This window comes from Salvelinus namaycush, chromosome 6, assembly GCF_016432855.1.
Source record: "Salvelinus namaycush isolate Seneca chromosome 6, SaNama_1.0, whole genome shotgun sequence".
Lineage (NCBI taxonomy): Eukaryota > Metazoa > Chordata > Actinopteri > Salmoniformes > Salmonidae > Salvelinus > Salvelinus namaycush.
In genome coordinates this window covers 35,069,658-35,213,836 of record NC_052312.1, presented here as the reverse complement: position 1 = coordinate 35,213,836, position 144,179 = coordinate 35,069,658, and the positions used below count along the sequence as shown (strand labels likewise).

Sequence of the window (144,179 nt, the reverse complement as noted above, 5' to 3'; positions counted from 1 at the left end):
TGTGTGTGTGTGCGCGCGTGCCTCAGACACATTGGACTCACGCTGAGATTGAGAATAAACAAAACACTGACATAGTGTTCTGTAAACCTATTTGTACACAGATTGAGGCAGCTTGCCGACCAAGTTAATGTGAGAATAAATACATTGCTCCACACACAGCACAAAGAAAGAACACAATACTGTGTTCTTAGTGGGAGGCTATTGTAGATACACTGTGTGCTACTGTGTTTACTGAGCTGGTGTGAGACATGAAGTAATTCAGCAGGGGGACACTGTCTGGAAACAAATTTTAAAAAATTCCCCCCACTGAATTTTTCCATGGTTCAGTGGAATGGAATTCTGGGTAAATGGGATTGAGTCTTCCCATAGTAAAACCCAGTGTTGGCAGCAGTAACACACACTGAACCCCCCAGCGGCCATATTAGTATTCAACAGGGGCAGCGCTTAAGCTAAACACAATTAGACTCTTTCATGCTCGGGGAATGGCACAGGCATCCGTGACTCCGTGTTTGTAAGGGGTTGGAGGCTCGTTCAGAATGATTGTGTTTGTTGTGTTGCTTGGACTGCTGCGACTCCTTGTGCCTACAGAACACTCCTGGACAAGCCCCTTCCTTGAGGCTACAGGGCTGCTTGAGGAAAACCTACATCCCCTTCCAGCAAATCACCCCATCCTCCTCCCCCTGTCCACTCCTACTCCTCTTTTTCCTGGTTAGACCCCCTATCTCCCTGAACCTTCACCCCTCCCTCATCCTCTTCTGCCAGTCTCAACTGCTTCCTCTTCACATGGCAGTTCCCTGTGGCGACGGCTGCGTAGAACGGCAGGGCAGGTCATTTCTCTCTCCCGCTGCGATTAAAATGTCCCAGTCAGTCTAGCGCTTTGCCCTGAGTGGAAATTACCCGGTTCTCCACTTTCCCTTCACTCCTGCTCTCTACTACCCGTCAAACTGCTGTGTCCCTCTCTTTCTCTCCATCCATCCCTCACAGAGGTCATAACAGTGTCAGAATAGAAAGATGTTATTTTCCCTGCTGAAAACATATTAAATCACACAGTAGGCTTCTGAAAAACACTGGAAAATGCCACTGAAAGAACAACTGGTCTCGCTCACTCACAGATTAGGGACAACATGTTGTCAATCTGTATATAACCCATCTGTCCATGATGATTCAAGTGTTGATCAAGTCTATAAAAGAATGAACCAAGGATCATGCTTTCATCCAATCAGACTCGGAGCCTGTCTTCTGGACAACAGCATCATCAAAAACAACAGACTTTATGATCACATCCCTCTCTCTTAGTTTTTTAAAATTGGACCTTTATTTAACTAGGCAAGTCAGCTAAGAACAAATTCTTATTTACAAAGACGGCCTAGGAACTGCCTTGTTCAGGGGCAGAACGACACATTTTTACCTTGTCAGCTCGGGGATTCGATCTTGCAACCTTTCGGTTTCGATCTTGCAACCTTTCGCTCTAACCACGAGGCTACCTGCCGCCCCGGCAGTTAACATAATAACTCTGCGTCTTCCTGTGTCGTCTATCTGTAAAGTATCTGTCTGTATTCATCACAACTCCTGTCAAAGAATGAGTCTGGATGACTAAACAACCGCATGACAATAGACTTTATAAATACTATGATTCTCTCTTTTAGGGTCTAGTGGTTTCTAGTCCAAGACTTGTCTTTATTACAAGTAGTGTTATTTTGCTTGCGCTCTCTGCTCCTCTCTCCCTCCAAGTTAACATTCATTCCTGGTTCCTACAGTGGCTTGCGAAAGTTTTCACCCCCTTGGCATTTTTCCTATTTTGTTGCCTTACAAACTGGAATTAAAATAGATTTTTGGGGGGGGTTTGTATCATTTGATTTACACAACATGCCTACCACTTTGAAGATGCTAAATATTTTTTATTGTGAAACAAACAAGAAATTAGACAAAAAAACAGAAAACTTGAGCGTGCATAACTATTCACCCCCAAAGTCAATACTTTGTAGAGCCACCTTTTGCAGCAATTACAGCTGCAAGTCTCTTGGGGTATGTCTCTATAAGCTTGGCATATCTAGCCACTGGGATTTTTGCTCATTCTTCAAGGCAAAACTGCTCCAGCTCCTTCAAGTTGGATGGGTTCCGCTGGTGTACAGCAATCTTTAAGTCATACCACAGATTTTCAATTGGATTGAGGTCTGGGCTTTGACTAGGCCATTCCAAGACATTTAAATGTTTCTCCTTAAACCATTAGTGTGTTGCTTTAGCAGTATGCTTATGGTCATTGTCCTGCTGAAAAATATCCCCACAGCATGATGTTGTCCTCACCATGCTTCACTGTGGGGATGGTGTTCTCGGGGTGATGAGAGGTGTTGGGTTTGCGCAAAGACATAGTGTTTTCCTTGATGGCCAAAAAGTAGAGGTCGACCGATTATGATTTTTGGAGGACCAAAAAAATAATTACGATTATTGGAGGACCAAAAAAAAGCCGATACCGATTAAATCGGACAATTTTTATATATTTGAAATAATGACAATTACAACAATACTGAATGAACAATGAACACTTATTTTAACTTAATGTAATACATAAATAAAATCTATTTAGTCTCAAATAAATAATGAAACATGCTCAATTTGGTTTAAATAATGAAAAAACAGTGTTGGAGAAGTAAAAGTGCAATATGTGCCATGTAAAAAAGCTCATGTTTAAATTGCTTGCTCAGACAATATGAAATCTGGTGGTTCAATATTCCCAGTTCTTCAATGTTCCCAGAAAGGAAATACTAGGTTGCAGTTATTAAAGGAATTATGACGCGTCGACTATTTTTCTCTGTACCATTTGTATTTCATATACCTTTGACTATTGGACGTTCTTATAGGCACTTTAGTATTGCCAGCCTAATCTCGGGAGTTGATAGGCTTCAAGTCATAAACAGCGCTGTGATCAAGCATTGCTAAGAGCTGCTGGCAAACGCAGTAAAGCTTGAATGAATGCTTACGAGCCTGCTGCTGCCTACCACCGCTCAGTCAGACTGCTCTATCAAATATCAAATCATAGACTTAATTATAATAAACACAGAAATACGAGCCTTTGTTCATTAATATGGTCAAATCCGGAAACTATCATTTCGAAAACAAAACGTTTATTGTTTCAGTGAAATAAGGAACCGTTCCGTATTTTATGAAACAGGTGGCAACCCTACGTCTAAATATTGCTGTTACATTGCACAACCTTCAATGTTGTCATAATTATGTAAAATTCTGGCAAATTAGTTCGCAACGAGCCAGGTGGCCCAAACTGTTGCATATACACTTACTCTGCGTGCAATGAACGCAAGAGAAGTGACAATTTCCCTAGTTAATATTTCCTGCTAACATACATTTCTTAACTAAATATGCAGGTGTAAAAAATATATACTTGTGTATTGATTTTAAGAAAGGCAAAAGATGTTTACGGTTAGGTACATTCGTGCAACGACTGAGATCATGTGACAGATCATGTGACACTTAAAGTCCACCTGTGTGCAATTTAACTAATTATGTGACTTCTGAAGGTAATTGGTTGCACCAGATCGTATTTAGGGGCTTCATAGCAAAGGGGTTGAATACATATGCACGCACCACTTTTCATTTTTTTCCCCCAACAAATAATTTATTTAATTTCACTTCACCAATTTTGATTATTTTGTGCATGTCCATTACATGAAATCCATATAAAAATCAATTTAAATTACAGGTTTTAATGCAACACAATAGGAAAAAAGACAAGGAGGGCGAATACTTTTGCAAGGCACTGTATCTGCAAAGGGACTGAAGCTGCACGGTTCTAATGGAAAGCCTGGTTGGAGGAGAAGTCATTTCCTGTCCTTTGTTCTTGAACTCACAGAGCCTCACACTTCACTTTATTCATCCGCCTCTCAGCCTGCCTGTGTTCAGCCAATCAACACGTCCCAAGGCCAAACCTGGTGATGACCAGGCTGAGAGTGCGGCCTCTAGTCACCTTACTGCATTACATACATAGTTATGATTGGGAGGGAAAGGATTTAGAAGGCAATCGCAAAGTGCACCAAGGCCATGTCAATTCATGCCTTGAAATGAATAGAATGTAAAAAGTGAACAAAAATAAATACCTACTGAATAAAGGCAGAAAGTGAAATAAAACATTGCCAAGTTCTTATTGGAGCCTGTGTGTGTGCCGTCATAGACGCGCCATTTTGTGTCCAAATATACAAACACACTAGACTGATGTCACCCAATTGTCAGGGTAAAAACAAAAAAATGAAATACATTAAAACTGTAGGGTAACCACACGCGGCATAACACCGGGCATGCTATTAGCATTGCTTCAAAACTATACTCATCTCCACAAACTAGACGTAAAAACAAACATGCTTCTACCTATACCCAACCACATCACGCATAGTAGACCTCAGTCAAAATGACATCACTCAATACAATGAAGACATGTCTACCCACAGTAGTTTACCCTCACACTACACCCACTGACATGTTATAAATACCATGTCAACGTCCATGTCTCCAAGTAACTGAATCTCAATTGTAAACTGTGCAACACCTTTAAGTTACATTTTTCAACTAAGTTCAATCTGACAGAAGCAATAGATGTTCTTGAACACCAGCAGTTTGTCCTAGTAAGGTGGAAAAAACCAAACCAGTATTTTTTTGCCTGAAGTCAGTCGCCTCAGTGACATCATGTCTTACCTCTCTTCACGCTCTCGGTTGGATCCTCCAGTCTACGGAGAGATTTAGTCCGCATTAGTGACAGCCCAGGCTAGACAAACACTACTCCCAAAAAACCCTAACCCATCCCAGAACCACCACTCTGCCACGGCAACTACGTCGCACGACAACAGTCCACGTACCAATGAGAGGAACCAGAGAGAAAGACAAATGGCTTGTATTGATACACTCCTCTGAGCAGCAGAAGGGAGATCAGAGTGGTTGAGTTTGAGGGCTACTGTCACAATGCAGCGGTTTGTTTACTTTACAAAGAGATTAGAGAATGAGAGAGGGAACGAGAGAAAGAGAGAGAATAAGAAAGAGAATGAGAAAGCGAGCGAGAGAGAGAGAAAGAGGGACACTGACTTCAGCATCAAGTCACTGCTATCCCACTCACGACATTCCACACCCAAACACAAACACACAACAGCCCCTATTCAATACATCAGAGAAGAGAGGGAGGGAGAGAGAGAAGAAGCAAATAAGAGGGAGGGAGGGAAAGAGGGACAGGGAGAGAGAGATGAGGAAGACAGTGGGCGAGGCCCAGGGAGAGGGAGATCAGAAATCAAGGGAGAGCCAAGATAGGAGGCAGAGAAGCGTTTTGATAAAACAGCTTTCATTAAGGAGACTCATGTTCAACTCCTGTGGTGAGTCGTATACCCAGAACGATCATGTAGAGCAGGCATATCGCAGGACAGCCGGGAGAGAAGAGGAAGGGAGGGAGGGAGAAAAAGAGGGGAGGAAAGATAATGGTTTCTATCTCCCGCCATCGCCACAGTACATATCTACCCTGGCGCACACAAAACGACCTACGCCCAGGCCCAGTAAGGGAACGGCTGATGTGGCTGAAATGCCGTTATCACTGCTAAAGCGTCGAGGTCATCCTGCAGGGCAGGCAGGCATGGAGGGTTCTGGTGTCCTTTCTGGGAATGTTCTCACACACTGGATACTTTCTGAGAAGGGACACATACACTGCCACCACACTGTTAGTAACATGTCCTCGAGAGCTATTGAGCACATACCAGTGAATCCTCTTTAAAAAAATGGACATAGTAAATTCATTTGAAATGAATGTTATGAAATCTCTCTCTCTCTCTCTCTCTCAGAATTGTATATATAAAAAATAAATAATCTGCCAAGCACTTTGGCAACTGTGTGTGTGGGCGATCTCTGGCACCACATCTCTGATGAAAACAGAGAGGAGTGTCAAACTCCCCCGTACTGAACTTTAATGTGAATATAAAACAAGTGATTTAAATCTGTTCTGCACTCCAGTGACAAGGGGATCCGAGCTGTCTTTGTTCTGTTAGGTGTGCGTGGGTGTGTGTGTGTGTGTGTGTGTGTGTGTGTGTGTGTGTGTGTGTGTGTGTGTGTGTTGCGTACAGTGTGTGAGGTTCACAGTTGAAGGTGTCAAATAACAGAAGTGCCCATCTATGCACACCATACACATCTTCGCTGGAGTGTTTAATTAAAAATGTTTAGGAAAATAATCATACTTTCCCTGATCTACTGGTGCTTTCCGTATGCTACTGTAAAACGGTCGTCTAAGCTTTGCACGTGAAATCTGACACCAGGCATAGAGGGACTAAATCATCACTTCACAGCTAGGCTCACTGCTCCCTCCCCAAAGGACTGCTGATCAATCAATATTCAGGGTAGTGCATAATCACACTGTTCACCTAAATACATCCTCTCTAGGTTTCTTCCTAGGTTCTGTCCTTTCTAGGGAGTTTTTCCTAGCCACCGTGCTTCTACACCTGCATTGCTTGCTGTTTGGGGTTTTAGGCTGGGTTTCTGTACAGCACTTTGAGATAACAGCTGATCTAAGAAGGGCTTTATAAATACATTTGATTCAAGCAGAACAACTTTATGATCAATTAAAGAGCCCATACAGTCTTCATCCACCCACCTATTCTGATTATCACTTAGAGACACTCTGGATGAACGCTTGGTGTGGGTTGGCAGCAGTAAAGACGGGACACACACAGAGAGAGAGAGAGAGAGAGACAGACAGAGAGAGAGAGACAGAAACACACAATGAGTGACACGCACAGTCTCATTGTTCCCTTGGGCGGAGTCGGACACCATCTCTCGCTCTGTCCATCTCTGTCACACAAGCACACACACAAGCCACTTGTGTCCCCACACCACACTACGGACGATGAAATCATCTGCTATGAGTAATGACGGTTTGACACGTGCTGTGTGTGACTAGTACAGTGCACACACACACACACCTGTATGTTTGGGATCTATAGTGTTATCGTCAACGTATCAAACAATATTAGTACATTGAATGACACGATTGAGAGAATGTGCCTAGATTCAGCAGTAGTAAACAGACTGTGGCCCCACTACTGAGACACACAGCTCTGTGATTCTTACAACCCCACGGTCACCACGGTCACCAGCCAGGCAAAACAGGACAGGTGGGAGATGTCAAAAGAGTCAGACAGAGAACCAACAATAAAAGAACACATCTAGTCTAATAACAGGTATACACCAAAAAGAATATATAGGATAGGCCTGTCACAACACGTCTGTCGAGAGAGAGAGAGAGAGAGAGAAAAAGGAGAGAGGAGAGAAAGGAGAGATGAAAGAGGAGAGAGAGAGAGAGAGAGTGAGCGAGAGAGGAGAGCGAGAGGCAGAGAGAGAGAGGAGAGATGAGAGAGCGAGGAGAGAGAGAGAGCGAGAGAGGAGAGCGAGAGACAGAGAGAGAGGAGAGATGAGAGAGCGAGGAGAGAGAGAGAGCGAGAGAGGAGAGCGAGAGAGAGAGGAGAGATGAGAGAGAGAGGAGAGAGAGAGAGCGAGAGAGGAGAGCGAGAGGCAGAGAGAGCGAGAGAGCAAGAGGGAGAAGGGATAGACATCTAGTGAAAGACCTCTGCACTAACCTAAGGGCCTGTGTATAAGCATTCACAGTCCAGCCATTTCAAGGCGAAGACAGAACTACACTTCACTGTGAGAACGCATGTTTCACATTAAAACAGAAAGCAGGTTTTTTGGCGTGTGAAAAGTAACTGGACGGGATCTCTGTGCCGTTTTCATTTACCCCAGAAAATAATTGAATACTGGATCATATTTTTTTTTAAAGGAGCCCTGAGACAGAGAGAAACAGAAGCAGTGTTGAGTGCCATTTGCTATCTTATCTAATATGTTGCTCTTACAGATAGAGCTCCGTCCACCACATGCATAAATTCTCCTGTGAGGCCAAAATTACAGAACAATATGTAGCCTAGCTTTTCACCTCTAGGTGCTTATACGGCAAACAATTAGACTAGATGCTAAAATTGCTTTGATATCGGTGGGTAGATGCTAACCGGCTACCTGCGGTTTAACACGAGGGGGGTCTGAACTCTACCTCTATCCCTCTGACAACCCAGCATGCAATGTGTGAAGCCGCACTTACTCACACACACACACAGCGCCAATAGTTGACAACTTGATGTGTTCCACTACAGAAAAAACAAATCTCACTTTTTTTAAGCTGCTGGCACATAATTTGAATAATTGAGAGAGCCTCTCTCTTCTAGCAGTTAGAAATACGAGCGTTTTAAGATGGGAGGGAGAAAGAGAGATCGAGAGGGAGGAGAGTGAGGAGAGAAACGTCCTTCATGCAGAATTCATTACAAAGATAGTAAGATGCCAGCGCTGCTGACCAGAGCAGAGTGGCTGAGAGGGAAGAAGACTGCAGCTTGGCACTGGAGCAGCAGGCTGCAACAGACTCGTTATAAATCCCTATGGACCCATCTCAGTTCCAGCACAGTAGTATGGGAAAGGGGGGAACCTAGTCAGTTGTACAACTGAATGCATTCAAATGAAATGTGTCTTCTGCATTTAACCCAACCCCTCTGAATCAGAGAGGTGCGGGGGGCTGCCTTAATCGACATCCACGTCTTCGGTGCCCGGGGAACAGTGGGTTAACTGCCTTGCTCATGGGCAGAATGACAGATTTGTACCTTGTCAGCTCAGGGATTCGATCCAGCAACCTTTCGGTTACTGGCCCAATGCTACCTGCCAGGCTACCTGCCGAGGCAGGCTGGGTGGTGTTCGGTGGGACACAGTGTAGCAAAACGTTTTGCAACGGAAAACCAAATATCGGTGTTCTTATTGGACAAGTTCAGAACGTAACTTGCTCGCTACTGAACACGACCCTAGTGAGCATGGGCTGGCATGCTGGACTGTAGTACTGCCCCTAGCTGCTCCTGCCACCTGCCTGGCCAGCAGAATGCCAGACCCAACAAAAGGAGGGAGTTTAGTACTATCCCAAGATGTCCGTTCAAATATAAGGACATTTTCTTTCACAAACGCTCAGAAGTCCTTACTGGCTCTTCACATACATATACAGACATGTACATTCCACACCCAGAGGGACAAAGACCAGTGGTGGTACTCAAAAGTCATACTTGAGTAAAAGTAAAGATACATGAATAGAAAATGACTCAAGTAAAAGTCAACCAGTAAAATACTACTTGAGTAAAAGTCAAAGTATTTGGTTTTAAATATACTTCAGTATCAAAAGTAAAAGTATTAATCATTTCAAATTCCTTATATTATGCAAACCAGACAACACAACTAATTTACAGATAGCCAGGGGTACACTACAACTACTCTGATATTAATTTACAAACGAAGCACATGTTTAGTGAGTCCGCCAGATCAGAGGCAGTAGGGATGACCAGGGATGTTCTCTTGATAAGTGTGTGAATTGGACCATTTTCCTGTCAAAATGAAACGAGTACTTTTGGGTGTCAGGGAAAATTTATGGAGTAAAAAGTACATTATTTTCTTTAGGAATGTAGTGAAGTAAAAGTTATATAAATAGTAAAGATAACCTAATTAAGTGTACATCAAAGTATCTTTACACCACTGATTAAGACCCTGCTGATACGTCAAAGGGCACAGTGCATTACACATACTGTGATCAAGCAGTCTGAAGTGACAGACTGAAAATGTCATCTCACCACACCCCCTCGCTCTCCATCTCTCTCTCACCAACCCCACACCTCAGCAGATAACCCAGTGACAGACAGCACCTGTACCACAGAACACTACCTACAGTAGCAACCAAGGCTTCTGCTACAGTCTGGGGGAGGAGATAACCCACTGACAGACAGCACCTGACTGTCTCAGCAGCTCTGTGGTGTGTGCGTATGTGTGTGTGTGTGTGTGTGTGTGTGTGTGTGTGTGTGTGTGTGTGTGTGTGTGTGTGTGTGTGTGTGTCTAAAGCAAAGTGTGCACATATCAGTGTTTGTGTGCACCTGTGTATGTTTGTGTGTGTTGAGAATTTCTCCGCAGGGTCGATGGCCAGAGATTAAAATGGCAGTGAGATGGAAGGCGGAGGGCCCTAAACTCAATGTTCCCTTTGTAGTGGGTATCACAGATCGATGAGAAGCTCAACTCTCCACAACACCAGCTCTGTTCCCCTGCTCCTGCCTCCAGCACAGTGATTACATGCTGCTACACAGGGAATGGGACATTTTTTTGTGTTAATATCAGGCTCAATATGTTGAGAAACACACAAACCAGTTTCTTTCAGGATTCCGTGATCCTGGTCGCAATTTTTTTTAGCTATTTCCGCATAAAACAGTCAAATCATCGCAATATTAAATCGCATAACACTGACCCATCACCGCAGTACAAAAAGAGGGCTCACAATTTCAGCAAATCAGCGCACAAATATGGTTAAATCAAGCCACACTTCAACTTTATCGCGAGTCAGGGCAATTTCGTGACAAATTGGACAAAATCGTTGCCATCCTAAATGTCAGAATTGCCACAGCAAAATCAAGCATTTTTGCCTGCAAATATCACAAACAAATCCCTGTGAAATCCTGAGTGGCGCAGCAGTCTAAGGCACTGCATCTCAGTGCTAGAAGAGTCACTACAGACCCTGGTTCGATTCCAGGCTGTATCACAACCGGCCGTGATTGGGAGTCTCATAGGCCGGCGCAGCGTCGTCCCGGTGTGGCCGGGGTAGGCAGTCATTGTAAATAAGAATTTGTTCTTAACTGACTTGCCTAATCAAATAAAAGTTATAAATAACATTTTATTTATTTTTTCATACACGTCACAAAACGTACATGCATGTGCACGCACACACAGAATTCATCATTAACAAGCAGTGAGGTGAGAAGTGTGTAATCGGTGTTCATCCCCCTGGCATGTAAAAAAGCTTAGATACACAGGGCTAAGAGAATAGAGGCAGCCTTTGTTAAGGAGATGCTTGAGGCCTAGATGTCTTTAAATAGGCTGTTGATGTTTAAAAATAAACCACATCACAACCCATATAATCACTAGCCAGTAGCCTGAATGGGGATGCAGCGTTACGGCTCCACTCAGAGCCCAGGTGATTCTCCTCAGAGTGTAGAGCCTTTGGCAGTGAAAAGCTTTAGCCAATCATTAGTGCCCACAGCCCATCACTGACCCCTCAGAGCTGGTCCAATCAGCAGACAGGACTAGAGGTCGGGGTTCACCAAGTGTCCCATTACCCCAGGGCACCTTCCTTCATTCTTTAGCACTCACCGGACACACACACACACGTCCCATTGCAACAGAGCCATTACAGCAGTACCAAGGGAGTCTCTTTCTCTCTAGCCAACTCTCTCAAACACAGACACACAAGGGATCTGTAAGAAGTCAATGGCATTCATTTTCAGGGACACAGTAGAGCTAATGCACAGCACAGTGACAGACACACACACAGTGACACACACACACACACTCAAAAGAAAGGCATTTCACTGTACTTGTCCACGAGACAATAAAAGTTGAAAAACACACACCTCCGTATCTGGCGGCTGCTCTGCGTCGGGAAGGAGACACCAGCTCCCTGACCATATGAAGCACCTGCATGCTCATAGTGGGGAGGGGCCAACCGTGCACACTGGGCGTGGGGAGCCCGCTCTCGCCCTCGCACCCCCGACAACCTCATCCCTCACAGGGTCCTCTGAAATCATCCCAATGTCTTAAAAAGTCCAGATCTCAAATCTTGGATCCCATCTTATCCCCAGGCACCAGGTTTAGGGTCCACAGAGCACGGATCTTTCACCAGTCCTAGTTCCTCTTTTTGGGGTGGAGTAGTGGCGGTAGCCCCTTAAGGTTCCAGGATGATTCCAAGGTTAGCTATAGCCTCCAGTTCCACCCAGTCATTCCTAAGCCTTTTTTCTCTCTGCTCTGATCCAACCTCCCTCTCTCCTCAGTCGCTCTCAGCACCAGCTGCAAGCCCTCAACACTCTCTTACGCGATCACACATGCACGTCCCTAGCACTCACACACACTTTCTCTCCTACCCTGCTACATGTGAATATCTAAGGCAGTCACATTTAGGTCGACCTAGAGAGGCAGTCTGTTCTAAGACACTGAAGGCAGTCTGGAGAGAGAGGAGAGGAAGAGCAGTGATGCAGAGGTCAGCAGTTGTTCTGTCCAGGTAGATGATTGCCTCCCGTCTTCCTACGGCTCTCACAGGTCCAGCAATACCCAGACCACCGCTCTCACAGGTCCAGAAATACCCAGACCACCGCTCTCACAGGTCCAGAAATACCCAGACCACCGCTCTCACAGGTCCAGAAATACCCAGACCACCGCTCTCACAGGTCCAGAAATACCCAAACCACCGCTCTCACAGGTCCAATAATACCCAGACCACCGCTCTCACAGGTCCAATAATACCCAGACCACCGCTCTCACAGGTCCATTAATACCCAGACCACCGCTCTCACAGGACCATTAATACCCAGACCACCGCTCTCACATGTCCATTAATACCCAGACCACCGCTCTCACAGGTCCAGAAATACCAGACCACTGCTCTCACAGGTCCAGAAATACCAGACCACCGCTCTCACAGGTCCAGAAATACCAGACCACCACTCTCACAGGTCCATTAATACCCAGACCACCGCTCTCACAGGACCATTAATACCCAGACCGCCGCTCTCACAGGTCCATTAATACCCAGACCGCCGCTCTCACAGGTCCATTAATACCCAGACCGCCGCTCTCACATGTCCATTAATACCCAGACCGCCGCTCTCACATGTCCATTAATACCCAGACCGCCGCTCTCACATGTCCATTAATACCCAGACCGCCGCTCTCACAGGTCCATTAATACCAGACCTCCGCTCTCACAGGTCCAGGTAAAGCAGAACACGCTCAAGTGACGCTCAAATCACACACAATGTCATCTCAACCCGACGGCTGGGAGCTGGAGGTCGTTGGTTTGTTAGCTGCCGTTAGCTGCTCTTCTGAGACTCTCAGGCTCAACGGAGAGAGAGTGTTTGTGTTTTTTTTCCAGTCGGTGCTCTCTCACACACACACACACACTTATCTTGTTCGGCAGAGGCAGTAGAGGTGAATACACGCACCCAGCTCTGAGGAACACAGGGAGGAGACTGGTAGATCTCTCTCTGTTGCTCTCCCTCTCTGTTCAGAGAACTGTGCTGTAGCAGTACACCTGGCAGGCAGAACAGATGAAGGTGGTTTGGATCAATAGCAGCAGTATCCCTGCTCCAAAGACACGCAACTCTGCTCACATCCACAGCTAGCTAACTCACTGGGGTAAGGCAGTCAGTCCACCCAACTCATCCGTCTCTCGCCCCGTTTAATCCTCTCTCACTCTCTCCCGGTGCTCTGCTCCTCTCTCGTTCCCCCCTAGATCTCTACTTCCAAATTCACGTCCCTCCCGCTCTTTCAGTTTCTCTCCCCCTCTCTTTGTCGCCCCCGCTTAGTGACGACCCCCTGCTCCACCATCACTCTGAAGCCTGGTACATGAACAGAGCGGAGAAATATAGGGGAAGTAAAAAATAAATAATTGTCTATGTGTGTGTGTGTGTGTGTGTGTGTGTCAGTATATACAGTTGAAGTCGGAAGTTTACAGACACTTTAGCCAAATACATTTAAAACTCAGTTTTTCACAATTCCTGACATTTAAATCCTAGTAAAAATTCCCTGTCTTAGGTCAGTTAGGATCACTACTTTATTTTAAGAATGTGAAATGTCAGAATAATAGTAGAGAGAATGACTTATTTCAGCTTTTATTTCTTTCATCACATTCCCAGTGGGTCAGAAGTTTACACACACTCAATTAGTATTTGGTAGCATTGCCTTTAAATTGTTTAACTTGGGTCAAATGTTTCAGGTAGTCTTCCACAAGCTTCCTCCTGACAGAGTTGGTGGAACTGAGTCAGGTTTGTAGGCCTCCTTGCTCAAATTTTCTATAGGATTGAGGTCAGGGCTTTGTGATGGCCACTCCAATACCTTGACTTTGTAGTCCTTAAGCCATTTTGCCACAACTTTGGAAGTATGCTTGGGGTCATTGTCCATTTGGAAGACCCATTTGCGACCAAGCTTTATCTTCCTGACTGATGTCTTGAGATGTTGCTTCAATATATCCACATCATTTTCCTACCTCATGATGCCATCTATTTTGTGAAGTGCACCTGTCCCTCCTGCAGCAAAGCACCCCCACAACATGATGCTTCCACCCCCGTGCTTCACGGTTGGGATGGTGTTCTTCGGCTTGCAAGCGTCCCCCTTTTCCCTCCAAACATAACGATGGTCATTATGGCCAAACTGGTCTGATGAAACAAAAATAAAACTGAGGACAAAAAGTACGATCTTTGTCCCCATGTGCAGTTGCAAACCGTAGTCTGGCTTTTTTATGGTGGTTTTGGAGCAGTGGCTTCTTCCTTGCTGAGCGGCCTTTCAGGTTATGTCGATATAGGACTTGTTAAACTGTGGATATAGATACTTTTGTACCGGTTTCCTCCAGCATCTTCACAAGGTCCTTTGCTGTTGTTCTGGGATTGATTTGCACTTTTCGCACCAAAGTACGTTCATCTCTAGGAGACAGAACGCGTCTCCTTCCTGAGCGGTATGACGGCTGCGTGGTCCCATGGTGTTTATACTTGCGTACTATTGTTTGTACAGATGAACGTGGTACCTTCAGGTATTTGTAAATTGCTCCCAATGATGAACCAGACTTTTGAAGGTCCACAATATTTTTCTGAGGTCTTGGCTGATTTCTTTAGATTTTTCCATGATGTCAAGCAAAGAGGCACTGAGTTTGAAGGTAGGCCTTGAAATACATCCACAGGTACACCTCCAATTGACTCAAATGATGTCAATTAGCCTATCAGAAGCTTCTAAAGCCATGACATAATTTTCTGGAATTTTCCAAGCTGTTTAAAGGCACAGTCAACTTAGTGTATGTAAACTTCTGACCCACTGGAATTGTGATACAGTGAATTTTAAGTGAAATAATCTGTCTGTAAACAATTGTTGGAAACATTACTTGTGTCATGCACAAAGTAGACGTCCTAACCGACTTGCCAAAACTATAGTTTGTTAACAAGAAATTTGTGGAGTGGTTGAAAAACGAGCTTTAATGACTCCAACCTAAGTGTATGTAAACTTCTGACTTCAACTGTATGTTCGTGTCGTAGACAGTGATAATTTGTGCCCACTAGCATCTTATGCCCTTTTACATTTTCAAATCAGTCTCTCTCTCTCCCTCTGCCTTTCCTTTGGCTCCCTCTCTCCATATCTTTCCCTCCTTCTACCTCCACTAATTTCATCTGTTTATAATTGTTCATCAAAACAGAATCACGGTGCTCTCCCAGAAGCTTGGCTGGTGCGTAAAACCTGCCAATTCAAACAAAAATGTAATGATGTCGCATAAGGCTTACTTCATTAATCAATGTATTTAAATTATTTTCACTGCATCAGGGATAGCGAACTTTACCTCTTTCCTCCCTCTTTGACTTCCTGTTATGTATTGTCCATATGGTATTATCGGAAGTATGAATGCTTTTCACCCTCTGCATGAGAAAACCATGGCAATATATTGTGATGCCATTCAGTTTCAGAAGATCATACACTTTTTCATGTCATTGACCTTGCAAAGAGATGACTCATACATGCACAAAGGTGGGAACCTGCACGCAAACACACATGTACACAGACACACACACAGGGTGGAAGGCACGCAGGCACACACACCCTGCAGTCTCCCCCTGTGTTTCAACCCAAGGACAGGGTGCAGTCTGCATTGCAAGCTGTAATGGGGCAGCCACAGTTTCATTCTTTATCCTAATGACATTTCCCCAGAGAGGAAGAGACACACTTTGCAACTGCTCTGCGCGCACACACACACACGCACACACACACACGCTGTGCAAGAGTGTGTGTGTCTGCGCCGCTTGAGACAATGAAAGTGTGTGTGTGCAGCCCTCCTAAGGCATTGAGTTATAGGGCCCAATTACAGAATGCCATGATACACTGGCTACACTGTTGCCACGCCGCAACACAATGCTGCCCTGTTGCTACGCCGCAACACAATGCTGCCCTGTTGCTACCCCGCAACACAATGCTGCCCTGTTGCTACGCCGCAACACAATGCTGCCCTGTTGCTACGCCGCAACACAATGCTGCCCTGTTGCTGCGCCGCAACACAATGCTGCCCTGTTGCTGCGCCCCAACACTATGCTGCCCTGTTGCTGCGCCCCAACACTATGCTGCCCTGTTGCTACGCCCCAACACTATGCTGCTCTGTTGCTGCGCCCCAACACTATGCTGCCCTGTTGCTGCACCCCAACACTATTCTGCCCTGTTGCTGCACCCCAACACTATGCTGCCCTGTTGCTGCGCCCCAACACTATGCTGCCCTGTTGCTGCACCCCAACACTATGCTGCCCTGTTGCTACGCCCCAACACTATGCTGCCCTGTTGCTACGCCCCAACACTATTCTGCCCTGTTGCTGCACCCCAACACTATGCTGCCCTGTTGCTACGCCCCAACACTATTCTGCCCTGTTGCTGCGCCCCAACACTATGCTGCCCTGTTGCTACGCCCCAACACTATGCTGCCCTGTTGCTACGCCCCAACACTATTCTGCCCTGTTGCTGCACCCCAACACTATGCTGCCCTGTTGCTGCGCCCCAACACTATGCTGCCCTGTTGCTGCGCCCCAACACTATGCTGCCCTGTTGCTGCGCCCCAACACTATGCTGCCCTGTTGCTACGCCCCAACACTATGCTGCCCTGTTGCTACGCCCCAACACTATGCTGCCCTGTTGCTACGCCTCAACACTATGCTGCTGTTGCTAGCTGGCTATGATCCTGACATTCTAGGGGTATGGGGCCCATCATAGAGATAGTGCACCACCATAGTGCACCACCTCTTACTCTTAAGTCCCCTGGACAAATACACACACACACAGTGTAGTGGACTTCAGCGTTTATTATCTAGTCTTGCTGCTCTCCATCTTCTACAGTTCCTGTAGCTGAACCCTGATCTCTCTTTTGACGAACATATCAAGAATGTTTCAAGGACAGCTTTTTTCCATCTACGTAACATTGCAAAAAAAATCTGAAACTTTCTGTCCAAAAATGATGCAGAAAAATTAATCCATGCTTTTGTTACTTCTAGGTTAGACTACTGCAATGCTCTACTTTCCGGCTACCCGGATATAGCACTAAATAAACTTCAGTAGTGCTAAATACGGCTGCTATAATCCTGACTAGAACCAAAAAATTTGAACATATTACTCCAGTGCTAATCTCCCTACACTGGCTTCCTGTTAAGGCAAGGGCTGATTTCAAGGTTTTACTGCTAACCTACAAAGCATTACATGGGCTTGCTCCTACCCATCTTTCCGATTTGGTCCTGCCGTACATACCTACACGTACGCTACGGTCACAAGACGCAGGCCTACTAATTGTCCCTAGACTTTCTAAGCAAACAGCTGGAGGCAGGGCTTTCTCCTATAGAGCTCCATTTTTATGGAATGGTCTGCCTACCCATGTGAGAGACGCAGACTCGGTCTCAACTTTTAAGTCTTTACTGAAGACTCATCTCTTCAGTGGGTCATATGATTGAGTGTAGTCTGGCCCAGGGGTGTGAAGGTGAACGGAAAGGCTCTGGAGCAACGAACCGCCCTTGCAGTCTCTGCCTGGCCGGTTCCCCTCTCTCCACTGGGATTCTCCGCCTCTAACCCTATTACAGGGGCTGAGTCACTGGCTTACTGGTGCTCTTTCATGCCGTCCCTAGGAGGGGTGTGTCACTTGAGTGGGTTGAGTCACTGACGTGATCTTCCTGACTGGGTTGGCGCCCCTCTTTGTGGGCTATACTCGGCCTTGTCTCAGGATGGTAAGTTGGTGGGTGAAGATATCCCTCTAGTGGTGTGGGGGCTGTGCTTTGGCAAAGTGGGTGGGGTTATATCCTTCCTGTTTGGCCCTGTCCGGGGGTATCATCGGATGGGGCCACAGAGTCTCCTGACCCCTCCTGTCTCAGCCTCCAGTATTTATGCTGCAGTAGTTTATGTGTCGGGGGGCTGGGGTCAGTTTGTTTTATCTGGAGTACTTCTCCTGTCTTATCCGGTGTCCTGTGTGAATTTAAGTATGCTCTCTCTAATTCTCTCTTTCTCTCTTTCTTTCTCTCTCACGGAGGACCTGAGCCCTAGGACCATGCCTCAGGACTACCTGGCATGATGACTCCTTGCTGTCCCCAGTCCACCTGGCCGTGCTGCTGCTCCAGTTCCAACTGTTCTGCCTGCGGCTATGGAACCCTGACCTGTTCACCGGACGTGCTACATGTCCCAGACCTGCTGTTTTCAACTCTCTAGAGACCGCAGGAGCGGTAGAGATACTCTTAATGATCGGCTATGAAAAGCCAACTGACATTTACTCCTGAGGTGCTGACTTGCTGCACCCTCGACAACTACTGTGATTATTATTATTTGACCATGCTGGTCACTTATGAACATCTTGGCCATGTTCTGTTATAATCTCCACCCGGCACAGCCAGAAGAGGACTGGCCACCCCTCATAGCCTGGTTCCTCTCTAGGTTTCTTACTAGGTTTAGGCTTTTCTAGAGAGTTTTTCCTAGCCACCGTGCTTCTACACCTGCATTGCTTGCTGTTTGGGGTTTTAGGCTGGGTTTCTGTACAGCACTGAGATATCAGCTGATGTACGAAGGGCTATTTAAATACATTTGATATTGCTGTCGTAATATGATCAACATGAACCTTTCTGACATGAAGGACGAAAATCAAGGGAGATAAAGGTGTGTGTGTACACATCTGTACTGACCAAAGGCGTGCAAAGCAAGAGAGGTAAAGAGAAGAAGACCCGGCGGAGTATGGATTGATCTCCTGTCGATGTGGGAGACATACAAAGGCGTATATCGACAGTCTCCCCTCTCTCCGACAGCCCCTCAACCCTGGTCATAAGAGGGCCAGTCATTCACACATCAAATCAATGGCCCCTTCACGGTGCTCTAATAACGCCTGCCTGATTGGAAAATGACAGATAAGTCCTTCTTAGCTCAGGGAACATCACCTCTCCCATCTAAGCCTGTCAACAGTCTTCAATCTGTGAATCAGCAAAGGCTAGAAGGAACTGTCAATGTGGGTATTAGATTGAGGACCCTCGAGATGGAACACTCAAGAGGTCAAAATACCAGAAAGTGTCTCCAGAGACGAGGGAGAAAATTGAGGATGAGAAAATGGGGAGAAAGATCGAGCAAGATAGGAGAAAATGAGATAAGAAAATGGCAATAGACTGAGAAAGAGAGAAATATAGAGAGTAAAAGGTAGAGGTTTACAAAGCCTCATTTTCACTCACTGAAGTCAGTCAAGAGCAGTCTAATTTGACATGAATAGAGCACTTTGATTGCTGTCTATGCTGCTACAGCAGTAACTCCAATTTCCCCAAACACTCCCTCTCTGCCCATCGCTCTCTCTCCCTACATGCATCTCTCTCTCCAGCAGGTTCGCTCCAGGTCAAGCTAGCTGACAAATGGGCTAATGCACAAAACAATCACTGAAAACACCCACTTGCTGTTAGCTTGGACTGGTAGGAACACACTGTAGAAGGCCAATAAGAAGTACAGGAATTTTACACTAACAGTTTGTTGTATTCTGATCTGAACCAACTTCCATTACTCGTCTCCTTTCTTCTATGAACACTGATCTGGCAGGGTATGACAGGTCAAAGCAACATGATAAGTCCCCTGTCCCTTCCCCCCTCTCTCCCTTTCCTTCCTCTGTTCTGGCTCAGTGCCACAGGGAGCGAGGGAATGGAACACAGGGGGGGAACAGACTGGAAAAACATCACTGGGCTCCCTCACACTTCCTGTTTGCCCCGTGTCACTTCCTGCTCTCTGGGTTTAACTTTCCAACCAATCAAAAGACTGCTAGTACTGCACTGACTGTACTGTTCTTCTGCATGCCCACTTTACTTTGAGTCTCCAAACTCTACAATGACATCTGACCCTTCCTTATCTATGAACTCGGTTTAACACTTTCAGTCTCCGTCTTCACCCAAACCAGTTCTGGACACTTTGAATGTCTCACACCTCACTTTTACACTCTCAAAGGCCACTCCCACATCCAAGCCAGACCTCCCCTCACCCAAATCAGGCCTCTGCCTCACCAAAGTCTACTCATCATCCCAAACCTGGCCTCAACCCTCCTGCCTATATCTGTCCCTCCCCCATCCCCATACTTTCCCCTCCGGCCTCCTGCAAGCCCAGTCTGTCCTTCACCCTACCCACGGCATGCACAGATCTTCTGCTGTAGCCTTTTACAGGATGGTGAGAGATTCAGAGAGCCATAAAGGCTCTCTATGGGGAGAGCTGAACAAACAGATGTGAGTGTAGTGTGTGTGTGTTAGGAGGAGGGGTGGAGTTGTTTACAAGCCAACAGTAAAATCAGCAGCTGCTAAAATAGTGGAGCACTAGAGGTGGAGGTGACCATGATGTGTAGTTGTGCTGTAGGGGCAAGAAGATGAACGACAACCCCCCACGAGCGTGGGAGTTTATAAACGATACCCATGATACTCTGCTCAGGCACGCTCGCGGTCAGCCAGCCGGTCATGCGTCTTCAGGTCGACAGCGTGTATCCCTTTTGACATTGGTCAATACGATGCGTGTCGTTCGTCATTGGTTTGACGGGTTGCACGCCATTTGTCAGTTGTCAGAGGGTGTGTGCGGTTACTCAATGCTCAGTAGGGTGGGTGTGTCGTTTGTTATTGGTCATAGGGGTGAGGTCAGGTTGCTATTGGTCAGTGGCGGTGGTATTGCTCATTGGTCATAAGGTGTGAATGGTTTGGCCATTTGTCACAGAGTGTAGTAGGGTTTATATGGTTTGTCATTGGTTAAGGTGTGTCGTGTCCTCGCCACTAGAAACTTGAACGACTGTCTCAGCACCAGCTATTTTTGAGCACGCCTGCGTATTCTGCAGTGTAGGCAATGTCTGTGTCTCGTATGCATTCACCTCATCACAAATGTACACCACAAATGTGCGTGAGTGTGTGGCTGCATGTCCTGCAGTATAGATTTACGAGTCCTATTCATAAACAGCGGGTATATAGAAGCAATTCAATCAAGAAGATACCGCACCGCTTTCATTTAACAGCCATGTTGTTTATATGAGGCTTTCATAGCAAAACATAAAGCAAACACGAGGCAAGTAAACAGTCGGTTTGAACTAGATGTTTGAACACATGGAGTTCTGGTAAAAATATATGGTACCCTTTGGGACACATCCTGAGAGAGTGGAATAACGGAGTGAGTCAACATGATGTGAAATAAAGGCTCAGCCTGTCCCCAAAGACGAGCGCAGCTCCTTAAATCCTTAATCAGGGTTCTATACATAGTGCATGACCCAATCCGTCTGAACTCAACGCCACACATTAAGTATTGATAGGTTAAACTTTGTGAGGAGTAGCGGGGTGCCAGGGTAGTGCTGGGAGTAGAGATCACAATGGCAACGTGCAGACTAGACAGCCCATGACAGGCCAACAACAAGCCTTATGGCAGTAGAAAAGTCACCACAATTACTGTGTATGTATATATATATATATTTTTTTTTTTTGTGTGTATCAGTAAGTGAATGTGTGTGTGTGTGTGTAAACGTTTTACTATACTTGTGTGTACCAGAAGTTCTCACAAGAAACGTAAACCAATTAAAATTCAGAGAAGGACATTTTGCTGGTCCTCACTTGTAAAAAGGCTATTTTAGGCTTAGGGGTTAGGTTTAGGGAAAATAGGATTTTGATTGGGAATGAATTGTTGGTCCACAAAAAGTCCTCACACGTATAGCTGAGTGTATGCACGTGCAAGTACGTTAGCGTGAGAGATTGGGCTTCCGTGTGTCAGTCAGTAAGTGTGTACTGTATGCATGTGAATGAGTGAGGGTGTGTGTGTGTGTGTCTAGCCCAGTACGTTTCCCCTGTCCCTCCTCCACTGATGAGACGCCCCGAGGATAGCTCACTGGATCCATTTCCTCCTGCTGCTGTGTTTACTGCTAGATGTAATCATATTCCTGTGAGGCTTCCTTCCTGTTCCCCCAAACAACACACATCCCGACTAGGGTTGCACATTTTGGGGAATATTCAGAGGTGGAAACTTTCCTTGGCAATATATGGGAATTAACAGAAATATATGCAAACGAATATTAATATCATTTAAATGTAGATAGTTTTTGCATTGGATATATCACATGGAGACAGAAACAGAAACCGTTTAACTTATAAGTACACATAATTGCAAATTATTAAATCCTTCCAATAGAAATAAAAAACAACTTAGTTACGAATTGAACTTTAATTAAATGAGTTGACTCTTCACATGGGATTATTTCACTGAACAAGAAAAGGGAAAATTGAATGATCCCCAATGATCCATCGCATCTCCCAAAAACATTTTCAACATACATCTAAAGCTTTGGTTGTCTTCCTCTCAGGCTTCCATGTCTTCTCCCTGGACCTCCTCAATGTCCACCTCCTGAACATCAGACTCTGAGGCCTCATCTTCACTGTCACTTTCCAACCTTGCTGAGGATGGCTCGTTGTCAGGCTCAAAAAGCCGCAAATTTGCACGGATGGCCACCAAATGTTCAACCCTTGTATTGGTCAGCCTGTTGGTTGCTTTGGTGTGTGTTCCCAAACAAGGACCAGTTGTGCTCTGAGGCGGCTGATGTTGGTGGGATTTAGAGGATGATGGAGGCAACCGGGGAAAGAGCCTCAGATCCACAAAGTCCCTTCCACCAGGTGGCTGATGAGATATGTTGGCACAACTGCCATATTGCATCTCCATCACAAAGCCCTTGCTTAGAAGTGAACATTGCCAGACTGCCAAGGTGGCGAGACACAGTAGTGATGACACCATAGGCCTTGTTGATCTCTGCACCAGACAGGATGCTCTTGCCAGCATACTTGGGGTCCAACATGTACGCTGCAGCGTGTATGGACTTCAGGCAGAAGTCTTCACGCTTTTTGATATTTTCTTTTTTCCTCTGCTTGGAGCAACAGTGAAATGGGCAGGGCAGTACGGATTTCTTCTCTTACATCTCCAAGCAGAGTCTGAACATCAGACAGGATGGCATTGTCTCCCTCAATCCGTGCAATGGCTACTACTATAGGTTTCAGGCTGCTTACCACTCTCTCCCAAAACACATCATCCAGGAGACTTCTCTTGATTGGGCTGTCCATATTGGCAGACTGATACAGCCATTTCTAGGAGACTCCTTCCCCTCCAGGAGACTGTCAAACATGATGACATCACCATCCCAACGGGTGTTGCTGGGCAGCTTCAATGTGGTGCTCTTATTCTTCTCATTTTGCTTGGTGAGGTAGATTGCTGCTATAACTTGATGACTGCCTTCAAGCTCATCTGCAATGTAAAGACCGGTGTGTCTGTTGTCCCTTGTGTCTGTGCTCTTGTAGAATACTGGTTGAGGGGTGGAGAGGAAGTTTTAATTATTCCTTGCCCACGAACATTTGACCACTCATCAGAGTTGATTGCAATACAGTCTGCTTTCTCTATGATTTGCTTGACCTTCACTTGAACTCTGTTGAAACTCTGCATCCAGCAAATTAGTAGATAAAGCATGTCTAGTTGGAGGGGTGTATACTGGGTGAAGAACATTTAGAAATCTCTTCCAATACACATTGCCTGTGAGCATCAGAGGTGAACCAGTTGCATACACAGCTCGAACAAGATTTATCAGCATTTCTCTACTACGTTCCTCCATTGAGTCAAAAAAACATCTGATTCCAGGAGGACCATGAGCTGTTGCTATCGATAAGGTGTGTGATTCATCATTTTCACCTCGAATAGAAGTAGAGGGACTTTTGTCAGAGGTTGCTTGTTGTGAGCGCTGAGGGAACTTTATGCACTTAGCCAGATGATTCTGCGTCTTTGTTGCATTCTTCAAATATGATTTGGCACAGTATTTGCAAATGCACACAGCTTTTCCTTCTATATTAGCTGCAGTGAAATGTCCCCACACATCAGATTGTGGCCGAGGAATTTTCCTGTAAAAAAAATATGTAGAAAATAAAAATACAATTCCATGTAAAGATAAATAGTTAAGTAGTTAGATTAAACAACTCCTTTGTAAGATAAATGTTTTAAAATGAAACATGTATGGAAACAGGTGAATTAACACTCCTCAGTTAGCAGGCTCAATCAAGCTAAAACACACATGGTAGCAGAAACTAACTAGCAGAAATTGTTAACAAGTTAGAAATGATTTAAACACACTTTGCTGTAGGGTACTATTTACTAGTTAACAAAAAATCATGCATGTCATAAAATATATTCACCCCATCCAGTATGGGAATCAAAACCTACCAGAAAGCATGTAGTCCTTGGCTCAGACAGTGTAGTAGTGCGGGCTCAATAGCATCTCATTAGTGTGCAAGATCTTGAGAATCAGCTGTACATGTGATGGAAGAATGCACTGTGCATGCAGAGGGTTGCAATTCCATTGAATTGGGGATAGTTTTAACCAAAATATGCCACAAGACCTAGAATTGCCTTGTGTATCGCACAAAAAAGGTTCACTGTTATATTTTGATGAATTAAAGCTAAATTCCCAGGCTTAACTTCCCATGGAAAATCTACAGGAAAGTTTCCTTACCCTTTGCAACCCTAATCACGACACACACACATGCCCCCCCCCATCACAACATCACAATAGCCATCACAACATGTCATCAGCTACATGCTGTGGTCCACAGAGAAAAGCAGAGAGACAGAGAAAGAGAGAGAGTAACAGGAAGCCAGGTCAGTGGAGTGGGAGACTTGGTTCCATTGTGAACACAGAACTGAGACTACGGCTCCACAGGAGGAACTGAGATCAGAGGATATGGGAGAGGACATAAACACTACCGTACTAAAGCCCAAAACATAACACTAGTTGAACACTGCAATGCAGCAATGCTACTACCTCTATACAGTAACAGCTACAACTCATTGCAGCTAGTTGCTCCAGTTATAGACGGGTTGAATGGTTAGCAACAAAACCAACTCAAAACAGACGGGATTGGCTTAGAATGTTGACAACATGCAAACTATATTTTGGCTCCAATGTTTATTGAAAACAAATACATTTGCACAATGATTACTTGTCTCTCGAATACATCGTTACAGTTGTTGGTTAGCTAGCTAGCATGCGGAATTTTGCCATATTAGCACTGACATCAGTCAAAACACCTCAAAAACAAAAAACTTTGTATCAAGAACAAGATAAAAGTCGCTGAACCGCGCCACCTACGATTCCCCACATGGCAGCTTCTTGTCATTGTTGCTAGCCATCTGGCCATCCAGAACCACAACAACACACTGACTTCTGCCCCATTGAAGTGTGCACATCGTTGTCACATCGTTGTCAGCTAACCCATCTATAGCTACAACAACAAACTGTCCTGCCCGTTAGAGGTGACACCTTCAATGTAAGATAAATAATTTACATTTTGTACAAAAAAATCTACCTACTGTACTAACACCTGTGTGCACTCTCCCATACTCAAACGTCTCAACTTGTTCAGGACACAGCCCAAGTGTGATAGATTAACTAGTCCAACCTGTACCACACAAAATGGGCTTTGTCCCTCAAACAAATACCTCTCTCTAGTAATTATCCCTGTGACAGAGTCAGTCTGAGGGAATGCTGGAGTCTTGCTGCGCTAAGCAGAGCTGTCCTGTCCAGAGACAGAGGGATGGTAGCAGGCCTGGCCCTACACCAAGAGACAGAGAACCAGGGGTTGGAGACTTCTGCTTTATCAGTGCTGAGATTTCCCATGTTAGCGGTTTAGAGATTGTATAGCCCTAGACTGGGCCAAGTTAGCATGTTAATGGATTGGAGGCCAACTGCTTTTAACCAGGGCCAAGTGTTAGCATTTTAGCAGATAGCCACTCTGCCCTGCTCACCATGAACAGGTCCAAGTGTTAGCCGGTTAGTGTTTTGGGGGCCTGGATTTGCATTCGGAACATTATTATTCAGTCAAAGTGAAATCCTATATTGGTGTGTTCCAGTAGCCTGTTAGCATGTTCCCCATGACAACAGGGCTAGTGTTATCAGGCTATCAGCAGGCTGTCAGAGAACAGTGGTAGCCAGCGTACTAGGCTAGCGGTGCTGTCTCAGTGCCCAGCAGATGGAGACCAGATGAGGCTTTAGGAGACAATTACCCTGGTCTGCGCCACGTCTTGCCACTGTGGACCCAACAGCACGCTAGCTACCGAATGACATTAGATCAGTTCTCCTCTGACAAGGAGAGAAAGAGGAAGTGGCTGTGTGAAAGAGAGAGTGGGGGCAGAGACAGAGACAGAGAGAGGGGCGGGGGAGACAGGTGACAGCTAGACATCTGGTAACATACATCACTCCCCCTTTCATCTCTACCTCCATAACACAGACATGTGAAGTTTGGATTGTTTATCAAACACGGCTGGTCAGTAGGGAGAGGGGGGATGGAGAGAGTACTCTGGTTACTTTGATATCTACACTAGTGAAAGACCTCTGCACTAACCTAAGGGCCTGTGTATAAGCATTCACAGTCCAGCCATTTCAAGGCGAAGACAGAACTACACTTCACTGTGAGAACGCATGTTTCACATTAAAACAGAAAGCAGGTTTTTTGTTGTTGGTGAAAACACCGAATGGGAACTCTGTGCTTTTTTCATTTACCTCAGAAAACAATTGGATACTGGTTCTGATGTTAAAATAGAAATAATTCAATTAATTTATGTCGTGTTTTTTTTTTTAAACCTATTGCTCCAAGCGCTTTACAAAAGCCAACACATCTAGTATCTGTCAAAACTGTGTGTGATGCAGAGACAACTCGTGTCCTCTCCACTCCTCCTTTCCAAATGCACAGGAAATGACTCCATCCAGAATGAGTCATCATCCATCGACCGTCGCTCATTAACAGACTCGTTAGGGAGAGCAAACCCCCCTCATCTCCCCATCCTACAGGCTAACGGGCGGGTGGAGGCTAATTAGGGTAATTAACTAGGGATATCAACAACATCGAGAGGGCACAATCAGTGAGTGAATTTACCAAAGCCATTTTATCCCAAAGCACATTGTGTGCCCAAGAAAGCACATTGTGGTACAATACGTGACCGTACTATCAGCTTCTCCCATGGGGTTACAACAGGGTGTTATGTTAGTGGTTTGGGTTGTTAGTGGTTGTTGTTTTGGTGCAGCCTGACTGACTCTGTAGCTGTGCTATTGGTGTTCTGACTGAAGTAAGGGATCAAAGCTGGAAAGGCCTTTCAGCATTTATCAGAGCAGGAAAAGTGGGGACTTGGTGATAGGCTACGCAGGGCCTGAGCACAGAACATAGACACACACGCACTACACTTTTCTGATACACTATTGACATACACACTCTGGAACTTTGATATGCCTGTAGAGTATATTTTTTTAAACAATATAAAGAAACATTTGGCTAATCGAAACATTTATATTTTTTATAATCATGTTTATATTTTTCAATATTCATAAACATATGTAGGACAATTGTTATTGAAATCAAAATACTGCTCATATTACATAGCATGCGGTAAAGCTTCATATGACTCCAACTTCTACTTTGTAGCACCTACAGATGAAAAACTATGGAGTCTTAAAAGGAGGCCGTGTTTTGGGCAAAATGTCCAACTTCTATTCATTATTCATCTATTATGCTTTAATATACTAATGTCAAATATATGTCAACAATCCTTCCTCCAAAAGACACTTCAATGGTTGAAATTTCATAAAAATCATCGTCTTTTTTTGGGGGGGGGGGGCTACTTTAGTGAGAAATCACCAAGTGTGGTCCATGAGTGGTTTCCCACCCAATTCTCTCCTAACCCTAATAGCCACGTTTTGCAGTGTGAGAGCACAGAGCAGCGGATGTAAGCTATAAATACCTGCTTAGCACCAAGTTCCTGGCAGGTGTCTCTCAGCTGTTACTATCAATTACATTTTCATCCATCACTCAAAATCAGACACCTTGTGGACCATAAGCCCAGACCACGAACACGCGCACACGGCCCCATGCTTCCCCTGCATGTTTATGAGCGTTGGAGCGTGCAGAGGAAAAGGCAGTAGTCGAGTTCACTCTCTCAGCACTCCCCTCCACAGCATCTGGCTAATCCAATCACCTTACAGTGAACACCTCACATGCACAGGGTTGCCCCGGTAACCTACTAGCAACCCTTCAGCACCAGCCAGAGACCTAGCCTACTCAGAGCACTGCAGATAGAAATGCACTGTATGGAACGGACATGTTCTACTATAATAGATGTGGACATACTGGACAATCAGGACAGCTCTATGCAATACATTATCTGAAATGCTCTTAAATATTTTTGCTTTGTGGAATCTGGAATTTGGACTTGATAAAGAGCCATGGGAAAAGTCCCCTTTGAAAGAAGATATCCAGATAACAGCCAGATAACTTTGTTTGTCCAAAGTTTTAGTCCTGAGTGGACGCACCTTTTCATTCCTTTGATACCGCTAACTTAATTCACACTCAGCAAAACACAGACACACCCGAAGCTCTTAATTATTGCCCATGCATTCTGAGCCAAGACACACTCCAAGTGCAATAACTTAACACAGAACTGAGCAGAAGCTCAGACATGGTGTGATTCACAGCTCACTTTTCCATAGAATGCAGCATGTCCCATTAGACACTGTCAGATTCAACACCATAGACAAAGATGACCCAGGCACAGCTGTACACACACGATGGAGTGTGCATCCCGCTACACCCCATGCCCCTTCCCATCATGCATTGCGGAGCTGATTGATGGGTGATTGCCGTGGCGAGGCAAGGACGCGGCACTCTCCTCTCTGCCATATGGTTCAGCCACAGGGAGGAGGAGGTGCAGACAGACTGAGCCCATTTAACACCTCTCCACATGATGCATCCATAGGCCACATGTAGTGGAGCGCTGTGGATCACAGAAGCATTGCTCAGAGCTACTTCTCTTTTCTCCAGCTTCTATCCAGACGGGTACATCAAATAGCTACCAACGATAAAAATGACTTTTCCCACTAGTGAGCTGAACCGAACAGTGCTAGGCCGGTTCAGGCCGGCAAGATAGTGTGAAAAGGGTAGTGACCTATGACAGCCCTGACTGTGTTGTTGAGGGGCATGGTGAGGGGTTATAGGTACTTACTCATAGTGGAGGCCGGGGGCGGGGAACAGGGCAGGGCCCAGGCAGGGTTTTGGACAGGTGCGGTCGTTCTCCACAGGTGCCCTCCTAGAGGCACTCATGACCTGCAGAGAAGGAGTCATTCAAATGAGCGGAGACTAAAACAAAACAGGTGCTTAAACACATTTGATATTTCAGAGACAAATGGGTCACATTTTTTTACGTGGCGACACACTGTCAAGAAGACAAATCATTATAACGTTCAGAAATATCATTAGGTCTTTCATATGAGGAATCACATTAGGCCTGCGTCATTGACTCCATGATGGGTACAATCTATCCTATGTCCTGTCCACCTCACTGCCATACACCCCTGGAGTGACGTGCTCCATGACACAAACACAGTACGTGCAGGGTACACACACACCGATGAAGAGGATTAGAGATGACTGTTGGCATGGTCATTAGTGTCATCATTGAGCTAGTAAGACAGGGTGCGGTGAGAGTGATCAGGCCTGTGTGTGTGTGTGTGTGTGTGTGTGTATACCCATAAGGCCCAGCCACCGGCCCACCAAACTAAATAACCATAATCTGATGATAGTGGTGTTCCTCTGTGGTGGGGTAATAACAGGTCATTGGATAGCGCTGCAGATGCAAGCCATGCAGTGGGAGGGAGGGGTAAATTAACTGGTTGATGTTGCCATGACAACAGGGCAGAAGCCACAGAGAATCCAATTCTTCCTAGAGACCTCTGTTATTGGTCGAGCACAGGTCAGAAAAACTCTTAAAGATGGAATCGCCATCGGGGGAAACAACTCCACTGTTCGCCCCCAGCGCCTTTGTTATCGTTTTGTTGATGAAAACGGAGTAGAGGAGAATTCGTCAGCGTGGTAAAATAAATTGCAGTGCATATTGTGCTGTCCTAATGTGTGTGCAATGCTGTCACAGGGAGAAAAAAAACTGTTCGTTGTCTGCAGTAATTTCCCCATTGTTGTAATTTCCCCAAACAGACGTGGCAGTTTCACCAATTAAGGATTCCAGCTTTAATTAACAGAAGACAAACGAGCGCTGACATAGTTTCATGTGTCAATCCAAAAATGCCAATACTTACAACTGTGTTCATGAATCCAAGTTATAAATATTAGGGGTATACAGTGTACAAAAAAATAAGAACACCTTCCTAATATGGACTCGAAAGTTGTCAAAATGAGTAGAACTGGTCTCATCAAAGTTGCACATCCCTGTTCTATGTCATGGAAAGAGCAGGTGTTCATAATGTTTTGTACACACTGTATATGAAGGAGATTTGCTTTGCGCATCTAATTATACAATGACATTTTGCTTTGTGCATATAATTGTGATAAGTGATAATGTACTGATAATTCCTTGATGACAGCTTTGCATTCTCTAAACCAGTTTCATGAGGTAGTCACCTGGAACGCATTTCAATTAACAGGTGTGCCTTGTTAAAAAGTTCATTTGTGGAATTTCTTTCCTTCTTAATGCGTTTGAGACAATCAGTTGTGTCGTGGCAAGGTAGCGGTGGTATACAGAAGATATCCCTATTTAGCAAAAGACCAAGTTCATATTATGGCAAGAACAGCTAAAATAAACAAAGAGAAACGACAATCCATCATTACTTCAAAACAAGAAGGTCAGTCAATGCGGAAAATTTCAAGAACTTTGAAAGTTTCTTCAAAGTTCTTCAGGCCTTCATGGTCAAATTGCTGCAAAGAAACCACACTAAAAGGACACCAATAAGAAGAAGAGACTTGCTTTGGCCAAGAAACACGAGCAATGGACATTAGACCAGTGGAAATCTGTCCTTTGGTTTGACGAGTCCAAATTTGTGATTTTTGGTATCGGCTTTTTTTGGTCCTCCAATAAATCGGTATCGGCGTTGAAAAATCATAATCGGTCAACCTCTAATCCAGTCAGCCAGACATGTTGCGTACACCTGCTGTGGTTCAGTCAGCAAAGACCTAGCTAAGGAAAACAATGGGTTAATAGGTTGGACTCAGGCCTGAGTGTGTAGCCTGAGAGTCTTAGCTTTAAGGCGGTGAACTGGGATAAGGGAAACCAGACAATATGTTCACCTCTGCCCTGACCCAGGTCTACAGCCAGCCAATCAACCACACCATTACTGAACAGCCAATCAACAGTAATGTTACAGGAAGATTGAGGAGACAGAAGGAACTCAAAGCCATATTAAAATAGGCCCAACTCTGTATTATTATGGGGTTAGTAGTATCTCTCTCCAAAGCTGAGAAGGTCAGGCATAAAGGAACATTGGCCCAAGGCAGAGTGAGAGAGATGGGCTAGGGGCAGGGTGTACTGATCAGTGGATGGACCTCTCTTCCAAGGACTGAGAGGTACCCTGGCAGAAATGAGAGCCTCAGGTACTGCCAAAGCAGCATCCATGCGTACATGCAACGGAGACTGCCAAACACTTGCACACGCACGCACTTGCACACGCACTTGCGCACGCACCCGCGCACACACATGCGCACACACACTCGCGCACACATTCGCACAGAGCTTGGCTGAGGTTGCACCAACATCTGGTGTGCTGTGTGTGGGCCGGCCACTCCAAGGCCAGGCAGAGAGAAAGCAGACCAATGTGCCAGCGGGCATAAGCACCCACCAGAGACTGGCACCCAGAGCTCTGCCAGCGCCTGGAGAAAAGAAGGGGAATGTAATAACACTATACCCTCTCAAACATGTGGTCTGTGTGTTTGAGAGGCAGGATGCGTGTGTGTGTGTGTAAATTGTATTGTAATCTATTTAACTATTATCAGTGTGGGCTGACCCGTTTGATCACACACACGCACAGTTAAGGTCACATATAAAGGGCATTTTGTCTCTGGCAGTGTTTTCTGTGTGGGGAAGTGGAGAAACCGAATCCTCCACCCACTCAGTGCCCACAGCACCCTTTTTCAGACTGAGTGTATGTCTGTGTGTTTTATTACAGAGAGAACCCATAGCAAAGGCCTGGTTGCTATGCTACGGAAGCTCAGCCGGGACCAGCTTTTCAGGCAGTCAAAGAAACCCCTCCAACTCACACAAGACACTGCCCAGATGGACAAACAGACTGCTCTTTCATTACAAACACACATCTACACACTAGTTCTCTCTCTGTGGAGAGGTATTATAAGAGGCACGACTGCTCTTTGTGCCAACTGTGTACAGAGCCCATGTGGAAAAGTGTGTGTGTGTGTGTGTGTGTAAAACAGAGAGGGGCAGATGAGATGATTTGTGGATGCTGACCCTTGCCTGACTACTGCAGGCTGCTCTGTTTCCTCACTGTCAGGGTATCAGGGCAGAAAGACAGAGATCCTTAGCATTGTCCAAGAACTATGAAATAAGGAAACATGTTTGAAATGGCACTAGGGGTATTTTAAATTGAACTTGATTAAAAAAAATAATAATAATGATTTTGTTTTTTTATTCTGTAAGCTATGGTATTCAATGCAGTAGTAGCTAATAGGCTTAGTAGTACCAAATTAATGAATGGACATAAATAGGATACAACACCGGTGATGATTCATTCACTGACTTTTTTTATCAGGACGATTCTAATATTGGAAAGGGGGGTGACGGAGTTCTCTCCTTCGATTCAACATAAACTTACCGCATTCATTGTGCAAACGTGAATGTACAGCTTTAAAATTGTGTTTTGACAACATAACTCTTGATAATTGGACCAATTAAAGCGGTTGAGATAGAAAAGTTATAGCCGTATAGGCCTACTTCCCTATCCAGTCCAAATCACCTGTTGCAACAAATAAGCCGAGCACTACAGGTGGTGCAGGGCAGGTATGAGCTCTTTCTCTCTTGTGTAACTACTTCATATTCCGTCTATAGGTCTAACTGTGTGTGAAGTGGCTACTACCTAGATTCATTTGGGAGGTGAGAAATGTTGGTATAAATAGGGGGAAATACAGTTTTAGAGTCCAATTTGCATTTGCTTTACAGGTAGCTAGGTTAATTAAGCTCGCTAAATGGCTACATCTGGATGCTTTGTCCATCAATATTAATGGACTCCAGCACAGAGTTGTATCGATAATAAACAACTCACCATGAGCCACAACATCCTCATCAATGCCTGGAATTGTCTGCGCCAACAAACAATACTTACCATAGCTCCAACTCCCACTGCTTAACATTTAATGCCCTTCATCAGCATGCCTATGCACAACTATCTGTGTGGACACTTGGGTGTTAATTTTATGAAGGGCAGTAAAAGGTAAGCAGTGGCCTGGTCTCAGACGAGACGTAACATAATAAATAAAAGTAAATCCGGGAAACTCAAATGAGTATGATATTTTACATTTGGTATGGTTACATATGACAGAAGATTACTTAAGACTAAAATGAAAGGAGTGTGGTTGGTTGGGTAGGCGTATAATGTGAACGTCAAGCAACCAAGGGCCTCCCGGGTGGCGCAGTGGTCTAGGGCACTGCATCGCAGCGCTAGCTGTGCCACCAGAGACTCTGGGTTCGCGCCCAGGCTCTGTCGCAGCCGGCCGCGACCGGGAGGTCCGTGGAATAATGGTCTGGGGCAGTTTTTCATGGGGCAGTTTTTCACTGGCCCCTTAGTTCCAGTGAAGGGAAATCTTAACGCTAAAGCATACTATGATATTCTAGACAATTCTGTGCTTCCAACTTTGTGGCAACAGTTTGGGGAAGGCCCTTTCCTGTTTCAGCATAACAATGCCCCCGTGCACAAAGCAAGGTCCATACAGAAGTGGTTAATTGAGATCAGTGTGGAAGAACTTGACTGGCCTGCACAGAGCCCTGACCTCAACCCCATCGAACACCTTTGGGATGAATTGGAACTCCATATTAATGCCCATGATTTTGGAATGAGATGTTCAACAAGCAGGTGTCCACATACTTTTGGCCATGTAGTGTTTCTCATAATAACTTGCCATGGGGAGGGTCTAGCTCTGTGACTGTAGCCTAGTACCAGTTTGATGACTTGTGATTAGATGACGACAAGCTACACTCATGAAAAAAGCAAGGGCACCAGCAGCATAAATTATACAATTTTCTCTCACCGCAGGAAGACCGATGTAGACCATCTGCAATGTGAATTCACGTGGACTTTAATTCATTTAGTATTGTTTGAATGGAAAACCGAGAAAGAAAACAGCTGTTTAAACGTTAATTGTTTTCCCATTTGTCACATCTAATACCAAACGAAACATAACATATACTAAATGGAGGGAGATTCATATTAACTATGTTACGTCTACCCCTGAGTCCAGGTTGCGTTTGTTAATGCAGATAATTCCAGGCTAATTCCAACGCGTAGAATTTGTATCCTCACTAGGGTGGTTGGCATAGCCTACCTATGGATGGCATGTGAAACCGCAGCACGACATAACTCATTGCTAATTAAAAAAAAATGAATAGGCTTTAAACGATGCATGTCAGCAAACGGCGTATCTTTCTTTGATGCAGGAGGCTGTGACAGGTAAACACATCCATTCCTCATCGTTCAGGCCATTCGGCGGCAAGAGACACGATGGGGAGGGCTCGTGAGCCACTGCACGAGAAATGCGATACTCAGCAACAACGCTGCCAGTACCGCACAGTGATACAATGGAACACAATAGCTGATAACGCGAATATATTCTCTCGCTGATATCATAACGTCCACTACCTGTCACAAACAGGTCAGTAGGCTATAGCTGATTGGCTTGTTGTATGATACTGTAAACATGATTTGTTAGTGTGATCTGTTCTCATGCTTCTGGGTGGAAGCCAGGCAGGAAACTTTCATTCGTGGTTGGCATTTGTAATACAATGTATCGGTTTGCGAGTTCCATGTTCGCTCTTTGTGGCATAGCTACAAACTATCCCCAACGCAGTTTTTTTTTCGGTCGAGCCGTAAAGCCAAGAATGTGTTAAGCCGCATTATCCCGAAACGGGATAGGATTGAGGCACTGCTACAAAAGGTAACTACGTTACTATACCCATTCTCCCATGCTACTACAGTATCGCTACTACAGTAGCCAATAGTCCCAGACGTGGTAAAGAAACATGGATCGCCTTATTTACTCAGAACACAGCCACACGTGCAAAATACCATTCAATAACTCTTATTCAAATCGTTTAATTCTACAATTGATCCCCTTAAATCAATTAGGCTACAGGAGAAACGTTGAAAGCCCCACAAACGTCAAATGAGTGAAAGGAAAACCAAGCCAACCAGAGCCGCGGAATGCAGGTCTGTGACCAATGGGAGAGCTTGATTAGTGTTTCTGCAGTCTACCAATATCGACTCTGCTGCAGGAGGCCGTCCGGGGGTTTGGCTAGGTAGGCCTCGATTAATATACATAAGAACAAAGTTTGGAGCTATTAAACCATATTCCCGATTGTAAACAAAACACTGGAATAATCCCGCATACCGAGTCGTTCAATGCGGACAACACTACACAAACGCGTGCCCCTGGTTCCCATCACGTATGCCACTTTCAAAGCCGCAGTCCGCTTGCTAGCGTTTAGCCAACAGTAGTACACTGACATCCATATCGGGGAAGTTGATAAGTTATATTTCCCAGAACATTTTGAAAATCGAAAGGACAGGTTTACCTTGTTCTAACTCGACGTGTCCGTCTTGATCACATCGCTGCGTGTGTTTTCCCAGCCAAACTAGAGTAAAACATGTCCATTGTCCCGTACCAGGAAGTCAGCGCTCTCCCAGAACAGAACACTTCTCAAACTCACTATGGAACCCCTGCAGGGCGCTGTGCAATCGATCCCACTCCAGGTAGCAATGCGCCGCACGACAGGCTTATCTCACCCGCCATGTTGGATCCGAAACGAGGTTGCGGCACATAGGTGGCGAATAGTAAATTATCACTAGTTGTCACTTGCACCATTTTAATTGATAGAAAAACACTTATCAACAAAGGAAAAGTAGTCTCATAGTCTTCTTAGGCATAATGAAAAGTACTGCGCACGAGTCTTGCTAATAGCCTGTTAATAAACCTGGTAGCCTATAAATTCATGATATTGATATGAAAGGAAATAACTATTTCTCAGCGTTCTCATATCATACATTTCAAGTGAAAATATCAGGTGGCCTGAAAGTATTTTATAGGTCAATTAGAATAGGCTACTTAAAATATATATATATATTACACAAAATGAATTCTGCTATTCTGTTATTATTTGTAACCAGCAACTCATAGCCTTAACCCTTGTATTTGTTATTGAATGCTGAAGATCACTGTTATTACTACTAAAGTGTATATTCTGCAAAGTGATACTGCTCTTCTTATCTTAGTGGGCCATCAACAAAACAAACCAACCTCTATTTATTCTTAGTGTGAAGTATCCACTGTACTATGCTTGGCTGGACTGTTTCACACAAAACTCAGTCAGTCCACTGAGGTAGGATATCCTCTATCTATACTGTATAGTGTTTACATACCAGTGATCCCACTGAGGGAGAGGAAACTGCTTGTATGCACAACCAAGTCAGCCTGATTGGGCACTTATTATCTGATCAATACATTATCAACTTATAACAATTTATAACAATGTACAAATAGAATGTTAAAACAAAGTTATAACATGGCCTGAACCTATCCATATGATCTGAAGGTTTTGCAAAACTGCACAGTACCAATAGCCCATGACTAAGGCCCATGAGAACAAACAAAGCAGTTGTGTTTGCAGGACAGTGATAAGCTTTTATACACAGATAGTGGGGATGAGCACATATTGTATTCTACAGAACCCGTTAATCCTGAAAGTCATTTTATGCCTGGCAGTTTCCAGGTACATTATGTACAGTATCCACTTTTTAAAACAGGCATGATATCAGATACTCTCTTTCTATGACACATCTAGATACTGGACTGGATGTCTAATATTATACCAGCCCCAGTGTGGGTTGTAGTCTTAGTATAAAAATCTGTTTGGCTCTGTTGTGTGTGTATGAAACGGACATCAGTGCGCTGCTAACATTTTTTGCTTTCCACTGTCCCTGTCCCCATACCAGGCTTGAACCAGTGATTCTCTGCTCACAAACACACATGACTGCCATCTTTGACAACGTACCAACCGTTTCTGCTATCAAAGAATATCTAATTCGATAGCTTCACCTTTCAACCTAGCTGTGGAGTGAGCTTACGGTACGTTCTTAACTCCGCTACACTCACCCCTTCTAAACTCGCAACACAGCTAGTGACCCCAGCCGTTGAGCTGAGCCCAACTGCGTATCTGGGTCACGGCACCAGTGAAACAGGCGTCATTGTGCTGCTAAAGGTATGGCTTTCTCCACTGTCTCTGTCTCCATACCGGGCTTAAACCAGTGATCCTCTGCTCGCGAACACACATGACCGCCCTCCTTGAAAACATATCAACCATTTCTGCTATCCAAAAATATCTAATTCGATAGCTCCATCAGGCGACATTTCTAGCTAGCTGTGGAGGGAGTTTACGGTCCGTTCTTAACTCTGTTACTTGTGCTTTCTAGTGATGTGGCCCTCTTCTAACAGAGGCTTTGAGAAACAAAGATGGTGTATAATGTGTGCAGCGCAGTGCGGTAGAGTATTTACCTTTGAGAGTGTTATTGGAAGAACATAGAGACTGCTTAAAGGTTATGCTAACTGGGGCCTGTGCCTCCTTGGCTGTCTTCAAATGAGAATAAATTGTTCTTAGGTTTCACTACAAGTCACTAGCAATATCTACACATTGACATGTTTGTTTTGAGGTTACTATATAAAGAGACTAGACACAATACACAAGGTATACTGTAGCAAGGTTTGATGTTTATTACGTCTTTATGGATTTCAAACATCTAGATTCTATTCCGAAACAGTCACAACAATTTAGTCAAGCAATGTATGCATTTATGTGTTTGTCACTTGTTGTTGAACACACAGTATGGCAGACATTAATGAACCGCAGCTCCATTCAGTTACAAAGCAAACTAGGAGTGCTGTAGAGAAGTCACAAACAAACAAATTAAACTATTTCACCAGCGTCAGGGGTCAATAACCCTTTACAGAAGAGATAGAGACCACTGTGTTCTTCTTGGGAACAGTTAGCTAGTCTAGGTGTCTGAGTCACAGGTGGTAATCTGTTGACAGCAGTGCAATCTCCTGTTATCTATCTTCCCCAGTTAGAAACTCTGTCTCGCTCACCTTGTTAGTGTCACACTTTATGTCCCATCAGTTATATTAATGTCACACCTAATGAGGTTAAGGCATTGGGGAGAGTGTCACACTCCCACAGTTCACCCGCTGTGTGTGTTGATTTCATGGCCTATTAGGCCTGTGATTGTGGCAGCGGTGTCTGCAAACCAAGTCTGCCCCAACAAGAGTAACTACTCAAATAAACAGCACAGTTTGCTGCCTGACTGATACACAGAGGGATACCAGTAGATTCTTTTCACTTTGTGTACAGTTTTTGTTTGCAGAAATTATTTAATCATTTTATTACAGTCCTGGAGGACATTTAAGTACAGTCCTCAGAAATCATGAATAGTCTGTCTATCCTAGCAGGGGAGAAGTGTAGGCAGTCTCCATCCTAATGATCCTCCTTCATGTTGGTAACTGTGGACCCACAGATACACAGGGGTTCTCTGGGTGTGGACCAGGAATCAAACACCCATGAGGTGCCCAGGATGCTTCCCACACTGGAGAGCCTGCATAGGAACAAGCAGGAGAGGTAAACAAACAACACACCCAAGCTTCAATAGGAATCATGTAATAGTGGATCACATTTATGGGCTCTAACCACCTCATAACCTTAATGGTTTACCTTTTACAATTCATGCACAAGTGATAGGTAGCACTTACTGTGACCTTTTGGTATTTGAAGGAAAATACTTATTTAATGGTGCATAAAGTTTAACAGCATCATATGTTTTTATGAGACTGTTCAGATCAGACTAATGGAAATAAAAGTATATTCCAGCTGCATGTTCCTTCATAGTCACAAGATGGCAGCAGAGTACTATGTAAATCCAATAGGGGGTAAGGCATTTTGGGAGTTTTTCTGAAAATGCAAGTTTTGGATATTAACTCTACATACATTGAATAAATATTTTGCCCAAAAACAGTGTCTATTTGGTTATTACAAATTTTGTTTAAAGTACTATGAGAAAACAAATGTAGGCCTTCCTTTGTATTTTGTATTTGTATTTATTAGGGATCCACATTAGCTGCTGCCAAAGCAGGAGCTACTCTTCCTGGGATCCAAACACACCAAAGCACCCACATTACATATAAAACAGTGAACTATGTTTGTACTGAATGAGCTAAAGATAAAACAGTACATCATATAACATCACTACATCACCACATATCCACAACACAAAATGTTCACTACCACCATACAACAACATCACAATGTGTGCGTATGCATGTCTGTACCTTTGTGTGTGTCTCTTCACAGTCCCCGTTGTTCCATAAGGTGTATTTTTACGCTTTTTAAATCTGATTATACTGCTTGCATCAGTTACCTGATGTGGAATAGAGTTCCATGTAGTCATGGCTCTATGTAGTACTGTGTGCCTCCCATAGTCTGTTCTGGACTTGGGGACTGTCTGTCTGTCTGGTGGCATGTCTTGTGGGGTATGTATGAGTATCCGAGCTGTCTGCTAGTATTTTAAACAGACAGCTTGGTGCATTCAGCTTGTTTGTCAACTCCTGTTACAAAAACAAGTAATGATGAAGTCAATCTCTTCCACTTTGAGCCATGAGAGATTGACATGCATGTCATTAATGTTAGCTCTCCATGTACTTTTAAGGGCCAGCCGTGCTGCCCTGTTCTGAGCCAACTGCAATTTTCCCAAGTCCCTCTTTGTGGCACCTGACTACACTACTGAACAGTAGTCTAGGTGCGATAAAACTAGGGCCTATAGGACCTGCCTTGTTAAGGCAGAGCAGCGCTTTGTTAAGTGTTGCAGTCATTTCAGTCACTGTAGTAGCTGACGTGTATAGTTTTGAGTCATCCGCATACGTAAGCACACTGGACTTACTCAAAGCCAGTTCCATGTCATTAGTAAAGATTGAAAAAGGGGCCTAAAAAGCTACCCAGGGGAATTCCTGATTCTACCTGGATTATGTTTGAGATGCTTCCATTAAAGAACACCCTCTGTGTTCTGTTAGACAACTCTTTATCCACATTATAGCAGGGGGTGTAAAGCCATAACACATACATTTTTCCAGCAGCAGACTATGATCTATAATGTCAAAAGCTGCGCTGAAGTCTAACAAGACAGCCTCCACTATCATGACACAAGGTGAGACCCAGATGCAGAGACAGCAGGCAGATGGTTTGAGTCTTACAATTTTTATTAATCCAATAGGGGAAGGCAAGAGAATGGTCATTGACAGGCAAAAGGGTCAAAACCAGTTCAGAGTCCAAAAGGTACCAAAGGGCAGGCAGAATCAAGGTCAGATCAGGCAGGCGGGAAAGTAGTCCAGAGTCATGCATGGGTCAAAACCGGGAGGACTATAAAAAAGAGAATAGCAAAAGGAGTACAGGAAAAACACGCTGGTTGACTTGACTAACATACAAGACGAACTGGCACAGTGAGACAGGAAACACAGGGATGAATACACTGGGGAAAATAAGCGACACCTGGAGGGGGTGGAGACAATCACAGGAACAGGTGAAACAGATCAGGGCTTGACACCCACAGTCATTTTATCATCAATTTCTCTCAGCCAATAATCAGTCATTTGTGTAAGTGCTGTGCTTGTTGAGTGTCCTTCCCTATAAGCGTGCTGAAAGTCTGTTGTCAATTTGGTTACTGCCAAATAGCATTGTATCAAACACCATTTTTCCCAGAAGTTTACGAAGGGTTGGTAACAGTCTGATTGGTCGGCTATTTGAGCCAGTAAAGTGGGCTTTACTATTCTTAGATAGCAGAATGACTTCAGCTTCCCTCCAGGCCTGAGGGCACACGGTCTCTAGTAGGCTTAAATTGAAGATGTGGCAAATAGGAGTGGCAATATCGTCCACTATTATCCTCAGTAATTTTCCATCCATATTGTCAAACCCCGGTGGCTTGTCATTGTTGATAGACAACAACAAAACATTTCACCTCTTCCACACTGACTTAACGGAATTCAAAAGTACAATTCTTCTCTTTCATAATTTGGCCAGATATACTTGGATGTGTAGTTTCAGAGTTTGTTGCTGGCATGTCATCCCTAAGTTTGCTAATCTTGCCAATGAAAAAGTAATTCAAGTAGTTGGCAATATCAGTGGGTTTTGTGATGAATGAGCCATCTGATTTAATGAATGATGGAGCCGAGTTGGCTTTTTCCCCCAAAATATAATTTAAGGTGCTCCAAAGCTTTTTTCTATCATTCTTTATATCATTTATCTTTGTTTCATAGTATAGTTTGTTTTTCTTTTTATTTAGTTTAGTCACATGACTTCTTAATTTGCAGTACGTTTGCCAATCAGTTGGGCTGCCAGACTTATTTGCCATACCTTTTGCCTCTTTCCTCTCAACCATACAATTTTTCAATTCCTCATCAATCCAATGAGATTTAACAGTTTTTACAGTCATTTTCTTAATGGGTGCATGCTTATTAGTGACTGGAATAAGCAATTTCATAAATGTGTCAAGTGCAGTGTCTGGTTCCTCATTACACACCACAGACCAGCAAATATTCTTTACATCCTCAACATATGAATCCCTACAAAACTTATTGTTTGATCTCTTATACACTATATTAGGCCCAGCCTTTGGAACTTTGGTTTTCCTAGATATGGCTATTATATTGTGATCACGACATCCTATGGATTTGGATACTGCTTTCAAGCAGATTTCTGCAGCATTAGTAAAGATGTGATCAATACATGTTGATGATTTCATTCCTGTTCTGTTTGTAAATACCCTGGTAGGTTGACTGACAACCTGAACCAGGTTGCAGGCACTGGTTACAGTTTGATGTTTTTTCCTGAGTGGGCAGCTTGATGAAAGCCAGTCAATATTTAAATCACCCAGAAAATATACTTCTCTGTTGATATCACATACATTATCAAGCATTTCACACATATTATCCAGATACTGACTGTAGCAGTTGGTGGTGTATAGCAGCTTCCCACAAGAATGGGCTTTAGGTGAGGCAGAAGAAGCTGTAGCCATATTACTTCAACAGTATTTAACATTAGATCGTCTCCAAGCTTTGCAGGAACGTGGTTCTGAATATAGACCGCAACACCGCCCCCGTTGGCATTTCTGTCTTTTCGGTAGATGTTATAACCATGTATTGCTACCACTGTATCATCAAAAGTATTATCTAAGTGCGTTTCAGAGATAGTCAGAATATGAATGTCATCTGTTACAAGCAAGTTATTAACTTCATGGACCTTGTTTCTCAGGAAGCATATGTTAATATGGGCTATTTTTATCACTTTTCTGGGTTGCTTGATTTTTATTGCTTTACTGCAAAGCTTATCATAAGTAGACTTGCTCATGTTATTTATAAATAGTCATATAAATATTGAAGCTGATAGTGCAGGGTGAGCGGCACAAAGTGGTCTTCCTACTAGGGCACACCGCTTCAGTGCTAACAGTGTAAATATGGTTCATAGGCTCATGATTACTGCATACAATAGCTGTAGGATCAACAGAGGTATTCAGGGCAATTAGGGGGACATTAATTAAGTGACTTACATTGTGTCTGCCAACGCCCCTAGGATAATTGTCACAATGGTAGGGATTAACCGAGCTGGTCTTGGGTCATTGTTAAGTCATTGTTTCAACGCAGCCTTGAAATGCGTGGACAGAGTCCAGGAGCCAAGATGATTTGGATGGACTCCGTCACTCCTGTAGAGTATCTTCTGTTTCCAGAAGGTGTCAAAGTTTTCTATAAAAGTGACTCCAGCAGAGCTACAGTAATATTTTAGCCAGATGTGTAATGCCAGTAGCCTGCTGAACCTTTCACAACCACGGCCAAACGATGGTACTGGACTTGAAATGATTGGCCGTTTTTTGGAGTCTTTTAATGCTAAAATCAGTTCTTTTACAATCCATTTTCAGATGTTCCGAGCTAGCCCTCGTGATGTTGTTTGACCCCACATGGACTACAACAGTGTTAGCTCCCGGCATCTGTGGTAGAACAGTCGGAAGCAGCCGTGTGAAGTCCTGTACTCGTGCTCCTGGGTAGCACAGGGTTTTTGCCTTGGGGACCGAGATGTTTCTCACCATAGAGCTGCCTATGATGACAGCTGGTGATGTTGAATGGGCCGGTCTCTTAGGCAGCCTCACGGTCTGATGAAGGTGGGAGCTCCGAGGATCTGAACCCGAGGTAGAAGCCACCAGAGAGCGAGACAGAACAGAGGATGAAGACACGGGTACCTCCGGATCCGATCTTGAATGGGAAGCCCCCAAGGAAGAAGGCACCGGAACCGCTGGATCCAGGGCGGCAAAGCAGTTTCTGGTCTGTGTCAGGTCCAGGCTCCACTTCTCCCGTTGCCAGAGTACGCGTTCTTCAAATTCCACAGCGAGTGACGTATCTCCATAGCTGGTTGGTTGGGTCGAGAACAGCTCAGTTCTGAAGGAAAGGGGGAGACTTCGGGAACTGAAACCTGCTGAGCACCGGCCAGTCGACTGTGGAGAGCCGACAAGGCGGCGACACTTCCACCAGACTAGAGCAGAGGCGGTGATGCCCACATATAGAATTCAACTTTGTTACATTAGATTCTCAAGTCTTTGTTTGCTAAACCAAAGTGGAGATTGTGTATTCTAGATAAGGAATTCTGTTTTGCTCATACTTTCATTGGATGCTCTTGAACCTGCAACCTAAATCTGGTGATTCAGAGGCCACCCCTCCTTCAAAGCCTCTCTGTGTGGCCATCCTGCCCTCTTCCTTATAATGATGGAGAGTTTCTGAAGTTTGGCTTTAGAGTTGGACATAGGATTTCAATCAACCATACCATGGTTAAGTCAATGATCAAGGAACAATTTTTATTTGAAACTGCTGCCCTGGCTCGATTCAAACCTTGGGCTAGATTCTATCAGATCTGCGCTAGCCGTCATCCACATAGTGGTAATTTTGACGGTGCCGGAGGTGGAACCGCGTTAGAGATCCACAAGTGGCTCCTTGTGTTACTTTATCGCGGACACTGCCATTGGTGGGTGTGGACACCCAACTTTAAATCCGACAAATCCCATGCAGCCGCGTTAGAAGTTAGAAGCCGCGTTAGAAGTTCATGCAGTTCATGCCGCGTTACAGTTCAAACATGTCAATGCGTGAGGTTCTATTGTCTACACCTCGATTAGTCTGGTATAGCTGTTCCCATAGACACGTATAGGGGAAACACTTGACTTCCTGTAATTATTTCTAGCATCGATAGAGCCTACACTTTCTAGCACCGTTTTGAACTGCTAATGCAGTTGGGATAATAAGGAAGGGAGTGGTTGGTCACGCACAAGGGCACTCGCTCATCGATTTGTCATCTCCTACCGCAGTTACACCGCCAAACATCCTCTATGTGGATGTCAGCCAGTGCAGGTTAATGCTCGATCTGATTGAATCGAGGCCTACGTTATTGTTCCGTGGCTTTAGGTGTTGTGGAAGGTGAAGAGGGGGAGAGTTCAGTCAGAACTAGTGGAGCTCTCTGGAATGACTCCCACCTTGTCCACCAGAGGTCATGAGTTCACTACTTTCTCAACTTGTCTCCTGTAATGGCAGTGGTAGCTAGTGTGTAACTGTCTTATATAGAAGTTGTATGTACTATGCAGCCCTGGAATATGGTTTATGTTATGTAATTCTGCAGCGGTGCCTTTCCATCTGAAAACACAGATATGTGGAGGAATCTGTGGCTGTGGGTTCAATCCTTAGCTTGTGTGTATTTCTTCACATTCAGAGTGTGAAAGAGTCAGTGGCTCTGTGTTAAGGTTCTCTCCTCTGAAGCGCGGGGTTGCAGGTTTGATCCCTGGCTCATCACCTGGTTGTGTTGACGCTCTGGGATAGTTGGAAGGCTGTCAGAATTCATGAGGATGAATACCTGGTGTCCCCTCTCCAGCGAAGTGCAGTGGTTATGGAGAAAAAGTAACCTATTGTCTGGAAACGCAGGGGGGAACCCCAGGAATTTCCCCCCTCTGCTTATCATGCCTTTACAGCCAACACCACTTTGTGTGGCAGCAGCTCCCAAAGTGGCTCTGACTCACTGACCAGCAGAGTTCTCAGTAGGCAACCATGCCCAGGAGCTGGCACCTTTGTTCAAACCTACAACCCTGCAAGATCCTTACTCTGTGGCGTGATAGGTGCCGAAATTTAATCAAAAGCACAGGTGATGAGACTTGAACCCCAAACCCTTAGCTTCAAAGTATATATTTATCCTCAGAGCCACTGACTCATCACACTTTTGCCTCTTCTCTTTGTATATTTGACATTGAGAGATGCAGAATTTTAGACAGAAGTGCCAGATATAAGATTTGAACCTATGACCTCTAGGTTGCAAGACAAGGTCTCAACCCCAGAGCCACTGACATTGTGAGTTGGGGAGATTAACCTACCAGTAGTAGATCCCTTGTAGATCTTACTGTGGTCTTCTGGGCTCTGCCAGTGACACCCTTTGGCTCCCATGATGTAGATGCACCCGTGTCTGTTGCGATGTCCATAGACATTAGTGTCAATAATTTATATAATGATAATTAGAGCAGCATATTGGCCACTTTTAAAGTGTCACCTCCCTTTACAGTCAGTGGTACTGGGATGTCTCTGTCTGTTTGCAGCACCAACCTCAATCTGTTTGGAGTGTCTGCGTACCGCCTGTCGACAAACCTCAGCCGTAATATGAGCACTTTGATAGATTAGATGAGTTTCCTGTATCTCTGCTAGGAGGTGGGGGGCAACAGCTTCCTCTCTGGGTGATTAATCTTCATTAGGCTCATCAAACAATCCTCTTCCCATCTCCTGTACTCTCTCACACTTTCCCATCTCTTGTTCTCTCTGACACTTTCCTATCTCCTGTAGTCTCTCACACTTTCCCACCTCCTGTACTCTCTCACTTTCCCATCTCCTGTTCTCACCCGCTCTCTCACACTTTCCCATCTCCTGTACTCTCACTTTCCCATCTCCTGTTCTCTCTCACACTTTCCCATCTCCTGTTCTCACCTGCTCTCTCACACTTTCCCATCTCCTGTACTCTCACTTTCCCATCTCCTGTTCTCTCTCACACTTTCCCATCTCCTGTACTCACCCGCTCTCTCACACTTTCCCATCTCCTGTACTCACCTGCTCTCTCACACTTTCCCATCTCCTGTTCTCAACCGCTCTCTCACACTTTCCCATCTCCTGTACTCTCTCACACTCTCCTGTACTCTCTCACACGTTCCCATCTCTTGTTCTCTCTGACACTTTCCTATCTCCTGTACTCTCTCTCACTTTCCCATCTCCTGTTCTCACCCGCTTTCTCACACTTTCCCATCTCCTGTACTCTCACTTTCCCATCTCCTGTTCTCTCTCACACTTTCCCATCTCCTGTTCGCACCCGCTCTCTCACACTTTCCCATCTCCTGTACTCACCCGCTCTCTCACACTTTCCCATCTCCTGTTCTCACCCACTCTCTTACACTTTCCCATCTCCTGTTCTCACCCGCTCTCTCACACTTTCCCATCTCCTGTACTCACCCGCTCTCTCACACTTTCCCATCTCCTGTTCTCAACCGCTCTCTCCCACTTTCCCATCTCCTGTTCTCACCCGCTCTCTCCCACTTGCCCATCTCCTGTTCTCAATCTCCCACACTTTCCCATCTCCTTGTACTCACTCTCCCTCACTTTCCCACAGTGGTGGAAAAAGTACCCAACTATCATACTTGAGTAAAAGTAAAGATACCTTAACAGAAAATGACTCAAGTAAAAGTCACCCAGTAAAATTCTACTTGGATAAAAGTATAAAAGTATTTTGTTTAAAATATACTTCAGTATCAAAAGTAAAAATCATTTCAAATTCCTTATATTAAGCAAACCAGATGGCACCATTTTCTTGTTTTTATTTTATTTGCAGAAAGCAATGGGCACACTCCAACATTCAGACACAATTTACAAACGAAGCATGTGTGTTTAGTGAGTCCGCCAGATCAGAGGCAGTAGGGATGACCATAGATGTTAAGTTGACGAGTGAGTGAATTTTATTATTTTCATGTCCTGCTAAGCATTCAAAATATAACGAGTACTTATGGGTGACAAGGAAAATGTATGGAGTAAAAAGTACAATATTTTCTTCTTAAGGAATGTAGTAAAGTAAAAGTAGTCAAACATATAAATACCCCCAAAAACTACTTAAGTAGTACTTTAAAGTATTTTACACCACTGCTTTCCTATCTCCTGTACTCACTCTCCCTCACTTTCATATCTCCTGTACTCACTCTCCCTCACTTTCCTATTGCCTGTTCTCTCTCACTTTCCCATCTCCTAAGGGGTACATAATAATAAATAAATATAATATTTTTTTTTATGGGTAGATCAGCTTTAATATTGCAGATAGATTGTGGCTTCCATCAATGTAATTGTCTGCATCATTTCCAATCTCCCATATATTTTGCAGTACCAGTCAAACGTTTGGACACACCTACTCATTCATAAGGTTATCTTTATTTTTACTATCTTCTACATTGTAGAATAATAGTGAAGACATCACAACTATGAAATAACACATATGGAATCAAATGTGTTAAACAAATCAAAATATATTTTATATTTGAGATTCTTCAAAGTAGCCAACCTTTGCCTTGTAAAATAGTAAAAATAAAGAAAAAACCCTTGAATGAGTAGGTGTGTCCAAACTTTTGACTGGTACTGTATATATATATATTTTATTTTTTTCTTCTTCTTTCTAGAATGGTGCCCCACCTGCCCTGAATGACGGGTCGCCACTGTAAAGCTCTTTCTCTAACGGGACGTCAACTGGCGAGAGCTTGCCAAGTTAATTTACTTCTGAAACGTGACAAAACAAAAGCTACAAAACATGTTCATACAAACAACTGCTGTTAGATAGCGATATGAGGTGGCTATTATTACTATCTAACAGATAACTAGAAGCTAGAGCTGACCTGGCTGTGGAAGCTACTCACGAGTGTAGCTTATTCATTCACCTCAGTCGAGAGGGGATGAAACATTAGCTAACGTTACATGTCAGTTACAATTCTAGATCAGCACTGCGAATAAACACTAGTTAGCAGTTACCTAAAGAGGAGCTAGTTTCTGTTATTTTTACAACTCGGTGAAAGACCGTAACGCGTACGCTGAACTATGCTCAACTATCCCATGCTGGCCTAGCCAGCCTTCCAGAAGCTTTGCCTTCACACAGCCTGTCAGGCCGCTCTGTGGTGTCCGCATGGTCCCAAATCAAGGCGTTTAAACACTCCTAACAGCCTACCCGAACGCCCACAGGCATCCGCATGGTCCCAAACCACACCGTTACGTTGTTTTGTATCACATTCCAATGATAAAACTGGGGGGTACAAAAATGCATTTTCAGAATGTGTGTCCCCAGTAAAAGTTGCGAACCTGCTACAACGCAAGACCAAGGAGTTAGCCAGCTAACTTGCCTGAATATTCTGAAATACATTGTTTGTTTTTAGAAAGATAAGCTTGAAATGGGCTGCCATTTTGGATGGCTGCAATTTTACTGGCTCCTAACCAATCCCCTGTATATTTTGGTATTTTTGGTATTTTATTAGGATCCCCATTAGCTGTTGCAAAAGCAGCAGCTACTCTTCCTGGGGTCCACACAAAACATGAAACATAATACAGAATGACATAATACAGAACATCATTAGACAAGAACAGCTCAAGGACAAAACTACATACAGTACATTTTTAAAAAGGCACACGTAGCCTACATATCAATGCATACACACAAACTATCTAGGTCAAATAGGGGAGAGGCGTGCCACGAGGTGTTGCTTTATCTGTTTTTTGAAACCTGGTTTTCCGTTTATTTGAGCAATATGAGATGGAAGGAAGTTCCATGCAATACGGGCTCTATATAATACTGTACGTTTTCTTGAATTTGTTCTGGATTTGGGGACTATGAAAAGACCCCTGGTGGCATGTCTGGTGGGATAAGTGTGTGTCAGAGCTGTGTGTAAGTTGACAATGCAAACAATTTTCAACACATTAATGTTTCTTATAAAAAGAAGAAGTGATGCAGTCAGTCTCTCCTCAACTCTTAGCCAAGAAAGACTGGCATGCATAGTATGTATATCTATGCATGCCAGTATATAGCCTTGTTATTATTATGTCATTTTCTTGTGTTACTTTTTGAACTTTTCTCAACTCTATTTCTTGAACTGCATTGTTGGTTAAAAGCTTGTAAGTAAGCATTTCATGGTAAGGTCTACACCTGTTGTATTCTGCTCATGTGTCAAATACAATTTGATTTGATTCGATTTGACATAGCTACACTGAACACAAATATAAACTCAACATGTAAAGTGTTGGTCCCATGTTCCATGAGCTAAAATAAAGATTCCAGCTAGTTACCATTAGCACATAAAGCTTATTTCTTTCAATTTGTGCACAAATTTGTTTACATCCCTTTTAATGAGAATTTCTCTTTTGCCAAGATAATCCATCCACCTGACAGGTGTGGCATTTTAAGAAGCTGATTAAACATAATAATCATTACACAGGTGCACCTTGTGCTGGCGACAATAAAAGGCCACTCTAAAATGTGCAGTTATGTCAAACAACACAATGCCACAGATGTCTCAAGTTTTGAGGTAGCATGCAATTGCCATGCTGACTGCAATAATGTCCACCAGACATGTCCACCAGACATGTTGCCAGATAATTGAATGTTAATTTCTCTACCATAAGACCATTGGAGGCCAATGTTGTTTTAGAGAATTTGGCAGTACGTCCAACCGGCCTCACAACTGCACACCACGTGTAACCACGCCAGCCCAGGACCTCAACATCTGGCTTCTTCACCCGGTGGATCATCTGAGACCAGCCACCCGGAGAGCTGATGAAACTGTGGTTTTGCACAACCAAAGAATTTCTGCACAAACTGTCAGAAACCACATTGCTGTCAGCGTGTATGGCTTCGTGTGGGCGAGCGGTTTGCTGATGTCAACGTTGTGAAGAGTGCCCCATGGTGGTGATGGGGTAATGGTATGGGCAGGCATAAGCTACGGACAACGAACACAATTCAATTTTATCGAAGACAATTTATTCACCAGACATGTCACCCATTGAGCATATTTGGGATGCTCTGGATCAACGTGTACGACAGCGTGTTTCAGTTCCCGCAAATATCCAGCAACTTCGCACAGCCATTGAAGAGGAGTGGGACAACATTCCACAATCAACAGCTTGATCAACTCTATGCAAATAAGATGTTTCACTGAATGAGGCAAATGGTGGTCACACCAGATACGGACTGGTTCTGATCCACACCCCTACTTTTTTATGGTCCATATTTGTATTCCAGTCATGTGAAATCCATATATTAGGGCATAATGAATTTATTCCGTCTGGCTGATTTCCTATGAACTGTAACTCAGTAAAATCTTTGAAATTGTTACATGTTGCATTTATATTTTTGTTCAGTGTATATTTAGCCCCCCCCCCCCCCCACCGACAGCACCCCCACCCAGAACTTCCAGCACCATGGGCTAACTCATTGATCCTGCTTTGTAGTATACCTCTCTGTTCTCAACTTCTTTCACTTTCCCAATCTCCTGTTCTCTCTCCCTCTCACTTTCCGATCTCCTGTTCTCTCTCCCTCTCACTTTCCCATCTCCTGTTTTCTCTCCCTCTCACTTTCCCATCTCCTGTTCTCTCTCCCTCTCACTTTCCGATCTCCTGTTCTCTCTCCCTCTCACTTTCCCATCTCCTGTTCTCTCTCCCTCTCACTTTCCGATCTCCTGTTCTCTCTCCCTCTCACTTTCCCATCTCCTGTTCTCTCTCCCTCTCACTTTCCCATCTCCTGTTCTCTCTCCCTTTCCCATCTCCTGTTCTCTTTCTCTCCCTCTCTCTCTCTCTTCCTTTCCTCTGTAGAAGTGTCTGGAAAGTACACCTCCCAGTTACAGAAGGAAGTGTTTTTACTGTGCCTATAGGGAGTCTGGTAGAGGGAGAGTGTGGCAGTGTAGTTTTGGAAGTGTGTGCTGTGCCGGTATCCCTGTAGGGTGTCTGAACATTTGAATAATGGAGCAGTTCCTTGTAGCGGTGATGTAAACACTGCTGTGTCTGACAGTTCTCTCTCAGACTATTCTATTGTATAAACATAGTGCAGTGTATTACTTGTATATCATTTGTAACTGTCAGTGCCCTACTATTTCACTACTATTAGTCTATGAAAACCCCTTCAAACAGTCTTGCTAGTGTCTACTACTATCTTGACAGTACCTTGCCTGAATACACGTTTTTTTAAACAAGTGACCCCGATGGCATGTGTCATGAAGAAATTAGCATAGTCTGATTTACTGATTTGAGTTTTAGTGATGTGGATTACCTGGTTAGACGTAGTACTTTACCATGTTACTTAGATGTTATGTGTTGGAGGATCTTACCTGACATGTGGCTGTATTCACCAGGTGAGGTCAGAGGTCATAGTGAGTGTGCACCTACCTGACTGGCCCTTTTTGATAGCAGGTGATGCGATGGTAGAGTTGCTTTCGCAGTCCTGGTTACGAAACTCAAATCCGGTGAAAACGCCTTCCTAATATTGAGTTTCACCCGTCTCCCCCAATTTGTCGGGGAATGGACTCTGCAAAGTGTCAAAAGCGTTCCACAAGGATGCTTGCCAATGTTGACTCCAATGCTTCTTGATACACACATGAAACGGTTGAGCGTGAAAGACTGACCAGGTGAATCCAGTTTATGTCATGGAAAGAGCAGGTGTTCTTAATGTTTTGTATACTCAGTGTAGGTTTGGATATTTACCAGGTTGAGCGTGTGTAAATTGGGAAATAACTACGTCCTTTCATAATAATGACAACCTGACATGGCAGAATTGGAGGAATTTTCCTTGCGTCCCCTTTTTCTGTCAGACAGATAAAGCATTAAATGTGCTTTTTAAAAGACCTTTTCCCCACCTCCTTTGGCTTTGGGTTGTTGAACGGAAAATGGGTAACCACATGAGAGAGAAAAAAAAAACGGATCCTCTTTCTGAAATTCTAGGTGAGATTATGATAATAGTAATCTACCTACGGTTATGATCCACACGCTGTATGAGTTTTATTGTATGTCCTCCCTAAAAACCAACAATATTTCATAATAGGCTTGGTTGAGTATTGCACTGATGAAAGTAAAAATTATCCCTTGACGCAAAAAAAAAAAAAACTGAATTGTTGCAGTTGTTTGCCTCTCGCACCAGCCAGACCTCATTTTTGTAGATCAAAATTGTTGTGAGGCGTAGAAATGAAGGGTCCTGTAAATGTAGCAGTACACACACATAGTGTGAGATCATTCTATAAAGTACACACATCATTCTTTATTTGGATACATTGTTATAGGTCAAATTGATAGGGAATCTATGTTTAAAAGGTGTAGCTTTAACTCTTTCCTTTCCTATTTCTCTACATATTAGGGGATGCAGTACTGACACGGTACAGAAGTGGAGTTGGACACAGACATAGTAGACAGACCATGCCCAGAACAGTGTACAGCACAGGCCAATCCCTGATGAGGGAACCCTCACATTGGCCAATAGCAGCCGTTTCCTAATCAGGGACAGCAGAAAGACCTGCCCTCTTTTGAAACCTTCCGGCCAATTAGGTAGTCAGGCAGAGACACATTGGAGGATGATGCAAGGCCAGGAGGCACAGAGCTCGATTTATGATAATTCAATTGTTGTGAGAGTGATTAAGTCAGATAACAGTTTTGTGTTCCTACAACTCACAAAATCCTGTCATGCTATTTCTTGTTGAAATATTTTTCATTATCATGGCCCCCAAGCACCACAGCCTAAAGTAGAATTTTGTTTTACAAATTTGATTGTCAATTGGATTTTTTCCCGAAAGGTGATGAACTGTCATATCATCTTGGGCTACACAGTAATATACATAAACACACCTTGATGTATATTTACCATGTTTACTGAGGACACCATAGTGAATTGTCACTTGGGGATGAAATCAACTGTACTATGTGTAAAACAAGGAACAAACACCAGAGAGGAAGAGAGCGATTGAGAGAGAAAAGGAGAGATAGAGACGTGAAACGTGGGGTTGTGTGAAACGTTACGACATCAGACAGCCACTGGAACACCACAACAACAACAACACACACACAGAGACGAGTATTAGGAAAAATGGTTTAATATCGGAGACAGAAGCAAGTAACTGCATCACACAAGAACATACGTTTACAAAAATAATCCTGACTGCTTCAGCTACACAGTTAGTTCACAGAGGACAGAGAAACCAGAAAAATCTAAACAGTTAAAAACAAAAACCTCTAATTAGTTGATCTTTTTATTAAACTAATACATTAATCCACTGAAGGTGACTAAATATTTATATTCCTAATTGTTTTATCATGTAGACGTCACAATACAGAAGTTAAATGAAACTTACCGTTTTTTTTGTATAGACAAATGGCTATAACTATTTATAAGCCAAAAAGAAACCAACACTCGCCTAACCCCTCTTTGCAAAAAGAACAACACTGAAGTAAGGAAAAATAAGAAGTTAATTAATTAAAGAAACCAAGCCAAAGTTCTTCTAGAAAATCGTATATCAAAAGACAACTTTCTTGATGCCAGCTATAAATCATACTCGGGAACCAGTCAACAAAGGTCAGGCCACATCATGAGGCCAGACAGGTTTGTTTTTCTAATAGTTTTTTTTGTTTCCTTTAATCTCCAGTATAAAAAGTTTCACTGGTACAAAATGCATAAGTACAATCATTTGTAGAAATAGGAAAGCCTGCATTTTTTGTACTTTTTCAATCCCATCCAATGACAGATTTCAAAGTGTTGTCAAACAAACATACATCACGCTTACAGAATCCACTGAAATGCACTGACTTTGGCTTCTCTCAAGACAATACTTAAAACTATTGAAATCCTTTAGAATCAAACAAAATTATATTCATCTACAGACAACAAGCTCTTTACGGCACAGAAAGAGAGAGAAAACAAACATTTCCCCCCAAAACTAGACATAATAAGCCAAAATGCAAAGAAACTACAAGTATTTTTCCTTTAAAATGTAATTGTTTGATAAATAGCACTTTAGATAATTAAGAAAGAAAGAGAACAGAACAGTGACAAGATTGAAAGACTACAACAAGCATCGGTGATGACAGCCCCTGAGATGTGAGGCACTCAACAGACATTCCTGTCTAACGGTCTGTCTGCGGAGGACACTCTTGTGCTTTTTCAGAAACATCTAACAGACTGCAACTTCAATCAGACTACACTGTGCCAACCCACGCTGTGTGTGTATGTGTGAGTGAGAGATTTGGGAATTGGGGGATGCTTAAGTTTTGTAAAAACACACACATGTCCATACATTACCATCTCCCAAAGTATAAGTAGTTGGCTACGGGATGAACCGAAAACAAACAGAAAAACCAAAGCCTCTACGCCTGCAACACATTATGCTGCACTGTGAGTTGATGTAACCCTGTTGTCTGTTTATGTTACCTAATGTATTTAGAGTGCAAAGATGTTCCTCACAGAGAGGATTCCTGAAGGGTCTTAGGCCTAATACGGCAGCTGTCTCATAAGGAGACCACGATCAGCGCACGTTAACGACAAAATTATCTATTAACACTGACATATGTGTAGTATGACATATTGGCAATCCTGATTACTTTTGTGCAGGTAGTTAGAGCTGTTTTTATGGCATTACTCATGCTTACTGCTTTAGGAAATGTCAATTTGATATGCTATGGACTCAACGGAAGTTTGGCATTGACTTGGTCATTTGACATGGTAAAGGCTCTGTCTCTTGGCCGAGACTGTTGTTTTGCTGTCTAAGAACTGAAGATAGCTACCCTTTCATCTCATTTTATTTCCCCTGTCTGCACTTTACGAACCCTCCTCCATTTGGCTCGGTATTTCAAATAAACATTGTTATTCTGTAAAAAGACGATGAAACGGATAACAATAACTTATTTATTTTCCCTTGGTTTTCAGTTTGAGAGCCACACTAAAGAAGAAGGAGGCCATTTTGCTTCTCTACTCTGCGTTGTGGGACAAAATGGTGACATGCTTACCCAGAGTTGGAGAAGCTGGAGGTACAGTACAATACAGTACACTTAGACTTGGCAAACACCACCTACTTACATACAGATTTTAGATCCTATTAGACAAGTCTTTCGATACAACACTCCCTGGTTAAGGCGACTGGTGAGTTTTTGTATAAAATAGTGCTGCGTTTTGCAGACCGTAAACTAGGTTTCCAGGGAAGGGAATCGGGGGCAGTTTTACAGAATACTGAGACTGACGGACAGACAGCATTGTGTCATGTAAACGGATTGACTATGAGAATCTTGACATAATACTTTGGCATCTCAACACTGTTTTGGCCAGTTACACTACATTACACAACATTTACAACAGGGCAAACATATTGTTGTAATAATGGTGTAATTACCAATACTGGTACATGTCCATAAGAAACTGTCAATGGTAGAAGCAACAAAACCAAACAGCTGAAAAGCATTCTGTACTATCAACATTGTTTTGTCTGGGTCTGGGGAGGGTATGAGGCTTGTGTGGGAAAGTCTTGCCCTTCACTTACCTCATGAAAGCAACACATTCATGTTGCTTGAGGTGACACAAACATGACCAGCAAATAACCATGCCCCCATCCCAGTCTGTAGCAACTTCAACTAAAAACTTGTCCTTGATTTAGGTTATAATGAGAGAGATGCTTAAAATAAGGCTTTACATTTGTCAAAGTGAAAGGACGAAGCGAGAGTGTATGGCGAGAATGTGAGTGTGTTCATGTAAGGGCTTGTGATAAGGCTTTGCAGAATTCTCTGTATAATGGCTCATGTGAGAACTGTGTGTGTGAGTGACGTATGTGAGAGAGAGCGTGTGAACAGTAATATAAAGACTGGTGGGCAGGAACATGGAAACTGGACTGTAGAGGCTCTCACACTCAGGGGCTCTCATACACAACAACAAAGTAAAGTCAACTGTGAGGTCTGCATGAGTGTGTGTGTGTGTGTGTGTGTGTGTGTGTGTGTGTGTGTGTGTGTGTGTGTGTGTGTGTGTGTGTGTGTGTGTGTGTGTGTGTGTGTGTGTGTGTGTGTGTGTGTGTGTGTGTGTACACGTGCGAGTGTGTGTATATATATATATATGACACATGGGCACTTTTTACATCTTTACAAAAAAAGCAAAACATGAACAGTTTCAGGCAACAAGACCACAGAATAGCAAGTTAACAAACTCTTTTTTAAATCTATATATTTTTTTACATATGAGGGATCCATACAAAACACTTAATAAAATACCCATGTTATCAAATAATTTTACAAGAAATACACTGACGCGCTATAGACAGGATGTACCTTCAGAATTTGGCACTAAACTCTTTTTTTCTTTATAAGAAAAGAAAATCACATTATAATGAACAACAAAACACATCTAAATATTGTTTCCCACGATAGAAATAAAATTATATTAACATTGATGCTTCACAAGCCGACATGTTATATATATATATATTTATATATTCATATATATATTTTTTAGGAATTTTATATAGCTAATTACCCAACAAGAAATTTAGCAAATCGGGACTGCTTAAAAAAAAAGACAAAAGGAAGAATTATAATAGTATTCATATGAAAGGCTTTGTCTATTGTTCAAGTAAACAGATTTTTTTTTAGTCTTCTCTTTAAAAACATGAGACACTTAAGACCGTTAGACTTGTAATGAAACCAAAACTAAACTCACAAGAAGCACCAACGTTAACGCGGGTTACAGGTATTTTCTTCTTTTTTTTCGCTCTATAATTTAAACAGTAGAAAATATAGGTCATTTCTTTATCATGTGCATTTAAACCACGGATTGTCTATCTGTGAGTCAGTTCAGCAAAAGGTGACACGTAGGTAGCATTTCTCCCCCCAAACAGGGCAAGTCTTTTTTTGTTGACATTTTTGTAATACCTTAAACTACTCTAGAAAAAAGTGGTTCTATATATACTTTAATGAGAAACAGAGCCACTTAAAATGGCCTTATCAAAAAACTTTACACTGCCTGAAAAATGTAAAAACAATTACAGAGCTCTGAGAGAGTCTAATATTGATCAGAGTTTTTATTCAGAACTGTTTTGGAAGTAGTCTATTTTTCATGGAAACTGACAGTGTCCGCTTCTGGCCTCATATTGCTAGTGGAGCCAGAAACAAGACAGCCAATCCCTGTGCTGAACTTTCAAGTTTACTTTAACTGAAAAAAGGAACAAAAAACGAAACCCAACATAAAAGAAGGAAACTAAACATAACTAAATCAATCGAATGGAAATCATTTTGCCATGGGGTTTTTCTGTTTTTAAAAAGAAACGTTTTGTTTTTGTCTGTAAGAGTTCAGTCTTTTTGTATGAATGATGCTATACTTCTTCACGTTGATTCGCCCCCCCCCCCCCTTCATCCACAATCCACCCCACCTCCTCAAAATAGAACAACATGAGGTCACATGCAAAAAAAGTCCAAAAAGGTCAAGCTAAGTTCAAAAGGTCAGTAGGCAGAGACCAGGTTATGATCAGGTGAGCTCAGAAAAGACATCAGAAAACAATGACGGGACGATGAGACTTTTTTTGTATTTTTTGTTTTTGGACGCCACGCCACAGAGACATGCTAGGCAAACGATGAGCTAACAGGCATGGAGATGGGTTCTATAGGAAGAAAACAGGGGAGAGGAGAGAGTTACACACAGAACAGAGAGCCAGGGCACCACATTACTACAGCATTAAAATCAGGGGAACAACAACAACAAACAACAAAACAACAATACAAACCACCAGGTCATAATGGCAACACCACTCACTACACAATTGGCAATTTTTTATCTCTCGTTATTTCATTTTTTTGTACAAAAATGATTTACAATTTGGATTAATACTAACAGACACACGCACACACATTTACAGTACAAACACACTATCACACATTCATACACCAAGCACCCAAAGTTATATCCATCAGTACCACATGCTCCTAGAGAGCAAGGAGGATGGATTGTCATTTGGGAGAAACTGTTTAAAAGTTTTTGTACAGTACAAACGAACGAAACATAACGAAACATACACGTGAACAAAAAAACGAAACGCAAGGAAAGGTTGAAATTTGACAGGTGAAGTACCGATGCTGATGGAGAGAGAAAGAGAGAGAGAGAGAGAGAGAGAGAGAGAAAGAGCTGATCACAGATGGACAGATGTGATGCACAGACAGAGAGAGGCGTGTGAAAGTGAAGGGAGCAGAGGTAGAGCGAGGTGTGAACCTGGCTCTGTTCTAGAGAATTCTACAGTTCCGAATTTCAGAAGACTACTCAACAAGGTTCTATTCTAACGGATTCTGTTCTTTATAGGAGTCCAATAACTTAACGATAAGCAATAAATAAAATCATTTTTTTCTGAGGCCGTAAAAATTTTGTATAAAAATAGAACTGCTTTTTTTACAAATAAAATGTACAGGCCTGTGGCTTTCGGTACTTTGAATTTCTTTTTTTATCTCTCAAGAAACATCAAGTATTTTCAGTTAACTTCCCACCCATACATTTATTTTCTTATAGCCTTCATCAGATTCTGGATGTTACTTTGAAAATGTTCTACACAATATCCCTTTCAGCAAAGACCAATGTGATCTGACCCAGAAAATCATACTTTGCTAACATTGTTTTAGTGTGAAATAAACATTCTTCACATTAAGAAATGAAAATGACCGGAGTCCTGATAATAATGAAATAGAGGAGTGTATGGGATGCTGTCGTTGACTGACTAACAGGTGAGAGGCCACTAAGTTTCGTTTTTTAACCCTTTGTTCCATGGTGTCTGTCAGCAGGCATCAGGGGTCAGAGAAGCAGCGGTGGTTGGCCCGGAAACCAACACCAAGAGGTCAAGGGTCATGTGCATATCGGTGCGTGGTGTGTCAGAAATGAACCCTTTATCTCAACATTTTATCAGGCCTCAGGTTCACAAAGAGAAAAAACGAAATCATATAGCTTCTGCTTTTTTTTCTTACTGTTTTTCGAGTAACGAAATTCTTCTCATAACAGTATATAAATAATCACGTAGAAAATTAAATATGTTTTACAACTGAAAAAGCTACCGATGATAGCTACTTTTTTAAAAAGTGGTACAAAATAAAGGTGGTAATGGAAGCATTCATGTGAAAGATAATACAAAAAATCATAATAGTAATAATAAATAATACTGCTAAACAAAAAAGCGAAAAAAAAATTAAAAAACTCAAGGAGAAAGTTGTTTCTCCCTCTGGTGGTCAAATGTTGTCTCCCCCCCCCCCCCCTCCACTTCCCTCCCCCAGTTCCTGTGTAGAGGTCGTGGCTCGTATGGGGACTTACCCTAGCAGTGGTAACATGGGAGCAGATAGGCCCTAGTGCTAAGATCAGTAGGGTTTGCTGTCGTTCTTGGAGCGTTTGAGCTGCACCTTCAGCCTCTTCATGCCGATCTGGAAGCCGTTCATGGCCTGGATGGCTGCCTGCGCCGACACGGGATTGTCATAGCTGACGAACCCTGGGAAGCAGAGAAGGAAATGGACAGGGTACAAGAGAAGAGAGAGGGAGAGCGAGTTAGAGAGAGAGAGGGTGCACTAACAGGAATATAACATGTCATTCATACACAGGTGTGTGTTTTCAGTGTGTTTGTGCTGGTGGACGTACCGAAGCACTTGCTCAGGTTTGTCTGTTTGTCAATGAAGACTTTGGCAGAGACCACGTTTCCAAAAGGCATGAACATCTGCAGGATGTCCTGGTCCCCAAACTCCTGGGGCAGGTGGTAGATGAACAGGTTGGCACCTTCAGGCCCTAACAAGAGAGAGACACGGGACAGTACCGGGTAAGGGTTAAACCCAGAGACATACAGAGTGAAGAGATTATAGAGAGTTAATGCATACGTCTTTATCCCACTATGCTCTCCCCTCTACCCTCAGTGCCCAACCTGTTTCTGGCTAGCCGTGGTTAGCATCGTTGTTGCATTAGTAATCTCACTAGAAAGCTTCTTGTGCCAGTTAGACTATTGCAGTCGGGTCTGGCTGTATTGGGAGTGCATACCTCTCTCCCAACACTCCACCTCTTGATTCCTTCACTTCCCCCTCAACTCTCCAGAACCCCCTCCACCCTCCTCTTGCCTCTTCCCTCCCCCTGTCCCTTCCCTCCGCCCCCTGGCTCCACCCCACGCCCACTGACCCTCTTTCTGGCTGCCGGCGGCACCTTGCTGCTGCAGCAGGGACTGGCTGTAGAGGGTGGGCAGGGCTGCGGCTGCATACTGCTGGATCCCTGAGTAGGCCTGTGTGAGCGCGTCCATGGTGCCCGCCGTGCCGTTGGTCAGCCCCACGCCGCCCAGGCCTCCGTTCAGGGCCGCCATACCTGAGAGCATTTGTGCAACTTTACATAAAACCCAACAGTACAAAAAGAAGAGTGCACTTACTCATTAGAGCTCCACTGCAGGTTGTGTTTAATCACACACACACTCATTATACATACAGTACACACACACACACACACACACACACACACACACACACACACACACACACACACACACACACACACACACACACACACACACACACACACACACACACACACACACACACACACACACACACACATACATACATACATACACACTCAGTCACTCACTCACTTTACACTACCGTTCAAAAGTTTGGGGTCACTTAGAATTGTCCTTGTTTTTGAAAGAAAAGCACATTTTCATTTTTTGTCCATTAAAATAACATCAAATTGATCAGAAATACAGTGTAGACATCATTAATGTTGTAAATGACTATCGTAGCTGGAAACGGCAGATTTTTTATGGAAAATCTACATAGGTGTACAGAGGCCCATTATCAGCAACTATCCCTCCTGTGTTCCAATGGCACGTTGTGTTAGCTAATCCAAGTTTATCATTTTAAAAGGCTAATTAATCATTAGAAAACCCTTTTGCAAATATGTTAGCACAGGTCAAAACTGTTGTTCTGATTAAAGAAGCAATAAAACTGGCCTTTAGACTAGTTGAGTATCTGGAGCATCAGCATTTGTGGGTTCGATTACAGGCTCAAAATTGCCAGAAACAAAGGACTTTCTTCTGGAATTTCTCGCATGGAATAGCCATAATTTCTCAGAACAAGAATAGACAGATGAGTTTCAGAAGAAAGTCCTTTGTTCTGGCCATTTTGAGCCTGTAATCGAACCCACAAATGCTGATGCTCCAGATACTCAACTAGTCTAAAGAAGGCCAGTTTTATTGCTTCTTTAATCAGGACAACAGTTTTCAGCTGTGCTAACATAATTGCAAAGGTGTTTTCTAATGATCAATTAGCCTTTTAAAATGATAAACTTTGATTAGCGAACACAACGTGCCATTGGAACACAGGAGTGATAGTTGCTGATAATGGGCCTCTGTACGCCTATGTAGATATTCCATTTAAAAAGTCTGCCGTTTCCAGCAACAATAGTCATTTACAACATTAACAATGTCTACACTGTATTTCTGATACATTTTATGTTATTTTAATGGACCAAAAAAAAAGCTTTTCTTTCAAAAACAAGGACATTTCTAAGTGACCCCAAACTTTTGAACGGTAGTGTACATACATACATACACACTCATTCACTCAACATACATACATACATACACACTCATTCACTCAACATACATACATACATACACACTCATTCACTCAACATACATACATACATACATACATACACACTCATTCACTCAACATACATACATACATACACACTCATTCACTCAACATACATACATACATACATACACACTCATTCACTCAACATACATACATACATACACACTCATTCACTCAACATACATACATACATACATACACACTCATTCACTCAACATACATACACACTCATTCACTCAACATACATACACACTCATTCACTCAACATACATACATACATATACACTCATTCACTCAACATACATACATACATACACACTCATTCACTCAACATACATACATACGCAATGTAAAACACATTTCAAAACATTTGGTACAGGATATGTAACTATATGCACAACATATTTATATATTTATTTCACCTCTCACACACACACACACGCATAATACACTTGTCCTACACGTAATAGACATTAAAACACGTAACACAGAGGTGAATGGAGAGCCTGGCCTGACCCATGCAAACTGGAACACCACAGCAGAAATAAGCAGCCAGTCGCTGAAATATCACCATGACAACATCCCTAGCCCCCCCCCCCCCCCACACACACACACACAACACGACACACACGAGACACTCAAGGCCTAATGTACGAGTTTAACATCCACACTTCAGAACCCGCTAGTGTACTCAAGATCCAATATCTCAATCTCCTCAATAGCATCGCTCAATCTCTCGCTCTTTGTCGTTTTCACCACCCACACAGAGGAGAAATCACCTCACTACTGTTAGACCAATCAGACCCCATACCAACAGTGTCAAACACCAATCAAACAGCACGTCCCTGAGATGCCCCCGTCCTTATTTGGCCATTTAGAAGGTAACGACGAGCAGCAAGGTAAGAAAGGACAGCTACACTTGTTAGTGTGGCTTCACTGCCTGGCAGGGCAACAGTCTGAGAGGATCGATATTCCAAAATGTCCCGCCGCCCGCCACCATCTGACAGAGAGGTAAATGATGACCACGGCGCTGGAAATTATAGGTCACTCATTTATTCAGGAATAATTGCACCGTTGACCTTTACGATTCAATTAAAGCCGAGATGTGCTTCAATGAAAGAAGGAGGGGACAGGGGGAAGAAGATTAATGTGAAACTGGCATTCTCATCGTGTTTGAGCGGTGGGGTGATTTATAAAGCGGATATGGCAACTGTAGAAGAAGCAGGAAAAGGTCAGGGGAGAATATGTGGAGAATGGGCTGGTTTTACAGGATCTCTGCTGTCATAACAACCCTGATTAAGGCTACACACTTTGACTTCCCCCCAGAGGTGTAGCAGGACATGACAGGACAGAGACTCAGTGTGGCCAGAGAAACTCACTGCCATGGCCTGCTACGACTACTGGGACACAGCTCACCTCATAAATGTAGACTCACTAAAACCTGATTAAGGCCACTTCCGTATTCTTTCAAGAGTTGCAGAATATTTTCTTCTCCACCTCTACTAAAAACGTTTTTCCTTTTTTTGTTGTTGAACAAATGAACCTCTACTTATACACGAGTGTGCAGATTCACCAGTGACATGTACACGACCCCGCACAGACGTGAAGCGACAACACAAACAGCAGCACTCTTACAACAGGCACCACCCCGTGTGACACAACCAGGAAGCGGATGGATTCATGAATAAATGGATGGATGTATTGGTAGCTGTGGTCTTTGTGAGGATGTGGTGGGTTAGGGGGTGCAGCCTGGAGCATAAAGCCAGGCTGAACAGGTGATTTCTCAGGGAGCGGACACAGAGAGATGCCACATGGCAACCATGGGCATAGTTTGAGGGTCACAGTGACAGATGTTTGGATCCGGGACTTTGGTGGACTTTGATAGTGTTTAGAGTACCGTCTTTAGATCATTACCAGTAGTATTATAAATGTTTGTAACACAGACTGGAGGTGGTTTCTAGATATGACGTTCCTCTGCAACAGCAGCGTATCCCTGTGTCTGAGTGATGGCGATGGCGGTGGTGGTGAGATGAGTGGTGAGCGGCCAATGGTCGGTGAATACTCACTGTTGACGCTACCTGCTAGTGCATTAATGTTGTTCAGACCCATGGTGGCGCCAGCCAGGCCCTGCAGAGTGCCCAGAGAGGTCAGAGAGTTCATGCCCGAGGAGTTGGCTGTGTTGCCCGCTGTCGGGAAGAGAGGATACCAGGGGGAGGAGGAGGAGAGGAAGGAGTGGGCAAGAGAGGGAGGGAGAGAAAGAGGAAGGAAGAGCAAGACAAGCATGCGCATTAGAGAAGCGGAGGCATCCAATTGGACATTTTAGTGACATAAGCAACAACATCCTCCCTGCTCAGACAAACTGGAGCTGAGAGAGTGACAGGCAGGAAGTAAATCTCTCTGCCCTCATTCAACACTGAGTGTCCTAGAGAAATGAGAGTAGCTCCCAGGTAACAGTGTACATATAAAGATCCCTCACACATGTGAATGCAGAGCGCGATGAACACAGTAGTTGTGGATGCGTGTTTAGCTATGAAAAGGTGAGGGACTCGGTTGTTTCTTTGTGAGGCGGTCATGGAATGACCAAACCTAAAGCAGACAGACAGGCAGGCAAGAGCGCAAGCAAGAGTGCCAGACAACCAACTTGACCCTTCACTAGACTCCTGTTCAGGATCCCTAAGTATGACAGAGATATATCTCAGCAAACATTTTACATGTTTTTTTACAAGGTTAATTTAGCCCTAGAATGGAGACACAGGCACACACACACAGACGTGATCGTGACACACACACACAGACACAATCGTGACACACACAGAGACACGATTGTGACACACACACACACAGACACGATTGTGACACACACAGAGACACGACCGTGACACACACAGACACGATTGTGACACACACAAATACAAAAGAACAGATCATGAGTGACAAGAACATGCATAAGTGCTGAATGTTCCCTAAGTACAATGTGGGTGAATAACCATTGTCCTTTAGAGACAGTCGTTTATTTGATTGTCCAGAAAGTGTTCATATTCCAGTAGACATAATGTCCACACACCCCTCAAAGTCACGCTTACACTGCATCAGAAAGAGAGGATATCTTAAAATAGACTTAGTACAAATGAAAAGCAAGACAGTCTCTCAATGGTAAATTGGCTGTCTTTATCAAATTGAAACTAATATTCAGTCAAAATGTCATTGGCGGAGAGTGTCGCCTTTCATTGGCACTGAGCAGAGTCTGAGCATGCACTAATAATGTAACTCTAGTATCCACAGAACACACAAGAGAGAGAGAGAGATAGAGAGTGAGCGAGAGAGCAGAATTCACATTTAAACCTATGCTAAGCAGCTGGGTGAAAGCAGGGAGCAGGACAGGCAAAGGGTGATGGGTAACACTAAACAAAGCTCTTATTCACGCTCTGTTACTTGGCTACTCCAGAAAAGACAGCAACCAGGGAACTGGAGGAGCAAGGCAGAGAGGACGAGGGGAGATGGTGAAGAGGGAGAGAGAGAGAGGACAAATGGAGAAATGGAGAATGGAGAAAAACGAGTAGAGAGACAGGAGGGAAAATAAAGAGAAAGAGAGAGAGCAGAATAAGATAAAAGCAGAGAGAGAGAGAGCAGACTAAGATAAAAGCAGAGAGAGAGCAGAATAAGAGAAAAATAAAATCAGAGAGAGAGAGAGAGAGCGAGACAGAGAGAGAGAGAGAGAGCAGAATAAGAGAAAAATAAAATCAGAGAGAGAGAGAGAGCAGAATAAGAGAAAAGCAGAGGGAGAGCGAGAGAGAGAGAGCAGAATAAGATAAAAGCAGAGAGAGAGAGAGAGAGAGAGAGAGAGAGAGCAGAATAAGATAAAAGCAGAGAGAAAGAGAGAGAGAGAGAGCAGAATAAGATAAAAGCAGAGAGAGAGAGAGAGAGCAGAATAAGATAAAAGCAGAGAGAAAGAGAGAGAGAGAGAGCAGAATAAGATAAAAGCAGAGAGAGAGAGAGAGAGAGCAGAATAAGATAAAAGCAGAGAGAAAGAGAGAGAGCAGAATAAGATAAAAGCAGAGAGAGAGAGACAGAGAGAGAGCAGAATAAGATAAAAGCAGAGAGAAAGAGAGAGAGAGAGAGCAGAATAAGATAAAAGCAGAGAGAGAGAGAGAGAGCAGAATAAGATAAAAGCAGAGGGAGAGAGAGCAGAAAAAGAGAAAAGCAGAGGGAGAGAGAGCAGAATAAGAGAAAAGCAGAGGGAGAGGGAGCAGAATAAGAGAAAAGCAGAGGGAGAGAGAGCAGAATAAGAGAAAAGCAGAGGGAGAGAGAGCAGAATAAGAGAAAAGCAGAGGGAGAGAGAGCAGAATAAGAGAAAAGCAAAGAGCGAGAGAGCAGAATAAGAGAAAAGCAGAGAGCGAGAGAGCAGAATAAGAGAAAAGCAGAGAGTGAGAAAGCAGGAGAGTGAAGAAGAGGAATAGAAGGAGAGAAGAGTGTCTCAATGTGACCTAGATGAACCCATCTCCTCCAGAGAACTCCTGACTGCTGCTGTCTGTCTCTCTAGTCGCCAGACCCTGACCATGTCCAGAGGCAGATCACACACGACACATACAGGTGCCAACAACCATCCCTCCCCCGTAAACAACTCCACTGCACTTAAGGTTCCCGTGTCTCAGAGGGCTTGTGAAGCGAAGAGACAAGAGTCACTTTAAAGGCACAACAAATCCACACAAACAACCACACACACCCACCCACAGACACACCCAACTCTCAGTGCGAAAACCGATCACAGACGACATTGAGCTATAGTACTTTTTTACACACAACGCGTGGGACACGGAATGATATGGCCGTATAGGTGTACACGTCACATGACACGGTGAGGAGGTGAAGTGCTGTCAGACACAGACACGCAGGCAGGCGCCGGGACGGACACGGCATGGGGTCTCCATGGTAACAACAGCACGACGCATGAACAAGAGATGGCGGACACACACCATGGAGCGATATCTTGTGGGTGTTGACGGCAATGACTACGACGAAGATAATGACGGTGATGATGATGAAGATGGTTTGATCATCAGCAATGATGACGAAGAGGATGGTATTGCTGACGACAGTGAAAATGATGGTGGTGGTAGGATAGGAGGGCAGGTGTCCCCCGCGTTTGACCCCCCTCTGAAGCGGCGTTACCTGGGCTGGCCAGCGCTCCGAGGGAGGCCGCGTTGGAGGACAGGGGGTTTGCGTTGGGGCTGGCTGAGTTTTGGGCCGCCGCTGCTGCCGCTGCTAAAGCGGCCAGGTTCTGCAACTGCAGAGCACTCATACCTGGAGGAGAGGAGCCAGAGAGGGTGTTGTCAAACCTGGGGACCACGTCTGGACCGCATCGGAACCGGGTGCTAACCGCGTGGACGCCGAAGGAGATGAGAGGCGTCTGGTTGACAAGCTGAGTGTTACTCATGAATGGTGCTTGAGGTGGAAACTGCTATATAAATATAATACAATACTATCGTACTTATCAATGATAATCTTAGTTCACTTTTAGGGGGGGGGGGTTAGGGTGCATTTCAAGATATGACCAATCCAAGACAGAGGTGATCCTGACAACTGTGGACCACAAACAGACACGGACAGGCTGGACTTAAACTCCTGCAAGGGGGAAGAGAGACGGCACTGGCAACCACCTGTCCAAGCTCTTCCATGAAGACCTGTGGAACATCTCTAGACGTCACCTACCCTACTTTGTCTAGCTTCCTGTTTGATTCTGTTGTTGTCTTTTACAGATAACAACGTGTAGTATAACAAGGCATTTGGACTCTACATTAACATAGAGCTTTGTTCTCTCTGTGCCGTGTAGTTTCTGGAGGCAGTAAATAATGTACAGTATGCAACTCTAGTCTAGTATGTAGGCTAACTGTAGCCTGGTTTACTCATTAGCTACATGGCATTAGCATATGGGCCATCACTTAAGCATAATTAATGAGGCCATGCCAGCTTCTGACTGATGTTAAAGTAACGACCATTAAACACCTCCAGGGGTGGTCAACCTCGCACCCTGCAATGTGTGTGACAGTAGTGTGTGTGTGGGTGTGAGAGAGAAAGTGTGTATGTGAGCAGTTAGTGTGTGTGTGTGTGTGTGTGTGTGTGTGTGTGTGTGTGTGTGTGTGTGTGTGTGTGTGTGTGTGTGTGTGTGTGTGTGTGTGTGTGTGTGTGTGAATAGAGAAATATGGCGTAGTAGATTGGACATACGCTGAAGTGCTGTTTAGCTTACTGAGAGACAGCTGGACAAGGCTCCATAAGGCAGACAGACTCACTCTGTAGAACAGAGCAATGGAGCGCCAACGACCAACTCACAGAGAAAAGTACGCCCGTTTATATAACACTCCTATGGACCCAGGAAAGAGGGGCGGACACCTTGTCAAATGCGAGGTATGTGTCGTATATACAGTCTGAATGTATATACAGTACCATGAATACACACACACACACACACACACAACATCACATGAACGAGACACCATGAAGAAAACTTTGGCACCTGGGTGAATGGTTTAAGGGGGTTAGGATGATTATTTTTCCACTAACAGTTTTCATTGGACCAGATGGCTAAACCCGGTATGACCAATAAAGAGAAGGCGCTAGTATGATTGGTTAGTGAGGCGCTCGTGTACCGATTGGCCCGTCTGACAGCGTGAAAGAACAAGCGTTGAAATCTTCTGTCTTCTCTTCTTCCGGAACAGCCTGATCAGAATGTTCCGTTTCTGTGGTTGCCGTGACGACCGGTCTGGACAGGAGGTGTGTGTGTGTGTGTGTGTGTGACGCAGTCACAGTGCAGACTTCTCATGCGATAAACAACACGTGTGCATCCGCCAGCTGTCTGTTGTTGCCTACTCATATACATGCCGTTAACCTCAGAAAATAATCTCTATTTCCAAGAAAATACAGTTCTGTTCTTCACTTCACAACCTGGACATTATAAATATATTTAGTAGCACATTGTGAAAAACTTGTTCCAACCAGTCATCCTGATAAACAACATCATTCTTGTAAAACACATCTCTATAAGACAATTTGTAATCTTATTAGCATAGCCCTTTTTAAGAAACGAATTTGTCACAGAGTGCTTAAGTGGTAAGGAGAAACTCCTAAAGGAGAAAGAAACCTGAAGAGGAACCAGACAGACCCTAGAAGAGCTCATCTTCTTCAGTCGGACCATTGTTACACACTAACACTCTGATAAACCATGATGAAGGCCACGGTATGTGCTGTCCTAGAAGTATTCCCTGTGGTATTGTATAACACACTGTATTTTTCCACTCTGCGGATGGAGGGCAGCGCTGTTGAGTGGCTTTGTCACTTTGTGGGTTTAGAGTGGAGCAGATGACTCAATCAGGCTCGGCTGAGTCGAGAGACACTGATCTGACCCCACACTCTATACACTCAGTCAGTCAGTCAGACACACACACACACACGCACACACACAGATGGGGGCCTAATGCCACTTAATCAAGCAAAACAGGGAGGATTATAGCACTATTCCCAAGAGCAGGGGTGTTCAACTCCCACCCTACGGGGTCCAGAGCCTGCTGGTGTTCTGATCTGCCTGATAATTAATTGCACCCAATCAGTCCCTTCTTAGAGGGCAACAATGGAACAAGGCAGTGGAACTGGCTTCGAGGTCCAGAGTTGAGTTTGACGGCCCTGGAGGATGACTAAGACTAGGAGACACAGCTATGGGGGCACTAGAGAGCAGAACAGAGCAGAAGACTCATCAACGCTACCAGTATACCATCACTTTAATATGGACAGAACCGCTATCTATAATATCAAACCTCTCTACTGTACCTGTTCATAAAGACTGAGATCTAAGGAAGCTATTCATGTGCAATGTCTACACTTCATCTGGAATGTCAAACAGCAGAGAGCACCTGTCCTGAAAAAAAACATTTACACTTGAAGTCTACATTCACTTAGGTTGGAGTCATTAAACTTGTTTTTCAACCACTCCACAAATTTCTTCTTAACAAACTATAGTTTTGGCAAGTCGGTTAGGACGTCTACTTTGTGCATGACACAAGTAATTTTTCCAACAATTGTTTACAGAGATTATTTCACTTATAATTCAGTGTATCACAATTCCAGTTGGTCAGAAGTTTACATACACTAAGTTGACTGTGCCTTTAAACAGCTTGGACAATTCCAGAAAATTATGGCATGGCTTTAGAAGATTCTGATAGGCTAATTGACATCATTTGAGTCAATTGAAGGTGTACCTGTGGATGTATTTCAAGGCCTACCTTCAAACTCAGTGCCTCTTTGCTTGACATCATGGGAAAATCAAAAGATCTCAGCCAAGACCTCAGGAAAAAAATTGTAGATCTCCACAAGTCTGGTTCATGCTTGAGAGCAATTTCCAAATGCCTGAAGGTACCACGTTCATCTGTACAAACAATAGTACGCAAGTATAAACACCATGGGACCATGCAGCCGTCATACCGCTCAGGAAGGAGACGCATTCTGTCTCCTAGAGATGAACGTACTTTGGTGCGAAAAGTGCAAATCAATCCCAGAACAACAGCAAAGGACCTTGTGAAGATGCTGGAGGAAACAGGTACAAAAGTATCTATATCCACAGTAAAACGAATCCTATATCGACATAACCTGAAAAGTCGCTCAGCAAGGAAGAAGCCACTGCTCCAAAACCACCATAAAAAAGCCAGACTATGGTTTGCAAATGCACATGGGGACAAAGATCGTACTTTTTGGAGAAATGTCCTCTGGTCTGATGAAACAAAAATAGAACTGTTTGGCCATAATGACCATCGTTATGTTTGGAGGAAAAAGGTGGAGGCTTGCAAGCCGAAGAACACCATCCCAACCGTGAAGCACGGGGGTGGCAGCACCCCCTCATGTTGTGGGGGTGCTTTGCTGCAGGAGGGACTGGTGCTCTTCACAAAATAGATGGCATCATGAGGTAGGAAAATTATGTGGATATATTGAAGCAACATCTCAAGACATCAGTCAGGAAGTTAAAGTTTGGTCGCAAATGGGTCTTCCAAATGGACAATGACCCCAAACATACTTCCAAAGTTGTGGCAAAATGGCATAAGGACAACAAAGTCAAGGTATTGGAGTGGCCATCACAAAGCCCTGACCTCAATCCTATAGAACATTTGTGGGCAGAATTTAATTGAAAAAGCGTGTGCGAGCAAGGAGGCCTACAGCTCTGTCAGGAGCAATGGACCAAAATTCAACTTGTTTAACTTGACCCAAGTTAAACAATTTAAAGGCAATGCTACCAAATACTAATTGAGTTTATGTAAACTTCTGACCCACTGGGAATGTGATGAAAGAAATAAAAGCTGAAATAAATCATTCACTCTACTATTATTCTGACATTTCACATTCTTAAAATAAAGTGGTGATCCTAACTGACCTAAGACCGGGAATTTTTACTAGGATTAAATGTCAGGAATTGTGAAAAACTGAGTTTAAATGTATTTGGCTAAGGTGTATGTAAACTTCCTACTTCAACTGTATCAGAAAGAGGAAGCTCCAGTATTGGGGCTATACAGCTGGCAGGCTGTGCTGTGCTAGGCTGTGCTGTGTACTCTGGGCTGTATAGCTTTAGGGAGCCTCTGTATGCCGCCTGGACTGAGCTGGGCCGGGGCTCTATCGTAAGCGCTAGCTAGCTAGCTGGCTCTAATTGAATGCTCATTGGGGTAATTGAGCCTCTCACAGCTCTCCGACTCCTCATGCTGAAGACTGGGACCAGATGTCACTGAGCTGTCTCACATCTACTGCCAATCATGTACGGTTGCCCAGCGACAGATGGACGGCCAAAAGGATTCCGGAATGCAGCCGCGATTTCGCTTCCAGTTCCAAGTCCCTGAGCATTTCTGTAGCTGTGTGTGTGTGTGTGTGTGTGTGTGTGTGTGTGTGTGTGTGTGTGTGTGTGTGTGTGTGTGTGTGTGTGTGTGTGTGTGTGTGTGTGTGTGTGTGTGTGTATATGAGAGAGAGTTCTAACAGCCATTCACTGAGGTAAAAGATCCTCAGAGCCCATCCTCACTCAACTACACCACATCAACCAACATTACGGTCTCTTAAAAATGTCCCCAAGTCCAGAACGCTCAACCCACCTACTTTGCAAGACATAGATACACATTTTAAAAACTTGAGCCAATGAGCTTACTACTTTAGGAATACATTATTTCTGCCCTGCAACAACCAGTTCCTGAAATCCGTCGAGTTTTGCACTACTTATTAGAATGTATTCTTTCCTTCAGCGGTGCTGGCAATTACAGTACTCCTGTGCCGATAGCTGCTATAAATATTCCCCCTCTGCTTCTCTCTGTCAGCCAGCTAAACAGTCTACAATTAGGAGCTGACAGCTTACTGAGCACCCAAGGAGAGGGAGAGAGCGAGAAAGAGAGAGAGAGGGAGGGAGAGAGGGTGGGAGTGAGGCGGCAAGAGGGAGAGAGGCAGGGCGTAGGAGGACGGGAGAAAGAGGGGGGGTAGGTGGGATGGTAGGGTGAGGGATTCAGAGAAAGCAATTGAAGGAAAGAAGGAGAGGAGATAGAGACAAAGGAGTGGGATAAAGAGGATAAAGGATGGAGAGATAGGTGGGAGTGTGGGTAGGAGAACATGCAGAGGAAAAGACAAAGGAGACCAGCAGGGGGAAACAGTGAGCAGAGCTCCTATCTCATCTCTCTCTATTTTCCTTCTCTGTTGCCTTAATGCCGGACTAAACATCCCTCCTTTGAGGCCAAGTACACTCTTCTGTCCTGATGGATAACAGACTCATCTGAACAACAGCGACATCTTAGAAAACTACATAGTTTCTACAATATCACTCAGTGTGTGTGTGTGTGTGTGTGTGTGTGTGTGTGTGTGTGTGTGTGTGTGTGTGTGTGTGTGTGTGTGTGTGTGTGTGTGTGTGTACATCTACTGGACTCACCTGCCATCTGTTGGATCCCACTGAAGGCTCCAAGGTTACTGGAGGAGGTGGCCTGCTGAAGCAACTGAGGGAGAAAGAAAGAGAGGAGCGATAGAGAGATAAAAGATAGGAAAATAATAAGAGAGAGAGAAACAGAGTGAGGAGGAAGGATTGGAAATAGAAACAGTGATCACCCTCACTATCTCAGCTCTGCTAGTATCATCATGATCTTGGTAGCATTACTGCATGTGGGCTATAGGCTATATAAACATTGAATATGACATCTACTACTGTGCATCTAACCACTGAGTCACTGAGACATGTACAATTTCAGAATAGAACACTGAGAGTAACTGTCAAAAAAACCCTCAAAGGCTTATGTACATTTACTGCAGTACATTTACAACTTTGTACACCTAGTACACCTATTTACACGTTTACAGTTTCAGGAAAGATCCTAGCTGTGATGAAGGGGACTCAAGGAAGAGTAGACTGGTCTGTTTCAGAGAAGTTGGGGACAGAAGGTTTCAGGGTGAAAGAGGAAGAGGGTCAGTTCTGAAAGAGGCTACCGAAGGAAGGGGGTCCTAAGAATGAGTTGAGAGGGGGGTTCTGAAATGCTATAAAGTATTGAAGAAGGGAGGGGGAATGAGGCTTCTGAACACCACGTGCCAATCTGTCAATCAATCACCGCTGTGACCCAATAGGATGACGATATTAGACATGGGAAAGACCTCTTATTGGATCGCACCAGCGATTGGCCCCGCCCATTGAACCTTGACCCCTATGATTCAAAGGCCTCATTTCCCTGTCACGGCTACACCCCCTGAGAGAGGGAGAAGGAGGGGGGAGTGCACTCTTAAGGGGGGAAGAGAGGGGGAAAGGGATAGGAAGCAGGGTCTGACACTCTGGGTGTGTGGGCGTGGGGGGGGGGGGGGGGGGGGGGTCGGCGGTTGGCGACGGCAGGGAGGGTAGTGGGGGGCGGGGAGGGTGGCACTGACTGCGGCGGCGACGGATGCGTTGGCTGCGGGGCTGCAGTAAGGGGTGGGCGACGCGGCGTGTCCTCTTACAGCCAGATACTGCGGGGTGAGGCCGCCCAGCCCTGTCAGACTCCCCCAGGTGGTGGCGTTGTTGAGCTGCTGCATCTGCTGAGCTAGCTGCTGCTGCAGGCGCCGCTGCTCCTTGTCCTTCTGCGTGTCAGCAAACTTCACCACAATGGGAGACGAGCAGCCCTGGGGGAGGGAGGAGGGAGGGTGGGAGAGAAGGGGGAGACAGGGTTCAGTATTGCACGAGCAATTTTCTAAATTCATATTCAAAATATACCAACATTTGATTGGTTTCACAAGGAATTGGTTACAAACTAAACCTAACACAACATACGTACAATGCACGCGGACACACACACACACGTAACACGACACTAATAAGCACACACAACTAAGGGGAAGAGACTAGCTTCCCATAAGGGACAGTTATCTTACAGTCCAGAATAGGTTTATTTCCACAGAAAGCGATTTCCTGAGTTCTAAAAGTATTTCATCATCTCACGGAGAGTGGGAGTGGGGGAAAGAAAGAGCGAGATAAAGAGGGACGGGGAGACGGAGGTAGAGAGAGAGAACAGAGATGGTCAGAGGGAAAGGGAGACGAGTGCAAGAGAGGTGAGAGAAAGAGATTTAGAGAGCTTAGAGAGAGAATGAGAGAATCAGACCATTGTGTCCGTAAATGAGGTACATGTGTTTCTGTGTGTGTGTGTCTCTCTCTCTCTCACTGTGTGTGTGTGTGTCCTCTACGTGTGTGTGTTTGTGTCTTTGCTGATGACAGTACTGTGTTTGAGTCTGAATATTGAATATTGGATAACCCAAAATAATTTGGTACTGGTAAATGGTCTGGTTATTATTATTTTATTGTGTTACTTTTAATTAAATGTTTTACTTTGTTTGTTAAGTAAATATTTTCTTAACTCTATTTCTTGAACTGCATTGTTGGGCTTGTAAGTAAGCATTTCACGGTAAGGTCTACTACACCTGTTGTATTTGGCGCACGTGACAAATAAAATTTGATTAAAAAAGTAGAAGATAACTCGCACACACACACGCTAAACAGTGAGCTGTAACATAAAAGACACAGCAGCGGTGATTTAACTACAGAGGACACTAAACCACAGACATTATAATCTATCATATCACACCAGTACATTACTCACGCTGAAATCAAAGCCTAACTGGGGGGCAAAACCTGCTCAAACACACAATCTGCCACGGGAGAATAAAAAGCTTTTAATTGAAACATTTAGTTGGAGGCGAGTTTTCAGACTCAGTTAGGGAGTTTGTGATGGGGTTTGGCTCATACTGTGATCGCCATCCTAACCAGATGGCATATATATCACCTCTCTATCATACTATAGGGCTGGCCTCTGTGTCTGTGTGTCTGTCTGAGTGTGGGTGTGTGTGTCTCTCACTGTGTGTTAATCTCTGAGGGTTTGACTGTATCTATCAGCCGATGAACATGTCTCTTTAGCTGAAGGCAGCTCAGCCATATTTACTCCCTCTCTCCAGCACTTATTTCCTCCCTTCATTCTGACGAGCAGACGAGAGATAAAGAAGGGAGAAAATTGCATTCGGAGGAGAGTCAGTCAGGGGCCTCTTGTGTTAGAGCGCATTCCCCCTGGAGACGGGGCTTTCTCTCCCTCTCTCTCTCTGCTAAATATCTCATTACTCCAGCTGACACCCAGCAGGCCTGGAAAACACGGCCCAGAATGAGAGGCCGATCCTGGGAGGGGGTGGAGGGGCAGGGGCCATAGAGCTCCAGAGACTGATACTCGAGTGATTTGGGCTAAATCATGGCTTTTCTCTAAGGGGGGATTTCCGACCTGAGTTAAGAATGTGTAAATGGAACATAATTCCCTTTTTATGCACTTTTCTCTCATTGCATATTCTGACCTTGAACTTTAGCATGAGAACAGCATGCTATTCACACGCTATTCGTTTGGGGTGGAGATGAAATGAAGGTGTGTCTACAGATACGCCTTATTCTGACCTCGACTTAATTCCCTAATAATTCCACCACTTTCACACGCAAATAAAGTCTAATGAACCTACTGGTTCCAAGTGGAAAAAACATCTACTTTATTTTTTCCCCGATAGAAATAACACGGTTCTCCATGCACTCGAATTTTCAACTTGTTAAGAGCTATTGATAAGAGCTATTGATAAGAGCTATTGATAAGAGCTAGGTAAATGAGTCATACATTTGGATAAGGGAATTGTAAGTATAAATGACACTTGTTGATCCATTTAACCTTATAATCGCTGAAGACAAATGTGAAACCAGTCATACGGCAGCAAATTTAAGCATATCAACATATAACTTTCCCACAGTAAAGTTTATGAAATGCTGTGCCATTACGCAGAATTTAAATTGTACAGCCTTTTAACTTGTAGGGATGTGCACTCTCAAATATCTTAATTATAGGCTACCCCGACTTTCTCTATTTCCTATTTCTATCATGTTAAATATTAGCCACTATCAATGTTGACTGCCAGTAGACATAATAACCACACATATTCAACTATTGTTAGTTCCCTTCAGTTGGTATAGCCGACATTATTATTCCATTTAATGACATGTTGTTTACCTTCATTTGCTTCCTCTGTAAATGACGTCACGGCCCTGTAACCATACCAAAACGTAACATATCATACTAATTTGGGGGTCCCGGATTTACTTTTACTATGTTACGTTTAGTCTATAAGACCAGGCCGCATCCCACAGTTCCATGATTAGTGCAGGCAATAGATGAGGGTATAGCCTACTATTATACACTATTCTCCCTATTATAATTATATGTACACTAATCTTACAACATTACCATGGGTTAAAGAATGTGGCAATTTTCAGAACGAATCAAACCACCACTTTCTTTCTTTCATGCGTATCTCTAGTATCTCTAAATCTGTTTTTCATGTTTCATAAATACTTTCCTAAACCTAAATAATCTACAAGACCAGAGTATTTTTAAATCTACCAATTGGTGCTGAAACTGAGACAAATATGTATATATTGAGATGGCTTTCTTTCACTTATCCCTAATATTTTGAAATGGTTCTCTCGATATATTCTAGCCTGTCAACAAAATTTGAACTAAAAGGTACACCGTATTTAAAGGGATGGCTTAAGATAAATCTACTGAAAACCCTATTGAATATAAACTCCTCAAGAAAATATGTTGGCCAGCAAGTGGGAGGGTTTTCAGAATGACATTTAGTGCAGCTCAGTTTCCACCTCATTTTGTGGGCAGTGTGCACATAGGCTGTCTTCTCTTGAGAGCCAGGTCTGCCTACAACGGCCTTTCTCAATAGCAAGGCTAAGCTCACTGAGTCTGTACATAGTCAAAGCTTACCTTAAGCATGGGTCAGTCACAGTGGCCAGGTATTCTGCCACTGTGTACTCTTTGTTTAGGGCCAAATACCATTCTAGTTTACTCAGTTTTTTTGTTAATTCTTTCCAATATGTCAAGTAATTATCGTTTTGTTTTCTCTGTGGGGTCTGTTTGTGTTTGTGAACAGAGCCCCAGGACCAGCTTGCTTAGGGGACTCTTCTCCAGGTTCATCTCTCTGTAGGTGATGGCTTTGTTATTGAAGGTTTGGGAATCGCTTCCTTTTAGGTGGTTGTTGAATATAACAGCTATTTTCCGGATTTTGATCATTAGCGGGTATCGGCCTAATTCTGCTCTGCATGCGTTATTTGGTGTTTTATGTTGTACACGGAGGATATTTGTTGCAGAATTCTGTACGCAGAGTCTCAATTTGGTGTTTGTATCTTTTGTGAATTCTTGGTTGGTGAGCGGACCCCAGACCTCACAACCATAAAGGGCAATGGGTTATATAACTGATTCAAGTATTTTTAGCCAGATCCTAATTGTTATGTCGAATTTTATGTTCCTTTGATGTCATAGAATTCCCTTCTTGCCTTGTCTCTCAGCTTGTTTACAGCTTTGTGGAAGTTACCTGTGGCGCTGAAGTTTAGGCCAAGGTATGTATCGTTTTTTGTGTGCTCTAGGGCAATGGTGTCTAGATGGAATTTGTATTTGTGGTCCTGGCAACTGGACCTTTTTTTGAAGGCCATTATTTTTGTCTTACTGAGATCTACTGTCAGGGCCCAGGTCTGACATAATCTGTGCAGAAGATCTAGGTGCTGCTGTAGGCCCTCCTTGGTTGGGGACAGAAACACCAGATCATCAGAAAATAGTAGACATTTGACTTCAGATTCTAGTAGGGTGAGACCGGGTGCTGCAGACTGTTCTAGTGCCCTCGCTAGTTCGTTGATACAGTTGAAGTCGGAAGTTTACATACACCTTAGCCAAATACATTTAAACTCAGTTTAGACTGACTTATTTCAGCTTTTATTTCTTTCATCACATTCCCAGTGGGTCAGAAGTTTACATACACTCAATTAGTATTTGGTAGCATTGCCTTTAAATTGTTTAACTTGAGTCAAACTTTTCACGTAGCCTTCCACAAGCTTCCCACAATAAGTTGGGTGAATTTTGGCCCATTCATCCTGACAGAGCTGGTGTAACTGAGTCAGGTTTGTAGGCCTCCTTGCTCACACACGCTTTTTCAGTTCTGCCCACAAATTTTCTATAGGGTTGAGGTCAGGGCTTTGTGATGGCCACTCCAATACCTTGACTTTGTAGTCCTTAAGCCATTTTGCCACAACTTTGGAAGTATGCTTGGGGTCATTGTCCATTTGGAAGACCCATTTGCCACCCCTCATAGCCTGGTTCCTCTCTAGGTTTCTTCCTAGGTTTTGGCCTTTCTAGGGAGTTTTTCCTAGCCACCGTGCTTCTACACCTGCATTGCTTGCTGTTTGGGGTTTTAGGCTGGGTTTCTGTACAGCACTTTGAGATATCAGTTGATGTACGAAGGGCTATATAAATACATTTGATTTGATTTGCGACCAAGCTTTAACTTCCTGACTGATGTCTTGAGATGTTGCTTCAATATATCCACATAATTTTCCTCCCTCATGATGCCATATATTTTGTGATGTGCGCTTGTCCCTCCTGCAGCAAAGCACCCCCACAACATGATGCTGCCACCCACGTGGTTCACGGTTGTGATGGTGTTCTTTGGCTTGCAAGCCTCCCCCTTTTTCCTCCAAACATAACGATGGTCATTATGGCCAAACAATTCTATTTTTGTTTCATCAGACCAGAAGACATTTCTCCAAAAAGTACAATCTTTGTCCCCATGTAGAGTTGCAAGCCGTAGTCTGGCTTTTTTATGGCGGTTTTGGAGCAGTGGCTTCTTCCAAGCTGAGCGGCCTTTCAGGTATGTCGATACATGACTCGTTTTACTGTGGATATAGATACTTTTGTACCTGTTTCCTCCAGCATCTTCACAAGGTCCTTTGCTGTTGTTCTGGGATTGATTTGCACTTTTCGCACCAAAGTACGTTCATCTCTAGGAGCCAGAATGCATCTCCTTCCTGAGCGGTATGACGGCTGCATGGTCCCATGGTGTTTATACTTGCGTATTATTGTTTGTACAGATGAACGTGGTACCTTCAGGCATTTGGAAATTGCTCCCAAGAATGAACCAGACTTGTGGAGGTCTACAATTATTTTCCTGAGGTCTTGGCTGAGATCTTTTGATGTTCCCATGATGTCAAGCATAGAGGCACTGAGTTTGAAGGTAGGCCTTGAAATACATCCACAGGTACACCTCCAATTGACTCAAATTATGTCAATTAGCCTATTAGAAGCTTCTAAAGCTTTGACATCATTTTCTGGAATTTTCCAATCTGTTTAAAGGCCCAGTCAACTTAGTGTATGTAAACTTCTGACCCACTGGAATTGTGATACAGCGAATTATAAGTGAAATAATCTGTCTGTAAACAATTGTTGGAAAAATGACTTGTGTCATGCACAAAGTAGATGTCCTAACCGACTTGCCAAAACTATAGTTTGTTAACAAGACATTTGTGGAGTGGTTGAAAAACAAGTTTTAATGACTCCAACCTAAGTGTATGTAAACTTCTGACTTCAACTGTATAAATGTTAAAGAGGGTGGGGCTTAAGTTGCATCCCTTTCTCACCCCAAGGCCCTGTGGGGTGTGTTTTTTGCAAAATTGTAACCGCACATTTGTTGTTTGTGTACATGGGTGAATACGTGGTCTGTCGTACGGTAATTTGGTAAAAAGCCAATTTGACATTTGCTCAGTACATTGTTTTCACTGAGTAAATGTACAAGTCTGCTGTTAATGATAATGCAGAGGATTTTCCCAAGGTTGCTGTTGACGCATATACCATGGTAGTTATTGGGTTCAAATTTGTCTCCACTTTGGATTGGGGTGATCAGTCCTTGGTTTCAAATATTGGGGAAGATGCCAGAGCTAAGGATGATGTTAAAAAGTTTAAGTATAGCCAATTGGAATTTGTGTCCTGTATATTTTATCATTTCATTGAGGATACCATCAACACCACAGGCCTTTTTGGGTTGGAGAGTTTGTATTTTGTCCTTTTGTTCATTCAATGTAATTGGAGAATCCAGTGGGTTCTGGTAGTCTTTAATAGTTGATTCTAAGATTTGTATTTGATCATGTATATGTTTTTGCTGTTTGTTCTTTGTTATAGAGCCAAAAATATTTGAGAAGTGGTTTACTCACACATCTCCGTTTTGGATAGATAACTCTTCATGTTGTTGTTTGTTTAGTGTTTTCCAATTTCCCCAGAAGTGGTTAGAATCTTCAATTACATTGAGCTGATTTCTGACGTGCTGTTCCTTCTTTTTCCGTAGTGTATTTCTGTATTGTTTTAGTGATTCACCATACTGAAGGCGTAGACTCGGGTTTTCTGGGTCTCTATGTTTTTGGTTGGACAGGTTTCTCAATTTCTTTCTTAAGTTTTTGCATTCTTCATCAAACCATTTGTCATTGTTGTTCATTTTCTTCTGTTTTCTGTTTGACATTTTTAGATTTGATAGGAAAGCTGAGATGTCAAATATACTGTTTAGGTTTTCTACTGCCAAGTTTACACCAGTATTACAGTGAAATGTTTTGTCCAGGAAGTTGTCTAAAAGGGATTGAATTTGTTGTTCCCTAATTGCTTTTTGGTAGGTTTCTACACTACTTTCCTTCCACCTATATAATTTCTTAATATTATTCAGTTCGTTTGGCTTTGATGCCTCATGATTGAGTATTGCTCTGTTCAAGTAGATTGTGATTTTGCTGTGATCTGATAGGGGAGTCAGTGGGCTGACTTTGAACGCTCTGAGAGACTCTGGGTTGAGGTCAGTGATAAAGTAGTCTACAGTACCACAGCCAAGAGATGAACTATAGGTGTACCTACCGTAGGAGCCTACCATTGACTATGTACATACCCAGCGTGCGACAGAGCTCCAGAAGTTGTGACCCATTTTTGTTGGTTATGTTGAGTGAGTGTTGTGGCCACCACCGCAGAGAAGCCAGCAGAACAGCCCACCTCAGACCCTGACCAAAGTCTCGACACCACAGCAGAACAGTCTACCCCTTACCATAGCCTCGACATCACAGCAGGACAGACAAATTAAGAACCCCAAGCCCAGTGGATCCCACCCCCTCTGAGCCCCCCCCGTCAGCCACCCTGATATCCCTCCTGACAATCCCCCCACACCCACTGAGGACATACACAAGCCACAGATTGTACTTATTATGGACTCAAACGGGAAATATATACAAGAAAATAAGCAATTTTGTTCTCTCTCCCTCCCTCCTAATAAAACAGGGCTCAACATTAGTAGGATAAGAGCATCTGCTAAATGACTAAAACGTAAAAAATAAATGTAAAAAAAGTAATAAAATTAATGGAAAAATATGTAAATGCAATAGATTGATGATAGATAGAATACTCTAAGTATTCCTGAGTGGCGCAGCGGTCTAAGCCACTGTATCTCAGTGCTAGAGGTGTCACTACAGACCCTGGTTCAATCCCGGGCTGTATCACAACCGGCCGTGATCGGGAGTCCCATAGGTGGCGCACAATTGTCCCACCGTCGTCCGGGTTACGGGAGGGTTTGGCCGGAGTAGGCCGTTATTGTAAAATAAGAATTTGTTCTTAACTGACTTGCCTAGTTAAATAAAGGTTAAATAAGGGGATGATATATGCAGCCTTATATGATCAGTCAGACGTATACATATAAACGGGTTAGGTGACAATGGGGCTTCAGAATGCCGTGTGTTTTTGTGGTTCTGGATGGCCAGTTCGCTAGCAACAATGACAAGAAGCTGCCATTTGGGGAATCGAAGGTGCTAGTTTAATCTTGTTCTTGATACCATGTCTTGTTTTGTGATGATGTACACTATATATACAAAAGTATATGGACACAAATTAGTGGATTCGGCTATTTCAGTCAAACCCGTTGCTGACAGGTGTATAAAATCGAGTGCACAGCCATTCAATCTACATAGTCAAACATTGGCAGTAGAATGGCCTTAGTGAAGAGCTCAGTGATTAGGATGCCACCTTTCCAACAAGTCAGTTCGTCAAATTTCTGCCCTGCTAGAGCTGCCCCAGTCAACTGTAAGTGTTGTTATTGTGAAGTGGAAGCGTCTAGGAGCAACAACGTCTCAGCCGCGAAGTGGTAGGCCACACAAGCTTACAGAATGGGACCACCGAGTGCTGAAGCATGTAGGGCGTAAAAATAGTCTGTCCTGAGTTGCAACACTCACTACAGAGTTCCAAACTGTCTCTGGAAGCAACGTCAGCACAAGAACTGTTCGTCAGGAGCTTCATGAAATGGGTTTCCATGGCCGAGCAGACGCACACAAGCCTAAGATCACCATGCGCAATGCCAACCGTTGGCTGGAGTGGTGTAAAGCTCGCCGCCATTGGACTCAGCAGTGGAAACACGTTCTCTGGAGTGATGAATCACGCTTCACCATCTGGCAGTCCGACAGACGAATCTGGGTTTGGCGGATGCCAGGAGAATGCTACCTCCCCGAATGCATAATGGCAACTGCAGAGTTTGGTAGAGGAGGAATAATGGTCTGGGGCTGTTTTTCATGGTTCGGGCCTCTTAGTTCCAGTGAAGGGAAATCCTAAAGCTAAAGCATACAATGACATTCTAGATGATTCTGTGCTTCCAACTTTGTGGCAGCAGTTTGGGGAAGGCCCTTTCCTGTTTCAGCATGTCAATGCTCCTGTGCACAAAGCGAGGTCCATACAGAAATGGTTTGTCGAGATTGGTGTGGAATAACGTGACTGGCCTGCACAGAGCCCCGACCTCAACCCCATCGAAGACCTTTGGGATGAATTGGAACGTTGACTGCGAGCCAGGCCTAATCGCCCAACATCAGTGCCTGACCTCACTAATGCTCTTGTGGCTGAATGGAAGCAAGTCCCTGCAGTTCCAACATCTAGTGGAAAGCCTTCCCAGAGGAGTGGAGGCTGTTATAGCAGCAAAGGCGGGACCAACTCCATATTAATGCCCATGATTTTGGAATGAGATGTTCAGGTGTCCACATACTTTTGGTCATGTAGTGTATTTGAGAGACAATTGCTCATTGTGCAATATATATATATATATATATATATTTCAACAAACATTGGAGATGAAATATAGTTTACATGTTGTCAACAGTCTAAGCCAACTGTCTGTTTTGCCCCATAGTTGCGAATGCGTCAGTTTTGTTACTAAACAACAAACCCGTCTATAGGACTATGAGCTTGTTAGTTTTAATGGGCTGGTGGTAAATAGCAGACACAGAGACGTCTGTTTCTCTGCTATATCTCCCTCACTGTGTCAATCTCTCCATCCCTCCATCCCTATTTTTTCTCCCATTAACTTGTCTTGTTTGTCCAGTCTCCAAACATACACGGCAGTGTTTCCTCACTCACACTCCATTTGCTGTGTTGTGTGTAGCCTCAGTCTCTAGAAGTCCTAATATTAGCCAGGGCCGGCCCTAGCTTTTTGGGGGCCCTGAGCGAGATTTGGTTGTGGGGGACAAAACATTTTGGCCCCCCTCTTGATAGCGGAGAGAAACATTTACATTTTAAAGTACATTTTGCCATGGGGAGTAGAGAACATGTTGCCGTTTTATAACAAATGTCATACAATTCTACACATTTTGCCATGGGGCAGAGCCCTTTCTTAGTCATTGTACAGCTAATTTCCTGCAATTCTCGCCATTTTGCCATGGGATGGAGAGAAAAAGTGGCAGTTTTAAAGCAAATTTCCTGCACAACCAAATGTTGAAATTGCACCTTGCGTATTCTACCTCTCAACAGTAAGATGAGACCCCGACTGAGTTCCCCCTCAAACAATGTTGCTTGCTTAGGTCATTTATACCTGGAGCCGGCCCTGATATTAGCCAGAGCAGAGAGAACAGCCCTCTAACCAATCAAACAGCCTTTATAGGCAGGATGAATATTATACACACAGCCACAAATCATCAGGCAATACAGAGTACCGTGAGTAACACAAATACAACCATATTAGTCTGCCCTACTTCTCTCCACCGGGAACAGTCAACATCCGCTGTGCTCTCTCTCTCTGTCTCTCTGGTGTGTGTGTGTGTGCGCATGCGTGAATGTGTGTGTGTGTGTGTGTTCGTGGGTTTGTAAATGAATGTGCTTTCTCGTAAATGACCTGTCCTGTTCATATCCACTTTCATAATGCCCTGACATTTATAAAGTATGTGTGTGTGTGTGTGTGTGTGTGTGTGTGTGTGTGTGTGTGTGTGTGTGTGTGTGTGTGTGTGTGTGTGTGTGTGTGTGTGTGTGTGTGTGTGTGTGTGTGTGTGTGTGTGTGTGTCCTGAATGCCAGACTATAATGAGAATGGATACGACAGTGACAAGGCCATTAGTGAAAGGCAAAGTCACACAAATACACATAGAAATGCGCACACACAGACACACACAAACACACAAACACACAGGCACACAATCTAAAACAGTGGGGGACGATAGAGCCAAGACAATAACCAAACTCTATTTACCAATCCTCATTCGGACCCAAAGTAATTACTTTTAAATTGCAAACTGGGGACGTTACAAAAACGCTGCAGCAATTTGGGTCCTGCCCAGAGCTAGTCAGCAGCATGTTTTTCACATGGAAATTAAGCTTTTTCCCCATTGTCATTGTCCACTTCGATCTCTGCCTCCTGTTTAGGGCTTTATGTGTGTGTTAAAAAGCAGAGGATATTGGGAAAGTTAACTGGGCCAAGGTACAGAAGGTTATAATAGTATAAATAGGGAACACTGATTAAGAGCAACATGGGGGGTAAACACACACACTGCAACACAAAGTCATACACACACACACCGCACGACACAGACATCATAGACATGCATACAAGCACGGACACATGCACACTGTCAGGGTCACAGCACATCAATATGGATGGCTACCATCATCATCATCCATAATGAGAGAGCCACTAAGGTGACTGTCAATCTCTGTCTTTAATACACTGTCATTACCAGATCTCTCTCTCTCACACACACACACACACACACACACACACACACACACACACACACACACACACACACACACACACACACACACACACACACACACACACACACACACACACACACACACACACACACACGTCTGACCTTGGCCCTGTAATTCTCCTGCAATCACATCCCTGTCATCTCCTACTGTCAAAAACCCTACAAACTGACAAGGACACCACAACCCACAGACACACTCCCAATGGAGAGGTCATAGGGTCACTGATGGGGGTCCTGTCTAAATGTGGGCGTCTATAATGCTGCCTGTCTCATCTCTTCTCTTTCTGAGGAGTGTGACATCCTTAACAGAGCCAGTCAGGCTGATCAGTGTGATCTGGGGTCCTTGCTTATGTTACCTTGTCTGTTTTGACACTTTTTTCCAAAAGCTTTTATGTTATTTCTTTTTCTGGGAAGAATGACTGCTGTGACTGAGAGAGTTTTGAAAGTGACTTTTCTTCTTTGTCCTACTTTGACATATTTGGCCAAAGGATGATGAGCATGTGACAGATTCTATCACACAGAGATGGAGAGAGAGAGAGAGAGAGAGAGAGATGGAGAGAGATTGAGAGAGATAGAGAGAGAGTAAAAGAGAGATGGATAGAGAGATTGAGCAAGTGATAGAGAGCAATATAGAGAGAGACGGATAGAGAGATTGAGAGAGTGATAGAGAGCGAGAGAGAGAGAGATGACGAGAGACGAGGAGAGAGAGAGAGAGAGATGGAGAGAGAGAGAGATGGAGAGAGATCTAGAGAGAGAGAGAGATGACGAGAGATGAAGAGAGTGAGAGAGAGACGGAGAGAGAGAGAGATGACGAGAGACGAGGAGAGAGAGAGAGAGAGAGATGGAGAGAGAGAGAGATGGAGAGAGAGATCTAGAGAGAGAGAGAGATGACGAGAGATGAAGAGAGTGAGAGAGAGACGGAGAGAGGAAATTGAAGAGAAAGGGCGAGGGTACAGTACCTCCATAGTCTGAGACTGGTGCATGGCTTTGATTGCATTCTGTGCCATAGCCCTGGTAGAAAACGTGATAAACGCACATCCTGTAGGGACGGAGGGAGGGAGGGAGGGAGGGAGGGGAGGGAGGGATGGAGAGATGGTGGGAGGGAGGGAGGCCGGGAGGAGGGAGGGGACAATGGGATAGAGGGAGAGGAGAAGGAACGGGAGGAGGAAGAGGAGGAGACAAGAAAAAACAAAACAAGACAAAAGGGTTGGACACGTCGTTGTTATAAACCCAAAACAGAGATTGTACAGAGAACTAAACAAGCAGACAACAGTGTTTTCAGGTTGCTAAGGAACAACAGCCAAAGAGCACAGCTAGCGCCATGACGACCACACCCAACCCCATCCAAAATAGGCCAGCTCCAATCAGAATCAATCAGAGTTTTTGATTGGCAGGTTGTGGTGCGCCAATGGGGATGGCTGTTGATGACTTGAGCATTGAGATGAGGTGGGGTGGTTGAAGCTCCCTCCCTCTTCATCTTCCCCAGTCTCTTTCTTTCTCTCTTTGCCCAGCTCTCTCTCGCTCCTACACAGAAATAACTGGTTGTACTAGTATCCTCCCACTCTTCTAGAGAATGTAAATCTGTCCAATTTGCATTAAAACGATTTGAACTCATTAGGCCTGCATTGTGTGTCTGATTGGATGCCCCCTCCGCCCTCTCTCTCTCTCCCCCCTCCCCTTGCGGTCCTATTCTGGGACATGAACAAACAAGAGAGAGAGGGGAGGGAGGCGGGGGGTGGGACGACTGTGACAAACCGTCTCTAGGGTTCTATGAAGAATGCGTTCTGAAAAGACATCACAGAAAATCACACAAATTGAGCAAATCTTGGGGGAGGGAGGGAGAGTGCGTGTGGCGGGCAGAATGATGCACATTCTTTGGGAACTCTTAACTATTTGGCGGTTTGTAGTTTGATTGGTGGGATCGTAATTGTTGGGTAAGAGTCTAGTATTAAATTAAATGGTATTACCCTTAACGTTGGCTTCCCGCTGGCTGAGGCCTGTTGGTTGGGGAGTGATCAGAGAGAGGCAGTGTCAATATACTGGAGGAGAGCTTCAACACCCCCACCCCCCAAGCTAACACGCTAACACGCTAACACACACTGAGCCATGCTAGCACTAGTAGCACAGCCATCCCCAGACCCACTCCACACACACTTTGTAGCTAGCCGACTGCATAGGATACAGTTAGCTCGCTAGCAGACAGGTCATCTAGTCAGAACTGTGTGCATGGGGTGGGGGTGGACGGATGGGAAGAGAGATAGAAAGAGAGAGAGTACGAGTGAGTGAATGGGCGAGGGTGTGTGTGTGTGTGAGAGAGGATGGAGGGGAGGAAGATTAGAGTGAGGAAGGGAATGAAGGAGAGAACAGATGAGTGTCTGTGATTCATCCTCTACCTTTATGATTGTCTTGTCCTCTGTGATAGAACGGGGTTGAGGGTTAGGGATAGTCTAGACTATTCATTATGGGCCTGCCTAACAGTACCAATAAAACCTAACTAGGTCTGTGCTGTAGCAAGATGCTGCAGATGAAGTTGCCTTGGGGTTCAAGTTTGAGAAGACTCTTACTGTCCAGGGTCTTGCTGATCTGGCATCAGTTGAGAAAGGCCAAGGTCGGTCATCTTTGAGCAAGTTTCAGAAACTAATATGGGGTAATTCTAGATGGGCCCAAATTTTTTAAATAGCTTGAAAAACCTCTTAGAGTACATGACCCAGATGTTGTGCTAACAGAGAGAATCCACCGGTTAAGGTGACCTGCTAGACTGGGTCTTTTAAGGCCGTCTACACTCAGTCTTTCACCAACTCTCATTAAAAGGCCAGGCAGTTCCTGTGGACTCTCCATTGAAATACTGTTTCCTGGCCGTTATACCATAGAACCAATGAGGCATTTTACAATAGAAGACAGACATTCTCTCTTTCTTCCACCAAAATACATTCCTTCGTTTCTGAGCCCTTTCCTTCGTTCGATACCCCAAATAAACCCCTCTGTTGAACTGAACCATATTAAGGTCAGTGCTAAAAATGACCTGATAAAAGCGTCTCTTTCCATTCCAGTATGTTTTTTATCATCCAGCGAAGAAGATGGGATTTAGCCGCCTAGCCAACGCTATAAATATCTAGCAGGCCGCATTCTGTCGTCATGCAACGGGCTCCGATAGGAGAGGAGAAAGAGAACAGTCCTTTCATGAATGTAGGGTAGCTCCCCAGGCCCAGCCGTGGATCCACCAGTGGTGTGATCCATATTTTATTAATAGTGGGTGGCGGAAAAGAACAGGCTTCTGATTGATACTGTGGTTTAATAGCAGCTCCGTGTTAGTGCAGAGCCAGGTGGGACAGGCAGACCCACTTGAAGGCCTATTTATCTGCAGCCTCACTTTGCTTCATGTATTTACTGCTCTGGACCAGGCTGGACTAGGACTGATCTGACAGGCTGTTAGGAAGCCTGGGGTTTGTGGAGGTTATGTGCAGTAAAGGGGAACAGCCTGAGATTCTAATATTCATGAGGACAACAGACACGTGATTGGGGGAGTGAGGAAGAGATGTAAAATAGGATGATTATGTGTAATAGAAATATGGGAATAGTGCAGAACAGAGAGAGAGATGAAGAGGATGATGGGACAGTGGAGGACTGAGAGAGAGGAGGATGAAGGGACAGGAGGACTGAGAGAGGAGGATGAAGAGACAGGAGGACTGAGAGAGGAGGATGAAAGGACAGGAGGACAGAGAGAGGAGGATGAAAGGACAGGAGGACAGAGAGAGAGGAGGATGAAGGGACAGGATGACTGAGAGAGAGGAGGATGATGGGATAGTGGAGGACTGAGAGAGAGGAGGATGAAGGGACAGGAGGACTGAGAGAGGAGGATGAAGGGACAGGAGGACTGAGAGAGGAGGATGAAAGGATAGTGGAGGACAGAGAGAGAGGAGGATGAAAGGACAGGAGTACTGAGAGAGGAGGATGAAAGGACAGGATGACAGAGAGAGGAGGATGAAGGGACAGGAGGACAGAGAGAGGAGGATGAAGGGACAGGAGGACAGAGAGAGAGGAGGATGAAAGGACAGGAGGACAGAGAGAGAGGAGGATGAAAGGACAGGAGGACTGTGAGAAAGGAGGATGAAGGGACAGGAGGACAGAGAGAGGAGGATGAAGGGACAGGAGGACAGAGAGAGGAGGATGAAAGGACAGGAGGACTGAGATAGAGGAGGATGAAGGGACAGGAGGACTGAGAGAGAGGAGGATGAAGGGACAGGAGGACTGAGAGAGAGGAGGATGAAGGGACAGGAGGACTGAGTGTGTGTGACAGTAGAGTATTAGAGACCGCTAGTGGCTAGAGGCACCTTGAGGAGAGAAGAAGAAGAGACCTTCAGATAATGAGAGACGGTCAACAGTAACAGTAAGAACAATGGTAACATCCACAGAAAAACACACAACAACCGACACATCCACATAAACATGTGTGACAATGACAGTGACAGCCTCGTGTGATGCCGGGCAGGACAGACAGTTTGGTTTGGCAGACCCCAGCCCATCTCCTCAGCACATAGATACCACAGAGGGAGGGGGGAGAGGAGACAGGAGGATTGGAGGGGGTGAGCGGGGAAGGGAGGCATGGGGATTGGAGGGGGTGAGGGGGGAAGTGAGGCAGGGGGATTGGAGGGGGTGAGGGGGGAAGTGAGGCAGAGGGAGGGAAGGGAAGAAGGAAAAGGAAGGGGGGGGGGGGGGGGTGTTCCCTGTTCCAATGAAGAGGAGATTGACTAAGGGGGACACTGCACTGCTGATTGCGTAGTAGCTCTATGGTTGGCCAATAGCGAGGGAGAACATGTTTTCTCTTTCTGCCTAGAGGAGAACTGTAAGGGGAGGGATGAGGGGCTCAGAACTGAATAGGGGGTGGATATAAAGAGGTGGGAGGGGTGAAAAGGATGGTGGGTAAGGGAGGAGGGGGTCAGGGGTTGGGGTGAGTGTGTATATGGACGGAGCCCAAGAAACACACCTCTGCTGAGTCCGTCGGGCCCTCGCAGGATCCGGCACTCCTCGATTTGTCCGAACGCAGAGAACATGACTCGGATGTCGTTCTCATTGCACTTCTTCGACACCATGCCGATGAACAGCTTCCTGTCCTCCACCGCTGCAGGGGAAGAGAGGAAGACATTCACATGGGTGAGAAACAGAAAAAAAAGGAGAAGAAAGAGACCGAGAAAGTCTCACCATTTCATCTGCAGACTGTGATCAATGTCTCATTACCACTTCAACACCAAGTCTCTGTGCGACTCTCTCTCTCTCTCTCTCGATTCGTTTCTCTCTCCCTCTATTCGTTTCTCTCTCTCTCTCTCGATTCGTTTCTCTCTCCCTCTCGTTTCTCTCTCCCTCTATTCGTTTCTCTCTCTCTATCTCCTCCTCTCCCATCTCTCCGGGTTTCTTTGTGTCTGCCTGCCCCTCCTCCTCCTGTTTAATTCCTTTCTCTCTGACCCAATCGCTCCATTTATCTTGCAATACCTCGGCCTGTGTAACAGTGTGTATGTGTGTGTGTGTGTGTGTGTGTGTGTGTGTGTGTGTGTGTGTGTGTGTGTGTGTGTGTGTGTGTGTGTGTGTGTGTGTGTGAGAGAGAGAGAGAGAGAGACAGACAGAGACTACTGTTTCTTGTCTCTGTGTGTGTGTGTGTGTGTGTGTGTGTGTGTGTGTGTGTGTGTGTGTGTGTGTGTGTGTGTGTGTGTGTGTGTGTGTGTGTGTGTGTGTGTGTGTGTGTGTGTGTGTGCGCGTGTATGACCGTGGGAAAGAGACAAGAGAGAGAATGTGTGTGTATGTGTTGCTCACCATTCAGAGTAATGCTAATCCTATTCATTTTTAATGAGGAAACTGTCAGCTCTTACCGGGAGGCGAAAGAGATAAGCGGTCTGTTGCACTCTGGGAAATCAATAGAGCACTTGTTTATTTTGCTGTTTGAATTGTTTGTGCGTTTAAAAAAATAACACTGGGACACGCAGGGAAGATAAGTGTTGTTTCAAAGGCTTCCAACTCGTCTGTATACGTTCGCTCACTATCAGCACTGTAATGAATTAACTGGGAGTGGATATGGAGAAACAGCAGAGATATCCTCAACGGTGACTAAACATCTGTTAGCCGACCTGAGTCCGAGTTAGTGACGTATTGGGAAGCAGAGAAACAGCGTTTTACTGATTTCAGATCAGATTTCAAGAAAGAAAGAATGCGGAAAGTGAACACGGGCTATCGATACAGCAGTCCGGCGAAGACGCGCGCGCCCACACACCTCTTGATTGACTAAAGCAACAAACCGCTTAACGACAATTCATCATGGTTACAGCAACTCCAATAAAGGTTTGTGGAACGTATTCTCATTAAAAAGACGGATACATTTCATATGGCCGTGCTTTACTATCTCCCATTACAGTAGATGATGACTGCATCTACAGATGGCTGGAGCTTTACTAAGGTCATCGCTACCTAGACGGATATATCTTACCAAGTCCTATTTCATAACCTCACAGAAGATGTCTGGAGCGGTAAAGCATTATTAAGGTCTCATCATGCCTTATATGGATGGATCTATATGTTTCGAGTGCATTGCGTTTCCTTCGTGGGTCGAGTCTAGAAGATGCTGCTACGAGTGGCTTTATTAAGCTTTAAGTGATGCCTGTGTGCTGTCAGTGGGTTTATGACACTACTCTGTCTCTCTCTGGGTGGAGCTCAGCCAGTACTGTTCCGTCTGGATGTGTCCCAATATTATTGCCCTCTATCCTTCTATACTTTCAGTGGTCCAGTGGATGAGGAAAAGAGGCTATTCATTAGTATTGGGACATGGCCCCTGTCTGGCTTCTCTCAGATGCAGTAAAGCGTTATGGCTGGATAAATGGGTTTAGAACCGTATCTCTAATAGAGCCAATTGTCTGTGTGTGTGTATGTGTGTTTGTGTGTGTGTGTGTGTGTGTGTGTGTGTGTGTGTGTGTGTGTGTGTGTGTGTGTGTGTGTGTGTGTGTGTGTGTGTGTGTGTGTGTGTGTGTGTGTGTGTGTGTGTGTGTGTGTGTGTGTGTGTGTGTGAGTGAGTGAGAGAGAGAGAGACGCAGGGAGAAAGGCTGGTTCACTGTGGGGCCAAAACAGTTAAACTCTCCCTGACCCCCTCCCAGAGCACTTTAATAATTCATACATCTCTCTTTCTCTCTCTGAAACAGGATCACTGAGCCACAGAGACACTGAAGCACATACACACACCACCGACCACGTAATACTCAACCCAGTGTGTGTTATCACTCACCGTTTGATTTCTCACTGTCTGCAGGCTTCATCTGAATGGGATGGTGCATCTGGAAAAGACAGGACAAACCCACCTTTACAATACTATACCGACTCACACACACACACCTAGTGAGGACTGCACACACTCAGAGATCACACACACACTACATCAGACACACACTTCAGTCACAACACACACACACACACACACACACTGACTGGTCACAGCACACCGACACAATACAAACTGGCCACTGAAAAACACAACAGATCACACACTAAAGAGAACGTTGCGTAGGAAACACACACACTGTGACAGACATGTCCAGGTGTGTCCCTCGTACCCTTGTTGCAGGTTTAGAGAGGTTGAATGGAGCTGATTGATTGATGAGTGTTTTTTTGAAAATGTGAACATGCAAACACTTCACAGACAAGATGGCTGCCACACCTCTCTCTCTCGCTCTCTCTCAATTTCATTTCAATTCAAGAGGCTTTATTGGCATGGGAAACATATGTTTACATATACCAAAGCAAGTGAAAAATATACAGAAAACATTACACTCACAAAAGTTCCAAAAGAATAAAGACATTTCAAATGTCATATTATGTCTATATACAATCTCTCTTTCTCTCTCTCTCTCCTTTATGAAAGATGAGGTGCTTGTTTGATCTGCAGAGAGACCAATGACAGTAATTCTCTAAATCTAGCCCAGTATCAATCACACTGACTCTATTTCTGCCCACCTCACACTCACACACACACACACACACACACACACACACACACACACACACACACACACACACACACACACACACACACACACACACACACACACACACACACACACAGCAGAGATCCATCTTCTGGGCTCTCACCAGCTGTGGTGTGTGTGTGTCTTTGTCTGTACCCTGTCTTACCCATAATGCCCCTGGCTAAGCCTGAACAGTCACCGTGTGGCAGGGCGCTTTGATCCTCTAGCTGTCTCCATCTGTCCGTCTCTCTGTATCGGTCTCTCTCCATCTGTCTGTCTCTCTCCATCTGTCCGTCTCTCTGTATCGGTCTCTCTCCATCTGTCTGTCTCTCTCCATCTGTCCGTCTCTCTGTATTGGTCTCTCTCCATCTGTCTGTCTCTCTCCATCTGTCCGTCTCTCTCTATCGGTCTCTCTCCATCTGTCTCTCTCCATCTGTCCGTCTCTCTCCATCTGTCTGTCTCTCTCTATCGGTCTCTCTCCATCTGTCTGTCTCTCTCCATCTGTCCGTCTCTCTGTATCGGTCTCTCTCCATCTGTCTGTCTCTCTCCATCTGTCCGTCTCTCTGTATCGGTCTCTCTCCATCTGTCTGTCTCTCTCCATCTGTCTGTCTCTCTCTATCGGTCTCTCTCCATCTGTCTGTCTCTCTCCATCTGTCTGTCTCTCTCCATCTGTCCGTCTCTCTGTATCGGTCTCTCTCCATCTGTCTGTCTCTCTCCATCTGTCCGTCTCTCTCCATCTGTCCGTCTCTCTGTATTGGTCTCTCTCCATCTGTCCGTCTCTCTCCATCTGTCCGTCTCTCTCTATCGGTCTCTCTCCATCTGTCTGTCTCTCTCTATCGGTCTCTCTCTCTCCATCTGTCCATCTCTCTCTCTCTATCGGTCTCTCTCTCTCCATCTGTCCGTCTCTCTCCATCTGTCCGTCTCTCTCCATCTGTCCGTCTCTCTCTATCGGTCTCTCTCTCTCCATCTGTCCGTCTCTCTCTATCGGTCTCTCTCTCTCCATCTGTCCGTCTCTCTCTCTCTCTCTATCAGTCAGTCAGTCAGTCAGTCAGTCAGTCAGTCAGTCAGTCAGTCAGTCAGTCAGTCAGTCAGTCAGTCAGTCTCTGTCTCTGTCTCTGTCTCTGTCTCTGCCCCTGCCCGTCCGTCTCTCTCTATCTGTCTCTGTCTGTCTCTGTCTGTCTCTGTCTGTCTCTGTCTGTCTCTGTCTGTCTCTGCCCCTGCCCGTCCGTCTCTCTCTGTCTGTCTCTGTCTGTCTCTGTCTCCCCCATCTCGATATGTCCGTCTCTCTCTATCTGTCTGTCTCTCTCTCTTTCGTTCTTTTTACAATATGTTTATACATTGACCATTCATTTTCCACAACACTCCTACATCCAGCACCCCAGTGTCACCAGTAGTGTCAATTCAACTGAATTCACTCCCTGGACCCATAGTGCCCATTTTGGTTTATAGCCCCCTGAGTGAGTGAGTGAGTGGGTGGGGATTTTGAATGGGACTGAATAATGTTGGTCCCCACAAGGTTAGTTGTACAAGACTGTGTGTGTGTGGAGCAACGAACCGCCCTTGCTGTCTCTGCCTGTTCCTCTCTCTCCACTGGGATTCTCTGCCTCTAACCCTATTACAGGGGCTGAGTCACTGGCTTACTGGTGCTCTTCCGTGCCGTCCCTAGGAGGGGTGCGTCACTTGAGTGGGTTGAGCCACTGACGTGATCTTCCTGTCTGGGTTGGCGCCCCCCCTTGGGTTGTGCCGTGGCGGAGATCTTTGTGGGCTATACTCGGCCTTGTCTCAGGATTGTAAGTTGGTGGTTGAAGATATCCCTCTAGTGGTGCGGGGGCTGTGCTTTGGCAAAGTGGGTGGGGTTATATCCTGCCTGTTTGGCCCTGTCCGGGGGTATCGTCGGATGGGGCCACGGTGTCTCCCGACCCCTCCTGTCTCAGCCTCCAGTATTTATGCTGCAGTAGTTTATGTGTCGGGGGGCTAGGGTCAGTCTGTCATATCTGGAGTATTTCTCCTGTCTTATCCAGTGTCCTGTGTGCATTTAAGTATGCTCTCTCTAATTCTCTCTCTAATTCTTTCTTTCTTTCTTTCTTTCTTTCTTTCTTTCTTTCTTTCTTTCTTTCTTTCTTTCTTTCTTTCTTTCTTTCTTTCTTTCTTTCTTTCTTTCTTTCTCTCTCTCTCTCGGAGGATCTGAGCCCTAGGACCATGCCTCAGGACTACCTGGCCTGATGACTCCTTGCTGTCCCCAGTCCACCTGGCCGTGCTGCTGCTTCAGTTTCAACTGTTCTGCCTGCGGCTATGGAACCCTGACCTGTTCACCGGACGTGCTACCTGTCCCAGACCTGCTGTTTTCAACTCTCTAGAGACAGCAGGAGCGGTAGAGATACTCTGAATGATCGGCTATGAAAAGCCAACTGACATTTACTCCTGAGGTGCTGACCTGTTGCACCCTCAACAACCACTGTGATTATTATTATTTGACCCTGCTGGTCATCTATGAACATTTGAACATCTTGGCCATGTTCTGTTATAATTTCCACCCGGCACAGCCAGAAGAGGACTGGCCACCCCTCATAGCCTGGTTCCTCTCTAGGTTTCTTCCTAGGTTCTGGCCTTTCTAGGGAGTTTTTCCTAGCCACCGTGCTTCTACACCTGCATTGCTTGCTGTTTGGGGTTTTAGGCTGGGTTTCTGTACAGCACTTTGAGATATCAGCTAATGTAAGAAGGGCTTTATAAATACATTTGATTTGTGAGTGTGAGAGAGTGCCAGTGGATAATATGTTGGAGGGCTACAGTACAGAAATAACTGCATCCTCAGGCTACAGGCGCTGGCTAGCGGCTATCCCTGCCTCTGCATCTCATACTCTCTCAGAAAGTTCTGTCTAGATGCCATCCTTCGTCTCCCAGATCTGTCTACCCAGAAGACCTTGCAGGCTTCAGACCTGGGGTGTGATGCGTTCATGCAGCTCCACCACTACCCCGCAATTCCACACTGCTGGTTCTTTACTGAGAGCCCTGGAGCTACCTACTGCGGTCACTCTTCATCCAATCACCATGACACCCCAAGCCTCCCCCTGACTTGTTTCCCCCTTTCTCAGTAACCAAACATCTAAAGCTGCGTCATTGAGAATGCGGCCTACACTGGTGACATTTCCCTCTGGTATGGTAGTTGGTAATTAGATTATTGACTGTGACCCTAGTCCACTTGGAAACATCTCTTCTTTCCCCTCTTCCTGATTTCCAGTCGGCTAGTCGGGGCATGCCATGCAGTGCCCGTTCTGTGACAGCTCTTCTGGCGGCGACATCGAGGTGTCTATCAGTCAGAGTAGCTGATGACATGGAGGTAAACATTACCTCTCCAGCAGGGTATTATCCCCTTATCACTAACATACTGTTTCCTACCCAACCAACGCTATGCAACACTACTGTGTTCTAGGACAATTGCCCTCTAAACATTTCCTTCCAGGACACAACGTGCCAGAAACCTAATACCCCTCAGCATTTAACGTTCACCCTCTCACCTACAGCGTGTACCCCATTCCTCAAACCCCTCTGACCCCCCGGTCCGCGAGGAATGCCTCTGGGCTTTAAAGGTCAGAGTTCAACTTGTCCGGCTGCCACAAAGTGTGTGTGTCTACAGTAAGTGTGTGAGTGTATGAGTGTGTGTGTGTCTACAGTAAGTGTGTGTGTGTGTGTGTGTGTGTGTGTGTGTGTGTGTGTGTGTGTGTGTGTGTGTGTGTGTGTGTGTGTGTGTGTGTGTGTGTGTAGAGAAACCCCCACTGAGTCCTGCATGCTGCCAGCAGTCAGCACCTCGATAACACTTTCAACTGACTAGTGTGTGAGCCAATAGAAGCTCTCAGCTACTGTACTGCACTGAACACCCTGGTATCATACACACCAAGTTTCCTCAGCAACACACACACACTTAACTGTACATATCTCATAGTAGCAACACTACATATTGTAGTCACTCTTCTGTCTAGTTTCTACCTATCCCTTTCTATCCCTCTTTCCCTCAGCCTACTTATCCCTCTCTCCTCTGTGGGGTTGAGGTAGAGGCAGTGACACAGAGACAGACAGATGGTCCTCATAGTGGGGAGTCAATAACTGTGGTCAACACACACACACACACACACACACACACTCTTTCAACATGATTTTTACAGACAAAAATACATTCTGTGCCCATCTGCATTCCGGCCATTTCCATTCCCTACACACTCACGACAGAATTAAATACAACTAGACATCTATAATTCACCCTAACACACAATTATCTCTGCCTTCTATGTTCCCTCTCGTCACCACTACCTCTCACACAGTTACCCCACATTATCCCCACTTATTTCCCTCAGTAAACAATTAACCCCAAGCCTGGGTGCTGAGTGGCTGGGGGAATGCTGCATTAGCTATGTGGCGTGGCTCGCTAAGGTCCTACTGCTAAGTACTCACAGTATTTAACATAGTTAGCCTTCATTACACAGCTCTCTCCTCTTCTCCTCTCTCAAACCAGCCTGCTGAGGAGAGGAAGTTCATTTGAAACAAGCGATTCTTATTTATTTTTTGGTTAAATAAGTGTACACACACTGAGACGGGCGGGAGGCGGACGTAATGTCGATGGGGATTACTTTCTCCAGCCCTGTTTGCCATAGCATTTGGGCTTCACTCTGGCAATTACAGCCCTTAATTAAATGGATTTCTATAATGAGCGTCTGTAATGACACAGAGCTGTGGGATTGGCTTGGTGTGTGTATAAGTGTGTGTGAGTGTGTGTGACATTAGCAATGAGGGATGGGTAACTTGCTGTTTACTTAGTCTAGTGGCTAGTATAATGTGTGTATTGAGTGGGATTAAAAGACGAGACACACACAAACACACACACTTTGCTCTTCCGTCCTCAGAATAGTCAGCTGTGTGTCAGAGCTCGAGACCACTCTAAAATGTCGGCTAGGCTAAGCGGTGCCAGTGTGAGGTATAACCTTTCAGTTCATAGCACCGTTGCTGCCAGTCTCCGGGGATGCATTAGTGACTGATGGTACAGACCTACGACGTCACATCTTTAATATCCTATACCACGGTTCAGCTGTTTCAAACCAGAGGGCCACGCAAACATTTCCAAGGTTACTCACTGTTCATATCACATCAGGCTTCATTATGACATATCCTCTGGTACCACATGCAGCGGCAAGAACTGTCATATTTTTACACAAAATAACTCCAGGGTTGCGTCCAAAATGGCACCCTATTCCCTATAGTTCCTGGTCAAAAGTAGTGCACTATATAGTGGACAGGGTGTCAATTAGGACGCAGCCTAGCTATCAGTCCAGGGAGGGTTACCTCATCCCTTTTTCCAGAGAGGGAGCCAGACTCCTCTCTCTGCTGTTCCATAAGTGGCGTTCTGAAAGCTCTTGGTGAGAGGGCAGGGACACGTGAAACGTGTCAACACCTGAACAAACAACACAGACAGGGCCCAATGTGATGGGAGAGCTGCCATTCCTACTTTAACTTCAACACGCATTGACACCCACTCTGACTGTTGTGATTTCCTCCAGTCCACACCTCTCCACCCTCAGCATCTCCTAACTCAGTCCTGAATTCTTCCTGATTAGTATTGTGACTACTTGTGTGTGTGTGTGTGTGTGTGTGTGTGTGTGTGTGTGTGTGTGTGTGTGTGTGTGTGTGTGTGTGTGTGTGTGTGTGTGTGTGTGTGTGTGTGTGTGTGTGTGTGTGTGTGTGTGTGTGTGGGTTCATTTCTTTGGCCTTTCGAATTGATGGGCCATTCATTACAGGACGAGTCTGTACTCATGTGACATTGAAGTATAATAATTACCTCACCATCTGAAAGGCTGACATGGTTGGGACCTGTGTGTGTGTGTGTCAAATTGTGTGAGTGTGTCAAACTGTGTGCGTGTCAAAGTGTGTGAGTGTGTCAAAGTGTGTGTGTGTGTGGTCTGTGAAGTGCAGCTTTTTAATGAGCCCCACTCTCCTTATCAAACTTGACGCTCTGCAGCACTCTGATCAGCCTGCATCAAGGACACGGGGCTCGACTGATCACGTCTGAACTCACCCCTCCTCCCCTCTCTCCCACCCTCGTCCCACCCCGACAAAGTGAGAATGAAATATCCTTGAAAGAAAAACTATGAATCAAAGGCGTTTTTCATCCAGCGTTTTTCTCACACAGAGAGAGAGGGAGAGATGGAGAAATGGACAGAGAGAGAGAGAGAGAGAGCTGCTGGAGGGCACTAGAAAGGACGTGTCCTAGATTAGCTCTCACACATCCTTCTCTCTCCCTCCTCCCCCCCTCTCTTCCCCCCAGCCACACAGACTGTGTGTGTGTGTGTGTGTGTGTGTGTGTGTGTGTGTGTGTGTGTGTGTGTGTGTGTGTGTGTGTGTGTGTGTGTGTGTGTGTGTGTGTGTGTGACAGGCAGTCTGTGCCATGCTGTGGGCGCTGGCGTGGGGAGACACCAGCCATCTAGACATCTGTCAGCCGCTGATGAAAGAGTTCAATTTAGTGGAAAATCTCAGACAACCTTGTCTGGCGGACGGGCCGACAGGCTTTAACTCACATTTGTATTTGTGTTTGTGTCAGACCTGTTTTCCAATAGTATTTCAGGTATTTCATTTCAAATACTCAAATACACTCCCATGCATTAAACCCAGGTATTTGAAAGTAGTATTTAAAATAAGTATTTGAAAATACTTTCAAATACAATTTGGTCGATTCAAATAAAAATATGTGTTTTGGGCTGTGAATTAAAAAATACTTTTACAACAAATACACCAGTCTCAACATCAACAGTGAAGAGGCGACTCCGAGATGCTGGCCTTTTAGGCAGAGTTCCTCTGTCCAGTGTTCTTTTGCCCATCTTAATCTTTTCTTTTTATTGGCCAGTCTGAGATATGGCTTTTTCTTTGCAACTCTGCCTAGAAGGCCAGCATCCCGGAGTCGCCTCTTCACTGTTGACGTTTAGACTGGTGTTTTGCGGGTACTATTTAATGAAGCTGGCAGTCGAGGACTTGTGAGGCTTGTGTTTCTCAAACTAGACACTCTAATGTACTTGTCCTCTTGCTCAGTTGTGCATCGGGGCCTCCCCCTCTTTATATTCTGGTTAGAGGCAGTTTGCGTTGTTCTGTGAAGGGAGTAGTACACAGCGTTGTACGAGATATTCAGTTTCTTGGCAATTTCTCGCATGGAATAGCCTTCATTTCTCAGAACAAGAATAGACTGACGAGTTCAGAAGACATTTCTAAGTGACCCCAAACTTTTGAACGGTAGTGTATGTGTGTGGGAGTGTGTGCTTCTGGCTGTGCGTGTAGTGTGACTACTTGTGTGTGTGTGTGTGTGTTGAGGTCCAGACTGCGGATGGCTGTGCTGCAGGGGAGGGTATTATGTTCTTAAATATCTGCAGAAGGAGCTGCGGGCATGTTTTCAGTAGATAGATGTTTTGGGGCCAGTTTAAAGCACAGCTCAGTGGTGACATTAGAGGCTCTAAGAGAAGCGGGCCCCCCCTAGCTACGTGTCCCGACCAGCCATCTCCACCCTCATTTCTCCAACCCCCCACCCACAGTCCCCAGAGCTTCATTAGCTGTTCATTAGAAAGAAAACTCTTACTTTAAGTTTTTGTACCTCTAAAAGAGAGTCCCCCCCGCCTCCTTTCACTCATCTAAAGCTACTTGGCAGATTTGGGGAGGGGAGGAGGTACAGTATTTGTGTGTGTGTGTGTGTGTGTGTGTGTGTGTGTGTGTGTGTGTGTGTGTGTGTGTGTGTGTGTGTGTGTGTGTGTGTGTGTGTGTGTGTGTGTCAGAGTGTGTGGGAATCACTTAGGCATACGTCCTGTCCCTGTTCTGACCTGTGCAGGTTTCAGTAAGATCTCCATTAACACATCATAGCACAAGCACAACACACGTGCATGGAAACACACACACACACACACACACACACACACACACACACACACACACACACACACACACACACACACACACACACACACACACACACACACACACACACACAGCACTTGCAGTCTGCTGCCAAAGCTGGAGGCTTCGAGAGAGAGGGGAGAGGGGGGGGGGACAGGCAGGGAGTTGGCAGAGGAGAGAGGCTGCTTTTCTACAGTGTGTCACTCCAATATGTGGATGGCAGTCTAGGCCTTTGTTTTGATGAATTCCGTGTTGGAGATGGGGGGAGTATAGGAGTACTATGCAGGGCTGTACAGAACAGCCACGTTTACAGTCACTACCACATTCTCTCCAGACTGTTCACACACAACGCCGTACTCAAACATGGCAGCCATTCAACTGTTCCTGTGTGTGCCCTAAATCAATATGGCCGCTGTTCAGCTCTGCCAGCCGCTCTCGTCCAATATGGCCGCCGTCCAACTGCTGTGATTGGATCTCACCCTGTCAGGGCCTACAGTTTAGAGCGCAAGAATGAACGAGGGAGAGACAGAGAGCCAATATAAACATGGTTCTACTGCCTTTTACAAGAGAGGGAGAGACAGAGAGCTAACAAGCACGGATTGCTTTTTAGCTGAACTCATTTATTGCCTCGCCCTAAAGCGAACTGTGCTCTCCCTCTATCCTTTCCTCATCACTCCGTCCTCTCCTTAGCTCACCTCTCTGTCCATTGCTCTCTCTGTCCACCTCTCTACCTCCACTCAACGATAAAGCATTTATGGACTTTCTCTCTCTCCCACTACATCCCTCCAGCTCTCCCTCTCTCCCAGAGGAAGGTCAGTCAGTACTTTATTAAAGTCAAATTTAAACATATCCACAGTGCTGCATTGCCTTGGAGATCTCAGAGGAGGCCATTTTAAATGAGTTAATCATGACCTCCCAAAACCGCTCAAATGGATTTGATTATGGTGCTATTGATTCAGCCCTGTGTTCGTTTTAGAGTGTTACCTGCCTGGGAAAGGAGGGACAGAGGGAGGAGGAGTTGGCAGAGGGACAGAGGAAATGAGGGAGGGCGGTAATTTCACGTTCCCCTAATCCTAAAATGTTTAGAGCATGTGACGTATCATATCCGCCCTCCACCCTCATATCCACCCTCATATCCACCCTCATATCCACCCTCTCTAACCCAATAGGTCCATCCACTAACCAACAGAGGAAATACAGTGTACAGACTTCCCTTCCCTCTAATCAAAAGGCTTCGAGAGCCTCAGAACAGCCAAGGCTGCAGCCTTCCAACACCCCAAGCAGGAGTAACCGTGGCCCAGGGGCCTGTTAAACCCAGAGGAGCAGCTAGAGACTTCCAGAACCTGGGAGGGGAGCCGAGACAAAATCCTATTGCTCTTCTATCACTCCACTGTGTTTAATATACACACAGGGACAGAGGACAGCAGCAGGAGTCTGGTTGAGGAAAGGCCCCTACAGCACACACACACACACACACACACACACACACACACACACACACATACACACATACACACACACACACACACACACACACACACACAGAATACATAATGTAGTCAGACACAAATGACACAAATAAGCATCTAAATGCAGTTAGTGACAGAGTAAAGGCCTATACACACACACACACACACACACACACACACACACACACACACACACACACACACACACACACACACACACACACACACACACACACACACACACACACACACACACACACACACAATACATAATGTAGTCAGACACAAATGACACAAATAAGCATCTAAATGCAGTTAGTGACAGAGTAAAGGCCTATACACACACACACACACACACACACACACACACACACACACACACACACACACCATACAGACAGCCACAGTGTGTGACGTGACAGTAATGGGAGATGTCCCCTGGTCATCACTGACACTGCGTGACAGCAGGGCAGCGTGGGCCGTGAACACACACTCACCCCTGTTAAGGTCTTTATGTTATGCAGTGCATTCTGGGCTTCAAGGGCAGCTTTCCGTGTGTAAAACGTGACAAAACAGCACCCTGGGAGAAGAGAGGGGGAGAGAGATGAACATGATAAGCAACCAAAAAAGTGTTCTTAATTTATTCATACATTTTTTCGTCATCCGTCAAAAGTAGGCTCAAGGAGAAACCAGCATAGCATTTAAATGAAGAAAACATTCATGATTTTAAAACAATTCAGGAGAAACAGGAGCCAGAGAGAGAGCCAGAGAGAGAGAGAGAGAGAGAGAGAGAGAGAGAGAGAGGTCATGCACAACATGAGCTCCTGAAATATTTGATTTTTTTTGGTTTTTAGAATGAGATAAAGACTCTAATCGAAGAAGAATTCCAGACAAGAAGTGATGAACAACAACTCTATTCATTCAGAATAGAAAAAAAAGTAACTTTGCGCCTCAAGTTAAGACGTTTTGAGTCTAGCTAGCTAGCTACACAACAAAGACCTAGCCAGCAGACTAACAAGCTAGCCAGAAGAAACGAGCTAGAACAAACCTAGCAAGGGCAGTTAATACAACTACATCAAACGACCAAACTGAGTGAGAAAACCAAAAAGGAGCACGGACTAACGGTAAACATATCTTCAGTTTTTTGTGTGAGGATTTTTCACTCTTTTTGCTGTTTTTTTAACTAAAGTAGCGCGAACAGCAGACGAACAAATCGGTTGCCATGGCAACGGGGCAGCAGAACAGCGCCGCAGCAGCGGGAGTAGCAGAGCGCACAGACACCATGTTCCCACTCCCCCTCAGCGCAGAATCCATTCTCTACCCAAAAAAGGCCAAAAATGACACAATGAGGAAAGCTATCAAACAGAAACTACTAGAGGAGAGGCCAGAAACCCTTTTTGCAGACCTCTACAAAAACGGTGACGTGAGTAATCTCATCTTTCTCACTGACCAGCCAAATGCATGGCGCTCAGCAGTGTGCTCTCACTACCCATGCATAAAGAAAGAGGGAATCTGTAATGGGTGGAAGCTGAAAATCAAAGAGACAGACGACCCTGATAGCACCATGATAACAATCAACCTCTACAAGACTGGGACTGTCATGGTGCAAGGTAACATCAGGCTGTTTGAAACAGACTTTCAGACCATTAAGGAGAGAGCGGAGAGAGAGAAGAACACCACCAGTGACATGCCCTCCCACAAGACAAATTCCACCAGCACCACCCTCACCCCTACCCTCCCCACCCAAAAAGGCACATCCAGCACCTCTCTTCCCACCATAGTGGAGGACACGCCCCAGGAGGAGAGCGACCCCCTCAGTGCAGAGCAGGCTCAGGCCCTCCTCACCACCATGGCTGCCATGAGGGATGAGTTCACCAAACTGGAGGGGGAGGTGGTCCTGCTCAGGGAGAGCGTGAGCAAGCAGCAACCAGACAACCACACCTTAGAGGAGCTCCTAACCAAGGTGAGGACAGAGCAGGACAGCAGCCTTGCAACACAGCTGAAAGAGGTTCAGCAAGAGAGAGACGGACTCAAGAGAGAGCTGGCTGATCTAACACAGGAGGTGAGAGAGCTCCAAAAAGACAGACAGAGCAGCAATAAGGAGCTGACCACACTAAGAGAGGAACTGCAGGAGAGAAAGAGAGCAGAGGACAGGCTGCAGGAGCAGATAGATCACCACCCTATGACCTGCCCTCACACAGCAGAGGAGCCCAGCTCAACCAGCCAGACTTCCCCAGCCCTGCCTGCTGCACCCCTCCTCCCCAACCCACAGAACAGCCTCCCACTGACAGTGGCACCGACACAGACCAGCCACACCCCAGCTCCAACACCCACCAGCCCCCACTCTGCCCCCCCCAGTCCAGAAGAAACACTGGCTGACATCGTCCTGTTAATGGACTCAAATGGGAAGTATGTCCAGGAGAAGAAACTTTTCCCTAGACACAAAACGAGAAAGGTGTGGTGCCCAACAACGCAGAGTGCCATGGAGCTGCTTGATAAGGCCCATCTCGGGTCGCCAAGCCACATAATTATACATACCGGAAGCAACGACCTGCGTGCTCAGCAGGAGAGGGTGGCGACTTCACTACGGGGAGTGATTGAGAAGGCCTCCGCAATCTTCCCCAACTCAAGAATCATAGTGTCAACCCTTCTACAGAGGAGGGACTTCCACCCTGCCACAATCCAAAGAATAAACGCCAGCCTATCCCGGGACTGTGCCCTGCGACCCAATGTACACCTGGCCCACCATCCCACCCTCGATCTGGACTGTCTCTATGACCATGTTCACCTGTACAGGGAGACAGTCCCCATCCTTGCCAAGACTCTCAAGGACGTCGCTTTAAACCGCAGCCCGACCTCTCCACCCAGGAACAGCGGAGCAATCTCCACCCCGCCGAGATCACCGAGACAACACCCCGGACCAGCACCCTGGACACCCCAGCCACGACCACAGCACCACCAACCTCAATGCCCACTACAGCCAGCGCAGCACAGACCACCCCAGCCCAGCTTCAGAGCCACCCAGATGAGGCCTACCACCCCCCTCCTCCCCACCGCAGACCCACACCTGGAGGAGCCACAGCCCAGCAGGCAGAGCTACGCACAGGCTGTGAGAGGAGCAACTGGCCCAGCCCCCACCAACCAAATGAGTGACATTAAACAAATGCTGAGTCTACTATGCTCACATGTGATAGGCCGAGGGTCATGGTAAGATGAGCACAAGAACACCACCATCCTCACACTACATCCACCCAAGTGGCATGACACAAATTCTTGTGTCATCATCTTAAATGATAAACATAAGAGTTTACTTTAATTGAAAAATCCTGTTTTAATGGTTCTTCTTGGATTCTGAATGTTTGTCTCATTTTGAAAGGTAAAGAAAAGAAAGAGAGAAAAAAAAAAAAATTATGAAGTCTTTTTACGTTGCATGTTGGAATTTACAAGGATTGAAGTCCTCTGCTTTTGGGCTAAAGAGCAGAAACCCAGACTTCCTGAAAGAAATTGATGATGTTGATATTGTAGTACTACAGGAAACATGGTGCAGAGGTGATGTTTCCACTGGCTGTCCACTAGGTTATAGGGAGATAATCATACCATCCACTAAATTAAAAGGAATCAAACAGGGCAGAGACTCAGGGGGAATGTTAATATGGTATAAATCTGAACTAATTAATTCAATCGAATTGATCAAAACAGGAGAATTCTTTATCTGGTTAAAAATCAACAAGGAGGCTATCTTGACAGATAAAAACGTCTTCCTCTGTGCCACATACATTCCCCCCTCAGAGTCACCCTACTTCAACGAAGAGAGCTTCTCCATTCTAGAGGGAGAAATTAGTCACTTTCAGGCCCAAGGCAACGTACTGGTCTGTGGAGACCTGAATGCTAGAACAGCAGAAGAACAAGACACTATTAACAGTCATGGGGATAAACACCTACCAGGAAGCAATAACCTTTCCCTCCCCACATACCCCCACAGAAACAACTATGACAAAGTGAAAAACAAAAACGGAGTACAGCTCCTGAGGCTCTGTCGAACACTGGGTCTGTACATAGTCAATGGCAGGCTGAGAGGAGACTCTTTTGGTAGGTACACCTACAGCTCATCCCTTGGCAGCAGCACTGTAGACTACTTCCTCACCGACCTAAACCCAGAGTCTCTCAGAGCCTTCACAGTCAGCCCACTAACACCTCTCTCAGACCACAGTAAAATCACAGTGTATCTGAGAAGAGCAGAACCCAACCATGAAGCATCACGGCCCAATAAATTACATGGTACTAAACAAGCCTATAGATGGAGTGCAAACAGTACAAACATCTACCAAAAAGCAATTAGTAGCCAAAAAATACAATCTCTCCTGGACAACTTTTTAGCCTTAACATTCTCCTTCAGCAATGAAGGTGTAAATTTGGCCGTTAGAAACATAAACTTCATATTTGACAAATTAGCCTCCTTGGCTAATCTAAAGAAGCATAAGAGCAAACCAAAAATAACAGATAATGAAAAATGGTTTGATAATGATTGCAAAAATCTAAGAAAATCATTGAGAAATATATCTAATCAAAAACACAGAGAACCAGACAACAAAAATATACGCCTTCAATATGGGGAAACACTGAAGCAATACAAACGCACCCTAAGAACAAAAAAGGAACAGCACATTAGAAATCAGCTGGATGGAATTGAGGAATCCATAGAATCAAACCACTTCTGGGAGAATTGGAATAAATTAAACAAACCTCATCATGAGGAATTGGCTATCCAAAATGGGGATATGTGGAGAAATCACTTTGCAAACCTCTACAGCAATATAACAAAGAGCCCAGAACAAAAAGATATACAAGAAAAATTACAAATCCTTGAATTAGCAGTCAAAGACTATCAGAATCCTGTAGATACCCCAATTACAGAAGAAGAATTATTGGAAAAACTATGCAATCTCCAACCCAAAAAGGCCTGTGGTGCTGATGGTATTTTAAATGAAATGATCAAATATACAGACCACAAATTCCAATTGGCTATACTCAAACTCTTCAACATTATCCTCACTGCAGGTATTTTCCCCGATATTTGGAACCAGGGATTGATCACACCAATCTATAAAAACGGAGACAAATTTGACCCAAATAATTACAGAGGAATTTGCGTTAACAGCAACTTGGGGAAAATTCTCTGCAGTATTATAAATAGCAGACTACATCATTTCCTTGACGAACACAACGTCCTGAGCAGAAGCCAGATTGGATTTCTAAAAAATTATCGTACAACAGACCACATTTACACCCTCCACACTCTAATTGATAAACAAGTTAACCAAAACAAAGGCAAAATCTACTCGTGTTTTGTAGATTTCAAGAAAGCATTTGATTCAATTTGGCACGAAGGTCTTTTTTATAAACTAATAGAAAGTGGTATTGGAGGGAAAACATATGATTTTATTAAATCAATGTACACTAAAAACAAATGTGTGGTTAAAATTGGCAACAAGCAAACAGACTTCTTCTCTCAGGGGCGGGGAGTGAAACAGGGCTGCCCAATAAGTCCAACATTATTTAACATCTACATTAATGAATTGGCAAAAACATTAGAAGAATCGGCAGCACCTGGTATCACCCTACACAACACTGAAATCAAGTGTCTGCTGTACGCAGATGACCTGGTGCTGCTGTCTCCCACTAAAGAGGGGTTACAGCAGCACCTAGATCGTCTTCACAGGTTCTGTCAGACCTGGGCTCTGACCGTTAACCTAAAAAAAACTAATATAATGATATTCCAAAAAAGGTCGGGAAATAAGGATGACAAATATAAATTCTATTTGGACACAGTTCTATTAGAACACACCAAAAACTACACATATCTAGGACTAAATATGAGCAACACAGGTAGCTTTCACATGGCTGTGAATGAGCTGAGAGACAAAGCAAGAAGAGCATTCTATGCCATTAAAAGGAACATCAAAATTGAAATTCCAATTAGAATCTGGCTCAAAATTTTTCAATCAGTTATAGAACCAATTGCTCTATATGGCAGTGAAGTATGGGGTCCACTCTCTAATAATGAATTCACCAAATGGGACAAACATCCAACTGAAATATTGCATGCAGAGTTTTGCAAGACTATATTGCAAGTACAAAGAAAAACTCCAAATAACGCATGTAGGGCAGAATTGGGCCAATACCCCCTCCTCATTCGAATAGAAAAAAGAGCCATCAAATTTTACAACCATCTAAAAACAAGTGACCCTAAAACATTCCATCACACAGCTCTACAATGTCAAGAGATGAAACCAGAGAAGAGTCCCCTCAGCCAGCTGGTTCTGAGGCTCAGTTCACCAACCCAAACCAACCCCATAGAGCCTCGGGACAGCCCTCAGAAAATCTGGCCCAACCAAATCATCACAAAACAAAAAGAAAAATATATCACCTATTGGAAAGACACCACAAAAAATCAAAGTAAACTTCAATGCTATTTGGCTCTAAACAGACAGTACATGGTGGCAGACTATCTGACCACTGTGACTGATAGAAAACTGAGGAAAACATTGACTAGGTACAGACTCAGTGAGCACCGTCTGGCTATAGAGACCGGTCGTCACAGACAAACCTGGCTGCCCAGAGAGGACAGGCTGTGCTCACTCTGCTCCAGGGGAGAGGTAGAGACAGAGGTGCATTTCCTACTACACTGTGACAAATACTCAGACCTAAGAGCATATTTCTTTCCCAAAATTATAACTCAATACAAAGAATTTGAAACTATAAAAGATGAAGAAAAAATCAAATATTTATTGGGTGAAAAGCCAAAATGTGCAGTTTTGGCAGCCAAATATGTGTCCTCCTGCCATAACCTGAGGGACAGCCAGTAAAAAATCCCATTTAGCTTAGTTTTGTTTTGTCTTTCATACCAGGTTATAGGTCTTCTCAAGTCATGTTGACACTGGTCTACTACCATTGATTTAATGTATTGTTCTGATTAATATTGTTGTTGTAGTTGTTGTTAATGGTGATCCCATGTCCACAACTACTAGTATTATTACTGTTGGTCCCACCATTTATTTATATATAAATATATATATATTTTGTATATATATACATATATATTTTATTTTTATTTTTCGATATGTATACTTTGACAATGTAAGTAATAATGAACTTGCCATGTCAATAAAGTCAATTGAATTGAATTGAATTGAGAGAGAGAGAGAGAGAGAGAGAGAGAGAGAGAGAGAGAGAGAGAGAGAGAGAGAGAGAGAGAGAGAGAGAGAGAGAGAGCGCGTAGAGAGCGTAGAGAGCGTAGAGAGTGTAGAGAGGTCTAGTCATTATACGGTAGATGAGATAGTAATCTCCAGTGTAGGTAGCAGACAGTCCAGCTGTAGACCATTAAGCCACAGTCAGCAGTGTAAGGAGCAGAGGAACTGCTGAGTCATGTAGAATCACTGCTTTTCACACACTTACAGTTTTCAATTCTTCATTTTCTGAGACGTGCGTGAATGACTAGTCCTACTGTCCATCCATCTCACTTCCGTTATGTTGCACAGGTACAATGTATTTTTAACCCTACACCCTTTGAGAGGAATTGGTAGTATGCATTGGAGCTTGCTTTGCAGAGGGGTTGATGATTGCATTCCATTGGAAAAGGTGGCTTTAAAATGACCAGGATTTTCATATGGTGTTGTCTGTGTTTGGGATGGTTAAGGTCTTGGCCTAGCATGAAGGGAGTGCACTGGGATTTCCATAGAGTAGGGCTTGTGTATGGGCAGGTTTGAGCTTAGTGTAACAGTAGTAGTCTGTATTTCAATTCCCATAGCGTATAGCCTGTGTATGCGAGGGGCTAGCCTAGCATTAGCTGTGTGCTGTGATGCCCATGGTGTGGGGCCTGTGTATGCGAGGGGCTAGCCTAGCATTAGCTGTGTGCTGTGATGCCCATGGTGTGGGGCCTGTGTATGGACAGCTTTGAGCTTCGTATTAGCACTGTTGTCATTCCCATAGCGTAGAGGCTGTATGGAAGGGTTAGCCCAGTCTGGCAATGCATGTGTATTGTGGTTCCCAAAGCACACAGCCTATTTAGCTCTTATTGTGTTATCATAGGTATGGGGGGGTTAGCGTGTTAGTGGTGTGTATTGTGATTCCCTAGCATTAGTGTTGTATCAGCGTTGCTTAGCCTAGCATTAGTGTCTTAGCCTAGCATAGGCCTATTGTGATCTCCATAGCGTAGGGCCTGTGTATGGGATGGTAAGTGTAACAGTAGTGGTGTGTATTGTGATCTCCATAGCGTAGGGCCTGTGTATGGGATGGTAAGTGTAACAGTAGTGGTGTGTATTGTGATCTCCATAGCGTAGGGCCTGTGTATGGGATGGTAAGTGTAACAGTAGTGGTGTGTATTGTGATCTCCATAGCGTAGGGCCTGTGTATGGGATGGTAAGTGTAACAGTAGTGGTGTGTATTGTGATCTCCATAGCGTAGGGTCTGTGTATGGGATGGTAAGTGTAACAGTAGTGGTGTGTATTGTGATCTCCATAGCGTAGGGTCTGTGTATGGGATGGTAAGTGTAACAGTAGTGGTGTGTATTGTGATCTCCATAGCGTAGGGTCTGTGTATGGGATGGTAAGTGTAACAGTAGTGGTGTGTATTGTGATCTCCATAGCGTAGGGTCTGTGTATGGGATGGTAAGTGTAACAGTAGTGGTGTGTATTGTGATCTCCATAGCGTAGGGCCTGTGTATGGGATGGTAAGTGTAACAGTAGTGGTGTGTATTGTGATCTCCATAGCGTAGGGCCTGTGTATGGGATGGTAAGTGTAACAGTAGTGGTGTGTATTGTGATCTCCATAGCGTAGGGCCTGTGTATGGGATGGTAAGTGTAACAGTAGTGGTGTGTATTGTGATCTCCATAGCGTAGGGCCTGTGTATGGGATGGTAAGTGTAACAGTAGTGGTGTGTATTGTGATCTCCATAGCGTAGGGCCTGTGTATGGGATGGTAAGTGTAACAGTAGTGGTGTGTATTGTGATCTCCATAGCGTAGGGTCTGTGTATGGGATGGTAAGTGTAACAGTAGTGGTGTGTATTGTGATCTCCATAGCGTAGGGTCTGTGTATGGGATGGTAAGTGTAACAGTAGTGGTGTGTATTGTGATCTCCATAGCGTAGGGTCTGTGTATGGGATGGTAAGTGTAACAGTAGTGGTGTGTATTGTGATCTCCATAGCGTAGGGCCTGTGTATGGGATGGTAAGTGTAACAGTAGTGGTGTGTATTGTGATCTCCATAGCGTAGGGTCTGTGTATGGGATGGTAAGTGTAACAGTAGTGGTGTGTATTGTGATCTCCATAGCGTAGGGCCTGTGTATGGGATGGTAAGTGTAGTAGTAGTGGTGTGTATTGTGATTCTCATAGCGTAGGGCCTGTGAGGGATAGGGATGTGGCGTGTGGTTGGCTGTCCCTGTTGGTGTGCTGTCAGGAAGAGGATCAAAGAGCAGAGCATAGTTCTCACACACTAAGGCTGCGTTTAGACAAGCAGACCCATTTTTTCACTAATTGGTCTTTTGATCAATCACATCAGGTCTCTTCACATCAGATCTTTTTCAGAATTGGGCTCATGCACAAAACTAGCAGTAGTGTACTCAATGCTGTGTTCGAGACCACCTAAAGCCAGACCGATTCAAGACCAAGACCGGAGGAGGGGCGAGACCGATACAAGACCGGAGGAGGGGCGAGACTGAGTCCAGACCGAGACCGGAAGAGGGGCAAGACTGAGTCCAGACCGAGACCGGAAGAGGGGCAAGACTGAGTCCAGACCGAGACCGGAAGAGGGGCAAGACTGAGTCCAGACCGAGACCGGAAGAGGGGCAAGACTGAGTCCAGACCGAGAACGGGAGGGTGACTAGGGGTCCGAGACAGAGTCAAGACCGAGACCAGAAAAATGCAAGTCAAATTAAAGACCATGATTATAATTTTGTCAAATCAGCACCATAATAAGAGTTGAACAGGTCCAGTATTTCTGTGTTCATATTTCAGAACAACATATGGATTCTTTAGACATTCAGAATAGTAAAGAACTGCACGTTGAGGAAAATAGAGCCACTCTACAAATATTACTAACCCAAACACAGTGGGGAACAATGGGCCTTCTACGCCTTCAGAGAAGTGCTAAGAGTTTATCAAATAATGAGTATAATAATAATCATGTTCTGATTTAAAAGTTTTTGTCGATAAGGGTTAACACTGAGGGTTAACACCAATTAGAATTTTTCTTTGCTGGTCTCTGGGGAGATTAATCTAGCTAGCTAAGTCAGCCATTGGCTAGGCCACCAGAAGCTAGATAAAGGCATATGCCATTCAACTGTATTTAGGGCAACATTTGTGTGGAGTAACAGTGGAATCAACCAATCACATTTTGACTTAATGGGTGGGACCGTTTTTACAAAAACGTCTGCCTATTTGAAGGCCAGCAGGTGTTAACAAAGAGGATGTTGTTGCTAATGTGTTAGCTTCTCTCGTTTCAAGGATAATGAGCATCATCTGCTGAGGGGAACGGTGTTTTTTTATTGCAGCGCGATTTTGCTGTTGTTAGCTATCTCTTTGAAAAGAACCTGTGTGTGTGAAACATTGTTGCATTTAAAGTGGAACTGACTGCATTTTAGCAACATTACATTTACACCCCCAGGAAGAATATGACACATTTAAAAAAAAAAATCTGACAAGTGACCACTTAGATATGGTCATTTTCACATTTTCATAGATTCTTAGAATGTTTGGTTATTATGTACAGTAAGGCATTTGTGATAATTCTATAGTAATATAGAGTGGGAAAGCGCGGGTGCATTTGGACAATTTATAGACACTGCAGTAAATAAAACCGAATAAAAAACATCTGTCTTGTCCAGGACCGGAGTCAACACAGGCCGGTGCGCTATAGCCAATCAGAGCTACAGTAGGCCTTTAAACAAGCCATTTGTCACACAGACCTTCCATCATTCACTTTGAACTGGACTGTGTGTTTACAGGCAGTAGCAACAGCGCGACTTTAGACCATTAGAACGCATTCACCAAATGCCACAAAATACACCTGAATGGATTTCTGCAAATATGTAAATACCACGGGAGTTCTGTTACATTTGGGAACTTTACAGTCCTATTGATCAAACACCCATGAACAGGTAGGCTCTCTCCCTCAGTTATGCACGTCAACAACAACCAGATCAACAACTAATGCTAGCCAGAGCAAGATAAGCTAAAATGCTTAATGTTTTGTTTTTGTCTTCTTATGAATGGGACCTACTGGTTTATGGACTGCTTCTCCTTTAACATCATGCTGTGTGACTGCTGTCTTTCCATCGACCCTATGCAGTGGTGTAGTGGTGCTTTAACATCATGCTGTGTGACTGCTGTCTTTCCATCAGCCCTATGCAGTGGTGTAGTGGTGCTTTAACATCATGCTGTGTGACTGCTGTCTTTCCATCAGCCCTATGCAGTGGTGTAGTGGTGCTTTAACATCATGCTGTGTGACTGCTGTCTTTCCATCAGCCCTATGCAGTGGTGTAGTGGTGATTTAACACCATGCTGTGTGTGACTGCTGTCTTTCCATCAGCCCTATGCAGTGGTGTAGTGGTGCTTTAACATCATGCTGTGTGACTGCTGTCTTTCCATCAGCCCTATGCAGTGGTGTAGTGGTGCTTTAACATCATGCTGTGTGACTGCTGTCTTTCCATCAGCCCTATGGAGTGGTGTAGTGGTGCTTTAACATCATGCTGTGTGACTGCTGTCTTTCCATCAGCCCTATGCAGTGGTGTAGTGGTGCTTTAATATCATGCTGTGTGACTGCTGTCTTTCCATCGACTCCATGCAGTGGTGTAGTGGTGCTTTAACATCATGCTGTGTGACTGCTGTCTTTCCATCAGCCCTATGCAGTGGTGTAGTGGTGGTTTAACATCATGTTGTGTGACTGCTGTCTTTCCATCAGCCCTATGCAGTGGTGTAGTGGTGCTTTAACATCATGCTGTGTGACTGCTGTCTTTCCATCAGCCCTATGCAGTGGTGTAGTGGTGCTTTAACATCATGTTGTGTGACTGCTGTCTTTCCATCAGCCCTATGCAGTGGTGTAGTGGTGCTTTAACATCATGCTGTGTGACTGCTGTCTTTCCATCAGCCCTATGCAGTGGTGTAGTGGTGCTTTAACATCATGTTGTGTGACTGCTGTCTTTCCATCAGCCCTATGCAGTGGTGTAGTGGTGCTTTAACATCATGCTGTGTGACTGCTGTCTTTCCATCAGCCCTATGCAGTGGTGTAGTGGTGCTTTAACATCATGTTGTGTGACTGCTGTCTTTCCATCAGCCCTATGCAGTGGTGTAGTGGTGCTTTAACATCATGCTGTGTGACTGCTGTCTTTCCATCAGCCCTATGCAGTGGTGTAGTGGTGGTTTAACATCATGTTGTGTGACTGCTGTCTTTCCATCAGCCCTATGCAGTGGTGTAGTGGTGCTTTAACATCATGCTGTGTGACTGCTGTCTTTCCATCAGCCCTATGCAGTGGTGTAGTGGTGCTTTAACATCATGTTGTGTGACTGCTGTCTTTCCATCAGCCCTATGCAGTGGTGTAGTGGTGCTTTAACATCATGCTGTGTGACTGCTGTCTTTCCATCAGCCCTATGCAGTGGTGTAGTGGTGCTTTAACATCATGTTGTGTGACTGCTGTCTTTCCATCAGCCCTATGCAGTGGTGTAGTGGTGCTTTAACATCATGTTGTGTGACTGCTGTCTTTCCATCAGCCCTATGCAGCGGTGTAGTGGTGCTTTAACATCATGCTGTGTGACTGCTGTCTTTCCATCAGCCCTATGCAGTGGTGTAGTGGTGCTTTAACATCATGTTGTGTGACTGCTGTCTTTCCATCAGCCCTATGCAGCGGTGTAGTGGTGCTTTAACATCATGCTGTGTGACTGCTGTCTTTCCATCAGCCCTATGCAGTGGTGTAGTGGTTTCTGGAGAAGTGGGTATACTAACATTTTGCCAAAAAGTTCTCAAACGGCCTGCCCAGCAAACGAAAGGACCCCTGTATTCCTGAATTTTCCTAGAGATTTTACAGATTTTTCACTCTCAGATTTTTCACTCTCAAAATAAAAAAAATATGTAAATACAAAAAAATACAAAAATGTGATGGTTTAAATTGACAACAATGTTTAAACCACATCAATCTGATTGGGTGGGCCTGTCAGGGCCTGGCTCCCCAGTGGGTGTAGCTCTGTCCAACCAGACCCATCCATGTCTACGCCCCTGATGCAAAAAGCACGTTGACAATTGTGCATCACAAATAGCCTACTAACCAACACTTCGGACTTAACTTTTTAAATACCTGGTTTGCATACCCATTGTTGCCTTAGTTACCATATACTGGTAGATATCATAAATTGAAATGTCTTTCCTACCCCACCCGCTACCGATGTCATTCTTCTGTGAGCTGCTCCATGCCAAAACACGTTGAGAGCTGCACACGTCCTGCCTGCACATGATATTCCGCTGAAACTAGGCTATGTGCCCGGCACACGAGGATACTTTATGCATGATTGCTCTATTGTACTGTAGAATTGATAAGTCGTGTACCTCCACTACACTACTTTGATACGCATCAGTAGGGATTAAGAAGTGAGTATACGCAATGTCCACTGAAAAAAAAGTGAGTGTACGGCTTATACCCGTGTATAGCCTCCCCTACACCACTGGCCCTTTGTGTTTTACTAAAAGTGCACTCTCCTACATGAGCGCGCTGGTATTACGGTTGATCTCCTTTCAGAATCACTAACCTGTCACACACTGAAGACCTATAGGTTCACCACTGTACTAACCTGTCACACACTGAAGACCTATAGGTTCACCACTGTACTAACCTGTCACACACTGAAGACCTATAGGTTCACCACTGTACTAACCTGTTACACACTGAAGACCTATAGGTTCACCACTGTACTAACCTGTCACACACTGAAGGCCTATAGGTTCACCACTGTACTAACCTGTCACACACTGAAGGTCTATAGGTTCACCACTGTACTAACCTGTCACACTGAAGGCCTATAGGTTCACCACTGTACTAACCTGTCACACACTGAAGGCCTATAGGTTCACCACTGTACTAACCTGTCACACACTGAAGGCCTATAGGTTCACCACTGTACTAACCTGTCACACTGAAGGCCTATAGGTTCACCACTGTACTAACCTGTCACACACTGAAGGCCTATAGGTTCACCACTGTACTAACCTGTCACACACTGAAGGCCTATAGGTTCACCACTGTACTAACCTGTCACACACTGAAGGCCTATAGGTTCACCACTGTACTAACCTGTCACACACTGAAGGCCTATAGGTTCACCACTGTACTAACCTGTCACACACTGAAGGTCTATAGGTTCACCACTGTACTAACCTGTCACACACTGAAGGTCTATAGGTTCACCACTGTACTAACCTGTCACATACTGAAGGTCTATAGGTTCACCACTGTACTAACCTGTCACATACTGAAGGCCTATAGGTTCACCACTGTACTAACCTGTCACACACTGAAGGTCTATAGGTTCACCACTGTACTAACCTGTCACACACTGAAGGTCTATAGGTTCACCACTGTACTAACCTGTCACACACTGAAGGCCTATAGGTTCACCACTGTACTAACCTGTCACACACTGAAGGTCTATAGGTTCACCACTGTAACCTGTCACTCTGAAGACCTATAGGTTCACCACTGTACTAACCTGTCACACACTGAAGATCTATAGGTTCACCACTGTAACCTGTCACTCTGAAGACCTATAGGTTCACCACTGTACTAACCTGTCACACACTGAAGGCCTATAGGTTCACCACTGTACTAACCTGTCACACACTGAAGGCCTATAGGTTCACCACTGTACTAACCTGTCACACACTGAAGGCCTATAGGTTCACCACTGTACTAACCTGTCACACACTGAAGGTCTATAGGTTCACCACTGTACTAACCTGTCACACACTGAAGGCCTATAGGTTCACCACTGTACTAACCTGTCACACACTGAAGGTCTATAGGTTCACCACTGTAACCTGTCACTCTGAAGACCTATAGGTTCACCACTGTACTAACCTGTCACACACTGAAGGCCTATAGGTTCACCACTGTACTAACCTGTCACACACTGAAGGCCTGTAGGTTCACCACTGTACTAACCTGTCACACACTGAAGGCCTATAGGTTCACCACTGTACTAACCTGTCACACACTGAAGACCTATAGGTTCACCACTGTAACCTGTCACTCTGAAGACCTATAGGTTCACCACTGTACTAACCTGTCACACACTGAAGACCTATAGGTTCACCACTGTAACCTGTCACACTGAAGGCCTATAGGTTCACAACTGTAACCTGTCACTCTGAAGACCTATAGGTTCACCACTGTACTAACCTGTCACACACTGAAGACCTATAGGTTCACCACTGTAACCTGTCACACTGAAGGCCTATAGGTTCACCACTGTAACCTGTCACTCTGAAGACCTATAGGTTCACCACTGTACTAACCTGTCACACTGAAGGCCTATAGGTTCACCACTGTACTAACCTGTCACACTGAAGGCCTATAGGTTCACCACTGTACTAACCTGGCACACACTGAAGGCCTATAGGTTCACCACTGTACTAACCTGTCACACACTGAAGGCCTATAGGTTCACCACTGTACTAACCTGTCACACACTGAAGGCCTATAGGTTCACCACTGTACTAACCTGTCACATACTGAAGACCTGTAGGTTCACCACTGTACTAACCTGTCACACACCGAAGGCCTATAGGTTCACCACTGTACTAACCTGTCACACACTGAAGGTCCTATAGGTTCACCACTGTACTAACCTGTCACATACTGAAGGCCTATAGGTTCACCACTGTACTAACCTGTCACACACTGAAGGCCTATAGGTTCACCACTGTACTAACCTGTCACACATTGAAGGCATATAGGTTCACCACTGTACTAACCTGTCACACTGAAGGCCTATAGGTTCACCACTGTACTAACCTGTCACACACTGAAGGCCTATAGGTTCACCACTGTACTAACCTGTTACACACTGAAGGCCTATAGGTTCACCACTGTACTAACCTGTCACACACTGAAGACCTATAGGTTCACCACTGTACTAACCTGTCACATACTGAAGGCCTATAGGTTCACCACTGTACTAACTTGTCACACACTGAAGGCCTATAGGTTCACCACTGTACTAACCTGTCACACACTGAAGACCTATAGGTTCACCACTGTACTAACCTGTCACACACTGAAGACCTATAGGTTCACCACTGTACTAACCTGTCACACACTGAAGGCCTATAGGTTCACCACTGTACTAACCTGTCACACACTGAAGGCCTATAGGTTCACCACTGTACTAACCTGTCACATACTGAAGACCTGTAGGTTCACCACTGTACTAACCTGTCACACACCGAAGGCCTATAGGTTCACCACTGTACTAACCTGTCACACACTGAAGGTCCTATAGGTTCACCACTGTACTAACCTGTCACATACTGAAGGCCTATAGGTTCACCACTGTACTAACCTGTCACACACTGAAGGCCTATAGGTTCACCACTGTACTAACCTGTCACACATTGAAGGCCTATAGGTTCACCACTGTACTAACCTGTCACACTGAAGGCCTATAGGTTCACCACTGTACTAACCTGTCACACACTGAAGGCCTATAGGTTCACCACTGTACTAACCTGTTACACACTGAAGGCCTATAGGTTCACCACTGTACTAACCTGTCACACACTGAAGACCTATAGGTTCACCACTGTACTAACCTGTCACATACTGAAGGCCTATAGGTTCACCACTGTACTAACCTGTCACACACTGAAGGCCTATAGGTTCACCACTGTACTAACCTGTCACACACTGAAGACCTATAGGTTCACCACTGTACTAACCTGTCACACACTGAAGACCTATAGGTTCACCACTGTACTAACCTGTCACACACTGAAGGCCTATAGGTTCACCACTGTACTAACCTGTCACACATTGAAGGCCTATAGGTTCACCACTGTACTAACCTGTTACACACTGAAGGCCTATAGGTTCACCACTGTACTAACCTGTCACACACTGAAGACCTATAGGTTCACCACTGTACTAACCTGTCACACACTGAAGGCCTATAGGTTCACCACTGTACTAACCTGTCACACACTGAAGACCTATAGGTTCACCACTGTACTAACCTGTCACACACTGAAGACCTATAGGTTCACCACTGTACTAACCTGTCACACACTGAAGACCTATAGGTTCACCACTGTACTAACCTGTCACAAACTAAAGGCCTATAGGTTCACCACTGTACTAACCTGTCACACACTGAAGGCCTATAGGTTCACCACTGTACTAACCTGTCACACACTGAAGGCCTATAGGTTCACCACTGTACTAACCTGTCACACACTGAAGGCCTATAGGTTCACCACTGTACTAACCTGTCACACACTGAAGGTCTATAGGTTCACCACTGTACTAACCTGTCACACACTGAAGGCCTATAGGTTCACCACTGTACTAACCTGTTACACACTGAAGGCCTATAGGTTCACCACTGTACTAACCTGTTACACACTGAAGGCCTATAGGTTCACCACTGTACTAACCTGTCACATACTGAAGGTCTATAGGTTCACCACTGTACTAACCTGTCACACACTGAAGGTCTATAGGTTCACCACTGTACTAACCTGTCACACACTGAAGGTCTATAGGTTCACCACTGTACTAACCTGTCACATACTGAAGGTCTATAGGTTCACCACTGTACTAACCTGTCACATACTGAAGGCCTATAGGTTCACCACTGTACTAACCTGTCACACACTGAAGGTCTATAGGTTCACCACTGTACTAACCTGTCACACACTGAAGGTCTATAGGTTCACCACTGTACTAACCTGTCACACACTGAAGGCCTATAGGTTCACCACTGTACTAACCTGTCACACACTGAAGGTCTATAGGTTCACCACTGTAACCTGTCACTATGAAGACCTATAGGTTCACCACTGTACTAACCTGTCACACACTGAAGATCTATAGGTTCACCACTGTAACCTGTCACTCTGAAGACCTATAGGTTCACCACTGTACTAACCTGTCACACACTGAAGGCCTATAGGTTCACCACTGTACTAACCTGTCACACACTGAAGGCCTGTAGGTTCACCACTGTACTAACCTGTCACACACTGAAGGCCTATAGGTTCACCACTGTACTAACCTGTCACACACTGAAGGCCTATAGGTTCACCACTGTACTAACCTGTCACACACTGAAGGTCTATAGGTTCACCACTGTACTAACCTGTCACACACTGAAGGCCTATAGGTTCACCACTGTACTAACCTGTCACACACTGAAGGTCTATAGGTTCACCACTGTAACCTGTCACTCTGAAGACCTATAGGTTCACCACTGTACTAACCTGTCACACACTGAAGGCCTATAGGTTCACCACTGTACTAACCTGTCACACACTGAAGGCCTGTAGGTTCACCACTGTACTAACCTGTCACACACTGAAGGCCTATAGGTTCACCACTGTACTAACCTGTCACACACTGAAGACCTATAGGTTCACCACTGTAACCTGTCACACTGAAGGCCTATAGGTTCACAACTGTAACCTGTCACTCTGAAGACCTATAGGTTCACCACTGTACTAACCTGTCACACACTGAAGACCTATAGGTTCACCACTGTAACCTGTCACACTGAAGGCCTATAGGTTCACCACTGTAACCTGTCACTCTGAAGACCTATAGGTTCACCACTGTACTAACCTGTCACACTGAAGGCCTATAGGTTCACCACTGTACTAACCTGTCACACTGAAGGCCTATAGGTTCACCACTGTACTAACCTGGCACACACTGAAGGCCTATAGGTTCACCACTGTACTAACCTGTCACACACTGAAGGCCTATAGGTTCACCACTGTACTAACCTGTCACACACTGAAGGCCTATAGGTTCACCACTGTACTAACCTGTCACATACTGAAGACCTGTAGGTTCACCACTGTACTAACCTGTCACACACCGAAGGCCTATAGGTTCACCACTGTACTAACCTGTCACACACTGAAGGTCCTATAGGTTCACCACTGTACTAACCTGTCACATACTGAAGGCCTATAGGTTCACCACTGTACTAACCTGTCACACACTGAAGGCCTATAGGTTCACCACTGTACTAACCTGTCACACATTGAAGGCATATAGGTTCACCACTGTACTAACCTGTCACACTGAAGGCCTATAGGTTCACCACTGTACTAACCTGTCACACACTGAAGGCCTATAGGTTCACCACTGTACTAACCTGTTACACACTGAAGGCCTATAGGTTCACCACTGTACTAACCTGTCACACACTGAAGACCTATAGGTTCACCACTGTACTAACCTGTCACATACTGAAGGCCTATAGGTTCACCACTGTACTAACCTGTCACACACTGAAGGCCTATAGGTTCACCACTGTACTAACCTGTCACACACTGAAGACCTATAGGTTCACCACTGTACTAACCTGTCACACACTGAAGACCTATAGGTTCACCACTGTACTAACCTGTCACACACTGAAGGCCTATAGGTTCACCACTGTACTAACCTGTCACACACTGAAGGCCTATAGGTTCACCACTGTACTAACCTGTCACATACTGAAGACCTGTAGGTTCACCACTGTACTAACCTGTCACACACCGAAGGCCTATAGGTTCACCACTGTACTAACCTGTCACACACTGAAGGTCCTATAGGTTCACCACTGTACTAACCTGTCACATACTGAAGGCCTATAGGTTCACCACTGTACTAACCTGTCACACACTGAAGGCCTATAGGTTCACCACTGTACTAACCTGTCACACATTGAAGGCCTATAGGTTCACCACTGTACTAACCTGTCACACTGAAGGCCTATAGGTTCACCACTGTACTAACCTGTCACACACTGAAGGCCTATAGGTTCACCACTGTACTAACCTGTTACACACTGAAGGCCTATAGGTTCACCACTGTACTAACCTGTCACACACTGAAGACCTATAGGTTCACCACTGTACTAACCTGTCACATACTGAAGGCCTATAGGTTCACCACTGTACTAACCTGTCACACACTGAAGGCCTATAGGTTTACCACTGTACTAACCTGTCACACACTGAAGACCTATAGGTTCACCACTGTACTAACCTGTCACACACTGAAGACCTATAGGTTCACCACTGTACTAACCTGTCACACACTGAAGGCCTATAGGTTCACCACTGTACTAACCTGTCACACATTGAAGGCCTATAGGTTCACCACTGTACTAACCTGTTACACACTGAAGGCCTATAGGTTCACCACTGTACTAACCTGTCACACACTGAAGACCTATAGGTTCACCACTGTACTAACCTGTCACACACTGAAGGCCTATAGGTTCACCACTGTACTAACCTGTCACACACTGAAGACCTATAGGTTCACCACTGTACTAACCTGTCACACACTGAAGACCTATAGGTTCACCACTGTACTAACCTGTCACACACTGAAGACCTATAGGTTCACCACTGTACTAACCTGTCACAAACTAAAGGCCTATAGGTTCACCACTGTACTAACCTGTCACACACTGAAGGCCTATAGGTTCACCACTGTACTAACCTGTCACACACTGAAGGCCTATAGGTTCACCACTGTACTAACCTGTCACACACTGAAGGCCTATAGGTTCACCACTGTACTAACCTGTCACACACTGAAGGTCTATAGGTTCACCACTGTACTAACCTGTCACACACTGAAGGCCTATAGGTTCACCACTGTACTAACCTGTTACACACTGAAGGCCTATAGGTTCACCACTGTACTAACCTGTTACACACTGAAGGCCTATAGGTTCACCACTGTACTAACCTGTCACATACTGAAGGTCTATAGGTTCACCACTGTACTAACCTGTCACACACTGAAGGTCTATAGGTTCACCACTGTACTAACCTGTCACATACTGAAGACCTATAGGTTCACCACTGTACTAACCTGTCACACTGAAGGCCTATAGGTTCACCACTGTACTAACCTGTCACACACTGAAGGCCTATAGGTTCACCACTGTACTAACCTGTCACACACTGAAGGTCTATAGGTTCACCACTGTACTAACCTGTCACACACTGAAGGCCTATAGGTTCACCACTGTACTAACCTGTCACATACTGAAGGCCTATAGGTTCACCACTGTACTAACCTGTTACACACTGAAGGCCTATAGGTTCACCACTATACTAACCTGTCACACACTGAAGACCTATAGGTTCACCACTGTACTAACCTGTCACATACTGAAGGCCTATAGGTTCACCACTGTACTAACCTGTCACACACTGAAGGCCTATAGGTTCACCACTGTACTAACCTGTCACACACTGAAGACCTATAGGTTCACCACTGTACTAACCTGTCACACACTGAAGACCTATAGGTTCACCACTGTACTAACCTGTCACACACTGAAGGCCTATAGGTTCACCACTGTACTAACCTGTCACACATTGAAGGCCTATAGGTTCACCACTGTACTAACCTGTTACACACTGAAGGCCTATAGGTTCACCACTGTACTAACCTGTCACACACTGAAGACCTATAGGTTCACCACTGTACTAACCTGTCACACACTGAAGGCCTATAGGTTCACCACTGTACTAACCTGTCACACACTGAAGACCTATAGGTTCACCACTGTACTAACCTGTCACACACTGAAGACCTATAGGTTCACCACTGTACTAACCTGTCACACACTGAAGACCTATAGGTTCACCACTGTACTAACCTGTCACACACTGAAGGCCTATAGGTTCACCACTGTACTAACCTGTCACACACTGAAGGTCTATAGGTTCACCACTGTACTAACCTGTCACACACTGAAGGCCTATAGGTTCACCACTGTACTAACCTGTCACACACTGAAGACCTATAGGTTCACCACTGTACTAACCTGTCACACACTGAAGACCTATAGGTTCACCACTGTACTAACCTGTCACACACTGAAGACCTATAGGTTCACCACTGTACTAACCTGTCACAAACTAAAGGCCTATAGGTTGACCACTGTACTAACCTGTCACACACTGAAGGTCTATAGGTTCACCACTGTACTAACCTGTCACATACTGAAGACCTATAGGTTCACCACTGTACTAACCTGTCACACAGTGAAGACCTATAGGTTCACCACTGTACTAACCTGTCACACAGTGAAGACCTATAGGTTCACCACTGTACTAACCTGTCACACAGTGAAGACCTGTAGGTTCACCACTGTACTAACCTGTCACACACTGAAGGCCTATAGGTTCACCACTGTACTAACCTGTCACACACTGAAGGCCTGTAGGTTCACCACTGTACTAACCTGTCACACACTGAAGGCCTATAGGTTCACCACTGTACTAACCTGTTACACACTGAAGGCCTATAGGTTCACCACTGTACTAACCTGTCACACTGAAGGCCTATAGGTTCACCACTGTACTAACCTGTCACACACTGAAGGCCTATAGGTTCACCACTGTACTAACCTGTCACACTGAAGACCTATAGGTTCACCACTGTACTAACCTGTTACACACTGAAGGCCTATAGGTTCACCACTGTACTAACCTGTCACACACTGAAGGCCTATAGGTTCACCACTGTACTAACCTGTCACACACTGAAGGCCTATAGGTTCACCACTGTACTAACCTGTCACACTGAAGACCTATAGGTTCACCACTGTACTAACCTGTCACACACTGAAGGCCTATAGGTTCACCACTGTACTAACCTGTCACATACTGAAGGCCTATAGGTTCACCACTGTACTAACCTGTCACATACTGAAGGCCTATAGGTTCACCACTGTACTAACCTGTCACACTGAAGGCCTATAGGTTCACCACTGTACTAACCTGTCGAACACTGAAGGCCTATAGGTTCACCACTGTACTAACCTGTCACACACTGAAGGCCTATAGGTTCACCACTGTACTAACCTGTCACATACTGAAGGCCTATAGGTTCACCACTGTACTAACCTGTTACACACTGAAGGCCTATAGGTTCACCACTATACTAACCTGTCACACACTGAAGACCTATAGGTTCACCACTGTACTAACCTGTCACATACTGAAGGCCTATAGGTTCACCACTGTACTAACCTGTCACACACTGAAGGCCTATAGGTTCACCACTGTACTAACCTGTCACACACTGAAGACCTATAGGTTCACCACTGTACTAACCTGTCACACACTGAAGACCTATAGGTTCACCACTGTACTAACCTGTCACACACTGAAGGCCTATAGGTTCACCACTGTACTAACCTGTCACACATTGAAGGCCTATAGGTTCACCACTGTACTAACCTGTTACACACTGAAGGCCTATAGGTTCACCACTGTACTAACCTGTCACACACTGAAGACCTATAGGTTCACCACTGTACTAACCTGTCACACACTGAAGGCCTATAGGTTCACCACTGTACTAACCTGTCACACACTGAAGACCTATAGGTTCACCACTGTACTAACCTGTCACACACTGAAGACCTATAGGTTCACCACTGTACTAACCTGTCACACACTGAAGACCTATAGGTTCACCACTGTACTAACCTGTCACACACTGAAGGCCTATAGGTTCACCACTGTACTAACCTGTCACACACTGAAGGTCTATAGGTTCACCACTGTACTAACCTGTCACACACTGAAGGCCTATAGGTTCACCACTGTACTAACCTGTCACACACTGAAGACCTATAGGTTCACCACTGTACTAACCTGTCACACACTGAAGACCTATAGGTTCACCACTGTACTAACCTGTCACACACTGAAGACCTATAGGTTCACCACTGTACTAACCTGTCACAAACTAAAGGCCTATAGGTTGACCACTGTACTAACCTGTCACACACTGAAGGCCTATAGGTTCACCACTGTACTAACCTGTCACACACTGAAGGCCTATAGGTTCACCACTGTACTAACCTGTCACACACTGAAGGTCTATAGGTTCACCACTGTACTAACCTGTCACACACTGAAGGCCTATAGGTTCACCACTGTACTAACCTGTCACACACTGAAGGTCTATAGGTTCACCACTGTACTAACCTGTCACATACTGAAGACCTATAGGTTCACCACTGTACTAACCTGTCACACACTGAAGGCCTATAGGTTCACCACTGTACTAACCTGTCACATACTGAAGACCTATAGGTTCACCACTGTACTAACCTGTCACACACTGAAGGCCTATAGGTTCACCACTGTACTAACCTGTCACACACTGAAGGCCTATAGGTTCACCACTGTACTAACCTGTCACACACTGAAGGCCTATAGGTTCACCACTGTACTAACCTGTCACACACTGAAGGCCTATAGGTTCACCACTGTACTAACCTGTCACACACTGAAGACCTATAGGTTCACCACTGTACTAACCTGTCACACACTGAAGACCTGTAGGTTCACCACTGTACTAACCTGTCACACACTGAAGACCTATAGGTTCACCACTGTACTAACCTGTCACACACTGAAGGCCTATAGGTTCACCACTGTACTAACCTGTCACACACTGAAGACCTATAGGTTCACCACTGTACTAACCTGTCACACAGTGAAGACCTATAGGTTCACCACTGTACTAACCTGTCACACACTGAAGACCTATAGGTTCACCACTGTAACCTGTCACACACTGAAGGCCTATAGGTTCACCACTGTACTAACCTGTCACACACTGAAGGCCTATAGGTTCACCACTGTACTAACCTGTCACACACTGAAGACCTATAGGTTCACCACTGTAACCTGTCACACACTGAAGGCCTATAGGTTCACCACTGTACTAACCTGTCACACACTGAAGGCCTATAGGTTCACCACTGTACTAACCTGTCACACACTGAAGGCCTATAGGTTCACCACTGTACTAACCTGTCACACAGTGAAGACCTGTAGGTTCACCACTGTACTAACCTGTCACACACTGAAGGCCTATAGGTTCACCACTGTACTAACCTGTCACACACTGAAGGCCTATAGGTTCACCACTGTACTAACCTGTCACATACTGAAGGCCTATAGGTTCACCACTGTACTAACCTGTTACACACTGAAGGCCTATAGGTTCACCACTGTACTAACCTGTCACACACTGAAGGCCTATAGGTTCACCACTGTACTAACCTGTCACACACTGAAGACCTATAGGTTCACCACTGTACTAACATGTTACACACTGAAGGCCTATAGGTTCACCACTGTACTAACCTGTCACACACTGAAGGCCTATAGGTTCACCACTGTACTAACCTGTCACACACTGAAGGCCTATAGGTTCACCACTGTACTAACATGTTACACACTGAAGACCTATAGGTTCACCACTGTACTAACATGTTACACACTGAAGGCCTATAGGTTCACCACTGTACTAACATGTTACACACTGAAGACCTATAGGTTCACCACTGTACTAACCTGTCACACACTGAAGGCCTATAGGTTCACCACTGTACTAACCTGTCACATACTGAAGGCCTATAGGTTCACCACTGTACTAACCTGTCACACACTGAAGGCCTATAGGTTCACCACTGTACTAACCTGTCACACACTGAAGGCCTATAGGTTCACCACTGTACTAACCTGTCACACACTGAAGGCCTATAGGTTCACCACTGTACTAACCTGTCACACACTGAAGGCCTATAGGTTCACCACTGTACTAACCTGTCACACACTGAAGGCCTATAGGTTCACCACTGTACTAACCTGTCACACACTGAAGGCCTATAGGTTCACCACTGTACTAACCTGTCACACACTGAAGACCTATAGGTTCACCACTGTACTAACCTGTCACACACTGAAGACCTATAGGTTCACCACTGTACTAACCTGTCACATACTGAAGACCTATAGGTTCACCACTGTACTAACCTGTCACACACTGAAGACCTATAGGTTCACCACTGTACTAACCTGTCACACTGAAGGCCTATAGGTTCACCACTGTACTAACCTGTCACACACTGAAGACCTGTAGGTTCACCACTGTACTAACCTGTCTATAATAGATATAAAGGCTGTTAAGAGACTGATTTAATGTTTCAAGAAAGGAGTGTATATATTTGGCCTGGTGAAGCAGTTTTACGTTCTGACTCGGGGAAAAATTCCGAGTCCTCACTGTCCGAGACAGATTCAAGACCGAGTACAAATGTATCCGACACAGAAACAAGGCCGAGACACTCAATATGTGAGTTCACTGAGTGTACTGTGAATAGCCTCCCTCTCTCTCAACATTTATATGAAGGCCAACAAGGCATAAAACACACCACACACACTACACTAGAGATGCACACACATGCAGGCATGCACAAACCACACAGAGGAGAAAGAAAATACACACACACACACACACACACACACACACACACACACACACACACACACACACACACACACACACACACACACACACACACACACACACACACACACACACACACACACACACGCACACACACAACGCAGAGAGAGGGGAGGGGGGCGTAGCCAGTGAGAGGAATAGAGATTAGGAGAGAGACTGTGTTCATAAATGCTTTATATCTACTGAAGGAGCCTTTTGACTGCACAAAAAACATGTGGCCTTCTCATACTGTCAATAACAACATCCACAACCACAGGTCCACACCATCATAGTAGACAGAGAGAGGGGGGTAGAGAGAGGAGGGGTAGAGAGAGGAGGGGTAGAGAGAGGAGGGGTAGAGAGAGGAGAGGTAGAGAGAGGGAGGTAGAGAGAGTTGGGTAGAGAGAGGGGGGTAGAGAGAGGTGGGTAGAGAGGGGTGGGTAGAGAGAGGTGGGTAGAGAGAGGGGGGTAGAGAGGGGTGGGTAGAGAGAGGGGGGTAGAGAGAGGTGGGTAGAGAGAGGGGGGTAGAGAGAGGTGGGTAGAGAGAGGGGGGTAGAGAGAGGTGGGTAGAGAGAGGTGGGTAGAGAGAGGTGGGGTAGAGAGGTGGGGTAGAGAGAGCGGGGTAGAGAGAGGGGGTAGAGAGAGGTGGGTAGAGAGAGGGGGGTAGAGAGAGTTGGGTAGAGAGAGGGGGGTAGAGATAGGTGGGTAGAGAGAGGTGGGTAGAGAGAGGGGGGTAGAGGGGGTGGGTAGAGAGAGGGGGGTAGAGAGAGGTGGGTAGAGAGAGGTGGGTAGAGAGAGGGGGGTAGAGAGAGGGGGGTAGAGAGAGGTGGGTAGAGAGAGGGGGGTAGAGAGAGGTGGGTAGAGAGAGATGGGTAGAGAGAGGGGGGTAGAGAGAGGTGGGTAGAGAGAGGTGGGTAGAGAGAGGTGGGGTAGAGAGAGGTGGGGTAGAGAGGTGGGGTAGAGAGGTGGGGTAGAGAGAGCGGGGTAGAGAGAGGTGGGTAGAGAGAGGGGGGTAGAGAGAGGTGGGTAGAGAGAGGTGGGTAGAGAGAGGTGGGTAGAGAGGGGGGGTAGAGAGAGGTGGGTAGAGAGAGGTGGGTAGAGAGAGGTGGGTAGAGAGGGGGGGTAGAGAGGTGGGGGTAGAGAGGGGTGGGTAGAGAGGTGGGGTAGAGAGAGGTGGGTAGAGAGAGGGGGTAGAGAGAGGTGGGTAGAGAGGGGGGGTAGAGAGAGGTGGGGTAGAGAGAGGTGGGTAGAGAGAGGTGGGTAGAGAGAGGTGGGTAGAGAGGTGGGTAGAGAGGGGTGGGTAGAGAGAGGTGGGTAGAGAGAGGGGGGTAGAGAGGGGTGGGTAGAGAGAGGGGGGTAGAGAGAGGTGGGTAGAGAGAGGTGGGTAGAGAGAGGGGGGTAGAGAGAGGGGGGTAGAGAGGTGGGTAGAGAGAGGTGGGGTAGAGAGAGGTGGGTAGAGAGAGGGGGGTAGAGAGAGGGGGGTAGAGAGAGGGGGTAGAGAGAGGTGGGTAGAGAGAGGTGGGTAGAGAGGTGGGTAGAGAGAGGGGGGTAGAGAGAGGTGGGTAGAGAGAGGTGGGTAGAGAGGGGTGGGTAGAGAGAGGTGGGTAGAGAGAGGTGGGTAGAGAGAGGGGGGTAGAGAGGGGGGGGGGGGGTAGAGGGGGGGGGGTAGAGAGGTGGGGTAGAGAGGTGGGGTAGAGAGAGGTGGGGTAGAGAGAGGGGGGTAGAGAGGGGGGGGTAGAGAGAGGTGGGTAGAGAGAGGGGGGTAGAGAGAGGTGGGGTAGAGAGAGGGGGTAGAGAGAGGGGGTAGAGAGGGGTGGGTAGAGAGAGGTGGGTAGAGAGAGGGGGGTAGAGAGAGGGGGGTAGAGAGAGGTGGGTAGAGAGAGGTGGGTAGAGAGAGGGGGGTAGAGAGAGGTGGGAGAGGAAAAATAAAAGGGGTGGAGTGAGAAGACAGGGATGAAGAGGCACGGATGGAGGGAGAGGGGTAAGAGAAGAGAGGACTGGCATGGAGGGAGAGGGGTAAGAGAAGAGAGGACTGGCATGGAGGGAGAGGGGTAAGAGAAGAGAGGACTGGCATGGAGGGAGAGGGGTAAGAGAAGAGAGGACTGGCATGGAGGGAGAGGGGTAAGAGAAGAGAGGACTGGCATGGAGGGAGAGGGGTAAGAGAAGAGAGGACTGGCATGGAGGGAGAGGGGTAAGAGAAGAGAGGACTGGCATGGAGGGAGGGAGGGGTGAAAAAGAGCAGAACGATTTCGTCAGATTGCAGATTGAGTGCAGCAGACGAGGAACATAATGTTAGCATGGTTTATTAACAGAGAGTGTAGAGAGTGTAGAGAGAGAGTGTAGAGAGAGAGTGTAGAGAGAGAGAGAGTGTAGAGAGAGAGAGAGTGTAGAGAGAGAGAGAGTGTAGAGAGAGAGAGAGAGAGAGAGAGAGAGAGAGAAAAAGGGGGTAAAACATACGACATTATAAAATCCATGTACACAAACAACAAGTGTGCGGTTAAAATTGGCAAAAAACACACAAATTTCTTCACACAGGGTCGTGGGGTGAGACAGGGATGCAGCTTAAGCCCCACCCTCTTCAACATATATATCAACGAATTGGCGCGGGCACTAGAACAGTCTGCAGCACCCGGTCTCACCCTACTAGAATCCGAAGTCAAATGTCTACTGTTTGCTGATGATCTGGTGCTTCTGTCACCAACCAAGGAGGGCCTACAGCAGCACCTAAATCTTCTGCACAGATTCTGTCAGACCTGGGCCCTGACAGTAAATCTCAGTAAGACCAAAATAATGGTGTTCCAAAAAAGGTCCAGTCACCAGGACCACAAATTCCATCTAGACACCGTTGCCCTAGAGCACACAAAAAACTATACATACCTCGGCCTAAACATCAGCACCACAGGTAACTTCCACAAAGCTGTGAACGATCTGAGAGACAAGGCAAGAAGGGCCTTCTATGCCATCAAAAGGAACATAAATTTCAACATACCAATTAGGATCTGGCTAAAAATACTTGAATCAGTCATAGAGCCCATTGCCCTTTATGGTTGTGAGGTCTGGGGTCCGCTCACCAACCAAGATTTCACAAAATGGGACAAACACCAAATTGAGACTCTGCATGCAGAATTCTGCAAAAATATCCTCCGTGTACAACGTAGAACACCAAATAATGCATGCAGAGCAGAATTAGGCCGATACCCACTAATTATCAAAATCCAGAAAAGAGCCGTTAAATTCTACAACCACCTAAAAGGAAGCGATTCCCAAACCTTCCATAACAAAGCCATCACCTACAGAGAGATGAACCTGGAGAAGAGTCCCCTAAGCAAGCTGGTCCTAGGGCTCTGTTCACAAACACAAACACACCCCACAGAGCCCCAGGACAACAGCACAATTAGACCCAACCAAATCATGAGAAAACAAAAAGATAATTACTTGACACATTGGAAAGAATTAACAAAAAAACAGAGCAAACTAGAATGCTATTTGGCCCTAAACAGAGAGTACACAGTGGCAGAATACCTGACCACTGTGACTGACCCAAACTTAAGGAAAGCTTTGACTATGTACAGACTCAGTGAGCATAGCCTTGCTATTGAGAAAGGCCGCCGTAGGCAGACATGGCTCTCAAGAGAAGACAGGCTATGTGCACACTGCCCACAAAATGAGGTGGAAACTGAGCTGCACTTCCTAACCTCCTGCCCAATGTATGACCATATTAGAGAGACATATTTCCCTCAGATTACACAGATCCACAAAGAATTTGAAAACAAATCCAATTTTGATAAACTCCCATATCTACTGGGAGAAATTCCACAGTGTGCCATCACAGCAGCAAGATTTGTGACCTGTTGCCACAAGAAAAGGGCAACCAGTGAAGAACAAACACCATTGTAAATACAACCCATATTTATGCTTATTTATTTTAACTTGTGTGCTTTAACCATTTGTACATTGTTACAACACTGTATATATATAATATAACATTTGTAATGTCTTTATTGTTTTGAAACTTCTGTATGTGTAATGTTTACTGTTAATTTGTATTGTTTATTTCACTTTTGTATAATATCTACCTCACTTGCTTTGGCAATGTTAACACATGTTTCCCATGCCAATAAAGCCCCTTGAATTGAATTGAATTGAATTGAATTGAGAGAGAGAGAGAGAGAGAGAGAGAGAGAGAGAGAGATGAATGGGAGGGGGGTTAGAGGGCACTCTACACCAGGTCCCTGCACTCTTCACTGGGCCCCAGCACCCAGGAAGAACCCCTTCACCCCAGGGCTCCACTCAGCCTCTGACCCACATTAATTAACTCTGCTGCTGCAATTACTGACCACACCACCCTCTGGTTAGAGTGGCTACACTGGAGAACACTATACTCTGTGTGTGAGAGAGAGAGAGAAAGAGTGAGAGACGGGAGAGACAGAAATAGATCATACTCAATACAGCAGGAAAGGAGTGGATTGATAGAGGGGGAAGAGAGTGAGAGATGGGGGTTGGGAGGTACAATCAACCATAGTGGCCTGTGTTGAGAAGATTGGATCTTTGACTGGCAATATCTCCTTATGTCCACTGTACCTTCAGACCAGATTAGGACACACAGCACTTTACACTTTACAAATCCACCACAACTAACTGTGGAGAAACGGCTCCAAATTAAATCCTCAAAACGCTGTTTCTTGGCTAACCCTGAACACACCGAGTAGGCTTCCCACACTGCACTGCTCTCCTATCCAGGCAACTAGCTCCACCACTGAGGCATGCCAATACACCCCCCCCCCCCCCCTCCCCCCGTTATAAAATCCACCTGCAGTCGCTCACTAATTGGACTTGGGTAGACTGCTAACACAGCGTATGTCTTGTTATGGCAATCTAATTGGCTGTGCTGCTTTAGGAAAGAATGAAATAAATCTGTGTTCTGACTCAGGTCGGCCCGGTCTCTACTGAATCCATTAGAGGAGATAATTGTGTTGGGAGGCAAAGCGTTTGCCCAGCGTTGCCTCAGCGTTGTGGGAGAATGCGGTTGAATTAGAATTGTAACGGTGAATGAGTGCCATTGGCGAGCTGGATGCCCCTGGATACTACCGTGGGAAACCCCAGAGTGGATGTACACGGAGAGTGGTGATGGAGAATCAGATACTGTGAGCTATTATTATATTTCGGCGTGTGTGTGTGTGTTGCTGATATGAGGTGTCGTTCTTTCAGACACCATGTCTGGAGAATTGTGCAGTATATACAACTTGCTAATGAAGACATTACACCCATTTTGTGTGTGTGCGCACGCGCATGTGTGCATGCTGTGTCTCTGTACCCATGAGGACAGGTGCGATCATTAAGATGAATGACATAGTATGTCCCCTGCCAACACACACACACACACACACAACTGTGCTGTACACACCCGGCTAGACAACAGACGCAAACAAACCTGGGAAGCAAACTCTTGGAGAGAGAGGAGGACTGTCTTTGTTTACCCCTCTGGCCCTCTCTCCTCTCCTCCCTCTCTCATCCCTCTCTCAGTGCTAAATCAAATTCTCTCTCGCTCTCTCCACTCATCTGTTTGTTGACTCTTAACACATTAAAGCAACAGCAGCCAAACTAAACAGTCCAGACTGCACTGGCCAGCGTTCACACAGACACACACAGCATCCATCAGATGGTCCAGGCCTGGGACCAGACTCAACTCACCTAGCAGCTGCCCTTCCTGCAGAATAACCATCCAAAGACAACCAGACCACTCAGATGGGAAACACTGTCTACGAACTCACTGGTGTAAAATGTATTCATTGTGCCATCTTTTACATGAAAAATGTATGAAAACCATTTTCTAGAAGCATCAGTAACAGTATGCGTAAGGAGGAATGTGTATCTACCATCAATGGATTAGAGAAGAATGGAGAGAGAGAGGAGAGAAAATAAAATAAAACTCCACCTCACAAATCCAAATTACTCTAGCAATAGTCAAGAGAGAGAGGGAGAGCCGCTGACCCGGCCTCTGGATCGCCAAGGGCGACGGAGCACACTGCCTCAACCCTCTAACTGAGACCACTCTAAAAATATGGTCATTAATTTAAGCTAAACAGACCGGGGGGAAAGGGGCACAGTTTCCTTGACACCAATGAAATGGGAATTGGCTCCAGTGCAACTGTGGAGCCGAGGGGGGCCATTGCGGCTCCACCGTGTGAGAGGGCTCTGACAAGGCCATGTCGCACTAGAGAGTGCTTACTTAACGACGAGAAAACAACAGCGCCTAAAGCCTGGGAATATACAAGCCTAGACAGAGCTCTATCAAACAGTCAATTTCCTGTTCAATCCTCCATTTTACAGGCCAGAGAAAGAGAGAGAGCGAGAGATTGTTGAGTGTTTACAGTCTCAAGGAAGAGATGAGAGGCTGTTCTCCCTACTTAAAGTAAAGTGTCTACGAGTGACACTCTCCCACACTTTGACTCATCAACCAGAGAAATCAGAGTGACTCAAGGGCTTAGCGACAGAGGAAGACACAATGGAGGAAGAGAGGAGAGGTTGACGAGAGCAACGTATTGGCCTCATCCCCTACGGAGAAACAAAGAGGAAGAGAAGTCATCCAGAGGTTAGGGACACAGACAGAGGAGGAGATGCGGAGAGACAGAGAGGGAGAGCGAGAGAGACACACAAGCATGAAACACACTCAGACACACACGCATACAAACACAAATCATTTAGGCCAAATGATTTGATTTAGGTGTGTCCCTGTCTCCTCTTGGCAGACTGGTGAATTGCTGTGTCAAGGCTTGTGGGAGCTTGTGACTCAGAAAGAGAGAGAGAGAGGGATGGAGAGAGAGATGAGGAGGGACGAGAGAGAGCAAAACAGAGAGATGCTGTGGGGATGAGGAGGTGAGGGAAAGCGCTTGCTCCTTCTCTTCCATTCTTCCTTTTTATTTCTTGATTTAGTGAAGATAAATAAAATTTGACATAAACAGGTCTGTGTCTGCAGCGGCCCTTGCCAAAATCTCCTCTCTCTCCGTCTCCCTCTCCCCCCTACATCTTCCATCCGCCTACTCCCACTGTCTCCTCAAGCCGCCTGTCATCACAGTGCATTCTGTTGTCTCGCTCTCGCTCTCTGTGTTTGATGCGTGTCTGCTAATGTGGCAACAGCATTGTCTCATTGTCGGCTCTGCTGCCTCTTTTGTTTTCCCTCCGACTTGACAAGTTCATCAGGAAAAGGCGGATGAGATGAACATGTATATATTAATTGTGTTTCGTGTCAAAGACAGTTTCAGAGAAATATCAGGCTGGAATTGATGGAATTTATACATGTGTACTGTACAGTATGCCTTTGTTTATTGCTTGCTTGTGTATTGTGTAGGACTGCGTAAGCTGTGAGTGAGTGAGTGATTCTCCATCTTATCTTTGTTCGGCTGAGCGTTCTGGCTGTTGTGTGTGTGTGTGTGTGTGTGTGTGTGTGTGTGGTCTGTGTGTGTATGACTGTCTCTCCGCCATACCTTTGCTCTGTGGAGGGTTCTGGCTGCGGTCTCGGAGGATGTTGATCTGATAGACGGCCCCGTAGGGCTCAAACAGCTCCTTCAGCTCCTTCTCTGACCAGGAGCGAGGGATCTGACCCACGAACATCTTGATGGCGTCTGGGTCGGGCTGGTCCGAATGCTCCAACGCGCCGTTCATCTTCCCGGCCGTGCCGTTACTGAAAAGAGACAACAGGAGGGTGCTAGGTTACATAACAGATCATAGAAGCTACACTACCATTCAAACGTTTTGGGTCACTGAGAAATGTCCTTTTTTGCCCACTAAAATAACATCAAATTGATCAGAAATACAGTGTAGACATTGTTAATGTTGTAAATGACTATTGTAGCTGGAATGGCAGATTTTTTATGGAATATCCACATAGGCGTAGAGAGGCTTATCATCAGCAACCATCACTCCTGTGTTCCAATGGCACATTGTGTTAGCTAATCCAAGTTTATCATTTTAAAAGGCTAATTGATCATTAGAAAACCCTTTTGCAATTATGTTAACACACCTGAAAACTGTTGTTCTGATTAAAGAAGCAATACAACTGGCCTTCTTTAGACTAGTTGAGTATCAGCATTTGTGGGTTCGATTACAGGCTCAAAATTGCCAGAAACAAATAACTTTCTTCTGAAACTCGTCAGTCTATTCTTGTTCTGAGAAATGAAGGCTATTCCATGCGAGAAATTGCCAAGAAACTGAAGATCTCGTACAACGCTGTGTACTACTCCCTTCACAGAACAGCGCAAACTGCCTCTAACCAGAATATAAAGAGGAGTGGGAGGCCCCGGTGCACAACTGAGCAAGAGGACAAGTACATTAGAGTGTCTAGTTTGAGAAACAGACGCCTCACAAGTCCTCAACTGGCAGCTAAACTTGGATTAGCTAACACAACGTGCCATTGGAACACAGGAGTGATGGTTGCTGATAATGGGCCTCTGTACGCATATGTAGATATTCCATTAAAAATCTGCCGTTTCCAGCTACAATAGTAATTTACAACATTAACAATGTCTACACTTTATTTCTGATCAATTAGATGTTATTTTAATGGACAAAAAATGTGCTTCTCTTTCAAAAACAAGGACATTGTTCAGTGACCCCAAACTTTTGACCGGCAGTGTACATCTGACATGATATGGAAGATGTGAAAGTACACAGTATTGACATTCTCAGGAAGATGGGAAGGAGAGGTCCACTGGGGTAGCAGCTGGTTCAAGGCTGGGTTCACTGTGCAGCCTGTAATGTTCCATTTATGTCCGCTCCTTCCCCCCAAAATGTATTTTTTTAAACATCCCGCACCTTGAAAGTACGTCTTGGAGAACATACATCCACTATTAGACGTCAAGATATCACCTCGCCATTTGCGAGACACTTTAGAACAAAATCATTCTATGAATGAAATTGCGTTGCGTCGGGATGGAAAAGATTCCTCCATCACGTAGAGTAGGTGACTATGACAACACATCACTCCAAAGAGAAGCCATGTGGATATATACATCCAACTATCTATCTCCACACGGTTTAAACAAAGAATTCGACTCCATCTCCGTCCTATAAGCCACATTTAGACTGTTACACAAGCACACTGTCCATATCAGATTTTGCATATCGTTTATGAGGTTGGCCTCACATATTTATGAACGGCTGGGCCGTCCTTTGTGGTGGGCTATCACATTAATTGATGTGATGTATTTAGGTGAGCGGACACCAGCGGCGATTGATTGGTGAGTTGTTCTTCGTGCCCGCCTCCATCCCCTATAATTCTGTATCTCTTTGTGACTAATATATATACAGGTAGACCAGAGAGGCCCTGATTGGCAGATGAGGGACAACCCTGATTAGAAGCACCTGCTGCTCATCTGTTGAGCGTTACAAATGCTGTTTTGAAAGAAAGAACATTTTACCTACACAAAGAGGAATGCTGTAGAGCTGAAACGTCTGCGTACGCTATCCCTGAAGCAGTGAAACATCTAAAACGTTGAATAACGAAGTAAGCTTTATGCAACATGTTTTCTTTTGTGCGATTATACCTCTTTGTTCAACTCAAAATGATAAGCAGCACAATCCCTGGTAAGGGGAGCTTCCGTACATACATGATTTAATCCACATAACATGATTTCAAGAAAACACAATTCCCTCGGAGCAAGTAGGCCTAGCACTCCACTATAAATTTACAAGATAAAAGGGGACAGCAACACCAGGGAATGTGTGGGTCTGTTTTTTGGTTTTGCTATCCTTCTGGGGGCCAGAAGTCCTCACAAGGAATATTAAAACAAGGACAATTTGGACAAGTGGGGACATTTCGCCGGTCCCCACAATGAAAAATGGTTAGGTTTACGGTTCCAATTAGGGTTAGGGTAAGAATTAAGGTTAGGGGTTAAGGTCAGGAAAAATAGGATTTTGAATGGGAATCAATTGTTTGATCCCCACAAGAATAGTAAAACAAATGTGTGTGTGTGTGTGTGTGTGTGTGTGTGTGTGTGTGTGTGTGTGTGTGTGTGTGTGTGTGTGGTGATGAGCCGAGGGTTGTGGTGTTCATGCAGGTCTGGCTCACTCTGTAGAAGGGATTTAGTCTGCTGAGTGCTGAGGGCCTGGACTGTATTACAAAACACGACATGGTACCATAACACACACACACACCATACACTGTTAAGTCAGTTCATGTTTTTAAGTCTCTGTAACCTTTCATTTTTCGGCTTCTTTCTCTCTACTCACGTCGTCGATGTTGTCACGAATCACATTCAATAGGCCTTGTGTGTGTCAAATAAAAACGTGAACTTGGCAAGCTTTTTAAAAAGAGAAAATAAACACTCAGTTGCAATGTGCACACACACACACACACACACACACACACACACACACACACACACACACACACACACACACACACACACACGACTCCCTGAGGGAACAATCTGGGATCACAATGGCTTGTTTTACATCTTAACGATTTCTCTAAAACGTCCGCCAGCCTCGAACAATCAGCACAGTTGCCATTGATCCCAGGGCGAGCTGCATGAATAGGGCTGGAGCGTACCAGCTCACACACACAGTCTGAGTCTCCACTTCAGCCTGCGGTGCCACGGAACCAGAGTACAAACCCAAACTAAACAAGCTAAAGTCCATGTGCTGCTTTATCGCTCCACTTTCACTTTTGTTATTCTCCACAGGAGAAAGGAGAGAGCATTATCTTGAGAGGCAGAAACAAAACAAGCCCAAATCCCTTGCTTGGCTAGCTGACAGCCGTAATACCACTCTATAAAGCTCAGGAGGGAGGAGGAGGGGAATAAAAAGAGAGAAGGAGGGATGGAGGGATGGAGGGAGAACATACAGACCTTTGAACACGGCCCATCCATCTCTTGCAGAAAGAGCCCAGGCGTTCGGCAGAAACGCCCAATTCTTTAAAGGACTTAAAGGACATGTCAAATAAATGACCAAGCCAGAGAACGAGGGAACGAGCAAACGAGTGCTAACGGTCCCCGCGGCAATCCCTCCACTGTAAACTGGACGATAAATCCCAACCACAGCGCCGAGGGGACCGGGCAGGAGTTACGGCCCCAATGAACACCAAGCGTTACGCCAACGTTCACACTCATAAAGCAGAGTGTTGCTTGAACGTTAGACATTTAAAAACGGGAGATGAACGGCTCCCCTGGCACACAGCACAGCCATGACACCTGCAGTATATCCATCCCTAGACACCCCAGGCTGGAAGCACAAACCCACTAACACACTCTGTGTAAAAGGCTTGTTAGTGTGTGTGTGTGTGTGTGTGTGTGTGTGTGTGTGTGTGTGTGTGTGTGTGTGAGTGAGTGAGTGAGTGAGTGAGTGAGTGAGTGAGTGAGTGAGTGAGTGAGTGAGTGAGTGAGTGAGTGAGTGAGTGAGTGAGTGAGTGAGTGAGTGAGTGAGTGAGAGAGAGAGAGAGAGAGAGAGAGAGAGAGAGAGAGAGAGAGAGAGAGAGAGAGAGAGAGAGAGGGAGAGAGAGAGAGAGAGAGAGAGAGACAATTCCTCTTTGTTGTGTGTTTGTTCGAGGTCTATAGGGATGAGGCACAATAACCCTTTTGAACCATTCACCCTGCCCATCACAGCCCCCACTGCCAACACGCCCCATTACACAGCCATTCTCAGTCATACGGCTCTATGAATGCTTATAAAGCTTCATAATCTGTTATAAGATACATACTGCATGACCGTGTAGGTATTTGGTCTCTGTGTGTTGGTGATGGCTGTGAGAAAGTGACTCTGTTCAGTTTAAAGGAATGAGCTTCTCTCCCCTTCAACCCTGCAGCCCTGGCTGACAAGGTGTTATTGCAGTCAGTGTGTGAGTGAACCTGAAACAGCAGGAGTGTGTCCCGGGGCACAGCTTAAGTCATTGAGTGGATCAACTCCTGCCATAGCCTCTCCTTCTCTCCCTCCTTCCCTCCTCTCCCCACCCCCTCTCTCTCCCTCTCAATTTGAGCCAATTGTCTGCCTTAATGGCTTAACTATTGCTTCCATCACTCCAGTCTCCTTTGCAGCACAGGGCCGTGACTGAGGGGTGATCTACAGTCTTAGCCAAGGTGTGTGTGTGTGTGTGTGTGTGTGTGTGTGTGTGTGTGTGTGTGTGTGTGTGTGTGTGTGTGTGTGTGTGTGTGTGTGTGTGTGTGTGTGAATTCCTTGGCAGGGAACATTATGAGACCTTCCCCCTCTCCATAAAGTAGAGCAGCTGATTGATCCGGTGTGTGTGTGTGTGTTCTGTGTGCCTCCGTCTCAATTGCACTATGGGTTTAAACACAAGAGAGAAAGTTCAACTTTCCCTGCAGTACCAGACAGTGGCAGGAAGATAGCTGAGCTGGCTCTGAACCAGTGAAGCATCGATAAGAGAGACTCTAACATGAATACTATTCACACCTCAGATCTGCACCATTAGGGATAGAGATCAGTATGTTATTGGCTGCTGGTAGCATATACAAAGCTACAATTCGATAGGAGGATGTGTTTACCAAAAACAGTGCTGTCTTGAGTACTTTTTTTCAGCTGAAAAGGCCATCGATAACATTAGACAACAATATTACATACAGGGAGAGGAGGTTTCTGACCTGGCTGGGAAAAACCTAGGCTCTAGTTCCTAGGTATTCCTAGTGAATCCTGTACACAGTAGGAGGGACTCTGTCTCAGTCACATCAATGCAGGGAGGAGTGTGGCAGACGCCCATGGGAGAGATAGAAACAGGCAGAGGGAGAAAGAGAGAGAAAGAGACGGAGCGAGAGATGGATGCAGGTGAGTGGGGCTAGCAGTAAGCACAGCTTTGAGCACAGCATGGCCTCTCGGATTCGCTGACACAAACACTGTCGTTTGGGATGGATGAGTTTTGGGGAAAGTTGCTCTGGTACACCCTGCTGTTCTTTCCCTCTGTTTTCATTTCCACTTGAACACACACACACACACACACACACACACACACACACACACACACACACACACACACACACCTCTCCAACACACGCACCTCCATTCCACTCCTAGACATCAATGGAGTTGTCCCATGGCCCCTCAGACACTAGTTATTGGAACATGCTTGGAGGTGGTGTAACCGTCACACATGGGGAACTAATCTGGTAGACAACAAGAGTGAGAAACATCAGTTTCAGCTCAGACCAAATGACAATGACTACAATGACTTCAACAGCGACTACAACAATGACTACAACAATGACTACAACAATGTCTACAACAACGACTTCAACAATGACTACAACAATGACTACAACAACAACAACAACAACAACAACTACAACAATGACTACAACAACTACTACACCAACTACAACAATGACTACAACAACAACTACAACAACTACAACAATGACTACAACAATGACTACAACAGTGACTACAACAACAACTACAACAATGACTACAACAGTGACTACAACAGTGACTACAACAACAACTACAACAATGACTACAACAACAACTACAACAACTACAACAATGACTACAACAATGACTACAACAGTGACTACAACAACAACTACAACAATGACTACAACAGTGACTACAACAACAACTACAACAATGACTACAACAGTGACTACAACAGTGACTACAACAACAACTACAACAACAACTACAACGACTACTACTACAGCTATAAAACTCCTATCGCTACTACTGTACCACTAGGCCAAATGACTGCCGATATACCCTAGAGTAGACCAGACCTATCAATATACCCTAGAGTAGACCAGACTCTATCAATATACCCTAGAGTAGACCAGACTTATCAATATACCCTAGAGTAGACCAGACTTATCAATATACCCTAGAGTAGACCAGACTTATCAATATACCCTAGAGTAGACCAGACTTATCAATATACCCTAGAGTAGACCAGACTTATCAATATACCCTAGAGTAGACCAGACTTATCAATATACCCTAGAGTAGACCAGACTTATCGATATACCCTAGAGTAGACCAGACTTATCAATATACCCTAGAGTAGACCAGACTTATCAATATACCCTAGAGTAGACCAGACTCTATCAATATACCCTAGAGTAGATCAGACTTATCAATATACCCTAGAGTAGACCAGACTTATCAATATACCCTAGAGTAGACCAGACTTATCGATATACCCTAGAGTAGACCAGACTTATCGATATACCCTAGAGTAGACCAGACTTATCAATATACCCTAGAGTAGACCAGACTTATCGATATACCCTAGAGTAGACCAGACTTATCAATATACCCTAGAGTAGACCAGACTCATCGATATACCCTAGAGTAGACCAGACTTATCGATATACCCTAGAGTAGACCAGACTTATCGATATACCCTAGAGTAGACCAGACTTATCAAGGGCCATGGAAATGGCCACCTATCTCCTTTGTTGACAGGTATGGGAATGTTTGAATTAGTGTGCTTAGTTTAGGCTAATAAGTAGACCCTGATACAACAATAAAACAAGTCAATAAAGCATCTTATATAATGGGAACAAGCTTTCAGGAGCTGCGGTTGAACAGTGAATTCTGTGGTGCATTCTGGTCTATTGAGGCATTGCAATACAATGAGGATCACCTCCCACGACTGGTGTGCAGGAAGAAAAGACACAGGCAAGAGAGAAACATCATGGGAATGCACAGACAGAGTTCTCATTATCACGTGCACTCTCTCTCTGTGTGTGTGTGTGTGTGTGTGTGTGTGTGTGTGTGTGTGTGTGTGTGTGTGTGTGTGTGTGTGTGTGTGTGTGTGTGTGTGTGTGTGTGTGTGTGGGGGGGGGGTATGTCCTCAGTATTGCTCATCGCTGTCGCCCACACACAGCCTGTATACTTCAGACTGAACAGCCTGGA

General features: G+C 44.9%; 2 protein-coding genes across 7 annotated transcripts in view; both read right to left on the bottom strand.

Annotated features, from left to right (window-relative positions):
- The window catches only part of LOC120049907 (USP6 N-terminal-like protein), a 67,136-nt gene extending 31,236 nt beyond the window's left edge, over window positions 1–35,900 (bottom strand). The window contains exons 1-2 of one of the 2 annotated variants that reach the window (XM_038996403.1): window positions 35,761–35,900; window positions 29,185–29,285 (exon numbers count right to left, since the gene is read on the bottom strand). In XM_038996403.1, coding sequence (XP_038852331.1) covers window positions 29,185–29,188 — 4 coding nt within the window. In that variant the 5' untranslated portion in view covers window positions 29,189–29,285; window positions 35,761–35,900. Of the gene's footprint in view, window positions 1–4,701; window positions 5,137–29,184; window positions 29,286–35,760 lie in introns of those variants that run through there. The other variant, XM_038996402.1, reaches the window with a different exon arrangement.
- A 23,787-nt stretch (window positions 35,901–59,687) lies between these two features.
- Window positions 59,688–137,012, bottom strand: LOC120049350 (CUGBP Elav-like family member 2). Of its 5 annotated transcripts, none has more exons than XM_038995607.1 (13): window positions 136,811–137,012; window positions 103,241–103,323; window positions 92,622–92,670; window positions 90,345–90,479; window positions 86,320–86,399; window positions 73,932–74,093; window positions 72,886–72,949; window positions 67,125–67,256; window positions 64,593–64,595; window positions 64,022–64,141; window positions 60,487–60,684; window positions 59,962–60,105; window positions 59,688–59,815 (listed from the first exon to the last, which is right to left on the bottom strand). In XM_038995607.1, exons 1-13 carry the CDS (start codon window positions 136,986–136,988, stop codon window positions 59,688–59,690), a joined length of 1,476 nt encoding a protein of 491 aa, XP_038851535.1. In that variant the 5' UTR covers window positions 136,989–137,012. The 5 variants fall into 5 exon arrangements, with proteins under 5 accessions (XP_038851535.1, XP_038851533.1, XP_038851534.1 ...); XM_038995605.1 differs by having other exon boundaries at window positions 60,487–60,666; window positions 136,811–136,988; XM_038995606.1 differs by having other exon boundaries at window positions 60,487–60,666; window positions 64,034–64,141; window positions 136,811–136,988.
- Window positions 137,013–144,179: the final 7,167 nt, after the last annotated feature.

Excerpts from the sequence above, each read along its gene's own strand:
- LOC120049350 (XM_038995607.1), bottom strand. The coding sequence starts at position 136,988 with ATGAACGGCGCGTTGGAGCATTCGGACCAGCCCGACCCAGACGCCATC. Across the intron at positions 86,400-90,344 it reads GCCCGACGGACTCAGCAGAG|GATGTGCGTTTATCACGTTT; the intron begins GTGTGTTTCTTG and ends CCGTCCCTACAG. Across the intron at positions 74,094-86,319 it reads ACCAGTCTCAGACTATGGAG|GGCTGCTCGTCTCCCATTGT; the intron begins GTACTGTACCCT and ends TCCCTCCCCCAG.